The sequence below is a fragment of the Scomber scombrus genome, chromosome 20 (genome assembly GCF_963691925.1).
Source record: "Scomber scombrus chromosome 20, fScoSco1.1, whole genome shotgun sequence".
In the NCBI taxonomy this organism is placed as follows: Eukaryota; Metazoa; Chordata; class Actinopteri; order Scombriformes; family Scombridae; genus Scomber; species Scomber scombrus.
The window spans coordinates 12,434,031-12,559,087 of NC_084989.1; the positions used below are offsets into that span (position 1 = coordinate 12,434,031).

Sequence of the window (125,057 nt, forward strand, 5' to 3'; positions counted from 1 at the left end):
ATTGAGAAGAATTATGCTGCATTTTGTGGGCTGTAATCCAAAGCTTGACCCAAGTTTTTAATTTACTAAAACACTAAAATACACGGTTAAATCCAATATTTTCAAAGACAGATTGACACCACGGTTAATAAAGCTTTACTAAGAATATCTTTCAAAACAGCTCCAGCAATTAAAACTTTTTCAGCTAATTGTTACTGAAGTGTTCTCACCTCGTTATTTTCTGTTTGCCAATTATAATATTAGTATTGACATTAAAAAGCTAGCACTACTGTGGCAGCATGACATAGTGAACAAAGAGACTGTCCTTAGGGTGAAGAACCAAGGTTAATTCTCCAGTTTGCCAGGTTGCTTTAAGTGCTGCTGTAGTGTCCCTGAGCAAGACTTTGACTCTCTGCCAGCTCCATGAGCACTAATGTGTTGCTGACCCTGCACTCTGTGAAAAGTGGGCAACCAAACTGAGACCAAAGTTCCTTATGTGAGATATGTCAGCATATGGTTGTACTAAAAGCCTCTCACAGAGTTGTGTTGTTGCTGTTGTTGTCATTGGTCTTAATGGTGGTTGTATGTTTGATCAGTCAGGAATGAATGATGGTAATGTGATAAATACTTTATTTTCTACTGGAGCACCCAGGAAATTCTGACGTCTTTGTGTGCCACACACACAAAAGGCAGAGAGAAAAAAGACACAAAAAAGTACACATCTGGGGGCAGTAAAGCAACATTTCAGAGCAATGTAATAATTAAGTAAACTTTAATGTAGATTATTAAATGATTTGTCTTGTTACATAAATCAAAAGCTGCTTTAATTAATTTTGGCCTTACTTTCACAGTGTGCCTCTCCATCATTATACTGACAAAAAAAATAAAAATTTCATTAAGAGAGTGGTGACCTTAATTCAGAGAATTGCCATAGTGTAACAACTTTCTCGATGTTTCAAAGACTTAATTGCAATAAACAATTGTATACCTTTAAAATGTTAAGACATCTGCACAAATACTTTTCAGCTTAACATACAACCTCCGCGATTTTCTCCCATATCCAAGACCACACCTCGTCTAGCAGGGTAAATGATTTATTGGAGATTGGGTGAAGGATGTGGGTGAAATTGAGAGGTGCGATGGTGTGCTGAGTGAATTGGTTGAAACAGAAAGGAGGGGTGGAGAGTGATGGTTGATGAAAGGAGATCTAAGAACCCGGGGCAGGACAGGACAGACTTTGGATGGATGTGAATGTCTGCAGCAGGGAGGGATAGCTGATGAGACGCAGACAGAGAAACATTACCTCTTGAACTTACAACTCAAACTTTTTCTCCCATTTCATCTCATTTTAGCCATTACCCTGACATTTTATACTTTATATTGACCCTAACTTTTATTCAAAACTGGTATTTTATCAGCACAGTCACCATAAGCTACAGAATAGCTTTACTGGACCAGATGCATTTATCCTGCTCAGACAGTAGTTAGAAAAGTATTAAGATATTAAATTATCCTTATTGTGCCTTGTGTCAATTTGACATTTGCTCATATAAAACCTTCTCTCTTACCTGAGTGATGAGGAGGATGTCATCCATTCACCAGTTTCTGTCAGGGGCACCAGATTCATTTCAGAAGTATGGGGGCCAAAAAGTGTGTGTGTCTCACTAACCTTTTGTGGAGTAACGACAGCTTGCCTGTACCACAGGGTGGCGGTATTATTCCAAACGCAAAGCAGCTAATTACTGTTTGTGGGATTAGATACAAGCTTTTTTTTTCAATTACCCAAAACTACGAGTTTACATGACAGTAAAACTTCTCCAGGTGAGTAACAGCAAGCAGGCAACAGGAATGTTAACGTTGTCCTTGTGTTGTAAGCAGCCATGCCCCAAATCCATATTTAATGATAACTCCAAAAAAGAACATTACTTTCCGACTGCTTCACCTTCACAAATTATCAACATGCCACACTATTGTGAAAATGTCATTCAGAGCCAACAACAGCACGGATAAACTTTGGATGCACTTTGATTGCCTTTAGTCAAAAGGAAATGCTTTGGACCTGGCATTTCAAAGCTATGTCACATATTAACCACATATCGTCATATTAAATACCAGATCATGAGAATTTTCAAAATGTGTGTGTTGACGAATAGAATGCAGGAGGATGGCATAGGTATGGGATGAAAATGGCCCCTTGAAGCCCCTACTGACTTTCATTATAGGCACAGTCACTTGAATTGCATTGATGAATACTGAGTTATGTTATCCACTTCTTAAGAGGAAATTCTGTAACTGCCACATGATGAACAATGAAAAGGCTCTTTCCTGCTCTTGTAGGAGTGGCAGGCAATAAGAGGCTTTGCAAGTCCATAGTTTTGGGGTCCTTTTGTATTTTTGAAAGCTCAATTTGAATAATAAGCTGAAAAGTGCTCTTTTATGGTTGACATTAGTAGGATCCATTCACTAAAGTGATGAAGGGAGGCCAATCTATGTCTGTGAAGTTGATATCACTTATAACTGTCGCTCTTTGCACGGATGAAACACACTGTAGATAAACATGTACCAGAATGAGTCACAGGTGCAATCACACTGAATATAGTGATAATTCCACCTGGATAAAAAACATATAAACATGTGTGGAATAAAACAAAATGTATCAGTGGTGAGTAAGAGGCGTATAAAGAGTCAAGGCTAAACCAAGAAATTAAGCAACTCCATTTGCTCCATTTGGATTCATCTCACAAAAGATAGCTATCAGCAGTGATGTAGGTAGGATTTATTTATTTATTTGCACCTTTTATTTATTTATATGTAGTTTTAAATACCACCCACGTCTGCTCCACATTCCCCTTGTCTCCTCACTCGTTAAGATCTAGGCACTGCAGCACTGGAGCTGACAGTCTTTTACCTTTGTGATTCACAGATCCAAAAGCCTTACATACTGCATATTTACTCCTCTAAATGTGGGTTTATAAACATTTCAGCCCTGACAGAAGACTTTATACGTATAAAATGTGCATATTTGAGGGTGAAAATTGACTTATGGATTTCTGAAATAAACAAAAACACTGACACTGATAACAAATTCTTACTACAGGCTGAGATTTTGTGATCAGTTAAAAAAAAGGAACTTTAAAACTCCATTCTGTCTTTTGGTTTGGGGATATTTTTTAGCATCTTTTCATAATGACTGTGGGCAATTAAACTGATTCACAGGTTATCAACTGTTACCAATGTTATATTAAAAATCTCAAAAGCAATCAGTTGAGTTACAGTAAAAATAGTGATTAATCATGACAGCTAATCATACTTGCAAGTTAAATCCGCTACAGGCAGTCAAGGGCTGATTTATTAAAAAGAAAAAGAAAAAAAACAGGGATCATGATTAAACATTCTTTTGTTTTTATAATGCGTGAATCAGAGTGAGACATTGCTTTCTTGGATAAACTTGTGTCTCAGGTGCTGAACTACAGAAACCTCTGTAGAGGCTTCCTCCTCTGTAGAGGAGATGAGTCGACACTGCGGTTTTCAAAAGGCTTCCCTCTGCAACACATGCTCATTCAGAACCACATGAAATCCACACAACACAGGGAAGAAAAGAAAACTATAAAGTTCAAGGTAGACATGCCACTGAATCTCTGCAAAGGTACACAAATCATATTCAGCTATATTCACAAATGATCTTAGTTTTGGAGAGAAAAACACCACTTTTAAGTCTTTATATCAGATAAGCATGTGTTATTATGTCCTTAGAGTTTCTTACAATAGAAAATGAGTATATTATTTCAATTGTATTCTCTGAAACAAGGATCACATATTTTTAGAATCACTTGCTGAACAAGGACATCTATGGGTCATATGTGATAATGCAAAAATCATGACAGACCCTTTTCTGTGCTTGATAGACTAAAAGAGCAGTGCAATTTTACCTACATCATTTTATATAAATGTCTAGAAGGAGAACAATAAACAAAAACACTTTAACAAAGAAACTGTTGGTGTAAAATGATATGCAATATGATTTTAAAAAACTACTGAAAACGAATAAAAGCTGTTTGAAAAAATGACCATCATTCAATTACATGCATATGGGTCACATGCTGCTGTCCCTTCCACTCATGTCCTTATATGGCTCACAGCCTGTATGATAGAAATGATTCACATCCTCCAATATAATCTTACAGCGAGTGGAGGAAGCAGGGATAGTGAACATTAACCTCACTTAAGCTGCTGTTTTTCTCCAGGGGATTTGGAAGGATTTTTATACTTCAAATTGAATGGCACACTTCAGTAGGAGGAGGAGACATGCATGGGCTAAAGCTACTTAGTCAAACTGGTACACTGAAAAAGGTTTTTGATCCGTTTTGATGTCTTTCACAGAGTTAAGTTGCATAGACGCAGCATGAAGGTAATTGTTCACTTCATTCAGGGACGTGTCACAGAACACATTAAAAAAAAAGAAGAAAAAAATCTGTAAGCATGTGTGTGTTTCTGTTTATTCTCTACTCAGAAATTACATCACACACCACAAAGACAACTTTACATCTCTTAAGGGTTTCACTCTGACAGGAAACACTGAGGCACCCTTTTCAGGAACACTCATTTTCCTCATTTTGCTCAATCAGTACAACGTTTAGTGGCTTTGATTTTGATTCAAGAGCCTGCTTTGACCTTTGAGACCTGAGCAAAGGAAGATGAAGGGCTTCTAAAGATAACCATTTTTAATGTATGAAAAGGTTCAACTATTTGCTTGTGTGCTAGAAAAGTGAACAATAAACAACACCATTCGTAAATCTAGCTGCACATACATTGTAATGAAAGGATTTTTACACATACGTTTGTATGTTCTGACAGAGGAATTCAAAAAAAGAAAAAAAAGCTCACTCAGTTTCCCCTTTTTGCACAATTATGTACATACTCAAGTAAACATTTCTGTGAGCTTGCCATTAGCAAATGTTTCCTATCAAATCTCTCTCAAAGCATTTTCTCAGCATTTGTGCTCAGACGTTAAACAAACTACCAAGTCTTCAGAGCACTTGACAGTTTGTGAGATGAATAAATAAAGGAACACATTTCTTTTATCCGAGCACATCCCCGTAGATCTGCCTAATGACAGCTGTGGATATTTAACCGTCCTCCTCAAACAGAATTATTTCAGTTCTGCTTGAGCCCGCTCCCAGTCTTCATTACTATTGCATGGCCCATGGCCACTTTTACTCATCAAGACTGCATTACATTATTTACAAACTGGAAACAATTGAGGGAGCACTGTATTACAGGACAGGGAGTCAACCATTAAAAAACCTAATCTTGAATTATGAATGAGTGTTTCATTTACTATGCCATGTTACATTAAGCACCTTTATATGGTGACGGTGTATTTAGGGGACTCGCCCCTCTCTCAGGCTGCTGTTTGTTTTGGGAAGAAAGGAAGAGGACAGATTCAGGACAAGAATTTTTTTATTTGACTTGTTCTGGGTAGACATTGGGCAAAGAAATACTTACATAGCCTAATGGGATTGAAGGATTTCAAGCAGAGCCTATGGCTGCAGGGATATCAAAGAAGAAGGGTGAAAGAAGATGGGTTGACAGACAGATGGAATCAATATATGGCTGGCTGGAGACAATGTCAGTAAGATTAGCAGATACAACCAGTGAAGAGATCCAGTCAACCCAACTCAAATGACCTGAATCATAGTCAGTATCCAGGTAATCTCAACCTATCACTCGAAATTTGATATTTTGAAGATGTAAAGCAAAAATCACATAGCTTTTGTTTGGTTTGGAAAACCTTTTATATCACGACGATATCTGGTATTGAAGTGCTAATTAATAACAAAACATGCACTTACAATAACAGCACTTCAGCTGGAGTAGAGATACTGTTTGTGCTGTATATCTACAAGTGGTAAGCACTGGCCAATATTCCTCACAATTCCTCCAGTTTGGACCTTATTTTAAAACACTTCCCTCCAGGCCTACTTTCAAGCCGGCTACCCGTGTGCTGGTTCAGATTTACATCAATGTTAGCGATAGAGCCTGCTCCTCTGATCTTCCCCATCAGAGGGGGAGAAAGTGTGTATACACAGGATAAACACTATATTTTAAAGGGCTGGTGCACCCAAATCACAAAAAAGCATATCTTCTGATTCCTTGTAGTATGGACATTTTGGTTTTATACTTTTAAAGAATGATACGTTATTTTAGATGTATATAATGAAACAGAGGTAATATCTCCTTGTAGATATGCATCATGCATGTTTTCAGTATCATTTCATGCTTTATAAAAGCAACACAAGATCATCAAAACTGTAAACCAGCTGTGCTGATAACACAGGCATTGGTTTAAAAAAAGGAATTCTACATTAGTAGGTTGCAGAACTGCAGAGAGATCCTGAGCTGACAAAACAAATCAGTTTCTCAATTAAGTCAATCATTCACTATTTCTAGAGACGTAGTTTTTAATGTACTCCTATGTTCATATGCACAGTCCTGAAAATAATGTAATCAAGTCTTAAGGTTGACAAGCGTGTCAAAATTTGCTCTCATGCCCTGAGGATGGGTAAATGAGAAGCAAGACAGTAGGGCATCAGACCATAAAGGATAATAAATGATATACTTTTACATACTGTATATACAAAACAGTATAGAAAAAAACAGAGGATGCTCTGATAAATCGGGAACAATGAAAACGTTTTAGGCACCAATAAAAACACACTGATGCTACTAGGCTCAAGAAGCTACTAGGCTCTAAATATTTATTTTGCCTTTCATCTCTTGATGAATATCACTCACTGATGTAAAGCAGCACAATTAGCATACATCTCAGTGATTAGATCAAATGCAGCCGCCCTGGAGCTGTGACTAAGGAGATGAAATTCATGAGCTTCTCTGTCACGCAGGGTAAAAATGATGGATATCCATTTTGCTTGAGAAAATATTTCGAGGAAGACAAATTACAACTGTGGTTTAATTGTCTGGTAAGTGTTATCTAATAAAAAACTGATGGTGGTATATGCAAAAAACTGAAGCAAGGCGCCTTTGTTACAGCTACTGCAAACAACAGACCGAGGATCAGTTTCGAAAGTCAGAAAACACATCGCTGCACTTGCTGTGAGGCAGACAGGTGTCATGTACCTATGGTAATAAAATAGGGTCATAAGCATTGTAGCTGTGTGTCATCAAATCTGAATGTGTGAAAACACTTTGTATGAATACATTTAAATGTGTGAATGTGTAAAAACATTTTGATCAAATGAGTTCCAATATTTGAATGTGTAAAAAATATGTGAACAAACTGATTTAATTTTTGAATCTGTAAGGAGATGTTCAGCTGTGCGTGACATTTTATGAAAAAATGAAAAAGATTTGCACAAATCATTTCCAGTGTGTGAGTGTATGAAGGGAGGTTTGCACAAAGGTTTGCAGTTAAAATTCTATCTGTTTTAAAAAACGTTCACACAGATCTCTGGTGTATGTGTGATGATTCTGTATGAGTGAATTAACATATCATTTTACTATCCAATCATGGAGCCAGGGGGCGAGCCTTCTTTGCTGTGACTCTGTGGCTGCAACCAACCTTTACCTTGTGGAAAATTACTGCTGTCTTACAGGCATGACCCAATGTTACACCTTTAACTTCTATTAGTTTCAGCCAGAGCTCCCAGATAATAAATCAGTTTCTCTGCATTTCTTTTCCACATAGAAGCTGGTTTAAAGTTTTAACCGTCTTAATAATTATATGATGGTTTGGGGTAGATCCCCTGGAACATTTACTAACATTAGTTCATTCAGGTTAGCAAGCTAATCTTTGGTTAATGCATGGATTAATCACATATCCATGGGTTAATGGTAGCTAATTGACCGGCCTTGTGATATCATTTTCATCCCTTGAAGTTAGAGACCAATGTTATTTGCAGCAGAATCAAATAGCTGGTAACAGAAATGTAAAGTCTGCTGCTAGTATCATTACAATGGACGTGAGTAAGTCTCATCTTTTACTGTTAGGAGCAAGCTAGCATTATCATCTAGCCTGTCTCTGCAAACAAACTTTATGTGAGCTACTGTAACATTAAAGCCTGACGGAAAAGAAAGAAAGAAACGTTGGCACCACCCACTGCAATAAACAGTACTCGCCCTTGCTACTGATGTTTTTTTAACATGTCATGAATGCATGACTATGACTCAACAAAAACACTATTAACAACAGAGTGGTCTTGTTCATATACAGAGGGAGGGAGAGAGGGAGAGAGGGAGAGAGAGCGTGCAGTTTAAAAAAAAGGCCACACTCTAACCCTAACCCACAGCAAAGAGCTCAACACCACTGAAGACAACGACAGACAGACTTTTCAGGGACCAATCCAACCTGTGACAACAACCTTAATAAATAAGCATGTACACACTGATACTTACGGCTGTCCCATGGTATTGCTTTTTATTATATGTATGATATTACTTCAACTTTTCCATTTTTGCTGCAGGCCATAGTTTCACACCACAGCTCAGCTATAAGGAGCGATAAACTAGCATTGCAGTGATTGGGTGATCACTCAATTGTAGCATGCACACATTGTCTCGGCTTTATCAATGTTGTGTCATCGACACTCGTGTGTGTGTATAAATGTATGGAAGTAAGTGAGACTAATCGAAGTGTCTCCACTTCCTCTTGCTATGCAAAACTGAAGCCAAAGTCAGGGAGCTGCCATTTCGCGTGTTGGGCAATGTTGTTTTTTTGTTTTTTTTTAATGTGTAGGCTACTTTGTACTTTTTTAGTTTGGCTCACGTCCCATGTGCTAACATAGAGTGGGCGGGATTTATGATCTATACTGCAGCCAGCCCCCAGGGGGCGATCCAGATCTTTTGACTTCACTTTTGGGGAGCTGTCGCCCGCTCCTATGATACATTCATGGTCTACAATAAATACACACTCCAAACATGCATATTAACATTTTCCCAGGTACAACACACTTTGCTTTGTAGCCCCCGATTCACGCTTGCCACCATAGGCCTACTGCGGACTTGAGTCTGGAAAACACAGTCTGAGGCAGTAAGGAAGGGACCAATAAACATGCCCTAAAATCCTAACACAAATGACATAGTGAAATTTAGGAACATCCTATATTCACAGATAATAAATAATAGCTCATAAAATTGAAAATAACATCATTTGTTTCTGGTGATATCAGGGTAGGCTGTTTCTGACCTGCCCCTAATGACCAATCGCCAGTGTGTTTAACTATATTTCAATAACCTGCAACAGACTAATCCTCACGGAGGTGTCACTATGGATCCACCTACTGTGCCTCTGTACAGCTTCCCCTGGCTCCGATTGTCTTACTCCTATATTCTTATCCTATAACCAATCTCATTCATCGTGCCTAAACCTAACCAACCCACAAGTTAATATTGCTAATAATGCAAAAATGGTGAAAAGCTATTTAAGAGCTGTAAAGATTACAAGACCTTGATCATCATATGATTTTATGTTCAGCTATTTCTGGAGTTTATTGTGCTGTCACTACTCTGATGACTAGTCTGATGACCTTTTTATTTCATTATAAAAACGTGATGGTAAATAGTTGAAATTGTGAGACAGTAATGATTTGTTAAATTGAAGAAAGGCTCAATGATGCTCTTAATCAACCAGATAAATTCACAGAGCACATTGTACAGCAGTTTCTTCATTTAAGCATTTGGAGAAGTGTCCCATTGCTGCATCATATATGATCATATGAGATCAGAATGTTGCGACTCACAGGCTATTGGTTTTTCAGGAGGAGGCCTTAAGTATGGAACGAAAAAGTACTTGTACCTGCATGTTTTGATTTGTACATGTAGATTTGATCCATAGCTATAAACTTGGGATTTCCACACACAGCCTTGCTAACATATCATTTGATGGAGCACAAAGCATTTTTCGGGATAGCGCAGTTCAAAGAGTGGGGGAGTGTGACTGCAATTCGATCACAGTACAGAACAATGGCAGTTTGGCCCTTGACCAAAAACAGATTGGAGGAAGGTATATCATTAATTAGACATTCTTCATTTTAGTCTGGCAGCGCACTTTTTGTCTGTGTAAATTTTCTCTTTACAACTGCCAAAACCATTTAAACCAGTGTTTTACAGTGTCATGTGTTAAGCTTTTTTTCTGTAAAGCTCTTTTGTTTTGGATACAACATGAAGCCCATTGAGACATGCGAGCAGTAGGCTAGGATCATGTTGTGAAGTCACAGTCCATACTGCTCTATTGGCTGTGCTTTCACAGATCTACAGGGGAACTCCATTCCTCGTTAAACGACAAACCACCACCTGTTCTCATTTCATCTCTCCCGTCCTCGCTGTGCCTCTTGGACCACTGGTGAAGGGCAGACACCCAGGTACTTCGTGAGGAATGAAGGCAAGTTTCCCATTCAAAACATTCCCCATCCATTTCCTGATGGCTGCCACCTGTTCACCCCCCTCCCCCATCCCCAAACCTCCACCCCACCTTCCTACCACCAAGCCACATCCACACACGCATCACTCCCATGTGAGGGATGGGCAGATTGCTGGGGGATGATGGTGGATTGTTACTGTCACAGGGGGCAAAGGAGGAAAGAAGGTGGGTACACTGTGTAACTCGATGGCCCCCAAGTTCCAGATGTCACTCGTTTTAATGACATAATTATGACTGTCTCACGACTCCCCTTGGCCTTCAGTCTGCACTGGAAGCGAAGCACACTGCACATAAACACACAATTCTTGCATATTATTATTAAAAAGCCTGTGTGCCTCTGCCATTTATAATTATAAAGACATCTTTCTGAAAGATAGTTTATTTACAGCTCAGGAAGCTAATTTACATTTCCTTTTGCTGTCCAAAATTACTATGAAGAACAGCATATAGTTGAAATAAATCTTAATCATGTAAAATGCAAAGCAGGAATGACCCTCACAAAAAGATTGATTATCCTGACAGATTATCAATCACACATCAAACTGGTCAGTTTCTTCTTCCCTGTAGCTGAGGCCATCTGGAATCGCCATTTTCTGGTCATTAACTGTGCTCGCTTCTCAAGGGTTCGGAGTGCTTGCTCTTTCCAGCGAGAGTAACTGAAGCTGGTATGTTCGCAGTTAGATCCACTTTGTTTTCTAAATTCTATCTTTGCTTGGTGTGGGAGAGAGATAGTTTTTTGGAAGTGGACCGTGATGAAAGGCGTTTTGATCTGGAAGTACACAGCACAACAGTGTGAGACACACAAAGTGGTAGCTACCAAGCTGAACTTCAGCAAACATACTCTCCACGAATACATAGGCAACTGTGAGAAATGATCACAATGAATACCAGGATGAACTGTTGTTTCAGGGGGGACCTGATAATGATGAAGGCAGTCCCTTCTCTAACAGGGCTAATTGGGGTTCAGAGGCATCTAATGCATGATAGATAGAGAAGGAGAGGGTCTCGGTGGTGTATGGAAATGCTGGCATGAGATCACAAGCATTAATAGAGCTGAACCTTTCACTCTGGGCAAAAAGACATCTGTTGCCAGCAGGTAATCTCGGCTTTATCATTACCAGCTAGACCCACCAATGTTTTCCTGGCATGACTATTTGCAGCGATATATATGTTTGCTGGTTAATTCAAGCTGTCAACATCATCCCTGTTTGTAGGTGAAAAATGGGTGCACCACGCGGCGCACCAGATGGCGGGAATGGATCATCAATCTGAGACAGCAGACATGTGATGGATGGATTCTCCAGAGTAAACAGTTTCAAACTAAGAACCACACTGGGAAGAAATTTGCTCACAAATGAGCACTTTTGTACAGACATTATGCAGTGAAACGAAGGCAAACGTTGCCTCCAACTATTCATGTTTTAAAGGAACAATGTATGATCCAAATGGAAATAAATAGCAATCCTGCCATGTACCAAAACTCAAAATGTAGGATTATAATCTGCTATAACTCCCAAATTGACTGTTTTAATATAAGGACTAACTCTAGAGAACAAGCAGGCCAGATGTCTCCTGTCACAAAGTCTTAAAGGAATAGTCTGACATTTTGAGAAATAAATGTGCTTTTTTGTTTATTGCCTTGCTTGGCATAAAGTCTGGAAACAGGGGAAACTACTTCTCTGATTCTGCCCAAAAGTAACAGAATTTGACAACCGCACCTCTAAAGCTCACTTATTAACACATTTTATCTTGTTTCATGCAAACAAAAACCAATGTGCAAAAATGACAAGTTGTGGTTTTGTGCTGTAACATTTCTCAGCAGTAGGCTTGTGAAGTCTTGCTGTCATCCCATAAAACCACAACCTATCAATTGTTTATATATATATATTTGTATTAATAGACCACATGGATTTTTAAACTAGATTTAAACTGTGGGGACAAAGAGTGCTAAAAATGAATGTTGATTTGTCAAGATTTGTCATCATTTTCACCTGAAACAGCAACAGATGACATTTTGTCAAGTGACAGCTTCCCCTCAAATTGAAGAGAAGAACTCATGGTAAGTAGGCAACATCCTGGGTATAAGATGGTGAAATGAACAGGGTGAACATAACAATGTTTGCACACAAACCCAAAACCACTGAGATGCTGTGTCACGTCATGACAAGCTGTACTCTCCCAGCAAAGTAAAACCTCTTCCCACTAAATTTTGAATATAAACAGTTTGAAAATCGGGCAAATTACAAAAAAAGTAACACTGGAAGGCAGAGATGAGTCCTTTTATGATGGAGGCATCTCCATATGACATGCGACCACCAGTGTGCGCCATGAATAAATCATTTGGAGCCGGGCAGAGAGAGTAAACAGCTGTGTATCTTCACCTCGGCTGCCTAGAGAGGCCTGTCAGACACAGCAGTTAACAAAGACTACCTCATCATCATGCAGACCGTGTTTTTAGCAGATCCGAGTCCAAACCTGACACTATTACCCTGCCCCCCATCTCCTCCTGCTCCTTTGCAACACAAGAACTCACTCTGTTCCTCCAGAGTGGACTTAAAATGAAGTTAGGATAGTAGCAATGCTAATCTTTCCCCTGAGTCTCAGCTTCACTCGGGTGTATTTAAAGACCGCCTGGATTGTCTCTGTAAATTAGGCAACCAGAGCACTGGGATTAGCTGCCAATTCTTCCCCACTGTGGAGAGAAACCCCTAATGACCTCCATGATTTGATCTATTAACACAGCTGCAAGCATGATCAAGCACCAGTTGAGTACAAAACCAGGTCCAAGATATGATACGAACATGGCAATACTTCTATGAGCATGAGAAAATATTGCCTCTCTTTCATTCCACAAGCTGAAATTCTGGACACCACAAAAAAGATTTTTTTAGAATATAGTTTTTATTTATAATTTATAATTGGCAGATACAAAAAACTCTTGAACTGTATCCAAAATGTGCAATAAATCACTGTTGATTTTTTTCAAAAAAACAAAAACAAAACAAAAAAAAATTACAAAAAGACCATCTACTTTGGAAAGTTGACAGTTGACAACCAATGTAAACTGGAGTGAACTGGTAATTCTACAGAGGGTTTACTAATCGCTACTAATGCTCTTTTAACTGACTACACAGTTGTTAACAAGTTGCAAATCTGCTTTGCTCTCCCAAGATGATAACCAAAGTCATTATGTGTACATACATCTAAAATTGGTGACATTCTATTTCCCCATTGTTAAATACAAGAAAGGCAATCATATCCATAAGCAGCACAAATGTGTATAACACATTAAAATGAAATAAAGAGTCTTCAAATTGTACCAAAATGTTCATGTGAGAGAAGGTAAACAAAATAAGGGAAGGGGAGGGGCATTTCCAAACATAATGCTGTAAACAATCACCTTCACTCACTGAGATGCACAAAAAAAAAAGAAAAAGAAAGAAAAAAACCGTTGGAGCTTGTTAAGTGCTTAACAGCTGTTATTAATTCAAAATGCTTCAAAAGTCTGAACAAGCATCAACCTCTGGAATCAAACATTGAAGGCAATAATGCTTAAAACTAAATAAGTATTTAGAAAAGTCACAGCAGCAACACCATATGAAACTGGTTCCTGCTTGTCAAAATGTGATGACAAATTGCAAATTAAAAATATGGAAATACTATTAAAAAGAACATTGTATTAAAAAGACTAACATTTTACTTTTACATTTCAACACATACACAGCCAAAAGAAAGGAGTAAAATCTAATTTACATCCACATTCTTGCCATGATCCCATTCCTTGACAGCCCGTGAGCATAAGCAGAGGCTTTGATATGATGCTGGTGCCTTTACCCTTTATATCCCAGATATGACCAAAAAAAAAAAACAATCTTGATTTCATCTAAACAGTTACATGAACAGATAAGGACAAATGTGTGACTTTATTTCTTTTTTTTTTTAAACCGCCATCTGAAGGACAACTATAGGTAGGAGAGGATCCAAGCATGTGAATGGAGAATGTTCAAGTGCAAAAACGGTTCAATGGAGTTTTTATGATTCTCATGCTTTCTGAAACTGGTCTGCAAGCAGATAAAATGGACACCTCAAACAAGCGTACATTCCTTTTGAACAGCCCCATCCCCCAGATGGCAAATGTCACAAAAAAAAACAACTCACTAAAGGATTCTAAAAAGCAAAATACATTTCTTGTACACAGAATGTCCAGCCAATGTTTGTGACAGAAAAAACATCCCTCTACACAGCCAAACACAACCTAGACCCTTCATTCCTATACAACTCAAAGCTTTAAAATGCTAAGACTTTAAACATGCAACACCAGTCAAAGTTCCTATCTAATTTCTGCTGTGCTAGATTCATGGTAACAGACAAACATTTTTCCAGCTAACTAAAACTAGAACTATGCGCTAACGACCTACCAAAGTTGTCCGAGAGACCATTTCCAAATACTTTTAAGGACACTGATGTCAAAAAAGAAGCTCATTCATAATGTGAAAACACAATTCCCTGTCAAAGTATCCATATAAAGCACTTGCGTAGCATACTGTGTGCTCTTCCCTTTACTCTGGTACAAACAGCCCAGTAGAGAGACAATCTGTGGGGTGGTAGAGCTCTGTGGGGACAATGGCAAAAATTGTATGCTTTAAAAAAATAAAAAATACATTTTTAAAGTCCTTCAAACCCATATTACACTTCTGATGCCATGCAGTTCTGATGAGACTTTTGTCATATGCTGAGACCTTGGCATCACTCCGAGATGGCAAGGAGGACTTAACCCTGGCTTTCCCAAATCCGTTTACCTAAGCTCACACCACCACTCATTTTTGAGATTCCTTTGATCTGGGTCCAGCTCATTGCTGGCATTAAAAGACTAAGAAACAGCCGTCTCTACGTACAGATTCAGGTCAATTGACTGGCGGTCCGTTTAAGTTGAAGGGTAATTGAGGGCAATTTTCTTTACAAATAAACTGTCTAAGTTGAATGCAATTGTGCATTAAACAGCCTTTTACTCAGAGTTGCACTTAAAACAACACAGCCAAAATCTTTTAGCGTTTTACTGTGTGACATCTTCTCTCATTTAGATCAAGTCAAGTGCCCTTAATGGGCAGTCTTAAAGCCTTTACTACATGCGGATACAAGCATTACAGATAGTGACAAAGTTGTTAGGCCTGAGCTGCAGTGCAGTTTTTGTAACATTCCTAATGCAGAAAGATTTACTTTAGTGTTAACTTATATTTTCTAAAAAGGTCTATACATCAACTTAATGCTGTTTCTACAAACAACACAACATGAAAATCCAGCATTATCAGTACCTTTAGGCTTGCGTATTATACAATGGCTACATGCAGCCATACAATTTTAAAGCTTTTTCTCTGAACAAACTGTTTAATACTTCTGACAGACTGGTGAATTTTGGACCACTTTTGCTACAAAAGACTTATATCATGGACCCGAGTCACCCTTGTGACTTTGAAATAGATTTATCAGGGTGCTTTTCTTGTTTTCTTGTTTTGGTAAGTGTTACAACTGTCGAGTGAAATCCAGATCTTAACAATAGTGTCTAAAGATGCTGTGTGATTAAACTGCATCCATTGAATAGATAGTTAAGTTAGCCAATAAGCAAAAATCTAGTTACATGATGAATGCATATTCAAGTGTAAGTGAGTATTTTCTTCAAGTGGATGTGAAAATCACAGGTTGGCTTGCTATTTAACTAATGACATAGTGTGAAGTTTAAAGGAGGTTGAGAAAGATGGTAATGATACATAATCCAACAAGCAATAAAATGCAAAAGATGATCAAAATTGGTACGTCTGCAAAGAACTAAAAGGGTAACTCCACCGATTTTACACATTAAAGTCTTTTCACAGGTCACAGGGATTAGTACTGCATGTGTGTGTGTGTGTGTGTGGGTGGGGTGGGGGGACTGTATAAAGCCTTTTGTGGCTCCAGAGGGCTGCACAAAGTCTGATGAATTTTGCTTCAAATGATGTCATTCGAGGTGAGTCTGAAGAAAACTAATTTGAAAATTAAAAAAATAAATTCTGTGTGCAGAGTTGGAAAAAAAGGATAGCACACACGTGTCTCTGACAGAACTGTCAGTGGTCTAGTTGGACTGTGAGTAATGTAGATGTCAGGTTATGAAAAGGAAGAAGAAAGTGTGGAGGACAAAAAAAAGAAGATATCTAGCTCTGCTGCATACATTTTTAAATTAGTTTTATAGCCACGCAATGCAAAATCAGTGGAGTACTCTTTTAAAAAAGGACAAAGATTTAAGTTTACTAATGCTATTAAATTCTTGAAATCATCTTTGAAATGTACAATTTAGGGAAAATTGAATGCGTTCTCATGTTCGCCAATGTGAAATTTAGAACTGTATTTTTTCACATGCCCAAATTTAATGAAGATTTAAAACCTGCTCATCTTGCACAGCTGGGTATTACACTTCACCATACATTTCAATGCATGCCTTATGTCTGCAATTTATGTATGCAATTAGGATAGCTTGACTGTACACCTCTGCTATATTTTTTGCAATAGATTATCTGTTGGCCTTTGTCTCTGCAAACAGAGCCTCCTAAAACCAGCTTAAAACCCCAGAACAGTGGAATGGAGGACTAAACAGTGACAGAGTCACCTGGACACAAATCAAGAGCCACCAGAACCAATCATCTCAAAACTATGGTTGTCTGTAAACCTTGTTTAAATCTCTTAACTGAACACAAAAGTGCAAATTGCTACCACTGTCCTGTCTGTGTCCTCAGTAGTGCTTCTCCTGCAGGTAATCTTTCATCTTGTTAGGTAAGGGAAGTTTCTGAATGAGGTCTATCCTCGTGTATTGTCTAATGACAAAGCGACAAAGGTACTGCAGGGAGCGCACTTGCATAAACCGAGATACTGGGTTGGTTAGTCTGACAGGGTAGGTTGCAGACCCTGGTAAGCGAGACCTGGAATAGCAAAAAGCTCCATTCTCTGAGTCTTTGATAGAGTGTTCGATTAAGTCAACAATGGACGTGTGTCCCTCCACATCAGGCTGCTCATAGAAGCTGAAGCGTCCATTGGAGTGTTCAATGCGGGTGTGGAGAGTTTTGCCCTGTGACCTGAAACTCAGGCTGAGCAGGTACCTGTCATCTGAGCTGTCTCTGACCAGGAATGAGCCATCAGCCAAGTTGACCAGCTTTTCCTCTGCCTCCCAGCGTGTAATTGGGCCCCAGTACCAACCCTGTCTCGCCAGCTTCTTCAGCTCCTCTGTCAGACTGGTCACAACCATGGGCCCACTGCTCTGGACTGAATCATAAACCCGACTGACTCCAGGAGCGGAATTTGGGTCGAAGTTAAGGTGGTGTCTTACCCTCTCGGCTACCTGGCTGTCTGAAGAGCTGAACCCCGAAAAAGTCCTGGGGATATGTCCATTACTTATCATGGGCGGCAGGAGAGGAGAGAGGGGAGGTGGGACCTCTACTCTTGAGCTTTGGAGCATCACACCAGCAGAACCGATGAGAAGACCATTCACTGAGGTTTCCATGAAAAGATCTGGTGGCATCCCACTAACTAGTTCATGTTCCTCCTGTCCCTGGTCTGTGTGGAGGGACCCATTGTCTGCCTCAGCCACCACCTCCATAGGAGAGGAGCTGTCCAGGCAGAAGGAGTGGGACCCTTCCGGGTACATTCCCTCATCTAAAGGCATTGTGTACTGGATGTAGTCCTGGGGTGTCAACCCCAGCACCACAGGCACATCATTTTCATCAATATTTAGATGGAGCTCTCCGTTTTGTGGCTGCTGGAGATTCTTTAATGATTCCGCTTGGTCCTGAAAGAGCCCTTCCATCTGGAAATCATGAAATTCTTTCCTGACACCATTTAAATTGGGACTAGGACTAGGAGAGTGAACCATGGCTTTAACTTTTACCTCCATTTTGATACACGCCTCATCTGAGTTCACTGACCGCAGAGGCCATGGTGAGGGGCTGTAATGGTGACTCCGTAGTGATGCAGATCTCAGGGGTCTCTGGGCTTTCACCTCATTGAAGCTAATGGGTACAGAATTGGATGAGAAGGTGTCATCATCATCCACTGAGCCTATGGCAGAGGAGCCACCTTTCACCTTTGCCTTTTGCTTGGCAGACAGCCTTCTCTTTAGTGATCCCATCAGGCTCTCACTCTTGGAGCGACCCTTGTTCTGGCCTTTGTCCTCTTCGCCACCAAGATCACAACCTGAAAGGTCTTTGGTGTAGCAGCCCCCAAAAAGTGACTCTTCCTTAGAAAACTCTGTGGTCACTGAGGGCTGCTGGAGCATGACAAAGTCCCCCTCCTCTTTGCCCTTTATGCTGAGGGACTTGCGGATGGTCTTAAGGCTTATCTTCTTCATTCTGAAAGGCCCTCCAAAGTGGTGGCATGGGATGGCTCTCCTCGTATCCTGATGAAAGTACTATCCACAGTATACTCCCATCAGGCCACACAAAACAAGTCATGCATACAATGGAGCCACCAAACCCTGTAGAAAGAAAAACACAAAAAACAGAATTTTTACAAATCATGTTCATTACTACATCAATGACCTATGCCAATTAACAACAAACTTCAAAACATATCACACAGAACAAAAGTAATGACAACATATATAATAATTTCAGTCAATGGATTTTTCAGACAGTGGCAGATTCTGAAGTTACGTGCTGACTTCAGCTTCAATATGGGAGTTTTTACACCCAAAGGTGAAGAAGGTAGAAATATCAGCCACTTACATACTCAATCTATAAACTTATATTTGTAGGAAAATAAAATGCATGAGACAATGACATAATAAAGAAAGAGATCTGGTTGCACATCATTACTAACTTTTAATGAATGACCCATGAACATAGCGGTGTAACAAAATGTAGTTCATACGTACTGATCACCACCCCAAAGTAAACAAACTGCTGTAGCTACAAGTCATGGACAGACAGCATGCTGCTAACAGGCATTGTGTAGAGTAAGAACCAAACCAGCATCTAATGGGTCTGTAGTGAAATTTGTAGGTATGTTTACATGCTGATTAACTATCTAGCTGCTAACTGACATTAGTGGGGCACTTTTTCCTGGTGAATGTTTGTTTGGTAGCTTGTTCAACAAGCTATGGTGCAGAACTTATGAAGTTTTGATGATGTAGACACAGGCAATGTATTCATTCATTATCACGCTTAAAGTAAAAAGGTATCATGCCTTATACTGTACTTTATTTTGCAACTGAGTAGTGAATATTTGATATATTCTCAGATTTTATTTATACATTGTACATCTTGAATGTTGTTTTCTTTTAAGACCAATGACAAAAGTTCCTTGTTTTAAGTGTTTTACAGGATAAATGGAAAGTAAAGTTATACCCCCTCCCCCCTTTTCTGATCCATGGTTCTAAATCCTGAGTTTTCTGCACAGTTCCACCACTACATATACAGATGCTTGGTCTTTTCCCAGCGAGGCATATGCAGCTGCCACTGTTTGGCTCTGAAAATTAAAAACTCTCTGGTTGCTTAGCCTGTATATTTAGGATTACTGCCCTTCTGCATTGTTCACTATGGATTATGTATGAAAAGAGCTGCAATTCTTACCCTGCTAATGCGACATAGATGAGAAAACCCTCACACTTCAGCACTTTAACCACAGTCATTATTTAATTTCTAATTTGATGTTCTAATCTACAAAAAACAAACAGCATGAAATGTGTCATTACTTAAATGCTTACTAACCATACTGTGTGACAGTTATGATTTTATGAAATTAATATCAATCAGAGCCTTTTCTTCTGACACACACACACAAATTCCTATGGCAGTCCTGCAAAACCCAAACTAAACATGTATCAAGAGACATGTGTCTCTTTAAGCACCCAAATAAAGCTGCTTGATAAATCAAGACAGCTGCAATCTGATTACTCACCATTGTGTGCAGGAAAATGGTGACTCAGTTGGATGGGTCAAGTTCCACCTCCACCACCTTTCATTTGATGCTATGAACAACAAAAAAGGCATCTCATTAGACTCATTCTACTCTTCTGATTGAACATATGTATTTTTTAAATAGACCAAAAGATCCACAATCATCATCAGTCAAGACAACTTATCTATAAGAGCAACGTTAGCAAGGTTTGTCTTGACCTGGCAAGGCCTAACATTACGCACACACAACGCCATGCCTTTGGCTAAGCTACGCGTGTTAGCTCATGCCTGTAGTGTCGAAATAGTAAAATAGTGCTTCTACGATTGACTTGGTGTGATTTAAGTATAATGCGCTTTTTTTTTTTAAAAACTACATTTATTCAATATAACTTGCCAACCTAACAGATGTTAGCTTGCTAGTGTGCTAACTGGGTTGTTAGCATGTTAGCTCTCAAAGCAAATTCGTCATATATAAACATTCATCAAATAAACATATTGAGCAGTCGCTTACCCGTGCGCTTCTACTCCCCTTACTGGGTGAAATAACCCAGTGGTGTTGGCATTTGTTTTGAACAACACGTTCATGAAAAGGGTCGCTCCTTGACGATTGTTGGCTAATGTTATAGCTTCACTACCGTCACCTAAAGCAATAAGCTAGCTGTCGAAAACATACAACGTTACCTTCAATTTAGTCGTCGTCTGCGTCCAAACCAAATAGTAAAGCCTTAATGTTGCCGGATTAGCTACTTCTCTAAACATGCGGTTTTACATTGCGACTAGCATTACACAAAAAGGTGACACCTTTCTGTCTAGGTTGGCTAACACTTTGTAGCTTACGGCCTCTTCCTTTCTTCCTTTGTTGCCTGTTGAATTGTGGGAGCAGATTCAGTCACACAGCAGCTCCATCAAGTTTCTACATCCCAGAGCCAGAGAGCCCTGTGCAGCCGTGACACTCACACATCATCTGCACAATAAATTAAAAAAAATATGTATGCATTTCAACATAACATGTACTTAAAATTTAATTTCACCTGCTCTGCCATTAACAATGAAAGAAAAACATATACTGTGTCTGTGTCACTGAAAATAAGAACATTTGTACATGATAATTAATAATCAGTAATGATAATAAAATCAGTATCAGTGTATGTTGTCCAATATGTGCTGATATTTTTTTTAAAGTTATATAGGTCACATTTGATCCTTTTTCTTAATTAAAGTTTAATATATACGTACATGTGTTTTTTGTTATTTAGTTAGTTATAGTTATAACTATTCATTTCCCAGTTAAGTTTACTGTTTCAGTGCACTGATGTCATTTTTTTATACAATAAAGTACAATAAAGTACTGTCAAATGGTAAAATATCATGCCTTCATTACATATCTTTGTCACAAGTGTTTTTAATGGATCATGGCAAAAAAAAGTATGTTTATGTATATATTCTTTATATATATAATTATCGAGTGATATAAAAATCCACTATCGTGGCGCTCTAAAGGGAACCCAAAGCACAAAATATCTGGGCAGGGAAGATGCTTGCCCTTTCCTAAATAACCTGACACCCAAGAAGCGGGAATAGGGACTAGTTGCTGCAGAAAGTTACCTATTCACCTCTCTCATTACAGCAGAGATGCAAATCCTTGTGCAACATGAAATTATTAACTATAGTCTCTGAGATAATTTTTAATTAATTTGTACAAATGACTGAAATGACTTTTTTTAAGGAACTGCTGCACTCCATCAGACTGTGTGAAAAAATGCATGACCCATATTATTTGAGACACAGCACAGGAAGATTTTGTGAGATTATTATATTTTACTGACATTATTATTCAAAACCACTAATATGTAAATCAGTTTTTTATAGTCAGTGTCGTGCTTTATGTTTTCTTGTTGTGAAATGTGACAATGAAACAGGGTGCACAACTCATCGATTTCATATAGTGTTTGTTTTGTTCAACCACATTCTGATCAGTCTAACTGTGATTATACTGGCAGGAGGAGGAGTGTGTGTAAGCAGCTGTGTATGAAGATACTGTCACATTTAAAGTTTTGATTTATTGGTGGTTTAGCTTATTAAAAATGTAGTATGCTTGTCAGATAGCACTCTTTTTTAATGAGACCTGACTCAAATTTAATCATTTTGGAGAGAAAATCTTTCCCTCAATGCAATAATCAGGATTCAATTTTCCACTATAGATAGTTACTGTAGAAATATCAACCACTTCTCTTTTTACTACCTAATGTTGGCTGTGCTTAGCCGTTAGGTCTCTCTCTAATTTGTATTCCAGACTCTCCAAGTATTTTTCAAGTATTTGATATAGCAACTAAAACTTGAACTCTGAAATGATACATTGGTTGCCTAATTAGTGTCAGTATTGTTTTAAAGTAGATTGTGTTTACCACTGCCAGGCTAATTTGGTTCATATACTGAACATTACATTGTTTTTTTCCACACTGTCAAGTGTATGGCAGTTCCTCCCCACCCTGCTTAGGGCAACTGTGTGCAGACAGGCTCTATGCAAAGACTCTAATTACTGGGCCCTATTAGGGTTGATCAGGCTGCTTTCTCTTGATATGTTGGCACAGGAAGGGAGGGTGGTGGTGGGGGAGGAAGGAGGAGTGGCAGCTCTTAGATATAGCACCAAGGACCCTGGAAAGCAAGGATGCAGTGTTTCTACACGCTAAATTAGACCTGACAAACAAACTTAAGTCTGGTTGATATTTGTTGCTAGACAGTAAAAACAAGTAAATATTCAGCTGTGGGCAAAACCCAGTCTGATTCTCATGACAGGATAAAAAGATCAAAAGTTAGCCGACTAATAGCAGACTTTTTAGATTTTATGTAAATCAAATTTTGCTGTAATAGTTTGATTGAAATTGAGCATCTGCATGATGTTGCCTGACACTACAGCGCAAAACGTATAAGGGCCTCTGGAGCATCTCTTTCTCTCTGAAGATCAATATTTCCAAAATAATTTAAATCTATGTATAAGCACAACTCAAAACACTGAATCTCAAGTCAAGATGGAACATTGTACACATGAGGTATAGGCAACACTGTTTAATGAGATACCTCTACATGTGGGGAGCTCCCTCTGTTTCATCTTAATTTCAAATGAATGCTGTATCAGCCATAAATTATTTGCTCAATATGTCTGAGCTTGCTTCAGTTTGACTCAGTAGTTTGACTTGACTCCCTTAGTCGATCGGGGATTGTCGGGGGCCCCTCAGTGCCTACCCTCATATCCTCACCACTTGCAGTGGAGCGGAAGACGGGTACAGCAGGCATGTCAAACAGTGACAGGGCCAGTGGGACCACTTGGGTTTTGTTTCAGGAATGAATGTGGAATAACATAGGAAGGGTTTGCCTCAAAATCTGAGTCTGAGCATTTATGGTGAGGATAATGCCTGCACATCTGCCTTCCTGATTTCAGCAGATTTCTGTTTTGCAATACTTAAATTTCAATAAATGACCCATGAGTGAAGCAGTCCTTCTTACCCCAATTTCCCTCCTTAGGTAAGAGGTATTTCGAGATAGTGCCTTAATTACTGTTGCACCAACTGTGTCCTCATACAATGTAATGACTCAGCTATAGAGACTTGTGCTCAGGCCAAATGGCTGCCTGGTTAACACAATGAATGCATTGTCTATGCATGCATATGTTCTTTGGGTCTGTTTGAACGTCACCCTTGATTTCACATTATTAATTCTGGGAGTAGCTCCTTGAGTTTTGTTGCCATATGGGGTGCTGAGTTTTGGAAATTTACAATAATGATATGATTAATTAGCTGATTTAACCTTGCTTTATGCATGAAATGCTGTATAGATCATAACCAATGTTTTTGCAAAGCATTTGGTGATAGCCGTACATGGTTTATTTTCCTTCTACATCCTCACATTTCTGTTTCTGTAAAGTCCTATGCAGTTGATGTATGTTTGAGGCGTGTCTTTTTAAAACTATATTTTTAGTACTTCTTTTTATTACTCAATACAATATTTAGTCTCTGCTAATACCAAACATTCAAGTGTGAATGAATTACACTTTTTCCCATGTTTTTATTTGTTTAAAGTGATTTTTTGCTTTCTGTCTGCAACCAGTGCTAACAAATGATTCAAGACACACAGTACTTGTCAAAACAGACATGATGTACTGTTTGGAGCAGAGTCAGCTTATACTGAGAACTGCTAGTCTGACCTATGGCGAAGTAAAGAGGACCTCTTCAGCTTTTTCAATGTAGGAGCTCTCCCTCCAAAATACTGCTGTTGTCTGAATTTGATGTTAGACAGAGGCTACAATGTGTTTTTACTGTACATCTGTGGAATGTCAAAAATATTCATAAAACCTTGCCCTATAAACTGTATCAGAGGCTTGGGGAACTGGGATACATCTTTTAACCTTCAGGTCAATAGACACTGTGACAGCCTCATCAGTATGACTTTTGTACAAAGAAGCTGTGTTCAAACCCACAAGACTTTATTTCAAACTCTGGTATAAATGCAAAGAAAACCTAACATAAATTTACAAGGACACCTGGATAAGATAATTTTGTATTTTGTGGAATGGAAGAGCCATAAAAAGCAGCACCCAGTATTTGAATATTTGACTATGTGCAGTAAAGATGATGTATGAAGCTCTGGATCAAGTGTGTACAATATGTGATATAAATAAAAATGTGAAGAAAACATTGTATTTGACTTTAAAGTTACTTGAGGGGGAATTGGAGAGGAAAATTTGATAAATGTACCTGCACAATACGTGCGCTATAAGAAAGCAGAAATTATAATTTTCCCTCTACACTTCAAACAGTTGAAGAATCTATGTGATATTAGAACATACAGTATGCGGCCAAATTAATTATGGGCTCAGATCCCTCTAGAATTCTCACATACTGTGTGATTATATTATTATCTTATCAAATTATCATTTGCTAAGTTTGTTAATTATCACCCTGTCGCCTGATCATATCCACATCGCATCTCAAGTGTGAGCTCACGTGCAATTGGATTAAGTTACACACAGAGTATGAAAAGAATTATGCCTATACTCGTGTGGAGAGGCAGTGCACATCAACTTAGATTTTTGAAACATCAGTGTTTGAGAAGATTAATTTAATGACAGGATAATGTGGCTGCTGTCAAAACTTCACTCAATATGTCAGCAGTGCAATAGCCGCCAATAATTTTGAATGCATGCCTTGAAACACTGATTTTCCCTGCAAGAAAAATCACTTCAATGTGTTTACATAACATTTCAAAAGATTAGATGAGATGATATGCCACAAATCAGTATTTGTCAACCCCTTATATCAATCACATCCCTTTTGGCTGATTTTCCAACTGCTGTTCATATTTGTCAGTGCAGTTTATTATTTATTTATTTATTGTTGTTGTTGTTGTTTTTTTACCTATGCAACTTCAATTTGGGCACAGATGATTTGTGGTCTCTTTGGACCTTTATTGTTGCATGTTTGTTGTTAAGAACTACGAAAAAGTTCTGCAGTATAATTATAATTAAAGCCGCAAGCGGCGATGGCGGGCCCTCGCTCACCCATGCCACCGCGGGGCCTGAAGCATGGCGGGGCTGTGGCGTGAAGCAGAAAGTGAGAAAAAACCTGGAAGGAGGCCAAAAATGCAATGTTTCGTTCATCCAGTAGGGGGCAGTCACAGGTAGTTACACATACGGTCTGGTGTGGTCTGGTGTGTTCAGGGCGGCCACGTATCAGTCATGTGAAGTTTGGAGTGAATTGGACAAAGCATGAAGGAGTTATGAGAGGTTGATGGTTCATCCACCAGGGGGCAGTAGAGTGTAACAAAACACAAGCGGTTGCGTTCAGGGTGGGACAGTGATTACACATGTGAAGTTTTGTGGAAATCGCACAATGATGATGTAAAATATGGCACTTCCTGTTTCCACTAGGGGGCGACACGAGTGAGATCGCCTATGAGCGAATGGAGACGTTGAGGTCGGCACCCTGGACCTGTGTACCAATTTTCATGATGATACGAGTTCAATAAAGCCATCAAAAAGCCAAACGTATTTTCATGGCGAGGAATTGATGGTCGCCGCGTCCCACACGGACGCCATTACTCGTAGCTTCACAGTCTTCATAATGTAGCTTCAACAACTGGTTCTGAATGAAGTTGATGGGGCAAAGTATGTAATTTTAATGAATATTAGTTAACTTCCTGTTACCACCGGGGGGCGCTATGAGTTACGTGGGAAGTTAACATATCGGGACGTTCAGGGCGGAGCCATCATCATGTCCAGCAAGTTTGAAGCTGATTGGATGAAGTATGTGGGCGTGAGAGCCACTCGTATGTACATGGCGAGCACGCCAAAGTTAGTTGAGCCCTGGCAGACAGGCCCTTTGACCTACGGATGCGCACAGCACAACTTAAGCTCAGCTAGGTCTGGAGATGTTGCGTACCTAATTTGAACTTGATCGGGCGAACGCTGTGGGAGGAGTTAATTTTAGGCGGGAAAAATCAAAACCAAAATGGTCGACTTCCTGTTGGGTTGAGGTCATGAGGTCAAGAGGTTTTTTTGCATATGTGGGTATAATACATATGTGTACCGAATTTTGTGAGCATAGGACAAAGTTAGCAAAATTCCCTATGGGCATTTTTGGACTTTGTAGGGGGCGCTATTCCGCCATTCTGCGTCGACCATGTGCGACCACCCAAAAATATCGAATTTCGGATGAGGCCGGACGTCCGTGCAAAAGTATAAGCATTTACGCATTTGGGAAAGGGGCGAAATTGGGGCACGAAATGTCGGAATAATAATAATAATAATAATAATAATAATAATAATAATAATAATAATAATAATAATAATAATAATAATAATAATAATAAACGTTACAATTTCAATAGGGCTTTCGCCAGGCGACTTGCAGTCGCCGCTCGGGCCCTAATAATAATAAACATTACAATTTCAATAGGGCTTTCGCCAGGCGACTTGCAGTCGCCGCTCGGGCCCTAATAATAATAAACATTACAATTTCAATAGGGCTTTCGCCAGGCGACTTGCAGTCGCCGCTCGGGCCCTAATTAAAGTCCCCCTCCACTCAAAATGTGTTTTTTTATCTCATCATTACAGTTGGCTTCACAGTGCAGAATGATATATGTGCAGACTTTGAAACTAGAACACTGTTTTCACATTCATCTGCTGAAAGAAGAACGTTCCTCTGTGCTCACTGAAACTCGAGTTTAAGTGGTGTATCTAATGAGCAGGATTTGTGACATTACAACTAGTCGGAGCCAGTCGCAGTTCAGTATGTAACTTACACCAATGTGATGCAGAAATGCAAAACCACCCTTGCACATACACAGAAAATGTACCTTTTAGTGAACCAGGAGACTTCTTGTGTCAAGTGAAATGAACAATATCTGCATAGTCACAGATTGGGTACATGGGTTATTTAATGAGGGGGTAGAACTATATGTGATTTTAAGAATTTTAATCTATAATCAAACTTTAGATACAAATCATTATTTCAAGTAGAGTGGTTTATATACATCTTGAAGCACATCTGCAGGGGGTCTTTATGTAAACAGTATTAGTTATAAAGTCTTCTGTGTACCATACAGTTTCTCCTACACAGTTGGGGCTCTTGAACGCACCCTGGTCCTGTACAGGAAGTGCAGTGACGCTGGCGCGTTTGTTGAAAACAAACCCGGGTAGTCGTTGTTGACATGACACTGGCAGACAACTCCTCACTAAACTAACAACCTGTACCGTTCTTGAAACCTTTTTCTCCAAACAGGTTTATACACAGAGAGACGCAATATACATTGGACATGGAGTTATCTCCACTTATAAAGAAAATAGGTAGGCAAATGTGGCTGTGAGGGCTGACTTTAACTGAACTTACTATGACAAAACCCACACACTTAACGCTACCCCAATATTAGCCGTGTGTGCATGCTAGCTAACCATTGCATATCTCTTCAGGTTGACTACTTTTATTGTACTTTTATTATGTACTCGTATTTGCAGCTGTTTTTCGGTTACGCAAAACGCAACCCTAGAGTTGTAATTTAATTCAACGCTAATGTTAGCTATGTAACACCAAGTCAGTAAGACTTCCCTGGACGACTGATTAGCTATTAACACAACTTCGCTAATGTATCTGAATGTTTCTTCTTAATTGAATATTTCTCTAAATCAACTACAGGCCACTCTTTGGTGGAGATACGAGTCCGAGCATTGAAGAGCATCATCTGTAAGCTGGACCATTCCCTGATTTCCGTCTCTGACATTGTCCAAGAGAGGATGCTGTTTGTGTATCTACTGGAGTGGTTCAATTTCCCCGAGGTGCCAATGCAGGAGGAAGCCCTTGAGTTGCTCTCAACTTTATCAAAGGTAGAGGGTAAATGTCTCACAGGGAGACAGATATGATAGATAGTGGTTGGAGTGGAGCTGGTTTTTTTTAGCAGATGATCCTATGAATATGTAACAAAATAAAAATGATATACAGTAAATTTATTTTACTTTGACTTGAGCCTTTATTTTTAAAAGCTTATCAGACAGTGAGTCAAAGGATTTGCATGAAATATTAGCAGAGGAATGGATGTAGGGAGATTTACTTAGTGATATTTTGATAGCAACAAAACAGTGGGAAGTGCTTTTACACTGCTACACTGAACATAACTGTAATTTTCCATGTTATGGTGAGTTTTCATTTTATGACTATTTACTTTTTGTCTTCAAAGCATCCCAGCGCAGCACAGATGCTGAGAGACGTTGGGGCGGTGGACTTCCTCACCCAACTGTCTCCTAATGTGGAACCCAGACTGCAAGCTGTCATCGATGGTACCCTGGACCAGCTGTTCCAGCTACCTGAGCTACTCCCTAGTTATACAATGGTCTACTCACACAGACAACGTTCTGCATCTCCAACAGGTGTTGCAAGTTATGCCAAATACTTTATGTTTAGAGTTTGTTACCTACAAAAAAGTGCTCTTGTAACATTTGGATGATGTTTTTTTCAGTACCCGAATGGGTATTTCAACAACATATGTGGTGTCTCTGTTATAGTGCCTACAGTTGTTCCACCTGAAGAGCATTTTCCTAAAATGGGGTATTTCCAAAAGAATGTGCCAAGCCCTACAGATTTACCTCCTCAGAGGATAGCAGGTACTTTTAATGCATTATTTCAGATTTCTCAGTATGTTGGGTTTCAGTTTTTTACACCCCAAACTTTGTCCAGCGGTCGTGCATCGTATTTCTTTCAGTCAATTCCTCACTAAGTTACCCTTCTGTGTTGTACAGTGCATGAGTCTGTGCGATGCTTGAAGTTTTCTGTGTTTCCATGGCTGACTTTGACAAACACAGACAGACACATACTTTCAACCAATGAAAGGTGAGAGACAATTTATGTATGTATCCAATGTTCCAAATTAAAATGTATAAATGAACAAGATTATGTTTTAATTCTATTAACATTTTTTCAAGTAAAAAAAAGACTAAAAATCTGCTGAAGAATGCTGTGCCCACTTTTTGGTATTTTACAGTGTCCAAGCTTGAAAAATATAGTGTAGCATAGATTTATTTATTAGTAGACTTTTTTTTATGGACTTTGGCTTTATTCATATTTGTCGTAATGTGTAGTGATGTTTATTGTGTATTAAATGTGTTTGCGTTCTCAAATTCTTTTAAAACAGTTCATTAAGGAGCAGCAACCCCAACTTAGTGCGGACAACATGCGAACTTCTATGTGATGTCATTATGCAGGACTTCCCTGCTGAGATCTTTCTACAGAGGCCAAATATTGTAAAGGTACTATCACACTACTATGGTCTTAGAAAGATTTTCCCTTGGTGACAAAAGTAATGACTATAGTATTTTTTAATATAGATACCTAAATATTTATCTTAAAATGACCAGCTGATGCATCTTTTAGCTATTTAGCTTTTGACTTCATGCTAAAGTTCACATATAGTATCCACAATACAAAACCTGTCATTGGTCCGTTTACTTTCAGAACACAAACAAAATGCACAACAGTCAGCTTGGAAGCAGAGAGAGACCCGCCTTGTTCTGGTTGTTTAGTCTGGCAATTCTCACACCAGCCTAAACGAACTGAACTAAACAGGCAAACACACCAGAGTTTGTTTTATGTGAACAAAACAGGTTAGGTGTCAACTGTAAGGGTATACTCGACAGAAATATGTCAACAAAAACTAATAGTGCTCACACCAGGCCATTGTTATGTATTAAAACACTATAAAAGATGTCAGTGGTATCATTTTTACATTATGAGTTATGTCAGTCTAAACTCAGGCAGCCCTCAGGCACAATTCTCTACAAAGATACACAAATCTCTGTATTTGATGGAACATTTGCATTTTCTTGTCTTCTAAATGGTGGCTTGCTGCTGAGTCCTCACTTCAATATCTTCTATGGTTGCCCAAAGAGACAAAATCTAAGAAGTCGGGAGCCTCGCTAATTCTGGTTCCTGGCCAACTGTTGTTCAGGATGCCGTAGTCTTGTTTAAAGACTTTTATCAGTAGAAGTGTATTGGTTTGACTGGTTAGTGTGACCGTCCCACAATGGAATTTATGGGATGGCCACTGTAGCCACTGTCAAAATAATAACCTGTCAAAAAGTGTCCTTGAACAAAACGCCAATTTATAATTCTGTGTCCCTGATCTCATAGGAGGTTGTGGAGGCCTCTGGGGGCTTACTTTGCTTGAGCAGGTACTAGATTTCTGGGAGGATATAGTTTGGTCGTCATGTACCTCTTGCAGGGTGTGAAAGTCCTTGGTGGAACATTTTGTTTCTTTCCTCTAAGGCCTCCATGGATATCACAGATTCAGTGAAATCTGTTGCAGTTGTCCTCGCGTTTAGAACTGTCCTCATCCTGGTCTTGGTGGCTTTGGAGGGGTTTCAACAGTTGCATGTTCTAAATGAGGAGCCCAAAATGCCTCTTTCCAGTTAGTATTTACATTATATTAATTTTGGCCCGGTTGATACACAGGCTCAGTCATAACCTCAAAGTCTTACTCCCTTTTTAAAAAAAATAAGTTTTGCTGTACTTGTTGATGTGTATATACAAGTATCATGTCAGCACTCGAGCGCATCTGCTGTCTGAGCCCTTCATTGCATTGGCATAGACAGAGTGTTGCAGGAAACATTATTTTGCCCTGATGAGCCACTGTGAACATTACTATTTTGATAATAAAGTGCTGCATTATATTACATTATTCTGGGGGCAGTATTAGCATACTGTCACCCAGCAGTCTCATCATCAAAAAGAAATCATTATGGGAAAGTACTTTTCTTCTTGTGGCTCTACTTGCCCCTCCTTTAGCTATTAAGCTAAATTAAAAGACTTTGATTTAGAGACATGACATCATTAGCTACAGAGGGCAGGGAATTTGAACTTGGAACAAATTGCTGCTTCAATAATTCAATTCCATTTGCCCTTCTTATTTACTGAACTTTATTACAACTTTTCTATCACTGTCTGAGCTGAGGCCATGTTTTTCTGCTTTCGTAACAAAGCCAAATAAAAAAAACCTTAATACTCACAATTACAATAATAATCGACTTAGTTACAACTCACTATTGATATGTCTGTAGAGATGTTTTCTTAACCCAGTGTAATACTATTCTGATATACCCTTCTGTTTTCAGAACCTTCTGTCCTTGTTGAAACTGGGTTCAGGTAAAGGTGAGGCAAGCTACCTCCACTTGCAGGCTCTCTCCTGCCTGAGGCAGCTTTGTGTTGTGCTAAGGAGGAGACTGCGCTTTCATCAAGATCCAAGCTTCTACTCTACAAAGCAAGGTAGCGTTCCTCACAAGTTAGCCTGATGTACAGATGTGTTTACAGGGGTTTTAAATACTGCTGTTATGGGTTTCAGCTGGTGATACACTTTTGCATCCTTATTCTGTTAGTTCACATATGTTCTTTCATTTAGAAAGTACATTGTTTAACAAATATTTATTTTGTGTTTGTAATGAAGTCATTTTCAAAAAGTTGTTTTTAATCTTCTGTGTCTATTCTTGTCTCTGCTTTATTAGTAAGAGTCAATATGCAACACAAGTGTAAGTATGTGCCTTTTTCCTCTTTTCGTGGCTTGATATAGATCCAGTGTCCCAGAACTCGTCCTTCTCTTATTCCCAGGAGGTTCAGGGGACCCAGCGTTCTCAGGCCTCCTCCCCAGTAGCAGAGTGCTCTCCTCGGCCCTCTGTGGTGGGACGCACAGGCCAGAGAGCCAGGGGAGATGGCCAAGATGGAGATGCAGCTTCCAACAGGTGTGTAGATAACATTAGACAGCATTTTAAATTTGGTCTAAATGAGATTACATATGAAAAGGATCTGATATCGCTGTCTGGGTAATATCTGTCTAGAGTCTCTAATATTCTTGTTTTATGAAAAAACATTTTGGTTTGAATCAGCATTGTTGTCATTTCTGTTCATCACACATTAAACTCAACAAGAGAGTCTTACACTTTTTGGTAATTTGTGCACAGCAAGATTTTTTTGTGGCTTTGATAATGACAAAATTGTCAGTGACACTAGCAGCAGTAGATGAAACAATGTGAGAAAGACTGTGGAGGATTTTATTTTTCTTGTTAAATTTGAATAACACCAAGAGCCCCCTAGTGTCTGGTGTGTAGTGTGTAAAAGTCAGCACTGATTCCCGTGATGGCAGGCACATTCAGTTTTTATGATCCATCCCTATACACCTCATACGTCACTCCTTATATTTGAGCGGTCCAAGCACAGATCATGAATTTTCAGTTTTCATCCTTTCTTGTGTGTGCTTCATCCAGTGGCAGCTCGCACCAAGGTGTAGCAGCAGTCCAGGCCCTCAGGCAGACACCACAGTCCCCTGCGGATGTGGCCCATTTGGAGCTCCCTGACTTGGGTGTAGAGGATGTCCCGGAGCTGCAGTTACAGCAGCTTACTTTGGCTCAGTTCACTGTTGCTACCATGGAGAATGCCATACCACTGCTCAAGACAGGTAGGAATCATTGTTGTATTGAAAAGAAAAAAAAATCTGTTATCAACGTCTGTTTCTCTTTCTCCTCTCCTGCTGTTTTAGATTGAATAAAGATGAGATGTTGCAAAAATCCCCTCACCTATTTCACCACATTAACTGTCCAAGTATTCTACCGGTCGTTTGATCTCCCCTGCTCTTGCTCTCTTGTTTCTCTCTTGTTTCTCAGAGGGTTCACATGTGTTCCATCGTGTTCTGGAGTTGCTGTGCGACGCCGTCCTCCTGCTTGGGGACAGTGTTTGTGAGCTGGTCTGGGACGATTGCAGCCTGGTGGGGATGGAGCTGGCAAGTCAAAACACAACTCATGACAGCCTCTTATGTAGATGAATGGATACACTTCACTGAAAGGGGGAACTGGGTTGGCCACCAGACAATTTGCCACAGACACACAGGCGTATGGTACTCAACTGTCAAGAGGAACTGTAGGCATGTGATTGAGCTGAATGAATTATATAAGGGTACAAAGGCTTTCTGCCTTTCACACATACATGCATATACCTCTTGCCTGTTCCCCAGGGTTTATCTAAGCACAGAATTGTTGGGTTAGTAAATGTCTCTGTTTATTCTGTATATAAAGTCCACACAATTAATTGCGTTAAACTGGTGGGGTTTTTTACTGCGCAGATCACATTTGTTGTCCTCTCTGACTGTTTAAAGAGTATGTTCCACTGCAGGGGGACTTATACACTTGTCAAGCTCAGGCCCCTCTGGCCCTCTGCTGTTTAATACATGCCCTGAGCCTTGCAGCCTGAGAACTGTTTTGTCATCTTTATGTGAAGAGCAGCTTTTGTGTGCCAGACCTCTAGGTTTTTCCCTATGGGAATGGGCCAAACTGTGTATGCCAGCGAAGCAATGCACAGGGCATCTACTGCCCCCTGCTGGTATTTATCTTTTATTGTTCAATTTCTACTCCCAAAACAAAGTGGCTGAGAATAGATTGTTCCAATTTATTCATACTGAGATGGGGTGGATCTGTATCTCGTCCCAAAATAACCCTAAAATCTGATTACATTCATTTCCTAACCCCTGGAACAAACAATTTTTCTCTTGGCTCCTTGCCAGTAGCTGTGCGTCGGTGTGTGTCTGTGATTGTGAACATGCACGTGATGTGAGAACGTGTGTATGTACTGTTGTGTTTGTGAAAAGTGTGTGCTTTTGTCTGCATTTATGTCTGTGTGTATTTTAGAAGGAGAAGCTGCAATCCTGCATGGAACTATTGGGGGATATCCTGAGCTACCATCAGAACGATTCAGCAGACGTTCCCCACGGTTCTCGAGTTCACCACAGAATTGCCTACACAGCCACTGCTATATTTACTATTAAACTTCTACAGACCATCCTCCCTCCTGAGAAGGTGTGTGTGTGTGTGCTTGTGTAACAAAATCACATTATTATGATTGTTTTCTGTTATTACTGTATTGTGACTCCAAAGACAATAGAAATGTAAACCTCTTTACCTCACACAGGCTAGTGACAGTCTCCCAGAGAACACTGCAACAGCTATTTTCTACTTATGCCTGGACACATCATTGGGGAGTTTATTACCCAGCATGCAAGAGACAGCAGTGGCCTACTTGGAGCAGGTAAACACAGACAGCTTTAACCTCTACAGGAGGGTGACCCGCGCTACCCTCTGGATGGAATCCACTTGCAACTTCCTCAAGGAAGCACAAGCTGAGGTATGAACCGCATGTCACATAGTAGCAGTAAGCTAACAGAGGTAGCTCTACACTGTAGAGAGAGATGTCAGTTTTACAGACATGCACTATAGTCAGACATAAATGTAACTGTCACCACTGGTAAAATATGTTTAGCCTGTCACTCAGACTGGCATTTCATTACTTCATTTATTTTTTCATCTAGGGAGAAAATAACTGGTTGGATTTACTTGAGCTGGCAGACCAGGCAATAGATGGCCTCCCGTTTCACCAACACTTACCCATCATCAAGGAATGTGTTAACATCTGCTCTTACCTGTAAGTTACAAATCATAATAATTCATAACTTGTTCTTGTTGCTCTATTTAAATATGAAGAATAGTTTACATTCTTTTTTCCGTCATTAGGTGGAAGTTTGATCAGCCCAGTCCACTCCTCCGAACAGAGAGCCAAAAACTCCTCCTCAAGCTGCTGTCCCATCCTTTACTGCCTGTCAAGACGGAAACATACACGTGCACGTTAAATTTGGTCAAGGTCAGAGCAAGCCATCTTGTACAGGCAGTCAGTGTTTAAATGAGAGTGCAAGTTCATGGCTAAAATGTACCGGAGCCATAATGCGGGTCTGTTTGGCAGGGCACCCTTATGTAAATAAGCAGGATGAAGATGGATGAAGCACAGTCCTTTGACAGTGTGCTATAAAAAACCCACTTGACATTTGAAATCAGACATCCTTGCATTTTACCAACCACTGTCTAGAGCACATGGCTACATTTAAAGTAATTGGAACTCTTCTGTGCGAGCACAAATGAGAGGATGGCGATAATTTATGATGTGCTTTGGTGTGATTACATACACCCCTAGGAGTGCCTTGGCATCCAGAATGTCTCGCGACAGGAACCAGGAGCCTGCAGTGGAGTCAACTTCCTTCTACACCACAGGGTGCTCTATGAAATAAGTGCTTTTGGCCTCCAGGATTCTGCAGAAATGGTAGGCAAACACTTGTGTACCACTTGTACTCAAATTAGAAGCAGTATGACTGTGAAGATCTTTAAAGCAAGGTCATTTATGTGTAAATTATTTTGGCCAGTGTGTCATGGATGTTTTTAAATCATTTGAACTTACTTTAAGGCCACAGTAAAGTGCCAGGATTCACCATGATTATGTAGTCTGTCACTTACACTATCTGTTATCTAATGTTTTATCAACAGTGCTTTGTGTGAATTCAGCAGTTTAACTGTGATCTATAGGTGAATGTTGCTGCCAAGGATGTCCTGCTATTTCTGCTCAAGGGACGATTGATGATGACAGCATCAACCTGGGACAGATTCAATGAGGCACTCTACCCGGTCATCCCCATATTGCAGGTGTTGTAGACCCTGGAGATGGTGCATTGTGTTTGTACTGCAAAACTCATAAAACAGCATTATGTTTGGAAGTTATTATATTATATTTATGGAGCTGGGGGAAGTGGTGCATGTTTCCCGCTATCAAAACAACTATGATCAAAAGTGCAAATTTAGTGCTCTTGGTCCACAATTGAGCTGCCAGTGAGAAAATTTTTGTTATTCTCTCATTTACATATTTTGTGTTATATTGTTTCCTTTTTTGGGTTGAAAAAACCAAGCTTTTATTAATTGTTCAGTTTCAGGCAGCAGAAAGCCAGGAAATTCTTCATGAATATACATGAGATTTTGACTAGGCTGTCAAGTGTGATTTAATTCAAGGAGGCCATTAAGAGATGGGCCCACCATGTCATCAAGAGACGAAATGAAACCACTCGTAATCAAAGTGATGCATATTTTATTTACTTTTGTGCTGCTTAGATGGAATTCCCCATTGTTCGCTGCATTGTCTGCCAAGGCAGTCAGAGAATTGTGTGTGTGTGTTTGTGTGTGTGTGAGGCAGGGTTTCACCGGCACTGAGGAGTCACTGGGAAACTGTGTCCTGCTGATAAGTGACATGTCGGACATGGCAAGAGACAACATGTTTCCAAACACAGCCAAGCTAAAATTAGCTCTCCGACTCCTTTTCACTAAACAGCCCACGTGAGTCTAAGCTGTTGGTCTTTTTTCCTGTTTGTGTCTTTGATTGTATGTTTCTTCGCTGTCTTTGCCTATTTCAAGTTGTTTGATGAGTTTGATGTCAGTTAGTAGAGCAAAAAAGTTGCAGAGAGTCTGAATATTTTGCCCGACAACATTTGTGATGGCAATATTATCACTGTCTGTTGCTGTCAGATGATGTGCTCATCAAGTCATCTAAACTGTCTGGTGAGGTCTGTGTAAAACAGCTACTCTGTCCCAGTCTATGAATATTGATAGAGATGGAAATTAACACCAGACACTGGCCCAGAGATGAGCTCTAGTAAATTTTGGCAACGCCTAATAGATTTGTCTGCCCTGCCAGCTACTTTTTGACAACCAGTTGTCAGTTAGATGTAGTGTTTAAAAGAACATAAAAGGCGGCCACATTTTTGAATCCTTTAGCTGTTTGTATGATGTTTTTAATGAAGATGAAAAGCTTGGCTTGACACTAAGTAAAGTTGATTGATGTGGTTGCTTTAAATCTGTTTAGAGAAGAGGTTGATTCTCTACTGTGATTTTTCTACTAAATTTTGCCTACATTTTTTTCTTCATACATCAACAGCGTGAGAATAGCAGCAGTGCAACAAATCCTGCCCCACCTAACCAGTGATGATGAAGCCAACATAGCCAGACCAGACCTAGATCAAACAGTGATCTCCTCACTCCCCAATCTCTACTGCGTCAGAAACCCTTTAGACATCACACTTGACACCAGCAACAAGTCCGTCCTCAAGGTATAAATCTACATACAGAGACACAACAACACGCTCAGATTCACTTGAGCACAGGCAGAAATAATAGAAACGATAAAAATGACACATCACACAGCACACAAAACACCTAATCATATGAAGTGCTTTTCCGTGTCACATCCTATGTCATCTGTGTCTTGAATGTGTTTTTTCATATTTATGTGTGTCATGGTGACTAGGTGGAGTCTGTGGAGAAGCTCTTTTGTATCCTGTCCTCAGACACTGTTGACATTTCCCTTAGAAGATCAGCTGCTGAGCAATTATCTGTTGTTCTGCAAGGTGAGCTATCTGTGAAACCTAGTAATGGTAATGTACAATATTTCCTTTAAACTCATCTATTATATTATTTAATATATTTCCTTGCTGTAATCTTGGAATTGGCATGATAATACTTTTAAACCATCCACCCCATCTACCTCTGCACTTCTCTCTATATGCCTTGAGGCTTTTCATACTCTTCTTACCCCTATATTTTTAAATTGATTCTACAAAATGTCCTTTCTGTTTTTCATAGTTGTACTATTTTAGCTATGCAGCAGAGTGTAATGCTAACAATTCACATCCCTCTAATAGTTGATTGTGAGCTTGATATTGTATGATGCAGTATATTGGCTTTGAAAGGTATTTGAAAGGCCTAATGAGAGTGTTAGATGAAATTTTATGCACTTGATAAAATTAAAAGAACAATCTTTGTTTATGTGATGAGTGAGAGTCCTCCCCCTATGAAAACTGCAATTTACAGTTAGTGCACAGAGTGTGTGCACACCCACCACCATATGTTTTAGACAAGCAGGAAAAGCAAATGGTTGAAGATTATGCAAATGTTTATTGTCAGTATATTGAATTGTTCTTTTCCTTCCCGGCAGACACAACAATGCACCCAGTGCTGAAGAATCTTGGAATAACAGACAAAGTCATTTTTTTCATTAACAAGAGTGTAAACCACAACAAGGTAAAAAAAAACAAACAACCAAACCTGTTCTGGCAAAGTGATAAATAGATGTGTGCTGTAGGAATTGCTGTCCAAGCCAAACAAAACAAAAGCAAATCAGAAATGTGCTTCTGCACTTGCTCACACTCGTGTAGATGCCCTCATTTGTCTGTACTGTACGCATTTGAGTACATATGTTGCCAGCGGATGTGGAGGATACCCACTGAGGCGTGCATGATAGAAGGATGAAATGGTCTATATTAATAGTGTCAGACAGGCCCTGGTCAGCAGTGATTTTTGCCCTCTAGTTACTGCAGTCTGCTGATCATTCCCAGGCCTTGAATCAGAAGCTGCTAACAGGGGTAATCATCCAGCATGTCTGGCTAAATAGAGGTGGAGGAACAGGGCCACAGAGAATAACTTGTCTCAGCTAACAAGTGTATGTGTAAGAGGAATTCCTGCAGGTTGTATTTGTCCTGAACCCTTCATTGCCCGCAACCAGCACGATTGCTACATTTGGATTTAGCTGAAAGGTCGTGACAGTAAGGAGATCATGTGCATTTGTATGTGAGAGACACAGAGCAGGAGCAGACAGAAATACAGTGTGTGTGTTTTTGTTTTCCCTACAATTAAACACTGAGTGTGTATGCTGCTATTCTCCCCAGAGCTTGGATTGCCTGCTGGAGCCTTGTGTATGTATCCTGAGGAAGCTGGTGTATGCTGATCCATCTCTGAGGCACAGCCTGGCACAGCGCAACCTCCTGCTCCTCACGCTGCTCAGGGGTACATTCACAAGCCATCTCATTAAGTAACAACTATAGACGTTGTGTTGTGTAGCTCGGGGGCACATCCTCAAAAAAAGACAACAAGTCAGCCATTGATGCATAGCTTTTAACCATGCTGTCACACTGTTAAAATAGCATATTAGTATGATGCAACTTGTTGCTGTGGAGCTCAACATCAGCACGTTGTTTAGAGCTTTATCTGCAATGCTGTATTTGGTAAGATATACAGCAACAAAACTTTTTTTTTGGCATGATTTTTAATTTAATTATCATTTACTTATTTTAAATTAGGATATAATACATTTAAATTATAACATGTTAATTGTGACAAGCTGTATATTTATTATGTTATTGCACATTTGAACACAACATGCATTTTTTGGTGTGCAAAAATATATGTTGAATCTTTAAGAATTACAAATGTAATGTTTTTACAACTGATTTTAAAGCACTCAGTGGTTGCATTAAGACTTGACAAACTACATTTCTATGTTGGCGTATTAAAAACATATTGGCCGAGCCATTTAGTGTTTGTCACTGAGACGGAATATCTCAGACTGAAGTAGACTGATAAAGTTTTGGGTGTGGTTATTATGTAAATTATTTATGTTTGTTTTCATTATAGCATCCTTGATATTGAAGGAGAACAAAGGCAATGGAAGTGAGATTGCTCTCCTGATGTGTTTACTGCTATTTGATGAAATTGCCAGCATTGAATTATGGTAAATATAAGGTTTTTTCTTTTTTTCTTTTTTTAAACACACTTCTTATATCAAAGTGTGCATCCATTCAGTACTTTGTGTTACCACTTATTTTTTCTGTCATATCAGGTCAGACAAATCCAACAAAGATGTGACACTGGCAACATTCTCCTTACCACTGACAATAATACGCAGGTAAACTGATCTGTAAAGTCATGGATGTCAACAGCTCATTAACAGCACTTTGCACAGATTATCTTACTCTTTCCTGAACTTTTCTTCCAGGTACAACATCCCATTCCAGGCATCGAGTCATCATGCTGTCAGCCCGTACTGCTGTGTCCTGGCTCCGTCTTCTGACCTGCTAACCCTAGCCCCCGCCCGCCAAGCCCTGCAGATGGCGTGGAACACTGCATGGCATTCTGGGATAGACAACCTCCTTGAGGAGCTGCATGGCTCCACAAATGTTACTGAGTAAGAACCTTAATATTCTTTGCTCTTATATGGGATGTCAACATAGTCTTAAATTATTACCAGAGAGGCTATTGTCATTTGTTCATGTGTAAAAACATGATGGGAATTGAAAACCAAAGTAGAACAATTATTTTGCATCAATGCAAAGCACATTGTCATTCACTGTTGTAGATAAAGAAATATTAATTAATTAATTGTTTAGTAATTTTTATTCAAGTGAAATTGATTTTTGCGTTGTTTTAATACATCTGTGCATTTTAATTTGGTTTCAAAAAATGTTGTATGTTGAAGAAACTGATAATTATCATAACCTCTGTAACAACCAAAGAAAACTCCTGCTGAATATCACTCTTTCACAATGTTTTCTCTTGTAGAGAATTGTAGTGAAACATTAGTTTCAGAGGCTTGGGATCTTGTGTTTCATCTGTCTTCATTTTCTCCTAATGTGACCTAATTAAAACAGATGAGAATGTCTCTCACACAACTTTAACCAGCTTGATTACAGCAAAGACATTTAAAGCACACCATAGATGAATCTATCCACCTGAAACTAAATTTCATACAATATTATCACTGGGAGAAGAGCACTTGTTTAAAGTGGATCAGTCAATGAAAAATTGCGTTAACTTCCTTGGACTTAGTCTATTGTGTCACGTACAACTTACTACTTATAACAAAATTCAAAAATGGTACAAAATGGGTTTTTTTCATGTCATGACAATAAATTTGACGGTTTTCTTGAGTGGTACTTGGTATGATCATTGCTGCCTCGATTTGATTTAGTTGCAAGTCATTCTCAGAAAACATCTCTCTTCGGATGACTCATAAATGTCTCTTCCCTCTAGATTGGTGATCAAATATGTTTGTTAATGCAGTCATTAGTATGCTCCTGAGGGTGCCACTTATGCAACATACTTGTCAGCACATAAATAATCATGTAATCTGATTTTGAATATATTCTTTAACCCTTTGTTACCCCCCCCGCCCCCCTAGATTTCATGCTGACCTACAGCTGTTGGAAGCGCAGGTTCTGTCGCTCCGAGCGGTGCACCCTCCCAATGCGCTTCAGGACTGCATCAAGGCCATCGTCACGGCAGCAGGACACAGTTCAGTGACCTCTGCCCTCTCCAGGCTCAACCTTTACTTGCTGATTGACAGACTGGCCCTCCCTCACATCCCCACCCACAGCTGCAGAGACACTCTTCACTCCCTCACTTGGCAGGCTGCTGTGACCAGGTACACCGCATATAAATTCAATTAAAGTTTTGTGTACTCTAGGTTTACAGGCTAATAACGAAGTCAGTGACTATGATTTGTTTAGCTTTATGAATTAAGCAGATTATGAGAGGGTTTTTATTATTTATTACTGCTGCTGCAACTCTGTATAACAGTGAAGAAAAGAACTTGCCAGAAGATCCAAATGTTTTTCCATGGCTCAGTAAGTGCAGTAGCTTTTTCTTTTCTTATTTTTGAAGAACTTACATGAATTAATGAGGTTAAATGCTTTTTCAGGTTCACAATGCCCAGATATAACTGTTAAAGCATTGATGAGGAAATTTGAAGAACTTTCTCATTAAGAATTCAGTTTTGGACTCATGATAAGTCTGTATATTTTTTTTGTATTTCTTGTTGGCATTGCCCTGATTTTGAATTGGTAAGAATAAGATGAATACGCAAAAGAATAATATGGAAGTCTTGAGTGAAGAACTTAATCTGTAACCTTTGGTAATTACAAAAATAACAAATGATTACTTAGTATTTTCCTTTCAACCACTTTCTCTCCTTCTTGTTGGTATGGTCTGCGTCTCTTCCACCCTGCAGGTTTCTCCAGGTGCGTCCAGCCTGTGTGGAAGATGAGAGGTTGCTAGTGGGCATTGTTGCATTTTTGAATGCCTTCTTCAAACAGATGCACACAGAGTCTACATCTGACCCAGAGGACAAGGATTTGCTCTGGATACTGGAGCTGCTTCTCAACAAGGTACAGAGTTTTTTGACACGAAGGTCTGGATGCTTTTAAGAAAAGATATCTTATCTTATAAAGGTATAAAGCCAGCAATATGTACTGCATCATATGTTATTAATGTGTACTAATTGAGCTTGCCTTTAGTGTGTATATGTGTCTGGAAAATAGGTGGTGAATCTGTTTTTACGAATAACCTGGTTAGATTCTGTCCTCTCTAACACAGAGGGTAATATACCTGTAATCAAAGCATGAATAAATCACACAACGTCAGACAAGCCAAGTATGTTACTCTCTTATAACTTAAGAAAAATAGCACCACAGTATACCACCTCAGATCAGCAGCAGAGATTATTTCCTGAGCTTTTAAAACAAACAAAGTTGGGTTCATATTTTTGCCCGAGGAAAAGAATCACTGCACTGTTTTAGTAGGGAGAGCTACTTTTAGGATTTAATCAGTCTCACCTTCGCTTTCTCATTAATGTGTGTGTAAACAATAAGCCCTCCCCTGGCAGCTAAGGCAGACTCTCATTGATGCCTGGTAGGGGTGAGCAGCTCTGCTCTGCTCCGACTTTTCTGTAATTACTGAGCTGTTTCAGGAACATCTGTCGCTTTCTACACATGCATTAACTACCTACTCTGTGTGTACTGCTCAATAAGAAATTCTGCGTGCTATGTGCTCCTACAGCATTGTTTCACAGGAAGAACAGGAGGTGCTTTCTCAAATACACTTGTCAGCACTCTCCTCCTGCCACCCCCCCCAGTTTCCTGACCATGTTTCCTCATGACTTTGGAGATCCCCTTCCTTTTTCTCTAATGCTACTTTGAGGTTGACGTTTTTGGTTTTGAATTAAATGGTTTGTTTAGTAAATTTGGTGCATGTGTTCATATTTTACAATATACAAGTTATGTATGCAGCACCCATACATTTAAATGCTTAACAGAGGACAGGAATCCATGAAAAGGAAAACAGTAGTATCAAAATGATATGAAACACAAGAAACACATTCACAAGTTGTTAAAACTATAAGTTTAAAACAAAAACAAAAACGTAGAAAGAGATAAAAATGGGGGACATCCAAAAGAGTTGATTAGTGCATAAACTTTAATTCGGTGCATGAAATAAAGAAAACCATTGATGCCAATTCATCCATCAATCTTCCAGGAAACCATGTCCCTTCTCAATTTGCTGCTTGGGGTGGAGACACAGAACTCAACTCAGAGCCCGGGGGAGCCAGAAGAGCTGAAGAACCATGTTAGCCAGAGACTGCAGAGAGAACTCACCAGCTTCTTTAACACCTTACTCCTCCGCCTCACACATACTGCTGACAGGTAGGAGGACGGCACATGTGAGCTTGTGACTTATGAGCAGGCAAGCGGTAAAAATTGTCCTCATGTCTTCATGGGTTTTTATAGCAATAGCGATATTAGCTGTATAGTTGTTATATTTCTGAAATATATCATGGTTATTTTCATTATCATGCTAGAATTGGCAGGAATTTGGTTTTTCATCTGCTTATCAAACATAAAGTGCTGAATTCTGCATTGGCTGTAGCTCAAGGCCACAGTTGAATGTGTGAATATTTTCTACATTTGTAATGAAATACTTTTCTTGCTTCATGAAAAATTAATTGAGGAACTTCATTTACTGTGTCTGCATATTGGAAAGGTGAATGTATTCTCATGTAATGCTGTTCAATCTTCCTGTGGGGTTAGAAAATTGATTAATATTGTAAGGACCATAAAACAGATACTGTAATGTTTCTTAACTGTAAGGAAATTGTTTATTTCATTTGATTTGTTATGGAAATCCTGCTTGCCCAGCCATTTAGAACATGCAAATGCATGCAGAAATTATTAAAAAGCCACAGGTTTATGTTAAGGAATTGATATGCTAATTGTCTACATTATCTTGTCTCTTGCTCTCTTTTCTGCCTCTTGTCTACCCTCCTGTCTGTCTGGTTTACTTATGTCTCACTCTTTCTCACTCTGTCCTTTCCTGTGTGTTCAGGCTATGTTTGGCATTAGCAGGCCCCTTTAAGAGCCAGCTGGCAGTCCGTTTGCTTCAGAGCCTGCGGGTGTCTGACGCCCCACGTTTCTATGGCCTTCCCAGCCTGGAGAGGACACTGCAGGGCATGGTCAGCCTGACGGGCCAGCCTGGCTGGAGCTTGCACTGCCCTGACCTGCAGCCAACCTCCCTCTGCTCCAAGTATCTCAGTGGGCTATTAGAGGTGTGTGAGCCTGTGTATGCATGAGGGAAATTCTGTGTCTGTTCAGTATGTGCACATGTTCATGTGTTTCATGGACTAACTCTCATTAGAGATAAGAATGCCTACAAAATGAGCGAAAGAAAAAAGCACCGTACTTTCTTAGGAATTAATTAAAATTAAGCAAAATATGGTTACGGGACATGAATTGAAATAGGTAAAAATCTCATTGATTAGATATGCCACACTGTGAAGATGCTGATGAGATTAATCAACCTTGCCTATTCCATCTGTTCAGTTGTTCAACAGTCCATGAAACAATAGCGTAACGCAGTGTAGACCAGCTTGTGCAGCAGTCATCAGCACAGAGGTGTCCAAACTTTTCTTTTTGCTTTTGGAATGAAGACCCCTGTGGAATAGGCTATCCCGTTTACACAACACCTACCCCTGTTCATTTAGTTTTAAGCTTACATGGACATGAATCAAGATTACATGAAGATTGAAGGTTAATTTCCTTTTCAGTCAAGATCTCCCGTGACTACTTCCATCTCTCTAATAACAATCAGACACCTAACTCTTTCACCCATCCCTCTCAACCCTCTGACCCACCTTTTCAGCCAATACTCATGACACTGAAGGGCCCTGAAGCTCATCAGACCTTGGGCTCCTCTCTCTTCAGTGCAGTCCCACATCCGGATGGCACATCAAAGCTAAATAATTAGTCTCAGCTGTATTTAGCTTTCTTATGGATGCAGTGAGTTGCATGACAAGCATACTGTAATCATTAACTCAGAAACAAATGTTCTCTGTTCATTTTCTTGTATTTGCCTTCGGTATTGAAATGGGAAACAATCAGAAACTGGGAGCAACACGCAGTAACACAAAATCAAATCAAAGTAACATGCAGTTCTGCCAGCTTTGTTTTTGCAGGGTGAGAATTTTGAACAGGAAATAATGAAACGCATGATTGCATTGCTGTGCACTGTGATCTGATATTCCCAGTGGTAATGTTTGCCATTTGCACAGGTGATCTCCTCATTTTATGTAGAGTGGGGAGGCAACTCTATGTCTTTCATGGGCAAAGGTGTAACCAAGAATGCTGTCATCTGCTTGCTTCACCTATCCCATGAGATGATGGCCGAGAACAAGGACAAGGCAAGTGTCAGCTGTACTTAAAAGACTTTCAGGATGCTGCTTAGATAAAATGTTGAATTAGATTCATAAAATTGACTAGAACCACACACAGCACATTAATCACAGACTGTCTACACCATCAACAAACAGTGACCACAAGACTGCACAGTATTAAAACATTTTGTCATGTAACCACAACCATTTCTGTCCTGTCTGTTTTGTCTACATCAGGACTTCATTTCCCAGTGGTCTTTGGGGAACGAGGCAGCTGCAGAGGAGGCCAGTGCCTCTCAGCTCGGTTTGGCCTGGCTTATCCCACTATGGGTGGACAGAGATCAAGAGGTACGGACAATCTCTTGCTTCTCACTTTCTTGAATTAATAATAATTTTGACATATGTTCCTTTGAACACTTTAAACACATATCCTATATAGGACACTTAAATATTCAGCTGTTCACTATTTATTATTCAGCTCCACTTCATAAACTCTTTCTGTCATGAAAACGTTTCTAGATGTTTGTCTTTTGGGACAAAATGAAACCCATAAGAGGCACACAAGAACTCAGACAAAGAGAAGCATTTGACAGCTAGTCGTACCAAATTCTCTCTCTGTCTCCAAAAATAAGTTCCCACATAAATTCAGTCTAAGAGGCTCCCTTGACAAGGTAGACGCTGTCTTTGTCATCGTCAATTTAAATGTTATTCTAGTCGTAGGAATTGCCAGCAGGGCCAAATTCATTCTTGTTTAAATTGCTATAGATATGTTTTCTGTACCATTCCTGATTTATCACTTTTTCATCTATGGATGTACATGTATGCACCTCAGAGCTTATTGCCCTCCACCTATCTCTTTCTATCTATTTCTCCTTCCTGAAACATCCACCCAAATTTGTGTCTCCCCTTGTCATCCCAGGTGAGGTTTGCCAGTTTGGGTTTAGGCGCAGCTTTGTCCTCAGTGCCCAGCGGATGCCAGGCTCTGTGTGCCAGCTGTCAGAACATCAGCGGAGGTCTGTGGGGCACATTGCTCAACATCCTCCTCGATCAGCAGGAGAGCAGCATGGTCCGCAGAGAGGTACAATGTCAGCACTGCAACTCTGCTCTACTGTCTCTGCCACCCAAAATCATTTTTATCCCTATGGCTACACAGGAAATGAATAACATTCTCTCGGGGGTCATGGGCCAAAATATAGAACACTAGACTGTTTGTTTTCTTATTTAGAGAGATGATTGACAAAAGATAACCCATCTATAACTGTCAAAACCACTTGTGTTGCTTTGTGCCAGATTGACCTATCAGTTTTAACACTGGTCCACATATATCATAAATATCAACAAGACAAATTTCACTTTCATTTCATCTGCGGTCAGAAAATGTGACTGGACTGTAATGTATTACCAGCCAAATACAGGCAGATGGCACTGTTGCTGATGTAGTTTAACTTGACCCTGTGTGTGTGTGTGTATGTCTTATTTGGGTTTTCTTGGTTTGTGTGTCCAGGCTGCATTTATCCTGCAGAACTTGCTGGTGATGCCCATGCCTGCCAACGCAGAGGAGGCCAAGGACTCCCACTGGCAGGTCTGTAGCTCTGCCAGCCAGCTTTTATAGACCATGAACTGTTTTTTTCTCTCCCTCTCTCTCTGTTGCTCTCTCTTTCTACTCTCACCCTCTCATTCTTACCCCTCCTTTCCTCTCTTGTTGAGCCCTGCAGGGTTCAGACCAGGGGTGCCACTAGGGTTGAAGCTCAGGCCTCCAGCACTCACAATTCAGTTTAAATTTTTGTTAAAACAGCAACAGCATCTTAATTAGGGTTTTCATTATTTGAAGAGGTGAAAAAAGAAAGTAAGATAATGTAATCTTGTTGTAAATGCCAACAAAGTTTATAAAGACTGAAATACAAAGCACAAATCAGACTGTTTTAAAAGTAAGTAAACGAAACTTGACATTTAAACTTGAAAAAAAAGAAGTAAGACTTAGTGATTACCACACACGGCCTAAAACATCCTGTAGATGTGAAACACCACCTCATCAGTGTTTCCTTTGCTCTATTTCTATCAGGTGTGTGAGATTCATAGAACAATTTGATGTTTAAACATGTAACACTCTACACATTCACCTTCTCCTCTTCCAGCATCCGTGTGTCCATGATGAGGTGTCCGGTGTGTCTTTGGTGGGTCTCCCAGCTCTTCAGGCTCTGCTTTACCACTGTCAGTATTTCCAGCATGTGGCTTTTTCTGCCTCCAGTTGTTATAGAGGCAGGTACACTTTCTACCTGCAACCTTCTGCTGGTGCCACCAGTGGACCTAGTCCTCAGGACAGCACTTCATTAGGTAGGGTTTACTTTCATGTTTCATGATTTATCTAATGTAATTTACTGTCCTCATAATGACAAATTAAATTATTTTATAGCATTTTTAGCACCAGTTGATATATCACTTTATATATATGCTTGTCTAGATTCAGAGAATTCTCTGTGGTTTTGGAAATGTGCCCCACCAGCACTGACTATCAACTCTAGCAGACCTTCCAGTTCCCTCTCCACCTCTAGCACTGTGGTCAGCTTGCTCTTTTACTCTCTGATATGTAAACACACACCAGCATGCATCAAATAAACCGCTTAATTCAAATGGATGCTCACTTTTTCATGTTGTCCATTATAGATAAGAGGTTCAGGGCCTCACACCCCCAGGGCTCCCTCCCCATTGAGCATCACAGAAGAAACCCCTGCCAGCAGACTAATGGCTCAAGGTACTTCAGAGAGAGTGTTGCCTGTGTGTGTGCACACGTGCATTCACAGTTATAATAACACAGCATGGTTTAGCTCTTCATAGCAAATAAACCCCCACATTATTTTCCTTTTAGAAGCAGTGAACTTCATTGTTGTCAGGTTATGTTAGTGTTTCTATTTCTATTGGACACATACAATCCAAAAAGGAGAACATTGTTCTGTAGTATTTTACCTTGGTTTGATGTCTTTGATTATGTTGTCAGAGACTGAGATGTGATTCACAGTGTATGAAGCATTGGGTAAGCATCTCTATTAGCTGTCTATTGATGTGTCTCATAGGCCAGAGTGACACAGACACCAACGACTCAGTTACCTCCCAAGACTCCCGACAGGGTGAGCCCTTGGCTGTGGAACCCGTTGTCATGGTAACTCCCGACCTCCTGACAGCCCACTGTGGCCTGCTGACTAACCTGCTGGCCATCCTGCCAGATTTTACCCTCACTGCCATTCGACACAACCAGCTCCTCAAAGCACTGGCCAGGTAAGAGGCCACATGCTCAGTCCACATCAATAAAGACTGAACACACTCTGCCCTCTAATCCCCTCTAATATGCTGTCAATAATGATCTCGGAATGGGAGAGATAGTTTCTTTGTGACCTTCTTTTTTCAAATATAAACATTTAAAATGTATGGTGATTATAGCTGATTGATTCTTTTAGTTACCAGTAAAAATACCAAATGTTTTATGGTTGTAATGAGTTAAAAAAATAAACAGAGAATTAATGATGATTGTTGGCATAATCTATTCTAGTTAGTTTCTTGAAAACAAACTTTCTCCACCATGTTTCATTTCTTCCACAGCTTGGTGGATATCGGGCCTATCAACAAATGTCTGACTGAGCTGAAGACGCCCAGCATCCTACCAGGAGAGAGAGAGGACATCAAGAGCCAAGTGAGGAGCTCAGTGATAGACAGTTCTTAAGAGTTTTTGTTATTATGACTTACCACAGAAAAATGTGGGTTGGTACAGTACAGTGCCAGTTTCAGTTAAGCACTAGACTGTCTGAGGGCAGAAGCAGATTTCAACGTGGGTGGAATACTTAACAAGCGTTATACTAAAAAGCACAGCATTGTTTTTATCAGGTGGGAGAATCAACTTTAAAAAAGAAAGACTTTTTCTTATTATATATTCAGTTGAACTTTTCTCTAATCTCACTCTCTTAATACATGTTTTTTCATGTCTGATTGCACACATGGGATTAATTTGTGTCAATTTCTCCCTGTGTGTTTGTCCATGTGTCAAGTTTGTCACCCTACTTAAGTTTCTGTCCAGCTTCTCCAAGCTGCTGCAGTCATGTGTCATTGTGAGCCAGGAGCTGATTGGGCAGATGGACTTCCTGAAACAGCTGTTGACCACTTTGGTGGTAGCGCTCATAATGGATACCAAAGGATTAGGTTAGAGTCTTATATGAAATTTGTTTTAAATTCAAATGTAATGACATATATATGTATGTATATATACACATATATATATCCAATATCCCATACATACTGTTTTTTTTACATCTGTCTCATTTATCTTTTATCTGTTTTGAAAATCCTCAACTGCAGTATGTTCTACAGCATGATCTGTGTGTGGCTTTGTGGATGCTTCGTGTCATACATTTTGTGACTCACTTTTTCCCTCTTTAGATGCAGGCACCCGTGACACGGTTTGTGTGTGCTGGGCAGACGTGTTTATGCTCCTGGCTACTCTGGTGAGGAGGGACAGCTCAGCAGCGTACCCATCTGTCTCTGCTGTGCTGGGGAGACGCTGGCGGACATTTGCAGGTACAAAGATACTGAGCTTTGTGTGTGTGTGCTTGCACAGATGTTATAGTGAGTGAGTAAAAGTGACAAAATTAATTATACTGGTTAGAGCTGCAGAATTACTTGTATGATCATATATAATAGATTACTTCTCAGAGCTTAGAATAATAGATCATTGTCCTGTCGGTAAGATTCAGGTAGTTTAGTTTATCAAAATTACACATTGTGGTTTTAAGACTCAAAATCTTGCCACGTGAATTTACAATGTAAAATATTTTTTCCCCCTCAAATCACAAAGCCTGATCATCATGATTAGGGTAATTATGCTAATTGCCTTAACTCACAAAATAATCAAGATTATCGTTTTAGATATAATTTTGCAGCCTTAATTCTGTCAAATTAACGCATTTGTTGCATCATGGCTGTGTGTATTACAGATGCTAGGATAAGGTAATGGCTTCCTGTTCTTATACTATCTCTACTCCACCTACTCATCTTCCTCTGTGATTAATGGCGCAACAGGGAAATCTGATGAGTCCAGTAAAAGATGAAAGCTGAGCCTTTGTGCGCATATTTATTGCTGTTTGTACATGTTTATGCTATCTGGGTGTCTGCGTACACATTTAAATGATTAGTGTGTTCCCTACCAGTGCATACTGTCTCAGTCATGAACAAATATTGAGCTGTCAAGGGATTTAAACAATGGATTTCCTTTTTACATCTTCCCATCATTCAATATGTGTTGCAGTGTCATTCATTAAAAGAAAGCTGTTGTCCTATCGACTCACTTTTTTATTTTCCCTCTCTGTGTGTTTTTGTGTGTGTGTATTCAGCAGAAACGTTATCAGTGTGTGTGAATGAGAAGTTTGTGGATCCCCTTCTCCATACAGTGGCTCTGCAGTTCCTCTGTACAGTTTTCACAGAAGAGACAAAAAGACTAGGTGTAGAGGCCACAACCTCAAGCTGTAAAGATGCCACTGCTTTGTCTGACATCCTGAATGGTCCCTCATCTAGCCAGCTATGTGAAATGTTACTGCAGGTAAGAGAGGGGGTGGGGCCATGTGCTAGTATCTCTCTAGACCTCGATGCAATGAGAATATGAAATCACTAAGCTTGGCTATATGTTTTATTTATGGCACTGTATATGCTCATGACCTGGTTTCAACAACAACCAAAACTTTGATTGTTGTTTTTTCTGAATTTATGGTTATTTGAAATGATCACTGTCTTCTCTGCCTGTCTGTTGATGTCAGAGTTTTGAGAGGAGAACTCTTCAGGACCCTTTAAAAAAACTGACAGCCAGAGCTCTCATGACACTGCTAACCTGCAGCCCCACAGCCCAGAACCATGCAGCTAAAGGTAATTACCCTAACCTCAGGTTAGAGTTCAAGTTAGTTTCTTTTTTACTCTGACGCATTTTTAAATGGGTCATTAGCTTTTTTGTCTGGTGGTTCCCCACAAGATGCATGTACATAGTTTTTCCTGTTAACCTACATTATAAACCCAGTCCTGGATTAGAAAAGTTTCCAAAATACTACTTTGGAAAACGACTATTGCCAGAAATCAACTTGTCCACCATGAGTTTAGTTCACCATTGCCATTGGGAGCTTTTTTTGCCCATTATAGTGGATATCTTGTTGTTATGCTTCAAATACTATGAAGTTAACAATATGAAAAAAAGTGTAATTTCATCCTATTCTGAACCTCTGTCTATCTTTTTGCTCCAGCTGGTTTAATTGACAGCTGTGTGGAGCAAATGAAGCAGACCCAATCCCAGCTCCACCTGGAGTCAGTCCGACCCGGCAAGGCTTCTTACCGCAAAAAGGTGAGCAGAGACTGGCTGGAAATTTCCAGTCTCAGCTATTCTGTGCTGCCTTTTTTTTTTTTTCCATTGGCATCATGAGTGACTTTTCAGATAAATATTATGAACATCAGTTGTAGCTCTCAGCAGTTAGCCCACTTAGTGTTTGTGAACAGTAAAGGGTGATTTTTAACGCAGCCTTTGTTTTGTCTTTCTTTATCATCAGGAAGAGGGCTATTTAAAGGAAGTCAAGCTGACTGTGGAGATCCTGCGGAGTGCTCTTTACCGCAACGATGAATGCAAAGTGAGCCTCCGTGTCTGCCTTTTAATTCCCCACTGCTAATTGTTTTTTAATGCAACCTCAGAGTACCAATGCTGTGCCTGTAAATTAAATTCACTTAAATGTGCATGGCCCCGCTAACATCTCAGTAAGTTTAGCTTCTTAAAGCCAGTAATGGCATTACTTACAGAGCATATAAGCCAGTTTTCATTTTCTAGTGGCCTTTCAGTCACTGGTGGTTACCTTGGACCAAATAGCCAGGGAGGCTCTACTGCAGTGTTTACCCTGCCATTATTCTCTTCCCTGTGTGTTTTTCCTGCACACTCACAAAAATACTGAGGCGTTTTATGTTGATTATTGCCATCTGTGTTTGTGCTCTTGTATAAATCAGGCTTTCTCTAATGTATGTTATTACTGTAACCCAGTGTGCATCTGTAATCATGTACATGCTTGTATGTGGGCCTATTCTTATGCAAGAACATGTGGGTATAATGTGTAGGTGGTGGCCACAGATGCTCGCCTAACACCGGTGCTCTATGCTCTTTGGCCTTGGTTCGTATTGGATGACCCCACCATGGAGGCGGTACTGGAGCTTTTGTGTGTCTATACAGCCAACTGCACCGCAGGTCTGTATGTGTGTGTCTGTTTTGTCTGTCTGTATGTCTATGTTTTTGTGTAGGCACTGTGCCTGGCCCGTGCCTGCCCATTGCCTCTGTCTGTGGTTAGCAATCTGACTGAGTCACACACTCTTCGCACTAAGAGCCCCATTGTCCTTCCCAGTGACCACTGAACAACATTGTGTCTCACTGTATAAGGCCAGCGCTTGCTTGCCTGCCAGCTACAATGGACACAGTGTCAGGATCCGGAGATCAAGCTGCACGTCTGTCTAGATGCATGTATGGCAACGGGCTTCAGACCAGTGGGAGATAATGTGGGGAGTCACAGAGCATCTCTGTGTTGCCTGAGTTATTGGTATTCAGTCATGCAAATGTAAGAGCTGTGAATGTGGAAATCAGAACACCAAAAGACTTGTAGAAAAAGCTTCCTGAGCAGGGGAAAGGCAAAATTCATGGGGAGGAAACAGTAGGGAAAATTTTACTTTGATAAACGGCTCGTGGTCCCTTTGATGTGTTTGTGTATGTGCCTAAATGCGTGTGTGAATGGTGTAGTTGTGCAATTGAAATCAGTTTCATCAGTAAGGGAAAGTAAGTTTTATGTGCAACACTGAACATTTCTGAGTGTGTGTGTGTGTGTGTGTGTGTGTGTGTGTGTGTGTGTGTGTGTGTGTGTGTGTGTGTGTGTGTGTGTGTGTGTGTGCGTGTGCGTGTGTGTCTGTGTCTGTATGTGTATTTGATTGGCACTGGTTCCTCAGTGGGTGCCTGTGCTCTGATCTAAAATCAGTCGCTTTAGACCCCCCATAAGCTGAAGCTGCGAAGCACCAAAAATCTGTGAAGTCTGGCACGGTATTTCCCTAAAGGTTAACTGAACAGCAGGTTGTGTTCAGGCTGCATGCAGCCAGGCTTAGTATTACACCATCCACCCTCAGGCTACCATTTTGTCTCTTGAGACTGCTACATTTCTACCGAATGTTTCATCTCAAGTCTACCTCATTCATCCAAGGCTTTGTTTGCACTGCTAGTTCAAGTCAGATTGTTGTTTTCATCTGTACCACACATATTTTCATAGATATTTTTGTAGAAACACCAAAAAAATGCTCCCACAGACGTAGTAAAAAAAGAGAAGTAAAAAATGTAAGACCATTTTTTTGCCTATATTTGTATAGAATAATCAGTCCTATATGTTGCATGGTTATAAAAAAATTAATCAAGATTTGGCATCAGTGGGAACGCAAGTAGATCCCTTATAAAGCAGACCTCCCTTGTCAATTCTGTGATTCACCAGCATTCTTGACAGTATTGAGATAACCTCAGGCTAACATCAGCATACGCCTGTTGCTGTATGTTACTATTCTAGGATTAGCATAACCAACAAGCTGTCATGTTTTCCAATAAGCAACATCAATCAGTGTCACACTATTTCTTGTCAGGGCTCTCTGTTTTAAACATGTTCATTTCTTAATTTTTCGCACATGATCTACATATGCAGCAATTAATTATCTCAGTTACTGATGTGAATGTGGCACAAAAAGAGAGAGATTTTATTTACATCACTTATTTGTATGTTATCTATCTGTGCTTACATTTCTGAATACATTGTAGCCATAGCCTGGAGCTAAATAAATTCCCATCCCTCCGGTCAGAGGAGGGTGGTGGTCATCAACAGTCAAACTTAATAAAGATTAAAAGATAGTTAAAAGATGAAAAACATTCTGAGTATTTTAAAGCTATATATTCTACATGGAGGACCTCATTCCTTCAGAACTCATTTGGAACACAGAGAAGTGAGTTTCTGTTGGCTACTCTTTTCTCTCTCAGCAGCTACATCCTTATTGTTCCCAGAAAGGCACAGTATATTTTGTCTTTGTACAAGAACTCCAGTCTTCTTCATCATTTTTGTCATTTGGCTAGACAGCTTTTACATCTAAACAAGCTGTGCATGCAGCCATGCAGAGATGTTTTGGTGTAGTGGGCAGACAGCCGTGCAGCCCGACGCGTCAGTTTTTATTTTTGTGGCTACTGGTGCTGCAGGCAGGCCAGCGAGCCAGCTTTAAGATAAACAGAAAGAAGCAACTGCTTCCAAGAACAAGAAGAAGAGAGCACTTTGCTGAGTGCTCCACAGTGTTTGTGTTAGACTTTTCTTGGTGCTAAAAGTCGATAACATAGCTGCTAAAGGTATGTAGAAGTACAGTACAGCACATAGCTACCAGAGGAATTATATGGTCTTGACACTTCCCAACAAAACAGATGGAGGCCACTTTTTGGTTGTTGATCATTGTAACACTAGGGTACATGCAATTTAGTTTGAACATATGTTTGGAAGAATCTCACCCAATACTAACATTAAGATGGTAAATGGTTGCATGAGGTGTTATTTCACAGTAACAGCATGTTTTTATTATCACTCCTACCATTGAAGACATGGGGTTAAGGTAGGAAAATAGCGTAGGAAATAGTATTCCCTTAAAATAAACCTCCACCTTTGAACTGCTCTGCTGTGTAATTACTGCGGATGATGTGCTCCAGCCTACACACATTTTACAACTAGGTATGTACGTACATAGCTTGTATTTGCATGTGTGTCCAGCTTTCTGTCAAAGATCATGGTGGCTAAATGACATCCACACATTCATTTGATTTTTAAAAAGACAGTTATATCAGTACAGTTCTCATACTTTTGTTTTTTCCACTTTCCCAGCATGCAGTTCTCTTTGTGGTGGTGGCCCTGGTGTTGTACCAGGATTAAAAGGCACCTCTAGTAGCTCTCTGATGAACTCTGTCATGAAGCTGGCCTCTGGGATTGCCCCAGACAACAGCCCCATCCAGAAGCTTGCCTTCTCCCTCTTGGCAAACCTGGCCATGTCCCGTGACTGCAGAGGCTTCCTGCAAAAGGTACACGCCTGGTACAAAATGTACACAACCAGGCAAAGTATACATAAACTTAGTGGACAAAATGAATATAGAGGCTTTTATTCACAATGCATAAGCCATCTGGTTTTCCCCTAAAAGGGGGATATCTTATTGTAGAATAAGCCTGTAAATATGAGCCAATTTAACAGTTTTCTTAAGTTTATTTTTACCAACCATTACAAGTTAAGCAAATTTAACTGAAGTGAGATATGCAGTGTTACAGAATTTTTTAAAAGGCACAGCACTGGCTAATACTGGCATCAGCATAAGCTTTTCTCACATGTCAGAATCTTACCCTCACACTTTCTGTATGCTGGCTGTGGAAATATTCTCTAAACTGGGGAGCAACTCTAATGATCCGTCAATGTGATATCAGAACTCTAAATCTCTCTTGTCGCCTTCCCTTTTTTTGTCACTTGCAGAATAATTTCCTGCAGGCCTTCCTGTCAGTGCCGGTGCCCAAGGCAGGTGGTGTTAAGGCCATGTCTGTAGGTTGTGGTGGTGGGAGCCTACTGGGCCAGTGGTTGAGGCTGCTGGTCAGTCTCTCGTTTGCAGAGGACGGTCAGCAGAGTATCCTCAGGGTGACTGGAGCCTTGGAGCTGTTAGCAGACCTGGCGCTGCACCGTCGCCACGCGCTGCTCACCCTGCACAACCTCTGCTTCTGCCCTGCCAACAAACCTCACGTCATCGCCAGCGGTATGGAAGGGAAGCAGGGCTGAAAGTTTAGACAAATGGTGGCGTCAGCACATACTGGGACTGCTTTATTTATTTATTTATTTTTTTCTTGGTTGACATCGGCTGATCATTGAAGCTTTTCTATTATGATGCAGAGACGTATGAAGGGAAAACATGCCGTACATCACTTTTAAAATTAGTTTAAATCATTTATTTTAATTTATTGGTTTATTTGTCAAGCACAGTACATATAAATAAACATTACTGTGAATATGGCAGAATTAGCCCAAAGACTACTTTTCCTTCATTGTTCCTGACCAGGTGTGAATTGGCAGCCCAAAATCAAGAAACTAATTTTAAACAACAAACAAACAAACAGTTAAAGAACAGCTTCACAAGAGCAGACATAAGCAATAGTCTTCTGACAAGTGTGTCGGTTCATAAGGTCATTAATGAGGTACACACAACAGCTCGACAGTGGGTCCGATTTTATGTTTTTTGTTTACAGTCGGGATTATTAGAATAAAATTGGTAGGGAGTGTGATTGCATGTCAATCTTATATCTCGCAGTTTTCCCTGTCTCTCTCATAAGTCAACTTTTTAGAAATGGAAGACAAAAGTTATTTTAAATAATGTTAGAACATTGCAAGGACTGCCAAACCAACTAGAAAATCAACAGCCAAATCTCCAATTTTTACCTGCTTGTACTTAGTTTTACCTCATTATGGTTCTCTGGTCAATAAATAGTCTTTGTGGTGGCCTCTCAAGACAAACCAGCTCTGTGCTACCTGTCCACAGAGGAATGAAGAAAGTTGAGCATAGAACAACTAAATGATATAATGTACACAGTTTTTATACATATCAAACTGTGTCATTGTCTTTGGACCTCACAGTGTTAAAAATAATTTAATACAGCTTTAAAAATTAGGGTGAAGTGGTCATTTTTCACCCTTTATTCAGCAGCTTTCTGTAAAAGTAATTTAGGAAGATTGCAAACAAAGTACAGAGGTTAGTAACTCTAAGAAGTAGGTAGACACTATTTGCACTGCAAGCTGCAGGTGGGAGTTGTGGGGCTACGGTGGGTGTAATCTGTCATCTGACAATTTCTGCACGTTTCCTGTGGAAATTTCCTGTGTTAGACATACAGTGTGCTCTCAATCAATCAATCATCTCACAGGAAATGCATGATCTTGACTACAATGCCTTTGTCAAATTTCCACATGAATAGTGAAAAATGTGAAACGTGAGGAAATGATCCAGAAAAAGACTGTTTAGTTCAATTATTTTTAACTAAAAATATCAATATGTAGTGTTTTATATACTCTATTATGTTACTTGTCATAACTACAATTATTTTAAAGGGCGCTGCTGTTTACATTTATAATTAAATGAGCCTTTTACCTGCATATTGATTGCTATCTTAAAATTCATTAATGTCTCTAATTATCTTTATTTATTTATTTTTAATTTCAGACAAAGCAATGAAAGTATTGCTATGCTGTCTGGAAAGTAAAGAGATGGAGACGCGCTGTATGGGAGCTTCTGCACTCTGGGCGTTGCTCCATAACAATCAAAGGGTACGCACTCTCCCAAATACATGCATTCACCAAAATACTAAAACATTATATAGTAACTGCATTTATTGGTTTGCGTTGAAGTTTATCGGCAGTTAAAAAATAAAATCCTGGGGTGTCTTCATTCTGTCTGTGACTAGGCCTGTAAAATAATAAATCCACTTGAAAGCTTGATTGTCCTTTTTGCATACAGCTGACCAACCCTTTTTATCTCCTTATTGTAAACTCCTCACTATGAAAAAGAAAGAATTCTCTCTTGGTTCCAGACTTATCAACACAAGTCTTCCTAATCTGTCTTTCTAATTTCCCATCAAAGGCCAAGACTACTTTGAAGTGTCCTTCTGTTCGATTGAGAATTGAGGAGGCATATACCATCTCGAAGAAGGGTATGCATTTATTCACTTTGATGAAGGCATATCAGCGTCTGTCCTGGCGCTGAATCTGAACATTATGTTTTGCATGTCCAGTTGTTTACAGCTGTGCTTTGGTTTTTCTCTAAACTACAGATGCGGAGAGCAAGCAGGAGCCTATGAGCACCTACCTGTTGAAGTGCCTTGAAAACCTCTCCCTGCTGCTGAATACTTGATGTTATGATGATGTTATTTATATTGTTTTTTTTGTATCATGTTTTATACAAATTAAATGTTTGTTAATTTTTATATTAAAGTGATAAAAGTACTTCACTTCATACTATCATTTTCCAACTGTTGTTTAAAACACAGCTATTGTGGTTGAGGTGGTGGTTTGCCACCTTGGTTAGGCTGATGATAACAAGCAGGATTTACCCACCATGACATATTTACAGACAGTATGAACGCTTCCAAGAAATGCTCTGTCAGTTTCATTTTATTTCATTTCAGTATTTACAACCTGTTATCATGAAAAAGTGCTGAAAATTCTAATGAATATATAAAATAGTTGTAAACAAGATGAAAACCATTAATAATTTGAAGAATCTCAAAGAGCTGAGGAACATACTATTATACTATTACAATTTAAAAAACTTGACCATGGATCCAGCCATGCAGCATTATGCCCACAAGCTTGCCACCCATTCCCAGCCCTACTGATAAAGTACCCCTCTGTGTGGAATTAGCTAACAGTGGGCTACCATGAAGTGTGCCCCAGTAGCTCAAGTGTTTCTCTGTAGCCATAGAGCTAGCAGGAAGTGCAGCTCGGGTGCCTCTCCACTCGTCTCATCAATGCAGCTTTCATTCTCCCTTGGTGGGGCAAGATGGAAGTTGTACAAAAGGACTACTGGTACTTCGTGTTACTCGTCTTCATCCCTTTTCTTAAAGGTAAGGAGTTGATATTTATATTTTTTTAGTTTTTAGTAGATCATTGTTTCATGAATGGCAATGACACTTTTATTGGCAGTTGGAAGTGGCTGTCACTGATTCTTATTTACTTATGTATTGATATAGTGTCAGTTTATCAGCTTTGACTAATCATCTGTGATATTATGTTATAAAAATAAAATCTATTCTGTTCCCTTTTAATTAAATTGTTTGGGAAGATGGTAGAAAAGCTCGTTATTGTAAGCTTTGTAATACTGAGACATTATTATTCTAAACGTGCCAGAGCTCTCCCAAGGCGTCACTGGATTTAAAATCAGATGTCATTCAGCTCAGATAAAAGGCTTTGAAAAGTTGGAAGCTTGATCACTGACTATTGTCAGTTGTGTTTATGTGTAGTGGCTCAAATTAACCTAATTACCATTACTCAAGGGATGGCCTCAAAGCTGTGAAAGGCTGTTATAAACTTCAAGTACAGGAGATATAGGGGAAATACACGGCTTTTTAATGCCACATTTCATAGGTGTAAACATTGTTAATCAGAAGTTTGGCTTTTCTAAGTGGAAAATGCATACAAATCATTATTTGTTGTCTCTAGTTTAGATTTGCTGGTTTAGTTTAATTTCATACGAACATGAAAGAACACATTTGCATTTATAGAAGTTATGATTTCTAGATTGTGATAAGTTGAATAAACAGTTGAATGCACTCTGTCCAGTTGCCATCCCCCAGAGTCAGGCTGCTGTTACAGTTCGTCTGGAGGAAGGGATGGTTCTCGACTGTTTGTGCCCCTGGGGTGGCAACCTCAGCATGGTGTCCTGGACTAAAGTACCAGACAAGGATCCGATAGCTGTTTTCCATCCAGAGTTTGGAATGGCCTTCTCTTACCATTACAGAGAGAGGATAGAATTCCTCAGGACCACTACTATGGATGGAAGTATATCCATGAGGAACGTCACACACCAGGATATTGGGCAATACCACTGTTCTGTTCAGACGTTTCCTCAAGGCCCCTGGACCAGGAACATTCAGGTGGAAGATTTAGGTAAATGACATGGCAGAAAAAACAGGTGCAAAGTTTTAGCTATCTGATATCTGCTGTGTGACTAAAACAGAATTGCTTTTGTGGAAGCGAAACAAAGTAAATTACAATTCAGTCTTTTTTTCTTTTTTTTTTGACACCCTTCTCCTGCGTGTCCCCCTACTTCCTGTATTCACAGATGAGCCACCAGAGGAAGAAGAGGAAGATGGCACAGAGCCCCCGACACCAGAGGTGATTGAGGCAGACACAGAGTTGGAAGCAGAGCAGAACAGCAACCTGACCCTCAGCTGTAACCACAAGCACAATGGTACAGTTTACCAGGTCATTCTGGAGAGGATGGTGCATGGCCATCCCTGGGACATCATTGGAGTGTGTAAGAAGGTGGAAGGGGGGCTGGTAGGTGAGGACTACAGTGACAGGGGCAGGATCAACTGCGCAGATAGCCTGGATGTCAGTCTGCACCTGACAGGTGTGGCACAGGAAGATGGTGGTTTCTACCGCTGTACTTTCAACACAGATGCTGGCATGCGGACCACCACTATGCTGCTCACTGTGCCCCTTCCAGGTACAAAACCACATCCTCATGTTAAGTACAGCACAGTATAATTCACAAACATATGACAGGATGATAAATGGTTTCTCATTCTTAAAGTGATTTATGGATGTAAATGTGTCTCACAGACAGCAGTGATTTATGAAACATAATGAATACATTAAAGCAATGCTTGCGATCTTCATCTTCTATTCAGCAGTGTTTGCTTCATATGCAGCAAACCATTGCTGAAGCCACAGCATCTTGTGGTACATCACTCAGTACTATTATCTTGGGGATGCTTGTGTATGTCTGCTATGCTGTCTCTGTACCGCAAGTAGTGCATGTAAACTTTGATGCAATGTGAGTCATGAGCAAACAGTGAGCCTCAAACAAATATTTCACATGCCACAAAGACTAATACATAGATGTGTTTTGTCATTTCATTGCACACGAAACCATTGTTTTAAGGCTGTTTTGGTCTCTTTTTCATTCTCTCTTCTCCCATTTTATTATCAGGTTACTTCAGCCTGTCTACTTACATGATATATATTTATATTGGAGCTGGAGCTGCTGGACTGATTTTACTCATTATCATCCTCATAGTAGCAGTGAGGCACAGGTAAGATCCTGCTTCTTTCTCAAACAAAACTCCATGGTAAAAAGCACTTCTATTCACTGACATCAAGTGCTTCTATCTTTTTGCTGTTTGAAACAAGTGAGTAATACTGACAAAATCAAATTGGATGATTTTAGTGAGTCTACAGCCACGCAAGCAGCTCTTTTTTGAGCTACTGTAAATGCTAATGTCAGCATGCTGACAGGTTCACAATGACAATGCTAACATGCTGATATTTAGCTGGTATAATGATTCATGGTATCAACAGGCCACTCAGCTAGCACAGTAATTTGACGTATTTATTCTTATTTCAGATAAAAATGTACTAATAAGTTACTATGAATACTAATGTGGGAGATTGCATCTTGCATGTGATATTGCCCCATTGAAACGTTAAAAATCTTATATTTTTGGTATGTTTTTTAGCAGCTCCAGTACTGTTTGTTAACTTTTCCTGATAATTACCACAGGAAGAAGACCAGGAGAGAGGAGTACAAAGTGAAGTTGCACCCGTCTCAGAGACAGGTGAGATTAATCATTACATCTGCGCTTGTCTTTGCAGTAGACACTTTTGAGACACTTCCTTACCTTCTCTTCTGATATTGTGTTTAATTACAGAACCATTACACTTGGCTATTAATCTTATTTAACACAGCACATTCTATCATCATGTAACCAGTTATACCTTGATATAACTGACACTGTAATAGCTTTTAGATAATGTTGTGCAGCAGCTTGTCAAAATGAAGCAAAAATGGTTGAAAATGTAACGTTCGTATCTTACAAGTCATTGCTAATGTAGCAGAAATTATAATATTATATAATAATAGTGATTATTTTCTCATATATTGAGTTATCTTAATCTAATGATATAATGATAATAGTATTAACTGATTATGTTGGTTGGTCATTCTATAATAAATATATGTTGTTTTATTTCATATAATTACATTTGACACCTTTTCTTATCTAGGAAAAGCTGTTTAATGTAATTTTCTATGCTGTCTGAGGTTTTTGATCCCATTTCATGGGGCATTTTATTACTAATTGGCGAAGCTGTTGTACTATCAGTAATCACATCAGTAACACCTTCCCACATGTCTTTGTCTAATACCTAAAATACTAACAAAAATGTACCCCATCCTCACAGCCAAACTTCTATGAGAACGTCCATGTGTGTCCCCGTTTCGCAAACAGGTCCAGGGAGATAAGCAATTGCCCAGTGTATGCCAACCTGCCGGCTGTGCATCCACACAAAACCAAACGTCAGCTTCATAACAAATGAGCGAACATAAACATGATGTACTGCATAATGTGAATGCGTAGGTTTCATCTGTCAGAGCTGCCAGTGTGCCCTCAGCTAACAAAGCACATTCATAATATTTTATATATGAGCAAAAATAAACTTATATTGACAGGCACAGATATAATTATTTATGTTTGAGTTGTTTTTTTAATAAAATGCCAGGATCACATTGACAATGATTCATTATTCATACTGTGGTTTGAAATGACTTAACAAGCTGGTGCTCATGTAAGTCTTAGAGGGCTGACAGGTTTGTTTGGGTCCAGCCCTGCTCCCACTAATTAAGTGAAGTATGTGCTGCGTAAAATTACTGTTGAAGACATATTTGTTTTGGGCAAAACAGTATTTGACTGTAACCCTCACACAGAAAGAGCACACAAAAGCCTGTATAATCATTCTTTTCACTCCCCTAAACCCTGAGTAAAACGATTGACAAAAGCCTGTGTAATTGTTGCTCTCCTTTTACTTTCATCCCTCCTGGTTTCCATTCAAAGCTTGACAATGGTGTCTAATCATCTAACGGAAGAGAAAAGCATTCACTCAGCACTGTACCATCACTTGAGACTGTTACATTCCCCAAAGGGTTCTCCGTCTAGGATGGCTGCATTCTAGTTACAGCACGGTCTTGTTATGAAAGCTAAACTCTAATTAGCTAATCCTGTGCTTCAGTTTATTGCCCCTCATACTTATGCTATCTGTTGTATATTGAATGTATGGATGTTGTTGTTTTTTTTATTCTGCTTCAGACAATGTAATTTTAAAAAGCAATTTTTCATGATAAACAGGTTTCCACGTATATATATGCATTGCTTTTATTACTGAGCTTAATTATATGTTCTTGTAATTTAACATTTCAGGCTTATTGGTAGTGCTTTTATGCTGAGTGTTGTTTATGTGTCATCTGATCAATTTATCTCCATAGAAATGGAGGCAGTGGCAGAGAGAGTAATGGAAATGTGGACTATTCTGCTAGGACACAGGACAAAATGTGGACAAGGTGGAAATACGGAGCGTAAATGGACAATGTAGTTTGGAATCAAAGGGGTTTTTTGCTGACTGTGTGACGTCTTGTGTGTGACCAATGATACTGAAATTGATGCGCATGTATGTTAATGACTCAATGTGGTAAAAATAAAACATAGCCACTATTTCGTTGATTTTCTGTGGTTCGAGTGGAAACACATTTCCTGTGTCAAACACAAGACCCTGTATCTCTGATAAGTGCATGAATTAGAAGAACAGTTAAGAAGATCTATACCATTTTGGTAAAATGTAGCTATGCCAGCAGCTTTACTGTACTGACAGATTAGTGGTATCAATCGTGTCACCTGACTTTTGGCAAAAAAAAGAATTTCCCAAAATTTCAAACTATTAAATTAACTGAATTGTACTTACCTTGCATTCAGCATTCCTGTTGAAAAGAAAGACAAATGCTGATACATGATAGAACATTCAGTTTATTACCTTTTTATCATCAAAAACATTACATATGTACACTTAGTGAAAACTGTAGTCCTACGCTCAATGTATTGAAAGTGCTATAAACATATATTCTGACAGAAACACGAAACATTCTGGATACAAACACAATCGTATAATCGCAAGAACCAAAAAACCATGATGACACATCCAACTTACAAACAAGATGTACTGTGAATGGTTACACACAAAAAAAAGATAAAGTCAACTAGAACTTTCTCCAGTTACCTCAGTGTGTTCTGCTGTGATGCTCCAGATGAAATGGAACTATTATACAGACATTTATTAACCACACTTAAGCTAAGACTTATCTAGGGCAGAAATGTGGCCAGATATGTTGACTGTCTCTCTACAATATGTGTGACCTTTTGTAGATGGGCACTTTGTTTGAGGTTCAAATTAATGTAAAGTTTGTGTTCTCTTAAATACAATATACACAATAAAGTGACAAACTTAATTTGAACACAAAATAAGTGCTTTTACTTCATATCGATTTCTACAGGAATCTATTATCTACTGCATTTCTAAACATAAACTCAAGACAGAACAACAACAAAAAACTATGTGAAATAAGGGATTTGACACTGAAGGACTGCTTTGCTGCCTCAAACTGATTGTCACTGGAGTCCGATTTCAATGTTGTGGTGTAATTTCTGGTAAAAGATAGAATTTAAAAGGAAATGACGCACTTTCTGATGGTGTCACACACCACAAACCAATGTGTCACTTACTAAAATAACTGGTTAAGGTGTTGCTTAGACTTTCAAGAATAACATCACATTTAACAGCTCGGTCTACAGTATTTCAAGAGAAGGTTAAGACTTTTCAAACTGTTTTGAAGGTACAGAGCTCACTACTCTGTCCACAAAGGTAAACTTAACAACCCAAAGATGACGCGTTGGTTACAGTCTCACACTGCAGTCTGTGTCAGAAGGCACTTCTTACTCGAGGAGGATAATGCAGAGAACATTATCATCACAGCGGTTGTATATTCAGTGACTAATTTCACTCACATGTTACAGATGGGATTTACTGAAACTATTTTGTGGGTTTTCTGTTGATTTTGGCAGTTTTTTAACGACAAGGACCACTAAAGTTTAAACTGTTGCTAACAACAAAATGGTATCTGCATCATAATCTAGTATGTTTTTAATGTCATTGTGTATGCTTACAATTTGAAATTGTACTAGTTTTTAACATTTTAGGAAATATGCTTTCTTGCTGAGAGTTAAATTAGAAGATTGATAACAGTTTCATGTCTGTACAGTTAATATGAAGCTACTACCAGGAGCAGTTTAGCTCAGATTATTCAGCTTAACATTAGAAACAGGAGGAAACAGCATGGTTTATCTGTCCAAAAGTAACAAAATCCACCTACCAGCACCTCTAAATCTCTCTAAATAATACATTACATCTTGTTTATTTGTACAAAAAACCAATGTGTAGAAATAACCTGTAAAATTGTAATTTTACAGGTGCTGGTGGACAGATTTTATTACCTTTGGACAAAGTTAGTCTAGCTGTATTACTGTGTTTCTAATGTGTAAAAAGCTAAGCAAACTGGCTGCTGGTCTTCTTATCTAACACTCAGCCAAAAGGTTGTATTCCCAAAATATAAAACTATTCCTTAAATGATGGTTCTCTGTATTTCTGGCACAGTTTCACACTACTGCAAAAAAAAGCCTGAAGAGGTCCAGCAACACTTATGAAGGACAATACAGCAATGTACTTTACTGAGTTTTCTCATTCAAATGAAAGAGAGTAGTATTGTATATTGATGGTACTTTTTTCAGAATTTAAATCTTACATAATACCAGCTGGCTGAAAACTGCTATTATGTTTGATTGTCATAACTAAAAACTGAGTCACAATGGCAACATTTCACAAGTCACAAACATCGCTTCTTTCCTTTTTGCTAATAATCCACTTATCAGATAGAGCAGGGAAGCAATTAAAATCAAATTGCGCTGCTAGTGTAACGTAAGGTTGGCAATTTAAAGGAGACACTCAAAGGTCGAATTGAATAATTTCTGACATGACAGTCAATTCCAAGAATATGTCCATGCACATTTCTGAATGACTTTTTCTGTGTTGGCTGTAACCGATTAAGGGTTTTAGCTGATTCATCACTGCCATCAAAATAAAGCGTTTTTTTGTGTAAGGCATTGATCAATTTCATATTCTTCAGACGACACAAGAGTGTGGGAGGATTATGTGACAAAAATGGAAGAGCTTCTCTTGAAATGATATCTGAGGCTGTTCATTATTGGAACAAGCCCAGTGTGATTTCATCAATTTTTTGACCAAAAGCCTTCTTTAACATTGATTTACTGCAGACCTTGGTGTGTTAGTACCTTGTAAGGTGTAGTGCTTTAAAAAAAAAAAAAAAAAAAAAGGTGTCATGCTGGCTTTAACAGCATAATGGCAACATAAAAAACTTTAAAACTACATTTAAAGGATTTTTGGTGCAATCTTTGACGCTACTGCTGCTGTCACACGACATACAAAAAGAAAAGGACATCAGCGCTTTGCAGGAGACGTTCTCATGTACCACTCGCCCTACAGTTGACACTATTGTTTCAGTATCACCAAGAAATGATATATTACACATGTCACTATACATATTTCTACATCCTCTCTACAGTGGTGGTTAAAGTGTCCAGTTTTGGTGGAGCAATTCTTGTCATTGAAGGGGTCTCAGGCTGCAACTGGATTCACAGCCACTAGAGGGCGACGGTGCCTCTTCCTGGTGCTGACTCTCCTCCTGTTCATGTTCATCTGACAGAAAGCTGGGGAATGTCTGTGCTCTGGGGATAAAAGTCATTGTCATGCTGGTTCCTGTGGGGTAGAAGGAAGGAGAAAGTGAAGAATGATTCAATTGAATATCTTTAAAGGGATGAAATAAGATGATCTGTTTAGGTTAACTGACCCTCACAAGAAAACAATATGGAATATTTCAAAGACAATACAGTAGATGCATGATATGCCAACTGTTGCTTAGCTACTGTCCACACTGTGTCTTTATATACAACAAATAATGCTAGGATAATCCTGCTATTCTTTCTTTAGGTCAAAAGATCTATCTGGTGTAGGTGGTTCACAGATAACACAAAAACAAACTTTAACACAATAACAAATGTGATGGGAAATCCACCTTTCACCTCAGATAAACAACTTAATTTCAGAGTGATCTGTGGTGTCTCATCTTCTTGGACTCTCTGCTGGTGTCTTCTCTCTGTCCCCGCTGTCTCCCTCTCCACCTTAATTTAAATTAATTGGTCCAATTTGTTCTGCAGTTCATATTGGTTAACTGCACCAAGAGGGAGTAATGGATACTTGAGGGTGGAGGGCTGTTCTGTGCAACCATGAACCCATTAATAATATATTAGAATGCTGTTTGGATGTGCATGCTGAGGTAGGTTGAGGATTAAGTGGCTGGCAAGCTGCTGATCATGCACCGAACAAGGAGGAAGTGGCCAGTGATCAATATTTCAGGAGGTGCAAAACCTAATACAACACTGTCATCAACTTTAACTACCACCCCTTCCAACTTATACCATATATGGTACCTACTAATACAGCTGGCTGAGAGATGCTGATGCACATCAATACATTTCAAATCCATTCACCTACAGAGGTTAATTGAAATTTGATTAACAAATTAAATTAGACTTTAGTTTACTATAAGCTGTTTTCTTCCAGGGCCACATTGATGAAATTGACAAAGAGATAATTTTCTCTTCTGCTCTCAGTGCTGAAGTGCTTATTAGCAAATATGATTTTAGCTGTGCAAACCATTCATAATAAAGGAAACACAAATACACACACACACACACACACACACACACACACACACACACACACACACACACACACACACACACACACACACACACACACACAGTGCCTCTGCTGTGTGGTGCTGGCAGTGCCAGTCATGATGCCACCAAAGGGAATCGGGCGCAGACCGCGAGACGCTCTGCCAACTCACCACGACATGGAATATAAAACATGACCCAGTCAGCTTGGCAATCAATGTCAAGTGGCTGTGTGAGTGCATGTCAGAGCCACAGAGAGCAGAACGAGTCTAGTTTTAAAAAAAGAAAAAAGAAAAAAAAAGACAGTGAGGAGGAAAAACAAAGAAAAAGCATTTTTCTGTGTGAGTTAAGGAAACAGCTTGCAGGGGGAGGCAGAGAGGGGCTGGTGTGGGTGTGAGGATGAGACCAAACAGTACCAGCCATAACAGGTGAGTCATACACTCACACACCTCTGTCCACAAGCTTCCTTTTCCACCACTCCCTGAAATAAAGAAAAATGAGATAAGGCTCCAGCTTAAGGTTTTAAATGCAGCTAGTCCCATGTTCTAGAAAAAAAACACTGCGACTGTGCAGGTTAAAAAAAGGGGGACACTTTCTCTCCCCTTCCCTGTTGTACTTAATAGATTGCTGAAACGACTGGTGCGTACCCAGGCATATCCTTTTCACATCTTTGCCAAGACAATCCCTCTCCTCAACCAAGGCCAATTTGGGCTGCAAAAAAAAGGAGGCAGGGAGCCCAGTGCAGACAGAGAGGGCGAAACAGATCTCATCAGCTCCTCAGTCATAAACAGCAGTGTCCGTTGTGTGATGCCAGACCCCTGACGAGAGCCACGTGTTTTGGACAGGACACTCCAATGTACACACACTTGCATAAAAAATAATTTAAAAAACAGAGAGGGAGAGAGATGGTGTCAGCATACCTCATCCACTCTTATCCCTATGAGAAGCAGACAGTGATTTGTCAGTGCCTTTTCATTACCAGGGAAGGTCATGTCATCCTATCTGGCCTGGGGTGGCAGCTGCTGGGCCGGAGCAGGCAGTACAGGCAGGGAGGGCACTCACACACACTGACAGATACAATGGTGGGTCCAGACACACACAAGCAGCTATTCATGCATTCATGTAGGCACACACACCTGTCGGCACCTTCCTTCCTCACAGTGCGATAACCCAGGTGGCATCCTAGTAACAGCTGTAACCGGAGAAAGAGAGCCTGCCTGTGCCACAAACTCAGGATTATGCAAGACTGCTGACATCCAGCTTTGTGTCTTTTGTGTAGTAAAACAGCCACAAGCAACAATACACTGGAACAAAAAAAAAAGATCAATCCAACTCACCCTAAAGATTGGCTCAGTTCATTTAAACCTGGATTCAAATGTTGGATGCTGATGACTGAGATTAAAAACTTTCCCTGGTGAGTCCACGCATCTACCAAAAAGAGACTGAAACAGTTGACCTCAGTTTTACCTTGCTGTAATGAATTTTTCATGGGATTCAGTTTTTGCATCCACATCTACTATGTTCCATGTCGCCTGTTGTAGATAAGGCACTGTTATCATCCGTTTCTCCTATCATCTTGTCCCCATGCCTTTGATACTTGCTCCCTCTCTGTAAAATCCCCTCGTATCACTCCCAGCCGATCAAACTAAGAACAGCGCTCCATTCCATTAGAATTGCTAATGCTACGGCACTAAACTGTGGAGCACAATGAAATGCAGAGTGTGTGTGTGTGCGTGTGTGTGTGTGTGTGTGTGTGTGTGTGTGTGTGTGTGTGAGAGAGAGAGAGACAGACAGAGAAATAGCAAAAAAATTACATAAAAATCAGTCCACGAAAAAATACAAGCATTCTTGTCCCTTTTCCATTCCAATATTAGAGCTGGTAATTGAACCATTTCTGACAGGCGTGGCGTTTTGCTCTTTTAACTCAAAAACTTTAAAGTGCACTTATTTCTTTGCATCAGCAAACTCAGAAACACAGCAGTTTCTGTGAACTGCAAAAGGGTAACATTAAGGGAAGTGAAAGTGGGAGGCAATAGAAAGTAGATACATTGTCTTAGTGTCGAGTTTCTGCAGATTAAAGCAATTATCTCAGGTTTAGTTAAAAGTGATTTCTTTGGGGACAAAATTTAGTTTCAAGTAGCAAGATGATCAGTGCAGAATTAGTTTTTTTCCTACACCACATCCCTCAGTTTCTTTTAAATAAAATACATTTGACAATTATTACTCTCAATTATGGCAAACAAGGCTTCTGGGAAGCATGTTTTGAGAAATGTCCAGTTAAATAAAAAGCAGATGTGAATAACAGTACATTAAAATAAAGGAAGTGCAGTGCTTCATTTGCCAGGTCCCCTGTTATAACTCAGGATGAGAAATAAACAAATAGGTGAATAAACCTCAACGGGACAGGAATCCGTGTTCCTTAATTATTCCCCTGGACCCGCAGGGTATTTGAAAGTAACCCGAGCATGACTCAGCAAATTGACTGTGCTGATTGGATATTCATCATGCGCACGGTGATAGAGCCAAGGAACAAAAACCAGCCAGCCCTCATGCTCCAAAAACCTGATTTCTTACAGTACCTCTATTTATACCCAAATCATTATCTTAGTAAGTAATATTAACATAATTACTGAAAAATCAAATTATATATACCTTTCTGAAAGCAAACACCTAATAACATAAACTGGAAACACTGGTAAATACTAATTTCCTGGAAATTTCAGGAATTTCCATGAAATACCTGAAAATTACTCAGAAAATGTCTAGGAAACTAGTGTAAAATGAAAGGACCTTTAAAATTAACGATTAACAAAACATTATATTCACATAAATAATGCACATTAAAGTATTTACTTCAGGATTTGCTAAAACTGTACCACATTAGATCACGTAGAAGAAGTTTACTTACAGCTGTGGTCACTGTGTACATATCTAAATATGTGAGGAATCTCAAAAAACACATCTGTGAATCATAATACATCTGTATCTGTGATCATAATACAGAAGATGTAAAAAGAGCTCCAGGGAGGTTTGCCAATAAGGAATCAGTGAATCTACTGTGTATGGCTCTGCTCGTCTAAAAATGGCTTGGAGCCGTTTCGCTAAAAGCAACAGCAGCACCTGACATGTGTGAGCTACTCCTGACATGCCTTTCACAGTCCAAACAAACCCGTGTCACCGCAGGAGTTAAACTCCTGTCACTCCCTGGAATCACCTTCTCTTCCTCCTTGTCTGACGAGACCTTTCACTGCGTCCTCAAACACACTGATGCATTCAATTTATTCATGGGGGGCAAGCAGGAAAGATAATGGTAGCGCTGAATGTATATTAGCAGCGGAAGGAGAAGGTGGAGGGTTGTTCCAGCTCGGACAGACACACAGAGAAAAGTGTGGGAGGAGCAGTGGAGATGCCAGGGTGATGGATGAGGGAGAAGCTCCTCTGCTCACCAGAGTTTGGGAAGGAAGAGTTTAAAAGGAGAGTTTACAGAGACTGGGCCTATAAATAATGACCCTGGCATGCCCAAGCTTCTCTGTTGACTGTATATAAATAAAAAAAACATGTTGGTGTTTGGAATGGAGGACTCCCATTTTGCTTTTAAGCTTATCAGGCCACAATTAAATGATAATGAAAAACGAAACCCGGCCTTAGCTTCTCAAAAGAAAATGATGACGTCAGAACGACTTTCATCTTTGCCTGGCTTTCTGTTTTGCTCTATCAGTGAAAGCCAAAAGGCCCATAATCCTCAGATAAGTCTACTAATCAACTAATACCATGGACACAGCGTAATCTCATCAGCTCACTAATCACCTTTCTGCTTCTGGTCTATATCTAGACATTAACACACGAACACACACTCCCTTATGTGTGTGTGTGTGTGCGTACATTAAGTACACACAAAGGACATACAGTGCTGAGACTGAATGCAATGGAGCATCTGCTGCAATATCAGTGTATTTGTTGTGACATTAATCTCTCTCTCTCCTTCACACACACACACACACACACACACACATAAACACACACAGACATAAGTACATTTACTTGCAACGCCACACACAAATAATGTTTTATCTGTGTGTCTCTGTCACTGTGTTGTTGATCAAAACAGAAAATGAATACTGTTTTGACTTCGGTTAAAACATTATGATGAAATGAATAAAAGCTAGAGCAAGTTACTGATTGACTGATCTGTGAATGTTACCAGTATTAACAAAGCCCGGCTTTACTACAGTAGGGCTTAATAATAATTGTGTCCTCTTCCGGAGGCCAAACATCATAAATAAGGACATTTTTAAATACTTGCATAATGACAGCACTTAGTTTAATAGCAATATATTTCATTTATAGACTTTTGTAAGGCACCAAAATCATAATATGAAACAGCATCTTTATACATACTAGAGCCACGGGCTGAAACAACCAATAAAAAGAGCTGCCAAGTCACAAATACCTTGGGCAATTAATGATGAAAAAACACCCTTAAAATGAAACACAAAATGTATGTCAAAGTCCATAGAATGAAATTAAAAATAGAAATAGAAAGAGTTCAAATTAAGGGGATGGCAGGGGAGGCAGATTGGACAAAAACCAGTAGGTCACAGTAAGATGGGGTTGAGAAACTATGTTAATGTTATGTTATGTTGTGTCACCATCCTACATTTGTTGCTTGTGTGTAGATGTTTGTATCTATATACTATAATTTTATGATTGAATTCATTTCAAAATGAACAACTGAACCATTTGATCTTCATAGACAATAAATGTTCCTGAGATAAATAAATGCAGCAATATATGTAGATTTGTGAGGTTTACTCCTTTAATTCCTCCATTTTCTTGAAAGAAATATTCTCTTCTCTCATTCTGTTTCTTCATCTGTCTTTCCTTCACATCCGGTAAAGAAATAGCAACACCGTGCGTATGATAATTAGTAACTCCATGCCTGTACCTTGGTAACTGTAGAGATCACCCACACTGTTCTGACGCGTGATGTGCTGCCAGTAGGCGCTGCGTGGCAGGGAGATGGACTTGGTTAGCATCTCTCTGGAGTGGATCTGAAACAGACAGAGAGAGCTTGCAGTGTCTCTTCACTTTCTGCCACTCACTCACAACAGGGTGAAAATGCTCTGCGTATGTCAGTAAACAGAGCTGTATATAGCTTGTTGAATGGTGCGTTTGTTTGGAATGGCTGTGGGATGAGGATTAATACGGGATCATGATGTTTTGCCACTGGATGGATGCGTTTTAGGTTTATATTTGCAATGTAGAGCAAAAAGCTTAATTTTAAAGCCAGACTGCAGTTCAGCATGCTATAGAAACTATAAAGTATGTCATTACTTCATCAGGAAAGTGTGATCGAAATCTGCAGTGATAAACATGCTACTTCCTACACATAATGCAACCGTGAATGGTCAGTTTTGTTTTGCTATAAGCGTGATTTAGAGAACCCAGGGTAAATTCTACATTTGGAGATGTTCCCAAATGGTGGGGTCCAAGAGCATGGCCATATGGTCAAGGCTCATCAAACACTAGGCAGGCCTACATAAATAAAGAATACAGATGATAGCAGGGAGGAGGGGAGGCAGGAAGGAAGGAAAGAGGGAGGAAGGCATGGATGGGTGTTGTGATGGAAGTAGGGAGCGGAGGCCAAGACAGTGGGGTGTCAGAGGGCTCCGGGTCCAACGTAGCACTTTTTAGGGAAAGACCAGGCAGCACATACCTACAGGGAATAGTGTATTCTTGAGTGTGTGTGAAAATCATGATTTTTTTGCCTTTGTGTTCGTTTATTGGTTTCTAAAAATAATTCTGCAAACAACCTCAGGGAAATGCTTGTTTGATCAGCTTAAATCGAACAGGCAGTGTGGAAACTATTAAAATAGCAGAGAAAATAGGCTTTTTAAAATTAAAAATCAGTTCCAAAAAATGATGTGTTAGTGTGTGTTCAGATACATGTTTTCTGACATCAAGTGATATTTTAGCTATGATATGAAAGTGACACACTCTATGTATGCACTAAATAATTATTCCTGGAACAATGGGATGTTGACACTCATCATTAGCTGTTGGCAGTAAAATAATATAACTGCGGGTTTCAGATACACAACCAAAATGCAAAAACAACGACAACAACAAAAAACAACAACCGTAAAACTGTACCTGGGAGCTCTTCTCCATTTCCTCCATCATCCTCTCATGCTGCTGGGCAATGGCCAGCGTGGCTGAGTGGACCCGCTGGTAGATCATCTCGCCCTCCCGCGTCTGGAACGTGAACAAACCCTCTCCTGTGTCACACATCCTGCGCCAGGAACACACACACAGAGCGAGAAAGAGAGAGAGAGAGAAGTACACACACCTTGATCACGCTAACTCTCGGATTGCTGATTTACAAAGATGCATGGTTGGATGTGCACTTACAGAGAGGCACATTGATATAATAGCCCACTGAAGTCAAATACACACACACATACATGCATGAGTAGATACAGCACAGAAACAGAGACACATTCACAGAGGCCACCTGTCACATCATCGCCTGAAGGGCTCTGCGGCAAATGTTGATATCCTGGGATGGGTTTTGGATATTCAAAGTTGCTTTGTTAAAGTTTTGATGGCATTTCCAAAGTTTTTCCCCCCTCCGAGCGTCAACAATTCACACACACAACCAAACACACACACACACACAACATATTTGCCTGCACACAAACCTTCCTGACTCGAAAGTGAACCAGGTGGAGTCTCGACCGTATCTGCGGAGGGAGCTGAGAGGCCACATGACGAGTTTGAGGCGAGCATTGTGAATGTCCCAAAGGTAGATGTTTTCATGGGTGATCTGCATGGTGCATTCCCCATAGATGTCCAGGTTAGGGGTAGGCATCAGGTAAACATTGAAGCGTTCTGGAAAAAATTACAAAAACTTGCATCACAATGGCATAAGAGGTGGATACCGTTAAACCGCACATACATGTTTTTCAGAGATCAGATTTTATTTGAATTGTATTGTGCAGATGAGATAGTGTTGGTTTACAGCAAGTAGCCCTATTCAACTATTGTAGTAATTGCAAGAACTGCTCAACTTAAGTAAAGAGAAATGGCAGTCCGTCATTACTTCCACCATTCAATCTGGAAAATTTCAAGACCTTCGCAAAAAATGTTGATTACTATGATGAAGCTCACATGAGGACCGCCCAAGGAAAGGAATACCAAGAGTTACCTCTGCTGTAGAGGATAAATTCATTAGAGTTACCAGCCTCAAAAACTGCCAATTAATGGCCAATTAACATCTCAGATTAGAGCCTGCATCAGTGCTTCCCAGAGTTCAAGCAGCAGACACATCTCACTGCATGAATCAAGCCTTCATGGTCGAACTGCTACTACTGCACTACTGAGGGAGACCAGTAGGAAGTAGAGAAACACCAGGAATGGACATTAAACCAGTGGAAATCTGTGCTTCGATCTTATGATTCCAAATTTGAGATTTTTGTCTCTCTGTAAGATGCAGAGAAGGTGAACGGATGGTATTTGCATGTGTGGTTCCCACTGTGAAGCATGGAGGAGGAGGAGGTGTGATGCTTTGCTGGTGATACTATTGGTGATTTATTCCAAATTCAGGGCACACTTAACCAGCATGTCTACCACAACATTTTGAAATGATACACCATCCCATCTGGTGTGCGCTGAGTGGGACCATCATTTGTTTTTCGACAGGACAATGACCTAAAACATACTTCCAGGGCTATTAAGGGATATTTGACCAAGAAGGAGAGTGATGGAGTGTGGCATTAGATAACCTGGTCTCCACAATCACCTGACCTAAAACCCCCTGAGATGGTTTGGGATGAGTTGGACTGCAGAGTGAAGGAAATGCAGCCAACAAGTGCTCAACATATGTGGGAACTCCTTCAAGATTGTTGGAACGGCTTTCCAGGTGGCGACCTCATGAAGCTGGTTGAGAGAATATTGTCATCAAGGCAAACAGAGGCTACTGTGAGGAATCTAAAATATGAAACATTTATGTTAAAGACTTTTTTTTTTGCTTACCACATGATTCCATAAGTTATTTAGTCTTTAAAATAGTAACTGGTGACTGGTGTTGTACATGTATTTATTGTGTGAATTGAGTCTTTATAGGAATAGATTGTTTTGGAAAATATGGTCATAAACTTTCTTGCCAAGAAGAGATACAAGATCGATATCACTCTCATGTTAAGTAAATATAGAGCTACCGCTAGCAGCTTAGCTCAGCAGGGTGAATCAGCTAGCCTGTCCAAAGCTAAAAAAAAAATCCACTAATGTGCACACCTTAATGCTAAACTACACTAAGCTAAACTCAGCAAAGCTAAAGTGATTTTATCTAGGCTTTAGATTTTCTAACTACAGAGATGAGAGTGGTCACCTTCTCATCTAACTATCGGCATAAAAAGTAAGTAAGCATATTTCCCAACATGTCGTACTATCCTCATTCTTGAAGGTGTCCAAATAAGTGAGAATTAGAAAATGTCGGCTGTTAGCAACACAAAACACAGATTACACAGATCATTCTCCTTTATCCTTAGATTCCTTATCACACCTGAATGATTCAAGTCGTTCTAGCTGTAATTTATCAGATGTTATCCACTAACCACTATGGTAAACAGAAGTATCAGTCACAGCAGCTTCAGCACGCATGAATTTTTCATTCACTTGTATTTGTAATAAACAAATTATGGATAAAAAAGTAAAGTTATACCACCTAAGCGAAGTAGTGTGCGGTGTGGCTTTGTTTAAATCCTAAAAGGAGTTTCATGAGAGCCTGATTAAGATAAAGGATCAGTTCTTAACAAGTGATGGATTATTCTTCCCTCTCTGCTATGTGAGTCTGAGATATGGGGTGTTAGAGTGAGGGGATGGTTAGTTTTCACATAATTTAAGCTTTGTGCCCGCAGAAACAAATGTGTGGGGTTTGTTGATCCTTTTGGATAGAAATTTTGTATTTAATTTCATTTTACTAACAACACTACTAAAGTGACTTTCATCCACAGCACTTATCTCTTACTCACTTTTATTTTGTGGCTTCTTATCCTATTTTTTATTTATTTAAATAGCACATTGTCTTTACATAAAGTGGGTCTAACTATGCATACAGTGAGCTGGTCTGGGATCAAGGAACCAAATCTGCCCATTCACATTAGACTAAATCTCTAAGGCAGACAGAGAGAAGACGAGAGACTTCTCCATAATCTAAATTAGTTCTCACTAATTACGCTTAATGATTCAAAATAATCCATGTGTCTACAGTGGATAGAAAATGGCAATGTCATAGTGCGGCGTATTTTTAGGGACAGTGAAAATGAACTCTGATCTAATTATCGTCCCCCGCTGTTAGGGGAGGGCTACTAATTGAAAGGCCCGAGCCTCTTGTTTCATTCACTCATAACGGCAGCAGTGAGATGCTGGCTTAGTTATCTCCAGAGCACTTCGCTGAGACTTTAGCGTGAGCACTGAACAGCAGGGCTCCTGCCACAAGAAGAGAAAGAGGAATTGTGTTGTTACACTTCAGCTGGTTCGCTGCAGCACAGTCAAAAACTTGTGTTTTGATATCTTAAATAAATGAGGCCAAGTTGTTGAAGAATACAATTTCACTTTACGGTTGCAGTGAAATGAAATGGGTTGAAATGACAGGAGATTCTTTTCAATTACTCGCCCTTTTACAACTTTAAACTGCTCTTCTTTGCCTGTTGCCTTTTCGATTTCCTCCGCGAGTTTACAAATTACACAGGGAATGAGCTCCACTGTGATAGCAGCGCCCCGTTGTCTCCTCTCTTTTCCATTTCCATTTCCTGGGAGTGGAATATGTGGGGAAGCACATTTATTTCACATGGCTTTAGGAGCCATAATCTCATCCATCTCTGTGACAAGCTTCATTATGAGGGAAGCCAGTGATGCACAGCACTTCTCATTAGGCCTGGAACAGAGCCCCGACCACAGCCTGTGACCTGTGCTCTAACTCACACACACACCGGTTTCCTTCAACACACACACACATTCAGACGTACTTCTGAAGTTGAACCAACATGCACTAATGTAACTAAAGACGGTTACAGGGGACTTTGGATCAGATATTGACAAAAAATGGCCCTTATTAGCCAGGCCTAATTGGACAGTGGCTGTTCTGCTCCCATAACCCTCTGAGGGCTCAGTTGCATTAACACATACGGGCCTGGACTGCAACCGCTAACTGCTTGGTGGCGGGCTGAGTGAGGGAGATTGACCCTGAATGGCTGTCTGTGTTAGCAGGGACTAATTGGGCACTCACCGTTCTGCTCCCGCTGCACCCCCGCTGCTAACAGGTCTGGTTCTCCCAGGCTGATGTCGTTGAGACGGCTGCCCAGGCACTCCACACACAGCAGCTTACACCATTCCTCTGCATCCAGCTCTGCACACAGCCAAACAGGGCCACAGCATTAAGACATATTCACATATACTTCCTCCATATCCAACACTGCAGACACAATAAGACATACGGTCCATAGTATACTTCCACAGCTATGCTTGCTTTAGTGTGTTTACACATGCACGTAAATCACCTAAGGAATTTTCAAATAAAATGCTGCATGTACAGGACATGAGTACAGCTAACAGTAACCAGGGGGGAGAAAAATCAATGTGATCGATTCGGTGCAGATTAAAAGAGGCAGTGGGTACGGCAGATGAATGCTAGTTTTTTCCTCCCTCCTGCACCAACACTCAGTTCTAAGGCTGTACAATATAAGTAGCTCTGTTACAATATGGCCATAGTCACAAACTGGGGATCATCTATTCACACAATCAATAAGCTAATTCCCAAATTGAAGGAGGGCTTTAGCCTCAGCTTGTTAATTGGAAAGGAAATGTAGGCAGGAAACAAAAAAGGATACAGGCTACAGTATGAGAAGGTTAACGGAATAGTTCGACATTTGGAGAAGTGCACTTATTTGCAGAGATCAATACCAATCCCATGTCATAAATATGAAGTTACAACCATCAGACATTTAGGTTAGCTTAGCAAAAATACTGGAAAAAGGGCTCCCTTCAAATGGTAACAAAATCCATCTGCCAGCACCTTTAAAGCTCTGTCACTAAATAACAACAACACTGAGGCACAAAAATGACACGTTGGGGTTTTATGGGGGGTTAGCTTAGCTTATCAGCTACTGGTAGTAGTTTCATATTTGGTGTAAAGACATGAAAATGGCATCAATCTTTTAATGAACTCTCAGCAAGAAAGCATATAAGCTTTTTTCCCAAAATGGTGAATGATTCCATTAAGGGTTAATTGGAATAGTCATTTTGTTGAATTTCAAAATCAGGACAATTATGATTACAGGCTCTTTTTAAGCAGCAGTCTGTGTTTAGAGACTGAGTTCAGTCTACTACATGTGACAGTACTTAAAGATGGGAGGGCATCCATTGTAAGACAGATTTTTTTCATTGGAGGCTAATTAGAGAGAAAAATGATTTCATGAATCAAATCTGGAAGTCAGTGTGGCAGTCTGTTGTTTGTGAATACCAATTTTCCTTCCTGTTAAGTCCAAAAAATACCGTTTACCATTGAGAAGATTTCCAATTGTCTTATGGGAGCTTTTGGTGAGAGTTACTGAAGTATGAAATGAGGCAAATGCTGGAGTTGTTTATCTTTGTGAAGCTCCTTAATTCTAAGCCCTGTGGATTTCTGGGATATGTGACTATGGCCAGCGATGTGTACAGATACACATGTGGAGGTATGGGGATGCCACTGTATTTCCATGTCTATTAATCAAAAGTGATCACATGATTGTGTAATATGTGTGTGTTGAGGTATATTAAGCATCAGACTAGATCGTGTAATAGCTGGCAGAGTAAGACAGCCTGTTTGTCAGATCAACTCCACTGTCCAATGGGACATATCTATACAACTTTGGAGGGTGAAGGAAAGGTCTGCTGCCGCCTGGAGCTCTTCATTCACACACAACAAAAGGCAGAAATACACATGCGCGCACACACATACACACACATACACTCATAAGCAGCAGCAGCTTTGCACTTTAGCTCCTTGCTCATGCCTCCCTGGATTCAGATTTTCTCATTCAGAGTAAGTGCCTCTAAACTCCCACACTTTTAAGGCCAGTGAGTGGAAAATCAGCTAAACAAACACTTCATCAGCATGGAGGCAGCTTTGCTTGTCTATGTGCCATGCATGAAGAAATATGGTAGGAGGATGTCTCTGTGTGTGCGCGTGGAGGTGGAGGTGTAGGTGTGTGATGAAATGCGACGGAATAGCGTTTTATGTTAGCGAAGAGTGTGTGAGGATGCAAGAAAAAAACAAAACAGGATGTGATTATGGAGTGAGAGGATGTGTGAGAAATTGAATTGAATTCAGTAGCAGGTTGTGATTATACAATAATGTGGTATGTACAGTTTCTCTGAACCTGATCCAGCTGCGGAATTTCAGGAGTTAACACGCTTCGCACTGCTCATGTCTCATCTCCCTTCAAACTGCAGGTCGCACTCACATATCTCTTTATGGTGCTTATTTGACAGATGTGCACAAAGCACACAACTGTCAAAAAAGTAAGATCTGTTAGTCTTTTGTGCAGTTCTTTGTTTCATTGACAACACACTAAACAACCTAGCACTGCTTTGATGGAGGTATCAACATTTCACACTGCTTTGACATATTTGTATAGAGGTTTGCAGTTTGCTTTACTATTGCCAGGTTTAGTTTTAAGATTTAAACTCCCCTTGGCACTGCACTGTAGCAGGAAGGCTGAATGCCAAATTAGCATCTTATCTACTGTAGGTAAAACTCTCATGTAAACTAACTTAGCTGAACCTAGCAATTGCAGCTCTGTAATACATATTTACTCCTTTTTTAAATTGGCTTTTATCACAGAAAAACACATATTTTACTACTTTGATGGACCTCACTTTCACTCAGAAAATTTGATTCAAATAAGAAAATTCTGAAGCACAGAACCACTTTTATCAAGTATTTCTTCATTGATGGGGAATTTTAAGTAAATCCACAACGAAAGAAATGGGGAGCGAAGGGTGAAAATGTTAGATGGGTTCCAAGAAGTGAAGGACTATGAGAGGTCAGTGGACACAGGGTGATAAAGACATCCATATGGTGGTGAGAGGGGGAAGGCTCTGGGCATGGAAATGAGCCAAGACAGAGGGAGAGAGAGATTGTGAGTAATCATGGGAAACAGAGTAAAGCCAGCCACTCTTAAGTTCAACTCAGCCCAAATGTTGACTGCTACACCTCTCCATCAACAGGAATTTGATCAGTAGACCCTAATGCACATACCAGCACATTTCCACAAGGCTGGAGTGTATAGTGAGATGTTCATCCTTGTCTATTTAGCAGTAGCACGTTAAGGAGTATCCACCTTATCAAGTCACTGCCTTTCTCCATGTCCTGCTGCGTTTATTGGCACCTAAAGAGCAGACTATTGCATCTCTACCAAACCGTGTGTCTTCTTAGCTTCCTGTCCACGTATTAGAAGCAATCTCTATTGTTACAGTCCATAATCGGGTGGAAACAGACTGCAAACAATGCCCAATATCATACCTGCAATATGAAAATCAATATTTCGGAACAGATCCTCCCATTTCTTAATATAGCGGCAAATGAGCATTACTTGGCTGAATTCCAGTCCTCTGCTGCCTCTTTCGCCTCTCTCTCTCTTTCTCTTTTACTTGCTCTGCTTTACACTACTGACTCTTACTCCAGACTTTTCACAAACCAGCCCTCCAATCCTCATTCAACACCATCTGACACAGAATAAATAAAAAACAAATACCCCGTAGCAGTCAGTGCCTCCCTTCCCCTGCTGCTATACTGTAGCTGAAATGAATGGAGGGAAAGGCACTTACCTGATTCACAGGCAAATGTCTTGGACGTGTCATCACAGAAGATAATCACCACAGCATGCTTTTTTGTCTCCCGTGGCATCCGGGTAATGTTCTTAATGTTATGGAGCTCAGTGATCTAAGGAGGACAGAGAGAATGGCAGCAGCACATTACACTGAATGAACACAGCCAGCACCAGCAGCAAGGCTTAATTGCCATCTTGCACTGCTTTGCTGAAAGTGCAATAGTAGTCTAAGGCTTAGCACATAAACAGTGGCAAAATAAAATAGTAATGTGGATGATCTTCAGGGATAAATAAACAATCATAGTTATTTCTGCTGATTCCACTGTTCAAGTGCCTCTCCTTGAAACTGCTTTTCCAGTCAATAGAAGGGAGTGCGGTCAAAAACATCTAAATCACTTTACCAGGGTTTTGATCATGAATGAAAAAAAAAGAAAAAAGAAGACGAGAAGATTACATTTAATTGAATATCAACCGCATTTACAGGCCATTTTGTTCAACAGTCTTCTCATGTGTTCACTCTGCCTGGGAGATAAGGCCCATTACATTATTGTAGTCCATTCTGTGCTAACTGTGGGCCCTTTGCCAGACTGTTGGGAATGAATTAGCTGGGCTCACTGCCCGTATAGTAAAACTCGACTGTTAAAGGTTAAAAGACCAGACCTAATAACACTGACAACATATGTGGACCGCAGATTTCTTTGTTCGATAACATCGTGTATTATACATTTTCCCTCTATCGTCTGATATCCTCTGCTCTGCACTCAAGTTACAGAGATATTAAGAACAAGGAAATACAAAAAGAGGAGTAAAGGGAGATGAGGCCGTGGATATTGATAGCAGATATATTTTTCACTTGTTATTTCTCTTGCCTCCTAAAGATAGTATCTAAATATTTTATATGAGATGAGGTGATTTTTTTGTCTGTGAAGATTCAGATAATGGACACAAAGTAAGCATCAACAGTGGGGATTTCTGAGCCATGAATTGCACAAGTCTCTCATCTCTTTCTCTGTTTGTGTTTAGTTTGCAACTCTGCATGTTTTAGTCTCCCTTTATATGTGTGTGTGTGTGTGTGTGTTCGTGTGTGTGTGTCTGTGTGTGTGTCGGGTTGTGTCTAAAAGAGAGATTTGGGTGCATTCCCAGCCTAAGGCGCTGGAGTCCAAGCAAAGTGAATCACTTGTGATGAGACCGATTCCTCATTCGCTCTCCTTTCCTCCCCATCTCTCTTTTATCTTTTGTATTCAAAGGTGTTAAGCTAAATCTGATATTGGAAAGATCACTCCTCTTTGCTTTACTGTTTATTTACACATCTATCTGTGTGCACTGTTTTTAGGCATTTTAAACAGAGCTCCATCATTCCACTTTTGCTGCATCTGTCATGAACTCAGGAGAGCTCGAGAAAAGTAGCGCACACGAAAACAAGTTTTCTAAAAATATAGCTAAAAATATTCATACTGTGTGGACCTGCGCTCATCAGACTTAGAAAGAGGTACAGAGAGGAAGGGGTGGGGGGTGGGAAAGAAGCCTATCCCCTTTGTGTTGATTCTGTAAATCAGCCACCAGTGCTGCCTATTTCCTCCCAAAGCACTGCAGCGTTGAATGAAGCCCTCAGACGGGACCTTTCTTGATCTTTGTGGCGATGCATTACCAGGTGCACTGGTGCATGCGTGCACTCATCACTCACTCCGGCGCTGGGTGTATGAGATGCCTCTGGGGGGGGGGTTACAGCCACACAGGATGCCCCCTGTGACAGCATGATGAAGTAGGCAGAGAGACGCTTCATTCACAGTACATGGGTGACACTGTAGCAGTGTGGGATGCTAACAAAGTGGATCAAACACCTACCTAGCTTGTGCTTGCATGCACGCATTGAGGAAACTACAAAAATCTGAGAAATCCCCAAACTGATTCATAATCACAAGGTAGTACTGAATGAGCTCATAAACCAAAGCCACAAGAGAAACCTGGTGTCACAGTTCTCTATCATCTGCTGTTATCTCATCTCATTACTGTAAAACACTGTTCCCGGTGCGACTGCTTTAACATCATCTCCCCTTGCCATGATAATGATAATGAGTCATAATTGGAGTATTTCAAAGGGTTTAAGAGGCGGGGAGAGGGATATTATATCCTGGATTATTACTTTCAAAAGGGAAGAAAAAGGCCCCAGAGGACAAGATAAAGTTGCAAAATGTGTCTTAATGGATCCTTAACTCCATCATCTGTGGCCAATGGACAGAGCTTCCTATATGAAGACGAAAATGTCCTTGGTGAGAGTGTAATGCAGCTTACTGATGGTGTTCATTCCATAGGTGTAATATTTTTATTATGCAATGCAAAAAGCACCCACTCTGAGTGACGTAATCTCATACAACCAGTATTATTATTATTTCAAATAAAGTTTGATAGAAATCAAATCACTTTTAAAAAAAGATAATGTTAATCCTTATTACAATTGAAGAATTTGTTCCTGCTGCTTCAAGAAAACACATCTTAAGCCTAAAAACAATTCACAATTTCACATTTAAAGGCCGACCATCAGCATCAGATTTTATCAGCTGAAGTTAATTAATTCTACCAGTTGGCCAAATTGCAAAATGCAAGTCTTGGCTGTTGTCTGGTGAATGTGCTCTGCATGCCGATGTTAGTAGCATTTAGACTGGGCCAGAAACACCAGGTTTAATGTCCTTTTGGTAACACACAGAGTGGACAGATAAACTTTAAGATACATATTTCATTAGGGTGCATATAATTCGTTTTTTTTCTCAGATACATTATCATAGGTTATCTGAATGTTACCAAATCATTAGCATTCATACTCTAGGGATAAAGGATATCAATGTTAAATTGTATAGCAATCTGATGAGTTGCTTAATGTTGACCAGTTGATTGGCCAGTATTTCTCTTCCTGGGCATCACCACTAACAACAAGAACGTATATTTGAAAACTTGGCTTTGTGAATCATTGACTGCTATCACACAAATACAAAATATACCCATAGACAGAGATGATAGATGCAAAGCTCTAAGCACATACAACCTCCAAATACTTTGAGTTTGTATTTGCTTTCATTATGAACTATGATTTTAAAAAGAAGTGCTTAACAATTGCATTATTGTTCAGGGCTGTACCTAATTAGACAACATCCGATGAAATATGCGCATCTTTATTTCCCAAGGAGATATCTTCAAATTTATTTTTTATGGAATCAAGAGCCCAAAGATAAAAGAAAAACAGCAAATTATTACAATCCAGAAAATGGAATTAACCAATAGGACAGACAATTTGTGAATAATGGATTATTCACCATGTCTAGCCTCTCAAACATAAAAGTGTATCCGTTTTTTGGTCCTTTAGACAGTATATTAAACATTTTTTGAAAAGTTTTGAACTGTTGTCATTTTGGTGTCTGAGAAAATGTGTGAAAAAGTGTGAAATTTTCACCATTTTATGATATTTTCTGGATAGATGAATCAATTAATGGAAAATATGATTGGGGAATATAATTGATGATATAATTACTTACTAGTTGCAGTCCTAGATGGATTATCAAAATAGTTAATGATTAATGTTATGTTGATCAACTAATCAAATAATTGACTAATTGTTTCGGCTGAAATATCACTGTGTAATGCTGTACAGTGCAAAAAATGTAAATCAAGAGATTCAGACAAATTGATTGAAAACTAGTGGTCAGAATAAAATTTATGATGTGTTTCAGTTGTGTGTGTTTACCTTGTGGAAGCTCCGGAAATAGGCTGCTTTCTCGTCTGGGTACTTCTCTAACCGTCGGGGTCCTTTACTAGAGGCCTTCTTGAACACCAGCCAACATCTTCGGAAGATCTGACAACAGAGAATGATGGCAGCCCCGTTACAGTTATACAACTCCCCACGGAGCAAAGAAATACAGTATGTTATGGTTCCTGGGAATATAGACTACAGAGAAACACAAACTGACTGTCAAGAGAAGTCAATCCCCGGTAACAAAAAAATAACAGCCAAGGTGAACTCAGGTTGACCAACTACTGCTATACAAAAAAATTCAGGAAATCAACACCGGATAAAGCTCATCAGAAATATAGGAGTTAGGTACTCTAGCAGCTAGTGGCTAGGCTGGCCAAAATATAAACTAACCTGAGGGTTCATTCCTGTAGTTTACTATTGGAAATCACTGCCATTAAGTAGATAAGAATGATTCTTAACCTGATTATGTACTTAAACAGGCCAATTTCTAGGAAATGTCATTTTTTGTGAGAAAAACAGCACCAAATAGAAAGGAAAGGAAATTAAACCATTATGCCCCATTAATCAAACCTCTGTAAATATGTGGAATATATCTCATTCAAATGTTAAAATCTCATTATTCATGCATTTAGTCAGCTGGCTATGACAGCGTTATCAGAGCTTTAGCACTTTGAGTAAACGCTTTCATTTTGGTCAATCACAAATTCCAATGTCTCTTTCTTTGATTGTATGCCATGAATCAGTAATGCTGAAGTGTTACATGCTCACAGGCCATTCAGACAGCCCACCTACCACAGTACATTTAAAACATATGTTATTCTCAGTCCTCTAATGTGACTTTGATGAGTTGAATATTTAGGGAAAAAATCTTCAATAGTTTTTTTTGTTCATGTTGAATTTGTCAGGGTTCAGGTAAATTATTTTCTACCCAGATAGCTATACAGTAAAAATAATAAACTTAAACAGACTAATGACAGTTAAAACAAAGTAGTATTACCATGCCCAAAATGTAAAATACTATTTAAAAATGATTTCAACATTAAAATGTCATTACACTGTAACTACAATGAGCTTCAAAACTGAAAACTTAAAGTTAAACTCAAAATTAAAGTTCAGAAAAAACCTCCTCAGGTATTATTTATTAAGATTAAAACACTCAAATATTAAATATGGTCTTCTAAACAAAGAAACATTTCCTGAAAATGTATATTAAGTAAATGACAATATTTTTTAACAGCAGTAAAAAGTTTGAGTCCCAACCAAAACTGTAGGGAGTATAATGAGGGAAATGGATATTTAATTTGTTAAAATATTTTGCTAGGAAGGAAAGCAGGTTAGTAAAAATAGCAAAATTTGATTTGCTTACTGAATTTTTTTCTTTGCTTATATATTAATATCCAAAGTTCTGGGTAATTTATTGATTCAGTGATTTATTTATTCATCTATCTCCCAATTTCTCAGTGCGACTAGTTTATTCATTAATTAGCAATAGGGCCAATATGGGTTGCAACTGCAGGCATTAAGTAAAATGCCAGAATTAATTTAAACAAATATTGTTACATAAGTGAAATCAGAGCATTTAAAACATTTCTGAAACCTCTGAACAAACTGCAGTCTGCTGCACAAGCTTAACAACTTTATAACTTGGTTTACACCTGGAGTAATGTGCTTCCATTTATTGAAGGCTGTAGAGCACACACTCTGTTTCTCTCTTTTGCCACATTATGTGCACACACACAGAGGCACACACACTCACTCTGGTGCAGTAGATTACTGTACATAGTATTGATTACTGGACCACAATCTCCCCATCCACCAGCTGAAGATGACACAAATACTGAGTGTAGTATACCATGGACTACTTCAAGGTCGAATCATGAAGAGGAACATACAAGCACACACATGCAAGTACATAAAAACAATTTCCTATTTAAAGATTTGATTTTCTTATCACAGATAGACTTGACACAAAACATACATGCATGTATGCAAGTGTAATTCTTTCATTGTAACATATCATTTACAATTATGTCCATGTTTACATTTTTAATTACATATTTATCTGGACATAAAGACAGAATTATAAAACCTATCCTCCCTCTTCACACAGCCAGTGTTAATGTGTAAAAAGCCAATACAGGCAGAACAGTGCACGAGGCAGAATAAGTGTGATGGTTGTCTATCTTTAATAGTAGGAGCCTCCCTCTATTTCCTGCTGAAGAAGGCTGCTATCACTCTGTCTGACGTATGATTGCCCTGGGCCGCATGGTAGTGTTAGGGAACCATGGATGTACGATTAATTTGTTTACTCAGCTGGTGTACTTCATAAAAGGCCCACTGAGTTGAACTTGGCACTTTGCAGTAATTGACTAGAGTGGATCCCTAGGTCCTTATCGGTCTGCCTTGATGGGCCTCCATTCTAGTTAAGTGTTGCCCAGGCCCATTATAAACAGCAAACAACACCAAAAAGTGCACTACACACTCTGTAATGCACTGTGGATCATTCTCTACCCTGACCATAAAATTTGTTAAAGACAAACGGAAACAAAGGGGCAATCAAATCTTACTTCATATAGAACATACTGTATTTATTTCCATTATAATGCCTATAATAAAAATAAACTGCAAGTTTGACAGAAACACAAGAATAGATGAGAATCCCTTTTGACAGTGGCCATTAGCACATTTGTGACTTTAAAACAGTAAAATTAAAGCTAGCCTCAATTCCCTTTTGGGAGCTTGAGTCAAAGCAATGCTGTCTGCTTGCCGCACACAAAGTAATTCACCCTAGGAGTGCTCAGATTAAGTAATTATACCAGCACAAAAGCAAGCTCAGTGAGATAGCTTGTGCATAATAAGAACTAGGGGATATGAATGGAGAGGGCTTAATTTTGCCTGTTCCACTGTTGTCAATGCTTTGTCAAGGAAGTCCTATTCTCGGGCTGCTGGTGGGTCTTATTCAGAGACACTCTTACACTGATTGTAATTACACAGATGTGAATGAGACTCTCTGCTGGTTTGGTGTGACTTATTTAATGCCAGCACACTGTAGAATACACGGATTGGCACTGGAAACCAATTCACCAGCTCCAGAAAAAAAAAAAAAAGTAATGATAAAGAGGACAGCTCTGGTGAAAATAAAAATCGGCCTAGTTTTTATTTTGAGCTGTCCTCTGATTGCTTTTGTGTGGAAACATTTCCACCTCCACCCACCTTGTATCCCTATGGTCAATTACCAAAAGTAGGCATTCACTAGTTTGGGAAAAATGGCCCATGCAATATAGGCCACCAGCTTACTACAAACAAAATCGAATTTGGCGTGTTTACACAGACAAAATTGCAGGCTCGCGATCAAAAAGAAACCCTGCCTTTGTCTTTGATCGCTGCAGTGTGCAGAGGCTGGCCAGCTAAACTTGTACACAAAAGTTCTTTCATCCTGATTGCACCAGCAACTTATGGACAATGCCATGTTATTCGTTACAGTTTTACTATAGTTATTTCATTAGAGCCTTGATTTTGCAAGTATGACAGCTTTTTGTTTGTGGACATCAGCACCCACCATAACACACAAGCAATCATCTCAATCAGGAAAGACAACACAAGAATGCATGCTTTATTTAATTGAGAGACTTTGACGCTGACCATGTCAAAGAGATCAATTTTTCAACCTAATAAAACTGAAGTCGGTTGGGGATCTGCCTGCTGTACATTCAAAGAGAAAAAACCAACATAGACTGATTACACTTATGCTAAAAGCTTCATTTGTATTGAATTATGTCAAACCCAGTAGGAAAGCTTTACAGTGGTCAAGCCTGTTTAAGATCAAAGCCTGCATTTTTCTCTTTGCATTTCTCAATGAGAGAAATGATTGGGTGAGATAAGAAAGGTTTTTTGTGTCAAATTTCTCTCTGAGCCTTAGCCTATAAAAGTCCAGTTTTATCCTGTGAGGTTTGTCACATCCAGGCATTAATATGTAAAATATATTTTAAAAGAACAACAGTTTGTCTTTGTCATTAGGGGACATGGTATACATCCCAAGTCCCTTACATTGTATCCATATTTCTCTCGCATCCTTCCCTTGTGTCTTAGTCTGTCAGTTGGCTTGAACAGTTGTAAAGACTTTTGATGGAGGCTGTGTCTGCACATGTGCACTGTGCTAATACCAATAAAAATGCACAGTCATCACTGACAGAGCAGCAGTGTTACCTGTTTGGCACACCTACACGTGAATAAAAACCTGCATTCTATATTTACACTGTGTACTGTGTCCTGCTCAGAGGCACAGGAACCATTTCTACTGGCAGAATGCATTTGTATTATTCATTCATTTTTGCATCTGCATTGTATTTATTGATATCCTGATATACTGACAGACAGGCTCTTCCTGGCTTTAATTGTATCCACAATAGGCTGTAACTAACGACTATTTTGATAGTCGACTAGTCATTGATTATTGAAACGATTAATCGACTAATCGGATCAGTGGTGGTTCTAGTTTGTAAGGCGGCCCGGATGAACTCCCCTTCAGCGCCCACCATATATATAGATCGATAGATAGAAATAACAACCATAAATACCAAAATTATATACAATTATGAATACAAAAAATGAAATACAAGGAATAGAAACAATTCTTATATATACATATAAGTATGTTATTTTAATTATTACGAATTATAACATATTCAAAGTAATCTGCACGAATCCTATATCACACAAATAGAACAATACACTTGTAAATCAATATTACCATCCTCCAGCAGTGTCAACCAAGAGTCAAGACTAAACTAGTTCACCTTGGTGGTGTGAAGACTGATTTTACATTATTCTTAATGATTTTACTCACAACCCAGAAAAAAATACAACAATGTGTCTGAAACTACATATTCACAGTATGAACTGGGGTTTATTTGGTGTGACTGATTTTAATTTCTGCATCATTAGGCTACTATACAAAATTAGGTGCGCTAGACTCCTCAGTGGAGACCTGAGGTCAACCTACTGCTGCTCCTCTCCTACTTCTGACTGAGATCTTAGCAGGTAGATCGTTTTTAAAAGTTAATGAGTAAAATAACAGACATGAATAGAAAAACACTTTTCTAATAAATGAAGAAAGTGGTTTGTGGTTATTTTGACCGGAACAACTTCCAGTTCAAACAAGGATCAAAGAATGATCAGAGAGACTTGGGAGGTTTGCATGGTCACATAGCGTGGTCATCAGCGTAAAAACAGAAACAGGATGCCATGTCTCCTCATGACTCCGTCAAAGGGGCAATAAGAGCCCAACAAGTGATTTTTGAGTGTTTTGATTATGTATTAAAACGAGCTCTCTGTTAGAGAGATAGGAGGCAACCCAGTTATCAACAGATCCGGACAAGCCAGTGTGTTCCCCCAGTCAGTTAAAAAAAGTTTAGTTATCAAGTGTGCAGCCCTCAGATGAAGTATTATCAAACCTAAATGTTTGTTAGCACAAGCAAAACAAACAAACCTGGAATCCTGGTGACTCTATGGGTCTTTGCTCACAGAGTGAGAACACACCAAATTCTAAATCAGTTCATTCAACTCTGTAAGCAACAGGTCCAATCACCATCTACCTTTCATGCCTGATTTCAGTAGCTTCTTACCATGAGTCCTCTTAATGGGTAAGTATGAACTCTGAAGTCTGCACCTTTTTTTATGCCTGATTGGCAGATTACAGTCTCAAAGTCTGATGAATGAGTGGAAGGCTTGTCAGTCAGAAAAGCACATGCACCCTTCACTCAACTGATACCTGCGTACACACGCATATACAATTACCTCCATCTAAGCACTTCTGCACAATGACGGGTCAAATATAGCCACAATACTTTAGCCTGTTAAAGTCAAAATTATTCATGTGCTCTGCTCGTCAAAATGGTACTTTCTGTGAACAGCAAAATCCAGCAGTTTGCGATAATCACAAAAGATGACGAGCCTTACATCAAGATTTAAAGCCGTCATTTTATTGTGTATTCATTTCAATTCTGGGAGGTGGGATGAACCCACGGGCCACTGGCATCCTAATGAGATTGGGTCATTAAAATTGAACACTTCATTAACACAATCTTGGAAACATTTTTCAACACAAGTTGAATGAGTGTGCCTGGTGTGTGTGTGTGTGTGTGTGTGTGTGTGTGTGTGTGTGTGTGCGTGTGTGTGTGTGTGTGTGTGTGTGTGTGTGTGTGTGTATCTACTATTCATGAATATGAAAACAGACAAAAAGAGAAAACTAATAAATATCCTTTGCCTCCTCTTTTTGCTTGGTGTGTACACCCATTTATGTTATATTATATAACCAAATAACCAAACAACTTAGAACAGCATAGACTTTTGTCTCATGAGCACTGTGACTGCTGTACATCAGTCTTGCACTTCTGATCCATTGGCCCTGGACTGGGACCAATGGATTGTCTGAGATTCCCGCTGTCTGCTCAGCATCCACTACGTTCAGCATCCACTACGTTCTGATTAGCATTGCCTTGATGGGAGTCAAATGAGTGGAGCCAGCATGGCGCTCCAACAAGTAGGTGAAACTTCACATCTTCCTGTGATAAGATTTGATGTTGAATAGAATAACCAGCTTAGAGAAGTCTGATTATTTCCCTAGTGTTCCGCCATTTTCTGGTCACTCACATACTTCATTCCATTATCACGAAACTAAGTGATCAGTTTATATTACCATTTAAAAGATCTTTTTATTCATTTGTTTGATGATATTAATGCCTCATGTGTTGAGTTATTGACATATTGACATTAAGCTACAAATAAATATCGTCATTTATCGGCAAGACGTCAGTGTGTGTTCTTTAAAGCAGAAGATAGAGGTCCCTGTATCGGGTGTTCAAACTTCTGATAATGAGATTGATTGATTTGGTTAATTTATTTTGCTAATTTATTTCCCCAATTGCTAACAAATGCAACATTTCAATTCTAATTGTACTCATAATGCTGCAGCAACACTAAAATGGCTGTTGAGTGGCGATGCGAAATCCAATGAAAGTATAGATGATGGAATTGCTTGCGCCTTGAGCAAAAGTGTAAATCTGAATGGGAAAAATACCCAGCTTCCAAGAGCATGTTTTCATTTTGTCATCATTTTGAGTAGATTGTCATCAAAGAAATCCTTCAAGTATTCAACCCGCAACACTACAAAATGTTTGACAACACTGTACTATACATGAATAAGACAATCCTTCTTCAATTCTGAAGTGCTTCTTCTTCACTATCAAAAAACAATGAGTCCATTGCTACATGGGGCAACATAGTGTATAAAATAGGCATCAGCAAAAGCAGCGAGCTGGAGAGAACATTTCAAGGGCAATCCTTTCACTTTTAGGGAGGTCTATCTGTGGCGAGGAAAACACTTCAGGAGGCACTTGGCAAGGTGCAGCGAGTTCATCAACACCGGCTCAACCACGTCAACCAAACTGTGACCGTTGTATGGGGGACCGGAAAAGGGATTAAAGCCAAAACATGATTACACACAGACAGACGGAAGCAGACTGTTTGATGGGCTCTTATGAAAGGTTCAAAAGGAAGGTAAGAATAGATCTGTGTACACATAAAATAACCTTGCTTTATGGTTTTTGGTTCCACCAATAAATGTCTTAATGCTCAACTTGGGCTCCTGACAGGTAGTATTGTCAGAATACATTATGTGGAGGAATGTATAAACCTATGACTGAGAGGTGTAGTGGAGAACTTTACCTCACGGCCCTCAATAATGATCCATCTTTGAGTTCTCAGTCATTTTGTCTAAGTGGCCTCAAATACAAAGTCCATTCACTTCACGGAACATTATCAAACTTCTGGCATTATTGAGGAACTGTCTCACCTCTCAATAAAATATGGGCTGTATTCCCCCCTCCGACAGACAAATCACTCGTTATTTGGATGAGCTGAGGAACTAAGAGATGAAAATGATTTCCAATGACAGCCTGCTTCAGGTAAATGACTAATCACACAGCAGAATAAAAATAGCAGTCTGTTAGATTCTCTGGAGCACTGGTGAATATTGAATCACAATTGCAAAACCTTGGAGGCACAAAATGCATCTATTCTTCTTTAGATATTTCTTTTTTTTTAAAGGACAAATGTGGGAAGGGTTTGTAACCTCACAATGATGTATGTGTCCTACAAACTATGACTAAACTATATTAAAAATGATTGCTGGTGCACTTACTGACGATACAATGAATGAGAGTACTTCAATCAAGGTAGCTCTAGAACACTCAGATATGATGGTAGCAGGCTAAATTTAGCTGGCATTAAGCATGTAGACTATTGAGCTTTTTTTAACAGGATTCGGAGCAAAATAAATAATTTTTTAACCTCCACAAAGAAAAGATTAAAAACCCAAACATCGGATACCGGCTTAAATGTTTCTCTGTGTTTGCTTTTTCTTCTTGCAGTAGTGAGGATGAAGTCTTCCTCAGCTCTGCATAAGGTTTACTCTTCCCTTGGTGATAATGACACCTGATGGACTATGACAGACCAGGCCCAGCAATATCAGTTCCTGGTGCTGGCAATCAATTTCAGACGGCGGTGGGGTCTGTGCCGTGGTGTCCATCTTTATAATTAGGGCCCGAGCACTGACAAGTCAGTGAGGGACCTATTGCTTTTGCCAAGATTCTTATTATTAGGGCCCGAGCACTGACAAGTCAGTGAGGGACCTATTGTTTTTGCCAAGATTCTTATTAGGGCCCGAGCACTGACAAGTCAGTGAGGGACCTATTGCTTTTGCCAGGATTCTTATTATTATTATTCACGTTCTTATGCCGTGTAATGAATCGCATTTTTGGCGGCTTGAACATGCATGAAAACTCATGAAATTCTGCACAAACGTCGCAGCTGGTGAAAATTTATTTAATTTAACGTGATTGGACGCAAGCGTGGTAAGGGGACTCGCTAGCGCCCCCTAACGTCGGGTCATGTGACCACAAATCCTCTCGGATCGGCATGAAATTTAAATATGTTACAGCTCTCATCGGATCATTGGGAAATTAATTTTGTGGAATTTTTTTACCAAACAGGAAGTCGCCCACGCGGCGTGGCGTGCACCGATTTTCATTTTTCGAACAACGCTTTGAGGACTTTACGATGTTCACAGAATCATGAAACCTGCCACGTAGGTTTCAAATCATGAGCTCTTTCATCTGATACCACATTTGCCCAATATTTCGCCCCGACAGCTCAGTAGCGCCCCCTAATGCCTTTTCCCACTTAGCATGTACTGACAAGCTCTAAAACTCACCAAATTGGACACACTCATCAAGACTCACGAATATTATTTTTTGATATAACCGCAACCTTTTAAGTGGCAAAATGACTCTACAGCGCCCCCTAGAACATTAAAAGTTGAAGCCCCGCCTTCTACATGCACGTACATGAACGAAATTTAGGATTCATATATATCATGACCAGACGCACAAAAAAGCCTCTTGGACCCATACCCTAAGTCCAACAGGAAGTCGGCCATCTTGGATCACAGGTGCATTTTTTCCGCCATTTTCCCCATTTCCAGGCCTTGCACTTTAACGAACTCCTCCTGCAGTTTTGACTCCACAGACTTGAGATTAGAACTGTATCATCCTCAGACCTTGATGATGTAAACTTGATGACATATTTTACCTACGTTATACCAGGTGGGCGTGGCAGTCGTTTGTTTGTATAAACAAACAACTCCTTATAACTCCTCCATACATTGTCGGATGTTTATACATGCACTGCGTAAAATGTCACACCTGGTGACGCCGTTTCAATTTCAACATCATTGGGGGTGGATGTGGCAAGGGGTCTCCATAGCGCCCCCTAACAGCAGGTCATGTGACCACAAACTTTGTCTGATCTTCGTGAAATTTACAGGACTCATAGCACTCATGGGTAAACCCTCAAATTATTTTTTTCAAATTTTTCGCTCTAACAGGAAGTGAGTTATTGTGCATTTCCTGCGTCAATTTTCCGTTTTTCCCTCTGCGTTTAGAGGACTTTCCCATCTTCACAGAATCACCAAATTGCCCACATAGGTTCACACTCAGGCGCACTTTAATTTGAGACCATAACTGCCACTGGGCGTGGCACAACAGCTCAATAGCGCCCCCTAGTGCCTTTATCCATTTTGTACATTTTCCCAAACTCCTACACTCACCAAATTGTACACATACGTCAACAGTCACACATATTGACAACTGACAAAGTTTGGGATTTTTAAGTGAGAAGATGACTCCACAGCGCCCCCTGGAAGATTTCAAAGTTTAAGCCCCGCCTTCCACATTGACATAGAAAAATGAAATCGACAAGGCCTATGTATTATGTCCAGACGCACAAAAAAGCCTCTTGGACCCATACCCTAAGTCCAACAGGAAGTCGGCCATCCAGGCTAAAATGTTCAATCTGGATAATTTTTATTATTATTATAGTTGTACGCCTTTTTGACAGCCTAAACATGCCCCAAAACTCACCAAAACTTGCAATCATGTCCGATCCGGAGAAAACTTTGATATTTTAAGGAGCGGGGAAATTGCCGACGCAAAAATGGATTAATAGCGCCCCCTAGAAAATTTAAAAAATCAAGCCCCTCCACTCAGATTGACGTAGACAAACCAAATTCGGGAAACACATGTATCGTGTAAAGACGCACAAAAAAGCCTCTTGGAGCCATAGCCTAAGTCCAACAGGAAGTCTGCCATCCAGGCAAAAATGCTCAATCTTAATGATTTTTTGACCCTTCACCCACATTCCTTATTGCTTAGAAGTCACTCAGACTCATTTGTGGTCTTAGACTGCCATCTAGTGGAGACATTAACCGCTGCACACAATGTTCAATTAAAGGCACAGGAGCAAAGACATCTACATGCCAGTTTTGACAGCCCTGCGACCGCCGCACGCACCGACGTGCACGTACGGCGTTACAATTGAGGGGGTAAACGGGGGGGTGCGAGGGCCCTTCGACACTGCTTGCAGTTTTAATTATTATTATTATTAAGCACGCTCTTATGCCGTGTAATGAATCGCATTTTTGACGGCTTGAACAAAAATGAAAACTCATGAAATTCTGCACACACGTCGCAGCTGGTGAAAATTTATTTAATTTAACGTGATTGGACGCAAGCGTGGTAAGGGGACTCGCTAGCGCCCCCTAACGTCGGGTCATGTGACCACAAATCCTCTCGGATCGGCATGAAATTTAAATATGTTACAGCTCTCATCGGATCATTGGGAAATTAATTTTGTGGAATTTTTTTACCAAACAGGAAGTTGACCACGCGGCGTGGCGTGCACCGATTTTCATTTTTCGAACAACGCTTTGAGGACTTTATGATGTTCACAGAATCATGAAACCTGCCACGTAGGTTTCAAATCATGAGCTCTTTCATCTGATACCACATTTGCCCAACATTTTGCCCCAACAGCTCAGTAGCGCCCCCTAATGCCTTTTCCCACCTAGCATGTACTGACAAGCTCTAAAACTCACCAAATTGGACACACTTGTCAAGACTCACGAATATTATTTTTTGGTATAACCGCAACTTTTTAAGTGCCAAAATGACTCTACAGCGCCCCCTAGAACATTAAAAGTTGAAGCCCCGCCTTCTACATGCACGTACATGAACGAAATTTAGGAATCATATATATCATGACCAGACGCACAAAAAAGCCTCTTGGACCCATACCCTAAGTCCAACAGGAAGTCGGCCATCTTGGATCACAGGTGCATTTTTTCCGCCACAGGTGCATTTTTTCAGCCCTCGTACTTTAACGAACTCCTCCTGCAGTTTTGACTCCACAGACTTCAGATTGGAACTATATCATCCTCAGACCTTGATTATGTAAACTTGATGACAGATTTTACCTACGTTATACCAGGTGGGCGTGGCAGTCGTTTGTTTGTATAAACAAACAACTCCTTATAACTCCTCCATACATTGTCTGATGTTTATACATGCAGCGCGTGAAATGTCACACTTGGTGACGCCGTTTCAATTTCAACATCATTGGGGGTGGGTGTGGCAAGGGGTCTCCATAGCGCCCCCTAACAGCACGTCATATGACCACAAACTTTGTCTGATCTTAGTGAAATTTACAGGACTCATAGCACTCATGGGTAAACCCTCAAATTATTTTTTTCAAAATTTTTGCTCTAACAGGAAGTCGGTTATTGTGCATTTCCTGCGTCAATTTACCATTTTTCCAACAGCGTTTAAAGGACTTTCCCGTCTTCACAGAATCACCAAATTGCCCACATAGGTTCACACTCAGGAGCACTTTAATTTGAGACCATAACTGCCCCTGGGCGTGGCACAACAGCTCAATAGCGCCCCCTAATGCCTTTATCCATTTTGTACATTTTCACAAACTCCTACACTCACCGAATTGAACACATACGTCAACATTCACACAGATTGACTACTGACAAAGTTTGGGATTTTTAAGTGAGAAGATGACTCCACAGCGCCCCCTTGAATATTTCAAAGTTTAAGCCCCGCCTTCCACATTGACATAGAAAAATGAAATCGACAAGGCCTATGTATTATGTCCAGACGCACAAAAAAGCCTCTTGGACCCATACCCTAAGTCCAACAGGAAGTCGGCCATCCAGGCTAAAATTTTCAATCTGGATAATTTTTATTATTATTATAGTTGTACGCCTTTTTGACAGCCTAAACTTGCCCCAAAACTCACCAAAACTTGCAATCATGTCCGATCCGGAGAACACTTTGATATTTTAAGGAGCGCGGAAATGGCCGACGCAAAAATTGATTAATAGCGCCCCCTAGAAAATTTTAAAAATCAAGCCCCTCCACTCAGATTGACGTAGACAAACCAAATTCGGGAAACACATGTATCGTGTAAAGACGCACAAAAAAGCCTCTTGGAGCCATAGCCTAAGTCCAACAGGAAGTCTGCAATCCAGGCAAAAATGCTCAATCTCAATGATTTTTTGACCCTTCACCCACATTCCTTATTGCTTAGAAGTCACTCAGACTCATTTGTGGTCTTAGACTGCCATCTAGTGGAGACATTAACCGCTGCACACAATGTTCAATTAAAGGCACAGGAGCAAAGACATCTACATGCCTGTTTTGACAGCCCTGCGACCGCCGCACGCACCGACGTGCACGTACGGCGTTACAATTGGGGGGGTAAACGGGGGGGTGCGAGGGCCCTTCGACACTGCTTGCAGTTTTAATTATTATTAAGCACGCTCTTATGCCGCCAAATGAATCGCATTTTTGGTGGCCTGAACATACATGAAAACTCATGAAATTCTGCACACACGTCGCAGCTGGTGAAAATCTATTTAATTTAACGTGATTGGACGCAAGCGTGGTAAGGGGACTCGCTAGCGCCCCCACACGTCGGGTCATGTGACCACAAATCCTCTCGGATCGGCATGAAATTTAAATATGTCATAGGTCTCATCGGATCATTGGGAAATTAATTTTGTGGAATTTTTTTACCAAACAGGAAGTTGACCACGCGGCGTGGCGTGCACCGATTTTCATTTTTCGAACACCGCTTTGAGGACTTTATGATGTTCACAGAATCATGAAACCTGCCACGTAGGTTTCAAATCATGAGCTCTTTCATCTGATACCACATTTGCCCAATATTTTGCCCCAACAGCTCAGTAGCGCCCCCTAATGCCTTTTCCCACTTAGGATGTACTGACAAACTCTAAAACTCACCAAATTAGACACACTCATCAAGACTCACGAATATTATTTTTTGGTATAACCGCAACCTTTTAAGTGCCAAGATGACTCTACAGCGCCCCCTAGAACATTAAAAGTTGAAGCCCCGCCTTCTACATGCACGTACATGAACGAAATTTAGGATTCATATATATCATGACCAGACGCACAAAAAAGCCTCTTGGACCCATACCCTAAGTCCAACAGGAAGTCGGCCATCTTGGATCACAGGTGCATTTTTTCCGCCATTTTCCCCATTTCCAGGCCTCGCACTTTAACGAACTCCTCCTACAGTTTTGCCTCCAGAGACTTCAGATTGGAACTATATCATCCTCGTCTCCATAGCGCCCCCTAACAGCAGGTCATGTGACCACTAACTTTGTCTGATCTTCGTGAAATTTACAGGACTCATAGCACTCATGGGTAATCCCCCAAATTAATTTTTTCAAATTTTTCGCTCTAACAGGAAGTCGGTTATTGTGCATTTCCTGCGTCAATTTTCCCATTTTCCCACTGCGTTTGGAGGACTTTCCCGTCTTCACAGAATCACCAAATTGCCCACATAGGTTCACACTCAGGAGCACTTTAATTTGAGACCATAACTGCCCCTGGGCGTGGCACAACAGCTCACTAGCGCCTCCTAATGCCTTTATCCATTTTGTACATTTCCACAAACTCCTACACTCACCAAATTGTACACATACGTCAACAGTCAAACATATTGACTACTGACAAAGTTTGGTATTTTTAAGTGAGAAGATGACTCCACAGCGCCCCCTGGAAGATTTCAAAGTTTAAGCCCCGCCTACCACATTAACATAGAGAAATGAAATCTACAAGGCCTATGTATTATGTCCAGACGCACAGAAAAGCCTCTTTGACCCATACCCTAAGTCCAACAGGAAGTCGGCCATCCAGGCTAAAATGTTCAATCTGGATGATTTTAATTATTATTATAGTTTTATGCCTTTTTGACAGCCTAAACATGCCCCAAAACTCACCAAAACTTGCAATCATGTCCGATCCGGAGAAAACTTTGATATTTTAAGGAGCGCGGAAATGGCCGACGCAAAATGGATTAATAGCGCCCCCTGGAATATTTCAAAGTTTAAGCCCCGCCTTCCACATTGACATAGAGAAATGAAATCGATAACGCCTACGTATCATGTCCAGACGCACAAAAAAGCCTCTTGGACCCATACCCTAACTCCAACAGAAAGTCGACCATTATATGAATAACTAATCCAGTTTCATTTATGCTCTTGGTTTGCCATGTAGTGGAGACATTAACCCCATCACACAATGTTCCATTAAAGCAGCAGGAGCAAAGACCTTTACATGGCTGCTGTCAATGCCCTGCGACTGCGACAAGCACTGACATTCCTGCGTATGAAGACCTCTACCTGCGCGCCCTCCGACTGCGCCACAGTCCGACGTGCATGGATGTGCGAGGGCCCTTCGACACTGCTTGCAGTTTTAATTTGATTTGTTATCCCGTCGGACAGTTGTTACAGCAATCATTGCAGCGATCACTCTGCCAACCACAACCCCAGCCTCCAGCTACCAACCCCAGGTCATCCTAGGACAGCTCCACCATTTCAACAATTCTCGGCCAAGTGGGATGACTACAAAAGTTTGTTTTAATTGCACCGCTGCTCCCTCTGTCACTCTCTTCCCTCTCCACCGACTGTCACCTTTGACTTTGTGTATAACTCTCATCCCAGCCGACCCCTCCACCCCATATTGAAATATATTTCCCGCCGCATCAAAAATGTTTGGACATCCCATAATTTTGTAATTCGCCCCTGACTACAGCTGTTGGCAGGGTGGCGAGCCAGCCGCGCCCCAGTTAATCATAGATTACTTTATCTGGGCCATTCCAAATCCTCATGTGTAATGCAGTGCTACCTCAGCAGCAAGTAATCACTGCCCCCCACTCCATCCCAAACACACACACTCCCCCTCCTCACTTTCTCTCCAAGCCTGATTCGTCTCTGTCTCTCCGCCTGCCCTTCTGTCGTTACCCTCTCTCTTCTCCCGTCCCTCATTTCTCTGTTGTGTCTATATGCATGATTGGACATTCTCATCAAACATTCATGAGCCAAACTGGTCCCAAAATCTAATATCATAGTATTAGTAACCCTTATTTCATTTGTTAAGGCCTTGGCTGTGGCTGTGTGGCATTACATAGAGGGTATTATCCATAGGTGAAAACTGGATCCCGGTCACAATGTGGCATGAAATATGATGGACAACAAGTTCCAGATGATTCCTGGCCCAAAAGCCAAGGGTCTAGCTACCTAGTGTGACAAAGACTGCAAGGGCAGGTGGTATAAAAATGATCATGTAACAGATTGAATAAAAAGAGGAAGATTGAGAGAAAAGCAAGGGAGAGGGAAAAATAAGAGAGAGAGTATGAAAAGAAAGAAACAGAAATAAGAGGGACAAAAGAAAGGAAGTTTGCTTTAGTGAAAGTTTGGAGAAAATTATCATGAAATGATGAGGGCGGTTGAAAAAGAAGAGTGTCAGAATAGTCCAGAGCCATGGAGGCAACTGGCTGCAGCCCTCCATTAAGATTCATGATGAATTATGCTTTTAAATAGGACTTGATAGTCAGAGCTTTGCAGATATATCATGATGTTGAATTCAGCATACAGACTACCTTTTGCTGTATAGTTGAAAGGAATCTCTCTTCCCCTTCACCCAAATTTCCTGTTTTTCAAACCCTAGAAAACTACAAAGCCAAAAAAACTCATTCCAATTCACATGCAATCACCACTGTTGACTGCAAAAGTAAAAAAAAAAAAAAAAAAAAAGTTTTTTTGTTTCTTATTACAGTGGGAGAGACACAGAGAGATGTTTGACCCATGCTGGGTAGCCTCGAGCAGGAAAACATTACTTAAAATGTCACACACTGCACGGATCCAGCCATCACGGCTCGCAGAGCATTTTTTAAGCACAGCACAAAAATAGCAGCCAAATTATTCTGAAGGAGATGTAGGTCAATATTGAAGTTTCTCTCTCAGGTGTGAGGGAGTGAAGAGGAGTAGCGGGAAATTGTTTTTTATGGTGTAAACAGGGCTTGTGTCAGCTTAGACTATGGCTTCACCAGCATCCGCCCTGGAGTACTGGGCATAGACAGATTTTAACTGACACAGGCAAGAAGGAAAATTGCGTTTTTACAAGGAGACAAGAAAGGATTACACTGCAATCATAATCTCATAATCTACCCATAAAGTTTAATAATGTCGCTTACTTCTCTTTGGTAAAGTTATTCCAACGTATATTTTAGCTGCTTTTGATTCTAATGATACTTAGGTTGGCAGGGACCCACTTTCAATACTGTTGGCTACAGTATATGAAGCTGCATGCATGTGTAAAACATGTTTACGATGGGATAATTTTACTTTAAGTCATCATTATGACAATTGCCTGCTCTTTAAACCATCCCTCATCCGAACCTCTTTATGTATTACAGCTTTAGTCAGCAATCCTCCGCACACACAGACACACACAGCAATTTCCATTTAATCCATGTACAAGGCTGAAGCGTTCACAGACAATAACACGCAGACAAAGGAGGATTTGACTATGGCAGAATACCCTCGCCGACAAGCATCCTGAGACCACCACAGACAGAGAGCAACAATACGGTGCAGTGTTATTTTCTTTATAGAACTGGAATGAGTTGTCCACCACTGTGTATCCTCTTGCAGGACCGAATGTTAAACTGAACTAAATCCATAAATGACAAGAACATGCTATGAATGCACAAAAGCACAAAACTCCATTTAGGTCTAGCTGTAATGTAGGCAAAGCCGTATTTTTCACTTTAGTATGTTGGTGCTCGCGTCACCAGAGGCTTCCAGATGAAATTAGCATCTAGGCCAACAGGTGAGGAGCTGTTATATGGAAACCAAATACAGTGCCTCAAAAGTGACCGACTAGCCTCAGTGGGAAGAGAATATAAAGTAAGAGGATGAAAGGATGCTCTTGGTAACCCGGCCCACAGCCTTGATGCTACTCCACCAATTGACTAGCTTAATTACCATTAGGTAACCACTTGATTATCATATAAATAAAGACTGTGAAATTGAATGAGGCCCAGACCACTGTGCGGTGTTCTAGCAAATATTTGCATGTTTAGAAGGATATTATGAAACGCTGAGTGTTTTCCAGGACACTTTGTGCGAGCGTTTGTTATTTGAATTTCATCAGAAGCCCTAAAAGCAGTAATCCTCATGCATTGGTGCAGTCACCCCCCCACCCTCCCCCTCAAGGATTAATTCTAAAGAGGAACTCGCTCACTGATGTTTGGGCTGCTTCTCTGATACGGTTAGCTGGGAAAGCAGCAGGCTCTGTGTCTGCAACAACTATTCCCTCACAACCAGAAAGCAGAGATTTGTGCTTGCTGGAACTAACTTGACTCAGCCACATTTGGTCTGCAAATCAAAGAGGACGCCGGGGAATAAACAGGCGTGTGTCTGTGTGTGTATGTGTGTGTGCGTGCACAAAGGAGGGGAAATGTGGCAGTGCACTTTTATGTCAAAGAACGGGGTCCGATGGAGTTTGTCATATTGTTTTTGTCTCATTTCCTCCCAAAGAACACACTCTCTTGGAATAAGTGGGCTGTGATTCAGTGTCACTGTGTGTCTCAGCATGAAATCATTGAGGAATGCAATTATCACTTCGCCCAAAAGACATTTCTTTGAAATGAGAGCGAACAACTGGGAACATAAGAGAGGGAGTGAGAGGGAGGGAGGTGAGTGTGTGTGTGTGTGTGTGTGTGTGTGTGTGTGTGTGGGTGGGGGCTAACACTGGTTATTGTTGATCCCAATGCCTGTTCTGCACTTCAGACTTCCTTTTGTTAAATTAGCCGAGTCCTAATCTGTTGGCATGTTAGGCCACCAGTACAATTCAGGATGGGTCAAAAGTTTGCCATATTAACTTTGTCCAATAACCGCATGTTTTCAATTGTTTTATGACTCTTAAGAGCCATTATTTTCTCCATTATGACCTTTAAAAGATCCACTCAAGTGCCACTGCCAAGGCTACTTTTGTGTGCTCCATTTCCACTGGAAGACCTTATCCGCACTTTGTTCCACGAACAATAATTCTTAAGGAAATATTAAAAGTTGTTCAATAGAAATGGGATCAGGTTGCCTTGGCCGACACTTGAGGTCATTTCGGCTCATTAGAATGAAGTAATTTTAAAGTTGGCAGCTTTGCATACGACGTGAGAGAGTCAGCTGTAGTGTTTTCATGCCAGTGTGCCGAGCTAGGCAGGTACCAAACTGTCACCCCAGTGTTCAGCGAGAGGTAAACTGTCACCTCCTTACTATTAAAAGAACTCCCCTGAGAGAGAAAGAGGGAGGGAAGGAGAGCGGAGTGTACAAACTCATCTCCAAACAAACAGAAACAAACAGAGCTCCCACACAGATGAGGGGGGTCACATGAACTGGCTGCTTTTTTTTTTCACCCCACTTACGCAAGACTCCAAGGTCAAGGTTCTTTAACAACACATTAATAATACAGAGCCTAACAATTAGCGCCACATAAAAAAAAGCCTTGTTTGGTCGACAGCTTGGGCAAATTTACATTAGTCAACAAGGCTATTTGCTTGCATTTAAAGCAGCTCAGGTGTAATGTTTAATTATGATTTTTTTAGCACGACCATAATAATGTTTACCTATGCGCCATGTTGAGGAAATTAAGAACACAGACACAAAGACAAGGCCCTTAACACACATAGACACGCACGCACAGCTGAGGCTATCTTTGGCTGCACACTGTACTGAATGTGCTTGGCAAGCAGGCTGATGAAAGGTAACAGCAGGAGAAGAACTCATTATGGATCGTGATTCAAATATAAAAGGTAGGAGGGTCTTTTTTTTTTTTTGCCTAAGAATAACTTCACCGGGTCCCCTTTTGATACACTACATACAAATGTGATTGTCAGCTTCAACGGTTACAATACCATTTTTCTGGATCACATAATGACTAAATTGAATTTGGAAGCAGTTTGAAAGGGATGGCTGATTGTTATCATAAGACTACACATACAAATAATGACATCTAAGAACTCCCTTGAGGAATCTTTATTTTCTCTCGCTGGTTTTTAGTCCTAAATTTCATAAACACACTGATGCAGAAAAGAAGCTGACCTTGAAACTGAACATTGACACATAGCTGCACACACGCACACACACACACACACACATAAAAACACATGTGCATTTACACATGCAAATATACATAAACACAATGTCCACAGACAATATTCACACACACACAGACACACAAACTGAAAGTGAGCTTAGCTGCAGAGTAGAGCCCTGAGGGCTGGTCTGTTGATTAATGAGGGGAGGAAGGCGAGGAGAAGAGGATGAAGCAGAAGTGTTAATGGAGCTATGATAGATTCCTCTACGCCTGGTGTTTTATAGGTGAGTCTCCAGTGTAACTGCACAATGTAGCGATACAGTACCACAGAGAACTGTAAAGCCAGAGCCCCAGCGTGGGAGGTGAAATATGTGGATCAGATGGACTTGAATACGGAACAATAATACACTCACCTTTCAAACTCAAACAGCTTACAGTATTAGGAGAATAAATTCAACTCTAAGTGAACATCATTAGGATGCTGTAGGTTCCTTTTTCTACTACATGATTTCTGCTACATGATGGAAATGTAATCCAAAACAGAATTTATTTCAACTTTATTTAAGAAAGAGCAAAGATTCTCTTAAAGAAAAAAAAGCACTGAGACAAATCCTGAACCAACTTTCAAAACAGACAGCTGTGATTCTACACAGTTATCCAATTTGTTAGCACATCATTGAAATTTAACTTCTTAGTATTATTAACAACAGTTATTAACATCTTGAATAAATACTCTCAGTGGGTAGTCTGCTCTCAGTTCAATGTCAGGGAAACTTGTGGAGGTTAAATCTCTCAATTACATCACAGCACAGATACTATCTGACTATAAAGCAAGAAATCTCTGTCTGTCTGTCTGTATGTATGTTCTTTGCATATGTTTAGAAATGTTGATCCAATCTACTTCACACCTAGTGAATGTATTTCTGGGGATCCAAGGAGGTGGAGTGTTGGAAGTGCAACACGTTCAGTATTAATAAAGTTTGAATAAACAAGCGATCAGCAAGCCACTCCACTCTGCAACAGCAAGGCAGGGTTTCTGGCCTGTGTGACTGTGCATGTGCGTAAGCTTTCTTTTAAAGACAAAGCCTGTGAAAGACAAAAATACAACGTTATTTTCTGATTGTTTCACGGTATTTACTTTTCTAAACCACAACAGACGATTTACTGTGCAGACAGACGCTATTACGTTGTTTCATTTTCCTCCTCTACATTTGTCCTTTTCATTCATTCATTCCATCCAACTAATGCAGCAGTAAATACAAAGAACAACAGGACAAATCTGTGTTGTTTTCCTTATGTGTAAATGCTGTGTTTCAAGCACGAGAGAGAGAGAAATTGAGAGCGGGTGGAAAATTTCCTCTGAAACAGAAAGCCAATGATTCATGAGATCGCCTAAATGAATAACCAATTGGAGGGCTGCAGTGTTTTCACCTTTTAGTATCAACTCAGCTTGAGAAAAATAATTTCACATTGCGTGCTCTTAAAAGAAAAAAGTAAATTGAGTTTTCAATCAAGAATGGACACTCTTGGGCTTCTTCCCGTGTGCAGCTCAAAACTGGTATGCCTAATATAAAAGCAAATCTTTTGGGTAAATATACCCATTCAAATGATGTGAACTGAAGTCACAGAAAATAAACAATCTAAGAGCCTAATATGATCAATCCACTTTATTTTAGGATGAACATTTTTTTCAAGAGCTCTGTTATGTTATTTTTAAATGAGAAGATTCATTTACAGTAGTTAACATAGTGTACAATAGTTCATTTTTATATGTGTTGATGAAGCAATACCAGAGGCCAAGCATTCTGGACAGGCACATTTTGAATGGGCGCCACACTGGTTGAGATCATTTAAGGTCGTAAATATTCAGTGAACTGAATGAAAGCGCTCTTTCATTTCTTTCATTCTTAATTAATACGCAGAGATGAACCTGCAAACAGAACAGAAGCTAAATCTGAGAACTGTCTTTTTTGTTTAACATAATTTGTACACTGTTATGTTTTGTAGATTATAATGTTGTGTTTGTTCGAGCCTGAGTAACTTTTTTGGCCAGCTGGAAGTAACAGAAACAAACTGTAAACACGGCACCTCTTAAATTGATGTGGTGAACCTTTTCCCAAAGTTTGCCATTTACACTTCCAGCAAACACGGAACAACATTAGCATTCACTTTTAGTTGAGTGTCTGGCTACCAGGAAAATGTAAGTCAAAAATGAACTCTCCTTTTAGCTCTGTTTTTGGTCACTACTAACTCCATAAAGCTGAGAGGTACTACAGAAATAATCAATAATTCTCTGCGACTTCTTTTACATAAGTCATAATGTGATGCATAAAAATGATAAAGTTACTGACATAGCTCCATTAAATTATATGTCCTGCTCTGTTTTCCACACTTAATATAGAAAATAAAATGAAATGGTTGTTCTTGCTGCTTTTTTTTTTTAATGTGTGGTGTTGAATCAAGTGTCTGGTGTGTTGTCAGGGTGCAGGGTATGCTGGGATTGGAAAGATTAAATAGCAATGAAGGGAGTTTATACTAGTGAGTTGTGACTTTTCCCCCAATCGTTTCCCCCAATGGGATTACAGAACTTTGCACTTTACATAGCAGCTCATCAGCAAACATCGGGAACACAAAGCTGTTATGGACAGTTCCGGCTTGGTGTGACATGTGTTTGCGGGTGGATTTGGGGCAGAAAGACAAAAAAAGAAAAGAAAAAAAGACAAAAAAGGACAGAGGGGTCGGCAACAAATCGCAAAGTGGAGTCTAAAAGTTGAGTTATTTTGAGAGCATGACGTTGAAGGAGGGCAAGAAATAAGTGCTGATACAAAATAGCATTGTTAGCCACCAGTTTTCTAAGGTGCAGACATTACTAACTGCTAATAACAACATTTGTCCCTGTTCACGAAAAAAAGCTTTTTTGATAATTAGGCACAACGGGAATCAATGATGTGAAATGTTCAAGTGAGGTCCGGGCAGAGATTTATTTATGAAAGCGACTATATAATAGAGGCACATTTTTCACTAAGAATAACGACTGTTGGGCTGTTGTTCCCATATCCTGCTAGAGATGCAATTCATCAGGGCCAATAAGAGCTGGTCATTTGTCTTCAGGTCTTTGTCTGATGGAGAAGCTGATGAAAACTAAAAGGAAATGACCACACAATGTATTGCCCTGCATATCAGTGAATTAATGCAGTCCAACAAACATCTATCACAGACGCTGAAACTAGGCTATGTGCACTCACAAGGCACAAATAAAATCATAAACAAAACTAAGTATGTTAAAAATCCTTTATCTGCTGCGGTTTCAATTTCTATTTTACTATCAGAAAGATGGAAAGGACAGCGCGGTTAATTAAGGCCACTGGATGTAAGAGTCTCATGATTTGCTAATTGATATAATCAGATTTCTTTGCACAGCCCTGGTCCCATTTGTCTGTATTGTTTGGAAAGTGAGTCTCAATTGCTTAAAGCCTAACATAGCTGACTATGTCTTTTCTACGCTCCACTGACAAGTACAGTTCCCGGGGTGAAAAATCTCCTGACATCCACCAATCTAGACGGCCTGTCATTGTTAATAGTGAGTGCATGGAGGTGGCAAGATCCTATCTTAAAAGGCTGTGCCATCTTGGACAATAGACACATTATTCTCTGTTTCTTTGCCTCCGCTTTGGTGGATGCTTGCGCGCCAACGAGGGGGGACATACCCACACCAATACAATACACTCTGTCCACGTAAAGGCCACTGGTCACTGAACACAAATACCCACTTGTAAGCCAAAAACAGCCGAGTGAGACAAAAGAGGGATAAAACAGTTGATAAGCGCTAATGGAGGGAGTTACTGTAGACAGGGATGAGAAAAGAGCACCAGTGGGTCCAGAAAAGTACTTAGAGAGTAATAACTCCTGATTTTGTCTTCGCATTTCACAAGCAAATGGACAAAAAAATGTTTTATTTGCATGGTTAATTGCTTTATCAGTGTCCACTGTAAGCTGCAAGCTGGGGTATCAAAGGTCTCCATAACCCAACATTTTTAAGGTTTTATTATCTCTTTCTAAAGATGGAAAGTTTGGAATCATCACACTTAATGGCCGCAATAGTAGATGAGTTTTTTTTCACTTACGAGTCTATCTTGTTGGCACTCTTATTGAAAAAGGACTTTGTGAAATATTGGCTTTTGCTCAGTGGTGTATTACTTTAACAGCAGAATAAGAAGTATTGGAAGTTGTTTACAGTGTTGCGTGAAACTAATGGAAAGTGGACAAATTGAAGTTATGGCAGCATTGATTTCAAATATTTTGTGAAGAGGTATTTGCATGGATAGTTTAAAAGCAGCCAGAACAACCTTTACAGTACAGTACCTGTTGTATTTACACGCACAGATACATGAATTTATCTTGTCAGTAAACATTAATAATTAGTGCCTAATCACTGAATCACTAAAGCTGGTACGAGTGTCACACCATGTAATCAATTATCAGTTTATTTCTGTCAAACTCTGCTCTACATCAGCATGGGATAATGTCAAATCTGTACTGTTGACTGAATCTTCTGTCATGCATGAAACTACTAAAACCGCCAAACACGGTTTAGCAAGCTTCTAACAAGTGCTGTACTTCAGTACTTGTCACATTTTTTTGTTTTTTTAAGTCCTTATAAAATTACCCCACAAACAAACTATAGGCATGTCCGGTATTGTGAAATAGTTCACTCGTAAAAAAGTAATTTTAAGACCTTAAATCCCTTTTTTAAATGTATAAACAGGGCTGTAACCCATCTTTTAGCAAATGATATCCTTGTGTTAGAATGATGAATAACTTACACTCTCCGTCTGCAGCCACGATTATTGGTTTACTGATTATTTGTTTACATTCACACTTTTGGCTGATTGTATTTCCACTCCTCCTCATTCTGGACTAGACATAATGCATTTTTAATGCGTTTTCTGCTTTGACATTTAATGTTCTGGTTTGACCAAGGAGCTCTAATAACCACACTTAGATGGCAGTACAGTCCCTTTCGATTTGATTCTTGTTATTATGAAAAGCAAGAAAACATTGCAGGATTATATATTTTGTGTATATTTCTTTCTAGACCCAAGTAAGTTTGTAGTTTTAATTTAATTTTGACTTGAATTTAAAAGGTAATCAAGCAGAAATGAGACGTGATGCAGCCCAGCATGATCCAGGTACACTCCTAATAAGATGCTCAATAGCGCCGCTGAGTCCCAGTATCTTCTTCCAGCTCACTGTTGATGTTTTGAAAAGTCAACAATGTTCACGGTTAGGTCTGAAAACATCAACATTTGAGCTGGACACTTCCAAATTTGCAAATTTGTTGTACTGCTTGGCACCAAAACAGAATCAGGGAGAGAGAGAGAGGTAAGATGGACTTGTAAAATATTACTGTGATCATATCTTTGAAGCAACTCTGATCAATTGTTCAAAAGTGAAATGTGAGTATGGTCGCTTGTAGTCTTGTACCCACAGAGAATTATCATTCCACTCTGCACTTCTACCTCTAGGAACTATCTTTTGGTTTTCCGGTCCACAACTTTAATGTTTTGGTTCAGTCTAATTCCTAGCTGTGGGAACATGATTTAAGTACCTGCAGTGATCCCCCGCCCACAGAGAGACGCTGTGCGCATTTATGTAGCATAACTTCATTGATTATTTAAATCTGCAGATATACAGACAGGATCCGTCAGGATCTAATGGTAATTAATGTGCATTAGTGTTAATGTTATTCCACACATCCAAAAGGTCAGCTGTTACTCACACACAGTCCAGGTTCATACAGTGAAATTGTCTGGAGTAAAGCAGCCATCCTTTTGATAAATCATGAGCTCCATCAAAGCTGTCTAAAAAAATGTATTTCATAAGCTAATAGTTTATTTCTGTTGCCCCTGATGTGTTTCCTCTGTCCTTTTAAGTTTATAAATATTTTTTTAGTTTTGCCCCTTATATGTCCCATGATATTTGCTGCTATAACAATTACATTTACAATGACTGAAAGCAGCATTGCTAATCTTTAGAAAGCCCTTTAAGTAAACCCTTAACAAAAACACTCATTCATCAATACAACACACAATAAAAAAGTCCCCTGGAAAGCTTGCGCTGCTTGACATAATTTAAAACACAATATAGCCTACAGGGACTGGAAGAAGTAGAAAGTAACCACAGTCAGCGTCTGTGTAACATTCCAGCTTTATCGGGCACACCCGATTCTTTTCCTCACTCCACTATCTTGACATGCAAGGTCTAATTTTGACAGACTGCTTCGCACACAACAGAAAAATACAAATTATTGCAACAAAACAAATGGGCCTAAAGGTTGTCAACCACCTGGAGGTGGCACCTACTTCCTAAGATCTAAGATGTCATTGTTCTCATAACATTGTTTTTGGCTGCAGCAGGTCGATAACCCATATGTACACTAACTGTCCAGCAGGCCAGGCCAAAGGGCACACTGACAAAGTTAGGAAAAAGCGCTAGTTTGTGTTAACATAGTGGAGCACTTTCAGTAGCAGCTAGAGGCATATTTTTCTCAACAGTAAGGGGAAACAACAAGCAGAGCTAAAATGAGAGTGAATATTGGACTTACATACAGTACATTCACTAGGTGGACAAAAATATGACCCAAAAAGATGATTAATGTTGCTCCACATCTGCTAGATGTATAGGCTAAGCTAACAAGTTGATCTTTTAAGTTGATATGGCACATAAGCATACTTACTTATCAAATTACTATAAGTACATTATTCAGTCTTCAGCTCTGCATTTGGTCTTCACTAACTTATGAGAAAAAATATCTAAGTATTTAGCTCCTCAGTGCTCCATTTTCTTCTCCAGCTACAGACCCTAACTTTGGCTGGCTGTCATTTTGTTGTTGGGCAGTTATTGTTTTTTAGAACTTTTTGCTGTAAAACTCAAAAACAACTCTATGAGAGCCATGAGAGTCAACTAAAACAGTAAAGTTGTGCACTGGCAAACTAAAACAAACAGCTGAAAGCCACTTAAAAGCTACATTGAGCTGAGAGGAATGTCAGAGTCAGGTAATAATTTTCTGTGCGTTCATAACTGTGATCCATTGGTAATACAAATATATTAATTATAGGTGCTTTAAATGTCTGGTAAGAAGTTCAATAAAAACAAATCTTCTTCTCTTACCCGTAGAGCACATTTCCTTGTAAATAAAATGTTGAGTTTGCTTGTTTTGGTAAAAATACTGTGATGTTGCTTTGGTGGGAACTCAAAATTTAAAAAGAGTCTATCTGTGTCTGAAGTGCTCTGCGTTCTCTTAAAATATTACATATCTACAGTACCTCTGAGCCAGCATCTGAACCACAGCTCCTTTGAAGTGTCAAAACATGTTTGTGAATGGAGAGATTGAATGGCAGACAGACTCACCCACAGCAAACTTAAATTGACCATTTTTGTTAAGGCTCGAAGAAAGGTTGGACAGACAGGGGAAAATATTCTGACCTTTTCTATTTACCACAGTGATCGTAAACCTGGGAAACGTGTACCTCGAATGAGACTGACACACAAATTACTCAAAGGTCATGTTATTCACCCTTTCAGAAGTCCATCCAACTGATAGCATCAATGGTTTTTCACTGAAAGGGAGAAAGAAAGGACCACATTGATGATGCCAGTATCACTACTACTGTATCTCAGACTCTGCCAGATTTATTGTTTTTCTCTGTGCGGAGACACTTTACTTGTTTTTGGCTCTTGTGAGTATTTAGTTTGTCTTCATGTTGTAAAAAAAAAATACTGTAAATGGTAGAAAGCCACAGGATTAAAATTAATTGAGATTCCACACACTGTTCTCTGGCAGCAGATTGTTTACTTGTTTGTTGGGTGCATGTGTGTGCCAATCCTTCAATGTTGTTGTTGAACCAAGCCAATTTGTGTATGTGGGTATGCGTGTGCGTGTGTGTGTGTGTGTGTATGGCTTTGCACTGTGTCAGGGGGAATAGCCTGTTGGGGTTATGGAGGGTGCAGTGTGGGGTGATGAATAGGATGCTTTTGTGCTCAGTCTCTCAGCTGTCTGCAAACCAGTGAAGGAGAGAAAGGTGAGAGGGGGTGGGGGTGTTGGGGTGAGGGAGATAGTCAGATAAAGGGGAAGGAAAGAGGAAGAGCGATAAAATAGGGGGGAAGAGATGTGAGAGACACTGTGAAGTGTGGGGAGTACAGGTGAGACGTGGGGGGGACGGGAGGTGAGAGAATGGGTGAAGGTGAGGAAGAGGAGGAGGGAATGTGAGAAATGAAAGGAAATAGAGACTACTTGTGCATTCAAGAACACTGCACCGTTGTCTCTTCAGACAACAAAGAGACAAAGAAGTTGGCTAATGTAGGAAATCGTTGCCATTCATGTCATTGGAAAAAAGAAAACAAATGTCCCAGGAAAAAAAAAAGAAAGAAAAAAAAAAAGGAGAGAAAGTGCCCTGTTTGGTAATTTGATCACTCGGCAGAACACAGACCTGACCTCATGGCCTCAACCTTCACACATGATGGGCTTTGGAAATGAGCCAATCGAACTGAGTGATGCTGATGAGTTCAGCCAAAGCTGTTGGCGTGGCAACTTTAATACATATCGCATAAAGAGAATCATTCGACTGTACTACTTTCTAATAAAAAAAAAAATGTATAAAACATTTTAAATGGCATGACATTACAATAGAGACGGAGGTGGGAGCATTAGAAGGTCAACTGTGATGCTAAGTCTTGATATGTGATATTTGAGAGACATTTAAATCGCTAAAAAAAAAAAAAACATTAAATAACTGTCACATGAGGAGGAAAACACACAGGGCCTTTCTGGCCTAAAAGCTGAGCAGATAAATTTTGCTCTGAATTCAGTTGCTGTGACAATTAGGGCTGGGTATCAAACCTCAATACCTTTTTTTTGTTACTGACTATACTGAAATCTGGCGTTGGATGTCTGGCTGTAATTGTGATTTTGTTTTTGTTTGTCCTATTCTTTGATCAAATAGTCCATGATTTAAATTTAAATACATTTTAGACTGTTATGCTGGCAACATTCTTGTATTCCGCATGTGTTTAGACATTTAACATTAAAGAACTTTGGTTTTGGAGCTGCATTAATTAGTCAGTTTATCAAAAGCTTTTTAAATGTTAAGATTTGCCACTTTTCTTTGTCTCATAATATATTTATTATCTTTGAGCTTTGGACTGTTTGTGCAGATAAAACAGCAACAATTTGAAAATGCCCCCTTGGGCTGTAGAGACTCTAAAGATGGACATTTTTAGTATTTTGTGATATTTCATAGACCAAATGATTAATTGATAAACTGAGAAAATTACAGAGAGAATAATTGATATTTTAATGGAATTCAGTTTCTGTTTGGTTTTGTTTGTCTAAGGAAACATATAAAACAAATAATGTTTATGTTTTGTAGAAAATCACCATATTAATAGTACGGTATCAAAAGAAGTACTGTTTTGCTATCGGTATCAAAACTGAGGTATGATATCAGCACAAGTACTGACACATTTCAAATGATATCCAGCCCTACTGACAGGATAGACTATTGAATTGAGGTCTTTTCACAGTATTTGTCTGATGAGGAATCCTAAGAGGCAAAGAGGGCAGTGCATCTCTCTATCCATGTCACTACATCTCAGTTATCCTTCAGCTCTGACTGTGTATGGTACTCTCAGTCTCTCTTCACAGCCATAAACATTATTGAGCGGTTGAGTCATCAATATGGGTAAAAAAGTAACACAAAAATAAAATGAAATATGATGTTTGGGTTCATGCTGAAAAAGTTCTAATAAATAACACATTTTAGGGGGATTTTAGCCAACTATGAGTATCAGTCGCCTTATCTTTCCGATCATAACATGCATGTGTATTGTATCTGTGACATTTTACACCAATGTGGTATTTTCCCCCTTACATAAAAAGTAATTAAACAACAGGAATAATTACAGGGGTGCGGCAATGCCTGTTGATTCAGGCATACAGATTCCTCTGTTTTGGTTTTTTCCCCTATCAGATATCAAAATGAGAAATGGCCTGGAATATAACTAACCCTAGCATGGACGGATAAATACTTTCTGTCTGCCCACACTGAGGTCCACTAGCTATCGCAGCATGGCTTTTCTATGATGAAACAGCAGCGAGCGGCTGGAGGGCTGAGAGAGTGGGCGATCAGGACAGAAACTGTTTTTCTCCACAAACAGCAGGATGAGATCTGGAGCTGGCAGAGATATGGCATCCATACCTCGAGCACAGCCAACACAGCATGCGTCCTCACTTGCTTTGCAAAGTCATAGACTCCACAGACACACTCCCTATTTCTCCGAATGCATCTAGCTAATAGCATATGCAAGATGTATATAAACTGAGGCAACTATGAGCAAGCTGATTAACATGAAAACAAATGTCTTTTGCTTTCATTTCTTAAATCAGGCTTGAGTTGGGAAAGTCCTTTAGGTCAGTAAAGGTTTCTTCTATTTAGGTGTCCTCTGGACCAAAGATGTTACTAGTTGGCTAGTAGTCATTAATTCAAGCATTTATGATATTAATTTATTATTTACATATATCTTTTGGGGAGCATCAGCAAATGGTTTCAGTTTCAGAGCTAAGAAAGAACGTTTTAAGTAACAACACTGTGCTACATTGCACAGAAATACCAAACCATTGTAAAATATAAATTTTACAAGCGCACGCACAAAGGGAGCCACCTGTTAACAACAATGCTAACGGCAAAAGTGGTAATGATTGTAAATGTGTCAGAACAAGCAGCAAGGAGACTGAATATTTTGTTGATTTATTTCAACACAGTATAATGACACACAACTTGTAACTCCATTCTAAGTTAGTAATGTCGCAGGCTAATTATATGTTTCAGATGATGAGTCATGTTTGAGGTCTGCATGCAGAGTTTGCATGTTACCAGCTTGGTGTCGTCATTTACACACTCAAAATGATCCCACACTTTGAATGACTTCCTACCCAACGTAGTCTAATAGCTGGACCTTAGCTGGACCATCACTCACCATCACTGGCTGAGTGATGGTGTTACGCCATTGGTCGGCTGAGTGATGTAACTTCATCACTCGCCTAGGCCTGATGCCACCCAGTGTTGCCACTTTCTGTATCCGTCATCCAGCCATATACTAGGTTCTGACCTAGTCTTGTAAAAGACAAGGCGCAGCTCCCAAATGGAGTTTGGAGAGTTTTTTTTGTTCCTATGACTAACTGACCAGTAAGAACTTGGTCGACTGAGACTCTTCTAATCGACTATTTGGTCGACTACTAAGGGGCAGCCCAACACCAACTCAAGAACAATTACTCACAAAGACTAATCAAAGATAGCTTCAATAGCAGCATACAACAGTAGAATAGCGTTGATGAAGCCAGGTGATGATGTGACGAGGAGGCAGCCATCATTAGCCTCCATCATCACACTTTATCAGAGGAGGAGGACTGTACCCACTATGTTAGCGTAATGAGCTGGAAGAACGAACAAAAGCAGATGGCTTTATGAGTCAGACAAGAAGGCGCTCATAATTGAATATACAGTATATCATTCATTTCAATTTAAGCAGTCAAGCTATTTTCCCCCCTTGCTGTATCTCAATGGAAATCCATTATCAAGGCACTGAGATGCTGCCACCACACTGATTCAGCTGGATTACAATGAGACTTTTCAATACTGGGAGTAATTCATCATGACTGAAAGAGAGTTTAAGCACAGTAAGGCTGTACTGACTGATAACAGGCTAATGATATGATGTATGATTTATGTAGTGATTAACAACATTATCAGTGTTGCTATTATGTTGTCCACCCTAGAATCCAGCATTCATTTGCACCATAGCCTGTGGTGCTCAGTGTTAAGTGACCTTATTAGACTTTATGGTGTGATTGAAGTCTCATTATACTTTTACAGGGAGTATGTGTAGGTAAAAGTGAGATTACAGGTTAATGGTGATCTTTATTCAATTTATAATATACAATTATCCCTTTATAAGTACATACAATTAATATTGTATCTTTTATGTAAAATTAGCAAAGCTGCTAACCTATCTATTTTTGCAACCAAAATAACTCGTATAGACTAGACACTGGGGGGGAAATGATATTAAATGTGATTTAAAACCACGATACCAGCTGCCAGTCTTCTTAACTTTACAAAAATATCAGTAGCCTATATGTGTGCAAGTATTTTTTATTTTTTTTGCACGATGCATTGGCTGAAACTTGGCCGCTGTTCTAATCTGTTTTTCCTGTTGAAGAGCTCACAGCAGGAAGGCTGCCTATGGAGCAATTAAAGCCTCTTTCTTAATCCAGCCGCCGCTGATGCTGAAAGACCGCAAACAACTGGAACTCTTCCTCCTCCTCCTTCTGCTTCCAACACCACCAACAACACCACCTCCTCCTCCTCCTCCTTTCCTCCTCCACCGTGCTAGACAGCAAGTGCAACAGTACTACTCACCCCCAGTTTCTTACTCCGTATCCTCACGTATCCCTGTTTGACTATGTCGTTGAAGTTGGAAGCCATGGTGAGGGCGGGTAGCTTCCTGTAAAGAAAGCTCTTTTTCTTTTGAGCGAAATCTTCTTCTTTTTTTTCTTTTTCTTTTTTTGTTTTTTTTACTTGAGGCTCGGTTGGTCAGACATCCAGCGGGAGAAGAGCGAGCAGTGGGCAACCTGCTCCTGTGTCAGCGCTCAGGCTGGCCGGCTTCAGCAGCGCGATCCATCCAGGAGAGGAGGGAGATACCATTCGTCAGCTGATTGAGTGGAGCCGGAGAGGAGAGCAGAGCTGAGAGGAGAACAGAGCAGAGCAGAGGAGAGGAGAGGCGCGCTTCCTGGACCACACCATCCCTGAAACCGGGAGGGGGTGGGGGATGACTGCTGCGTTGGGTGGGAGGGGTGTCGTTATATCAACTAGGGTACTTTATTTCTTATCTCTCCACGTCCAAAATAACCCATTTTAAACACACATTCTCATACTTGGATTGTATTCTTTAAAGCTACACTTTTAGCATTTACTCTAAAATGTACAGCCTATCATAGCTGGAGTGATCATGAAAATGATAAATCTTCCCAGTCAGAGTCAATGGATAACTTAATCATAGTCAAATCTCTTGAGTCAAATAACAGGCCAATTAAAATATGCTTAAAGTCTCCCTCTACTTATATATCCTACAGCTGGATGTTGGAGCTCCATTATGCAGAACGATAGGCCTCTATGCAGAGTTTTACACTTGAAGGCTGTTTGCACATGTATCTGCTAAAAGGGGAACATTTCTCTGCACTCATTGAAAATCTGATGGGTTATTTTTTTAATTTTTTAGGAGGTGGACAGATGAGCAGGATTTGAGACATCACAGCTAGTGTGGAAAACAATCCTGGTGCAGTCATTTATAGAAATGTGATGTGAAAACTTGAAGCCTAGCTATTTAAATAAAGAAATAATACATTCTTCCTTCACAATGAAAAAATAAACACATCTTTACTAAATGTAATACCTATGGGGTTTGTTTCTACATTAGCCTACTTTATGACATTTCACCTATGGTGCTAATGTTGCTAAAGTTAGCCATTTTTAGTTATTGCTCTACTTACATCAAATAAGTCAACTCCTCTACCTGTGCTGCTGACACTATATGTGGTCGCATTAATGGTCAATCAAAGTCAAATTAAGCTAATTAATTAAACACTTTTAGTGTTGTTGAGATCCTAACTTTATCAATCAACTAAGAATTTGGCTAGTAGATTGTTCATTAAGAAATAATATAGTTACATGATCACTCCATTTTTTAAATCTTTGTTATCGGCACAATTTGTTGACTAACAGTCAACAGTCACAGAGTGGCAGATATTGACAATGGCTTTAATGATTTTTTTTTTAATTACTTTTTTTCAAGTAAGCACATTTTGTGGGCCCAGCCTCTTCAGTTTGGAGATTAGCTGCGGCTTGATGAACGATTAATCAAGAATATAATTATTAGTTGAAGCCCTAATACTTTTAGACACAAGTGTATTTAGACACTTTATTTTGCATTGTAGTGCAGGATTAATAGTACACATTAGGACCACCTAGTCAAAAGCAGCATGTTTTCAAGGTTTTTCAAAAGCCTGTACAGTAAAGCCAGGGATAATACCACACAGCATGTGTGTTCATTCAGCCTTTTTATAAAGATCACACATAAGCAGGTTTTGGGCCAACCATCTATGAAATAAATAAGACTATTTGTTCAATGAACTTTTATGCCATGCAACTTTTGAAGTATGTAGTCACCATTTGAATTCAAACTCCAATAACCCCCTGTCACCACCACCATTACCAAGAAAATATGCAAATGTACACCAGAGCTTAATTTGCAACACATTTTGTACCTTGCCTTTTGGATATTACCTGTCTCAGTATGAATATAATTTCCATATTTTTTACCAGACAATCCGCTAATAAGGAAATACAGTTTTAGATTGCCAGTGTGTGAGCACCATGTTTTGTCATTATTAGGTGGCCTTGAATTGATGTTGCTTGATTTGTTGAATAATAAAACCAGATAGTCCCCTATTAAAGTGATCAAATAAATTCTAAGGAAACCACACTGTACAGAACATGCAGATTGCCAATCAAAAAGCACTGAATATAAAAGCACAGAAACACATTTTGATCCCTGCCAAATCCTGATCAGGATGTAGTGTGAGGCATAGCTCAGGGTTGTGCAATCGCAGAAAATGAAATCCTTGGTATTAGACAGCAGATGGCTCAGGTATATTGATATGAGGGGTTGCCATTACTTATGTTGATTAAAATGTAGAAAAAGGGCTTATGTAACAGAGTTATATAAACCACTATATGATTAGGAGAAGAACAGCAGAGTGCCGCTTCACACATTTATTTCACACTTTTCAATCTAACAATAAGAAAGCATCATAGATTGATGTTGCCATATCAGAAAACATATTTCCTTTCATAGAAGACGACGCAAATGTTCCAGCGCAGCCAGTATTTTGTAGCTCAGAGCAATTATCCTATTGCTCACACAGATGTATTTATTTGTTGTTCTCCCACTAAAAGAAACATTTTCTGCTTTTACTGGCTGAGAAAGAGGGAGGCTTTGTTCTACATGGCAGAGATGGCTGCCACTTAGAGAAGTGCTATTCTGTCAAGTGTCAGCTTATGAGCCCTGAGGTACAGTAGAACTCACTCTACCTCTAAATCTGTATTTTCCGCCGTGTTCATCACACTCACAAGGGCACACATAACAGCATGCTACCATCCCTCCAACAAACAGCTTGACTTTGATAGTCTTCATATCACTCTGGAAGTGTCCTGAAATTTCAGGCTTGTCAAAGCTGTTTTGTCTTCATAATCCTCTTTGTACAACATGGCCCGGTTCCATTCCCATAGCCTTGTCATCCTCACTCTAAGAAAACAATGCTGACAGCAGCAATGTCTTTTCATTGCATTACATATTGTGCTCTGGCAACTGTCATTATCAAGAACTGTCCTAGTTTTGGGGGAGTAATTGCCTGCTGGGATACAAGACCGACAACCAGTTTGGCTTCAGTTGGTGTCAGGTAGAGAGGCTCCATGCTCAGTGTGTAGGCCACCACATAAACCAACATATGGCCCTGACATACATGAACGGCTGCCAGCAAGGTCAGATGTGTGGAGACTCACTCAAGAGCAGCAAGACCTTCACCAAGGTTACGAACAAACCAGCCAATATCTGCTGAGCTCTGTGAAACAACTCTTATCCAATATGGCAATTTATCAGGTATTGACCTCCTAATCATCACCATTTTTCATAGACGTTCTGCATCACTTATCCAACTCCCTTCACATCTATAATGATTAATATTAGGAAGACTGAGCTGCTTGAAAGAGAAACCAAGCCGTTCATTACAGCACTAAGCATTCCTAAAAAGTACTCTGAATTGCTTATTCAGTCACAGCCGGGGTGAAAACAAACTTAAGATCGTTTTGATGGTCTGGTGAAATATTAAAATTGCCTTGCATTACTTGCTTAGTTTGTCTCAGTGCGATTTGGCAAACATTCACAAGCACAAACAGCTAAATAATTAACACGTTCTAAAAAGATAAACTGGGATGAATGAGTGGAAGGAGGAGAGTGTGAGAAAGAGCAATGCCTTTCCATGCTTAGTTGTTAGCCAGGTAAGCATTTTTACATGTAGGCGGAGGGGAGAAAAAGAGATCACACAGGCAGAGTTATGGTAATGTTCTGCTCGGGGTTCCTGTACTCAAGCTTTTTACAGTAACCCGTATCAGCCTGATATGTTAATAGGCACAATGGGATTTGGGTTTGATTAAATGTCAATGCCTGGAGGAGAAAAGCTAGTGTGGGAAGGGGGGAAAAAATACCCATTTTTCAGCATAAGAGATGCAGGCTGTTCTGGGCTCAGTGGTTCCTTGGCTATGCAAAGGGGACATTGGTTAGTCACACAATATAGGACAGCTAAGGTTGTATATAGTCCCAAAGGATCGGGCCATGACATGTTTGTGATTTACTCCATAACAGTTAGGAGTAGAAGTGGTTGGAGGGCTCCTCTGTCCTTCTCTAGAAGGTGAATCGTCAGAGTGGGCAATTTGAGAGGGTCCTTTACTTCAATCACAGATGAGGAGAGTGTTCTGAGTGGAGCGTATAAGCCTATTACAAGGGCTCCTCGCATTACCAAATTAACCAAAAATTTTATCAGAAGAGCTGGGGATAAGATTCAATTTGCAGCAGCATGTCTGCTTGTGCAAATTATTTTTTTTTTCCCGTAAGGTAATCCACCAGGGACACCTTTTACGATTGACTGTTTTAAATTTCAGCCATCTAAAATGAAAATGTGCACAAGTGTGTATATTTGCCTTCTAAGAAGATTTACAAATTGAATTGTAAATGAGTGCATGAGTCGGAAAATGAACATTAGACAAAGTCTGTGAGTACACTAATGGTTGTTAAAGTACTGAGGGTAGAGGGTGCAAAGCTGGTAAGGAAAGTGAGTAAGGAAAGAGGCAGATGTGGGTGAATCAAAGGGGAAACTACAGAAGTAAGAAGAGAAGTGAGAGCAGGGATACAATGAATAGAAAGGGAACAGATCATTCTCAGGGAAAGGCTATACCTCCTGCTGGTTTGACCATGTCTTTGTGTCCTAAATTGGGGTCCATCTTATGTCACAGTGAGGCTGAACCCTGGGCCGGATCTCAGGAGACTTAGCTGTTCTGCTGCTGTGGAATTTCTCAGAGAAGCATTCGGGGTAGGCTGAATCCACAGTTCATCACACTCATCTCCTCTCGGAAGATAGAGGAGTAAAATAGGTGCCTCTCCACTCCCACAAGAGTGATGAGATGCCTGTTTTTCCTTCATCTTTCTACTTTTTTTTTTCTTACCACACAGCTAATTTGGAGACTAGAGGCTGAATTCATCAACTTTTTAAGTGAAGGAGTGGCTGGACTTGGATCACTGACCAGGTCCTTTATGCGGCCATCTCATTCATTTTAATCATCTTTCATGCTCTGAGACATTTGATAAATTAGAGCTCGTATTTCTTAATTAATTCATATCAGGTTTTTTGAAGTTCTATTTAGTCTTTTTCATCATTTTAAATTCAGTTTCCTGTTATTTAAACATTATTATTTTTGTTGTCAACACATTCATTTGAGTTATAATACTGGAAATATTTGTTTTCAGATAATAGATTTTGATTTCCTCACTATATCTTTCTTCGTCATCAATAAGTGCTTCACAGTGAGGTCAACGGTTAGAATCAACAACAGAAGAACACACAAAGTTAGTTGCTAAAGGACACGTTAAGAGGGTGTGAAGCAAGGTCTTAAGGTTGCAGGACAGTCTGTCTCCTCAGTGTGTCACCCTGCAGCTCCTGATCCCCACACTCTCTCAACACTGTGTCATTACTCATTCATCAACACATATGAGGCTGTGTCTCTTTAACTTATCACAGCCTCTTCTCACCCGCAACCCAAAAGAAGAAAAAAAACCTCAGAGGAGACAGACAAGCGTGACTAATATGTATGCCCTGTAGAGGGCAATATTGTCTGCAGCGTTAGAAAGAGCAGTTTGAAAGGGCTATTTAATGTCTTCATGTTTCTACTGTATGATAATGAGATCACTATTCTTCAATAGCCAGTACCTTCATGTTGGTGATGAAGTGCAACATATAAGCTGCACAACAGACAAAATAAAAAGCACTCTGTTGTAAACCAAGTGTGTTGTCATATTCATTTTAAATCTACACAATTCGCATTATCCCAAATAGAAATACATATACTTTGTGGTTTGTTCGTATAGAAAAGGCATCTTTATAACTGCACATCTCATTTAATATGACAGTATTTCAGTTGGTCAGGTGCAGATTTGAGAATTTCTTTGCAAAATGAGCCTGCTGTGTTCCTCTGCCCTGTTTAAAAACAGCTTTAACAAGCATGATTAGTGGAGGAGAGGGTCAAATTTGGCTAAAACGCCACCTCGAGTGCTGCAGGTTATTAGCTTCCTTATTTAATCTGACAGATTTAATATAAAACAGGTGATGCTTGTGCTTTTCTCAATGGCCGTGGCTTGTGGGCCCTTCTTCGGGATTGGCAGAAGCACATGACTCCAGTGCTCACCATCCAGGTCGGGACAAAGCTACTCTTTTACCTCCTGGTCCCGCTTCACAACGGCTCATGTGTGAGCATGGAAAAAGAGTGGAAATCAAACCTCCTCTGTAAATACATGAAAGGTCAGTGATGACGTCAGAGTCCAGGGGCAGCCTCCTCCATGATTTTGTGGCCCATCACCGGCGCCTGATTCGTGCAGGTCTTTATATTTTGCACTCTGTGCTCCCTGACCATCATCCCAATATAAATACGGTTGTACACTTCTGTCATAGAATTGTGTTTGGTATATCGCCCACTGCTCACAAGTCTGTCTACTGTACTATGTGTTGCAGGCATTTACAAAAGCAATCGTTTTTGATGACTAAAGCAAAAATGTGAAAACAAACTTATTTTGGGATTCCTTTTGATGGAGCTTACTATGAACTGTAGTTT

General features: G+C 39.8%; 4 protein-coding genes across 4 annotated transcripts; 2 read left to right on the forward strand and 2 right to left on the reverse strand.

Moving 5' to 3' along the window:
* Positions 1-13,307: 13,307 nt before the first annotated feature.
* LOC134002530 (suppressor of cytokine signaling 6) lies at positions 13,308-21,164 on the reverse strand. The gene is made up of 3 exons (XM_062441877.1): positions 20,843-21,164; positions 20,333-20,402; positions 13,308-18,908 (listed from the first exon to the last, which is right to left on the reverse strand). The coding sequence occupies exon 3, from the start codon at positions 18,780-18,782 to the stop codon at positions 17,175-17,177; it is 1,608 nt and encodes a 535-aa protein (XP_062297861.1). The 5' UTR covers positions 18,783-18,908; positions 20,333-20,402; positions 20,843-21,164; the 3' UTR covers positions 13,308-17,174.
* Positions 21,165-28,035: 6,871 nt separating this feature from the next.
* On the forward strand, positions 28,036-59,110 carry rttn (rotatin). The gene is made up of 49 exons (XM_062441256.1): positions 28,036-28,171; positions 28,518-28,705; positions 29,056-29,245; positions 29,381-29,479; positions 29,615-29,705; positions 30,007-30,121; positions 31,982-32,132; positions 32,434-32,602; positions 33,125-33,315; positions 33,521-33,636; positions 34,538-34,705; positions 34,818-35,030; positions 35,215-35,327; positions 35,417-35,543; positions 35,871-35,996; positions 36,257-36,373; positions 36,915-37,054; positions 37,653-37,824; positions 38,022-38,121; positions 38,709-38,794; positions 39,439-39,556; positions 40,184-40,280; positions 40,389-40,454; positions 40,545-40,733; positions 41,727-41,969; positions 42,555-42,711; positions 43,859-44,025; positions 44,705-44,924; positions 45,927-46,055; positions 46,266-46,376; positions 46,948-47,106; positions 47,533-47,610; positions 48,164-48,362; positions 48,490-48,587; positions 48,693-48,780; positions 49,100-49,301; positions 49,623-49,713; positions 50,066-50,216; positions 50,454-50,591; positions 51,407-51,609; positions 51,824-51,929; positions 52,298-52,395; positions 52,598-52,675; positions 53,151-53,277; positions 55,967-56,160; positions 56,601-56,874; positions 58,327-58,430; positions 58,744-58,813; positions 58,934-59,110. The coding sequence occupies exons 1-49, from the start codon at positions 28,141-28,143 to the stop codon at positions 59,011-59,013; spliced, it is 6,738 nt and encodes a 2,245-aa protein (XP_062297240.1). The 5' UTR covers positions 28,036-28,140; the 3' UTR covers positions 59,014-59,110.
* A 532-nt stretch (positions 59,111-59,642) lies between these two features.
* On the forward strand, positions 59,643-63,740 carry cd226 (CD226 molecule). Its single transcript, XM_062441746.1, has 6 exons — positions 59,643-59,725; positions 60,441-60,767; positions 60,943-61,329; positions 61,816-61,918; positions 62,386-62,440; positions 63,066-63,740. Exons 1-6 carry the CDS (start codon positions 59,662-59,664, stop codon positions 63,198-63,200), a joined length of 1,071 nt encoding a protein of 356 aa, XP_062297730.1. The 5' UTR covers positions 59,643-59,661; the 3' UTR covers positions 63,201-63,740.
* Positions 63,741-67,383: 3,643 nt separating this feature from the next.
* dok6 (docking protein 6) lies at positions 67,384-118,550 on the reverse strand. Its single transcript, XM_062441734.1, has 10 exons — positions 118,482-118,550; positions 106,274-106,306; positions 91,931-91,936; positions 86,126-86,233; positions 82,388-82,502; positions 78,807-78,926; positions 75,220-75,409; positions 74,672-74,810; positions 73,464-73,569; positions 67,384-67,538 (listed from the first exon to the last, which is right to left on the reverse strand). The coding sequence occupies exons 1-10, from the start codon at positions 118,545-118,547 to the stop codon at positions 67,384-67,386; spliced, it is 1,038 nt and encodes a 345-aa protein (XP_062297718.1). The 5' UTR covers positions 118,548-118,550.
* Between the last annotated feature and the right edge of the window lie 6,507 nt (positions 118,551-125,057).

Excerpts from the sequence above, each read along its gene's own strand:
- LOC134002530 (XM_062441877.1), bottom strand. The coding sequence starts at position 18,782 with ATGAAGAAGATAAGCCTTAAGACCATCCGCAAGTCCCTCAGCATAAAG.
- rttn (XM_062441256.1), top strand. The coding sequence starts at position 28,141 with ATGGAGTTATCTCCACTTATAAAGAAAATAG. Across the intron at positions 36,374-36,914 it reads CGGTCATCCCCATATTGCAG|GGTTTCACCGGCACTGAGGA; the intron begins GTGTTGTAGACC and ends TGTGTGAGGCAG. Across the intron at positions 40,734-41,726 it reads GGCTCCACAAATGTTACTGA|ATTTCATGCTGACCTACAGC; the intron begins GTAAGAACCTTA and ends CCGCCCCCCTAG.
- cd226 (XM_062441746.1), top strand. The coding sequence starts at position 59,662 with ATGGAAGTTGTACAAAAGGACTACTGGTACTTCGTGTTACTCGTCTTC. Across the intron at positions 61,330-61,815 it reads GCTCACTGTGCCCCTTCCAG|GTTACTTCAGCCTGTCTACT; the intron begins GTACAAAACCAC and ends TTTTATTATCAG. Across the intron at positions 62,441-63,065 it reads TGCACCCGTCTCAGAGACAG|CCAAACTTCTATGAGAACGT; the intron begins GTGAGATTAATC and ends CCATCCTCACAG.
- dok6 (XM_062441734.1), bottom strand. The coding sequence starts at position 118,547 with ATGGCTTCCAACTTCAACGACATAGTCAAACAGGGATACGTGAGGATA. Across the intron at positions 74,811-75,219 it reads TTCACTTTCGAGTCAGGAAG|GATGTGTGACACAGGAGAGG; the intron begins GTTTGTGTGCAG and ends TTCCTGGCGCAG. Across the intron at positions 73,570-74,671 it reads AAATGGAGAAGAGCTCCCAG|ATCCACTCCAGAGAGATGCT; the intron begins GTACAGTTTTAC and ends TGTCTGTTTCAG.